The 141,267-nt window shown below is 45.9% G+C and overlaps 4 protein-coding genes and 1 pseudogene across 12 annotated transcripts; 2 read left to right on the plus strand and 3 right to left on the minus strand.

The window, feature by feature from the left end:
- The first annotated feature begins 462 nt into the window (after positions 1-462).
- On the plus strand, positions 463-41,576 carry Slc7a6 (solute carrier family 7 member 6). Of its 7 annotated transcripts, XR_013089150.2 has the most exons (12): positions 463-544; positions 2,770-2,882; positions 10,591-11,149; positions 23,320-23,445; positions 25,523-25,667; positions 26,337-26,460; positions 26,685-26,788; positions 29,945-30,041; positions 33,631-33,780; positions 33,895-34,078; positions 34,497-34,752; positions 40,425-41,576. XR_013089150.2 is itself a non-coding variant. In XM_076838157.2 (11 exons), the coding sequence occupies exons 3-11, from the start codon at positions 10,627-10,629 to the stop codon at positions 34,589-34,591; spliced, it is 1,548 nt and encodes a 515-aa protein (XP_076694272.1). In that variant the 5' UTR covers positions 463-544; positions 2,770-2,882; positions 10,591-10,626; the 3' UTR covers positions 34,592-41,576. The 7 variants fall into 7 exon arrangements, 6 of the variants coding, with proteins under 6 accessions (XP_076694272.1, XP_076694275.1, XP_076694276.1 ...); XM_076838157.2 differs by having other exon boundaries at positions 34,497-41,576; XM_076838158.2 differs by lacking the exon at positions 463-544 and adding an exon at positions 665-728 and having other exon boundaries at positions 34,497-41,576.
- Slc7a6os (solute carrier family 7 member 6 opposite strand) lies at positions 39,175-45,352 on the minus strand. The gene is made up of 5 exons (XM_076838163.1): positions 45,151-45,352; positions 44,762-45,037; positions 42,472-42,678; positions 40,641-40,758; positions 39,175-39,900 (listed from the first exon to the last, which is right to left on the minus strand). Exons 1-5 carry the CDS (start codon positions 45,346-45,348, stop codon positions 39,770-39,772), a joined length of 930 nt encoding a protein of 309 aa, XP_076694278.1. The 5' UTR covers positions 45,349-45,352; the 3' UTR covers positions 39,175-39,769.
- An 88-nt stretch (positions 45,353-45,440) lies between these two features.
- Positions 45,441-80,178, plus strand: Prmt7 (protein arginine methyltransferase 7). Of its 3 annotated transcripts, XM_076838254.2 has the most exons (19): positions 45,441-45,519; positions 46,981-47,076; positions 47,245-47,421; positions 50,335-50,371; positions 53,307-53,456; positions 57,619-57,727; positions 62,816-62,928; positions 64,010-64,251; positions 64,443-64,623; positions 69,006-69,133; positions 69,540-69,675; positions 70,623-70,706; positions 71,159-71,206; positions 72,001-72,090; positions 75,254-75,415; positions 76,503-76,577; positions 78,697-78,857; positions 79,656-79,752; positions 79,972-80,178. In XM_076838254.2, exons 3-19 carry the CDS (start codon positions 47,327-47,329, stop codon positions 80,143-80,145), a joined length of 2,082 nt encoding a protein of 693 aa, XP_076694369.2. In that variant the 5' UTR covers positions 45,441-45,519; positions 46,981-47,076; positions 47,245-47,326; the 3' UTR covers positions 80,146-80,178. The 3 variants fall into 3 exon arrangements, with proteins under 3 accessions (XP_076694369.2, XP_076694370.2, XP_076694371.2); XM_076838255.2 differs by lacking the exon at positions 46,981-47,076 and having other exon boundaries at positions 45,450-45,519; XM_076838256.2 differs by lacking the exons at positions 45,441-45,519; positions 46,981-47,076; positions 47,245-47,421; positions 50,335-50,371; positions 57,619-57,727 and having other exon boundaries at positions 53,374-53,456.
- Positions 73,335-73,495, minus strand: LOC143384587 (U2 spliceosomal RNA; annotated as a pseudogene).
- Positions 80,179-84,049: 3,871 nt separating the features above from the next.
- Smpd3 (sphingomyelin phosphodiesterase 3) lies at positions 84,050-112,039 on the minus strand. Its single transcript, XM_076838455.2, has 9 exons — positions 111,971-112,039; positions 109,579-109,632; positions 94,365-95,886; positions 89,657-89,732; positions 89,398-89,553; positions 86,688-86,777; positions 86,418-86,481; positions 84,410-84,572; positions 84,050-84,161 (listed from the first exon to the last, which is right to left on the minus strand). Exons 3-9 carry the CDS (start codon positions 95,679-95,681, stop codon positions 84,060-84,062), a joined length of 1,968 nt encoding a protein of 655 aa, XP_076694570.2. The 5' UTR covers positions 95,682-95,886; positions 109,579-109,632; positions 111,971-112,039; the 3' UTR covers positions 84,050-84,059.
- Positions 112,040-141,267: the final 29,228 nt, after the last annotated feature.

The raw sequence follows: 141,267 nt of genomic DNA on the forward strand, positions 1-141,267 counted from the left end.
GTGTCTGCCAGGGCTTCAGTGATTTGAGTCTGAGCAAAGTGTGCAAGGACAAGTCCTGTGTGTGTGCCTGTCGGGAGCTCTTTAAGTGAATTGTTTGAGTCTCTTTGGATGTGGGGTCCCCCAGCTAAGGACCAGAAGGGAACAAGGTAGGAGGGCCCTCTACAGCTCCAAATTGTAGCATCTGGGTGAATGTGGAGGCCCCCCGAGGCTTCCTGTAACTGCGTGCAGGGTCTGGAAGTGGCCATCCAAGATAAGGGTGGCTGGGCCCAACTCAAGGTGCACACCAGTCTTGACGCGGTAGACTGGGGGCAGCCCAGGAATCTGCACGTAGTGGCCGGGCCCGGGATCGTGGATGCCGCGGCATTGTCTGGGGCCCGGAAGCGACGCCGCCAGAGGCTGGGGCGAAGAGCCCTGTCCCGACGTAGCGCGCGCTGTCGCGATCCGGTGGCGGGTGACGTGGCGGGAGCGGGGGCGGGGCCTGAGCGGCCGCTGCGGCCGTGCGGCTGGGCGACCGAGCATCCTGGCGGCGCCTGACCACCGAGAGGTAACAGGCCGGGCTGCGGGCCGGGGAGCTGAAGCGCGGGGACGCGGGGACGCGGGGCGTAGGGCGGGGAGGGGCAGGGACCGCCTCCCGCGGGGCTGAACCCTCCGCGCTGCCGCCGCCGCCGAGTGCTGGATGCCGGCCGGAAACTGCGCGGGGCGGGCCGCAGCCGCGTGAAGGTGACGCTGTGAGTGTAAGAGGAACCTGGAGCTTGAGGGTGACGCCAGGAGTTCGGGAGACCCTGAGTGTACGACTGAGTGTGTGAGAAAGACTGTGTGTGTGTGTGTGTGTGTGTGTGTGAGAGAGAGAGAGAGAGAGAGTGAGAGAGAGAGAGACCCCTAGGGTCTGGTGTTGGCTTTGTGAGTGTGCGAGACCCTGAGGTAGGGTCTTTGAAGTGAGAAAAACCACGGGTGTGAGAGAGCCTTCGTGGGTGTGTGAGGGAGAGATCGTGAGGGTGAGAGACTAGGAATAAGTTGTTCCGAGAGAGAGAGAGAGAGAGAGAGAGAGAGAGAGAGAGAGAGAGAGAGAGAGACGCCGATTGTGAGAAACAACCTGTGTTGTGTGACACGTTGAGCGAGTAAAGGTCTGAGGGTGCAGGGACTGAAGTGTGCGAAGGCGGGAACCACGCTTCTGGGGTTGCTTCAACCCTTGCCTGGGGGTCAGGGCTTGGAGCGCTGTGATATTGGAGCTTGGGAACAGGATGCTCCCGTTATTAATGGTTCCTCTGAGTGTCTCTATATCCTGTCATCTCATTTGACCAGCTCGTGTCATAAATGTCAGGAGATATTTGTGAAACATTTTGAAAATTCTCCACTGAGCGCTAAGCCAACAGCCTGGTCATCATGTTGTGTAATGGTCAGTATAAATAGGAGTCAACATCTAATTTAACAGATGTCTTGGAGAACCTCTCATGGGCACTGGTCTATGTACGTGGTGACACAAATTAAAAAGAACTCAGTCTCTGCCCTTGATGGAGAAAAAAATGGCCCACTTTGCTAGCTAATGTAGCAGCAAGGTAGCAGAATATGCTAAGCCATCTGGTGCCTTATTCCTCGATTTAAGATCTAGGAGGAGCAGGCTGACTGCTTCCTGGGGTCATTTTGCCTCTTTTTACCTGGTGGGGCTCTGGAAACTGCCCAGGCTGCCTACATTTTTCAGGTCCCATTGTGGTTGTACACTGATGGCTTTTGCTTCCTGACTTTGGTCTCAGGGTTGTTATTTGTGTTGTTATATTTGATTTTCTTTTCCTGGCAAATATGTGGAAAACCGCAAGCCTGATTTTTTTTCCCTTATCTTGTTCATTTCTACCTCCTCCCTTTATCTGGCTGTGAGCATATTTTTATTGAACACCAAAAGTGTATACCAGATATGTGATTCATCTTCCCTGTATTTAAAATTTTTTTTTGCCATGTTGAGGATCAAATGGAACTTCTTGAGAGAGGAAATTTCCTGACCTCTGTGTTTCCTGCTGCAGTCTCTAGGATATGGAGATGTTTCTACAAAAGTTATGCAAACAGTGTTCATGGGACCTGGGACTCTGGAGCAGCAGCTGCCTAGACATGCATGATTTCAGATAACCAGGCTTCTTTTTTGAAGTTTGGGCTGATTGCTTCAGTTACATCCCTGCTGTGGGTATGAAGGAACTCAGAAAAGGAGGGCTGCCTCTAACTGGCATGTAAAATCTATTTTTTTGAACCACATCCATAGCCCTTTTTCTTTTTAAGCTGTCAATAGACCTTTATTTTATTTATTGATACTTGGTGCTGAGAATTGAACCCAGTGCTTCACACATGCTAGGCAAGCGCTCTCCCACAAACCCAGCCCATCTGAAGCCCCCCTTTTTTTTTTCCGTTTTTTGAGACAAGATCTCACTAAGTTGCTTAGGGCCTTGTTAACTTGCTGAGGCTGCTTTGAACTTGCAATCCTTCTGCCTCAGCCTCCTAAACTATTAGGATTATAGGCATGTGCCAACATGCCTGGCTTGGTATGTAAAATCTAGATTTTACAAAGGGAAGTATCCTCCTATTTACTAGGTTCATTAAAAAATTTTTTTTGTTGTTGTTAGTTATAGATGGGTAGCATGCGTTTATTTTATTTATTTATTTTTATGTGGTGCTAAGGCTTGAACTCAGTGCCTCACACATGCTAGGCAAGTGCTCTGCCACTGAGCTACAGCCCCAGCCCCTAGGTTCATTTTTTGATAAATTGCCTCATATTCTTTGTTGCAGAGATAGACTGGCCACAACAGATAAATGGAATTTGCACTTGCTGTAGAGACTTCATTTTCTTCTCAGTAGTTTACCTGATGAATCAGTTTATAAAAATGTGATTTTTGTGACAGGTAAATAATATTGCTCTATTCTATATTGACTTTCTTTGATTTTTATGATTTATAAAAGTTTTAGTTATTTGCATAGAATATGAATGTATTACTAATAAAGAGAATGGCTTATACATCACTAACAACTCTTTAATATTACATGTTATGTAATACTAATTTATTATACAAGTAAGTTGCATATTTATATCTCTTTCTAAAAAGTAATTATGGTGGTTTATAATTAAAGATACTTTTAATGAGGTTGTTAAAAACAAATAGAGAAAACTGGGGCTGTCACTGGTTCGATCCTTAGCACCATATAAAAATAAACAAAATAAAGGTATTGTATCTATCTACAACTAAAAAAAAAAAATTAAAAAAAAAAAGAGAGAAATAGAGCAAACTAAAGCCATGGGAAAGACTAGGTAGCAAACACTGTTGAAATACAGGCATCTTATCTACTGTGATTGGGAGCTAAATTTGATCCTGAGTTTTCTGATATTCTAAGTACAAAGACAAACATAAGGGCCATATGATTTTTGTCTTTTGATTGGAAGTTACAATAAATACATTTAAAACTTTCTTTGTAATCAAACTTTGATGTCTGTTTTTTCCTTTAGAAATTGCACATGATAGTTTCATGGTTGTTTTCATCAGGAAATTTTAGTGGTCTGGTAAATTACTGAATTAGCTGCAGAATTCTTTAAAATGGGATGAAATCTGTTAGAAAAACTGTTTTGTCTTCTTCCCCTTTTTTTCAGCACTGGGGATCCAACCCAGGGACTCCTGCATGTCTTTTTTTTTTTAAGATTGAACTCAGATGTGCTATACCATTGAGTCATATCCCCTGTTCTTTTTATTTTTTATTTTGAGACAGGCTATTGCTAAATTGGTGAGGCTGGCTTTGAACTTGCAGTCCTTCTGTCTCAGCCTCCCAAGTGATTGGAATTACAGGCATGTGCCAACATACCTAAATGCATTTTATCTAGGCTTAACACTGTTATTTCAAGATTAGACCTTATCAGGTACATTGAATAATTTAATGAAACCTATTTTATTTTTTCTTTCTTTCTTCTTCCTTCTTGTGTGTGTGTGTGTGTGTGTGTGTGTGTGTTGCTGGGGATTAATTCCAGAGGCATTCTACCACTGAGCCACATTCCTAGCCCCTTATTTATTTATTTATTTATTTATTTATTATTTTGAGACAGGGTCTTGCTAAGTTGCCTAGGACCTCACTAAATTGCTGAGGTTAGCCTTGAAACTGTGATCCTCTTGTCTCAGCCTCCCCATTAGCTTGGATTACAAGCGCATGCCACTGCACTTGGCTCAGTCTACCTTGAAATATTATTGAATTGCTTCACATGAAAGAAACAGTATGCTCCCAATTCTTCCCACTTATTTTTTGTGTTACTGTTGTCAGACATTTTACTTTTAAGTATGTTACACATTTCTACTGTTTTTTTGCTGTAGGCATCAGTTATATTCTAAGCAACTGAAAATAATCGATAATGTTTTCTTTTTAATATTTACCTTAACTATTGTATATTGTCCCATAGCTCTTAGATGCTCTGGTATGTTTTACTTTCTTCCATTTGACTCATGGTTTTCGTTTTTCTACCAAAATTCCATATTTAGCTGGGCATCACCGTGCATGCCTTGTAATCCCAGCAGCTCAGGAGGCTAAGTCAGTATGATTGCGAGTTCAAAGCCAGCCTCAGCAATTTATTGACGCACTAAGCAACTCAGACAGACCCCATGTCTAAATAAAATATAAAAAGGGCTTGGGGCTGGGGATGTGGCTCAAGCGGTAGCGCGCTCGCCTGGCACGCGTGCGGCCCGGGTTCGATCCTCAGCACCACATACAAACAAAGATGTTGTGTCCGCCAATAACTAAAAAAAAAAAAATAAATAATTAAAAAAAAAAAACTTCTCTCTCTCTCTCTCTCCCTCTCTCACTCTCTCTTTAAAAAAAAAAAAAAAAAAAAGGGCTGCTGATGTGGCTCAGTGGTTAAGTACTTCTGGGCTCAATCCCTTTTAACAAAATAAAATAAAATTCCATATTTGTTCCCATTTGCTACCTAACTTTAACTAAAGACTTCAATGTATTAATCATAATTATTTAATCTTTATTTTTTGGAGATTCTGGGGATGAAATCTAGGCCTTATACCTGCTAGGCATGTACTCTACCACTGAGCTTTACTATACCCCCAACTCCACTGTAATTATTTTAAATTGTTAGTTTGATATGTCCAACACCTGGGTCATTTCTAAGTCTGGTTCCTATTGATTACTTTGCTTCTTTATAGTGAGTTGTTTTTCTTGCTTTTTTGTGTTACTTGTAATTTGTTATTGATTGCCAGGCATGGTGTGTAAAATAGTAGAAGCTGAGGTATATAATATTTATTCTGTCTGGGTTCAGTGGCACACATCTGCAATCCAGCCACTGGGGAGGCTGAAGCAGGAGGATTACAAATTCAAGACTTGTCCCTGCAACTTAGCAAGACCCTCTCTCAAAATAAAAAGTAAAATAAAGGGCTGGGGATGTGGCTCAAGTGGTAGCATGCTCGCCTGGCATGCTCAAGGCACTGGGTTCAATCCCCAGCACCACATAAAAGTAAAATAAAGATATTGTGTCCACCTAAAAACTAAAAAATAAATATTAAAAAAAAGAAAATATTTAAAAAAAAAGTAAAATAAAAAGAAAAAGGACTGGGGCCAGGCGCGGTGGTGCGTGCATCTGTAATCTCTGCAGCTCGGGAGGCTGAGGCAGGAGGATAGCAAGTCCAAAGCCAGCCTCAGCAATGGTGAGACATTAAGCAATTCAGTGAGACCCTGTCTCTAAATAATATACAAAATTAGGTTAGGGATATGGCTTAGTGGTTGAGTGCCCCTGAGTTCCTGGTGTGTGGCAGGGAGGGACTGGGGATGTGGCTCAGTAGCAAAGTGCCCCTGGGTTTAATCCCTAGTAGTGGAGGGAGTTGGGGGTGAGAATTATTCTAGGAAATGGGTATTACCTCTTCTTTTGCTAGGTTGTTGGTATGGAAGTTTGAGTCAATTAGGAGAAGAGCTGTTTGGGGTTTGTTGTTGCTATGGTTACCTTAGGTAACTTTATCTTCAAATTCCTCTGGAATTTCCTTGCATTCAGGGCTCAAAGGGCAGTTTTTCTCAGTGTTTCTGCTTGACTCTTGCCTTAGCTTTTCTCAGGACCCATCTCTACCACACTCTGAGTTATACATGACTGTTTCTTGTTCCTGGATGTTTTCTAACCTGGAGGTGGGAAGTTTTCTGTTTTCTTGGTTCAGCCTTAGTCTTAGGGGGTATTTTTCTTGAATCTTGGGGGTAGATCTTTCTGGGTGATTCTGCCCTCCCCCCCAAGATGTAGGACATTTGTAATGGTCTTGGTCAGAATTTCCTGCTCCTCTCCCAGTCATAGAGGGTTCTCTTGGTACCCTGTCCCAGTTACCTTGGAGTGACAGAGTTTGCTGTCCTTTCTCTGTGGGGCCAAATTGGCTTTATATTGTTCCTTTTCCAGGCCAGTACTACTGAGAGTGGGGGCGGAGAGAGACTCTGCCCAGTGTTTCTTTTTCTGGTGGTGCTGGGGATTGAACCTATGGCTTTGTGCATGCGAGGCAAGCACTTTACCAACTGAGCTATATCCCCAGCCCAGTATTTCTTTCTTTTTTTAATATATTTTTATATTTGTTTTAATTAGTTATACATAACAGTAGAATGCATTTTGACATATCATACATAACTTCTCATTCATCTGATTGTACATGGTGTAGAGTTACACAGGTCAAGTAATCATATATGCACATAGAGTAATAAAGTCTGATTCATTTTACTATCATTGCTACCCTCATGCCCTCTCCCTTCTCTTCACTCACTACTTCTGTCTAGTCCAAAATACCTCTTTGGGCTGGGGTTGTGGCAGCAGTAGAGCGCTCACTAGCATATGCGAGGTCCTGGATTCTATACTCAGCACCACATAAAAATAAATAAATAAAATAAAGGTATTGTGTCCAACTACAACTAAAAAATAAATATTAAAAAAACCTCTATTCTCCCCCAACTCATTGTGAATTAGCATGCACATATCAGAGAAAACATTCAGCCTTTGGTTCTTTGGGATTGGCTTATTTCACTTAGCATAATATTCTCCAGTTCCACCCATTTACTGGAAAGTGCCATAATTTCATTCTTCTTTAAATCTGAGTAATATTCCATTGTGTATATATTCCACTTTCTTTATCCATTCATCTGTTGAAGTCCTGCCCAGTATTTCATGTGAGCACCTACTGAGGCCTGTAGAGAAAAACCTCTGAATGGGTGGCTTTTGATAACCCATATTTGACCTTTAGTAACTCATTGAAAAAGTCCTTGAATTCTTCTTGCCCACCTATATGGTGATCCCATCATTTTCCCACTAAGTGGAGCTTATATTTCTTTCTTGTTGGAAGTGGTTGTCTTTCCTTCAGTTTTACTCTAGTTAGTTGCCCTGTAACCTCAGCTTTCTTATGGTTTAAGGAAATTACGGTTTTATAGATTATCTGGATTTTTCTTGTCACTGAAGTGGGAATAATACTTTGTTTCTAAGAGGAAGTTAATAGTCAAGAACTTCCTATTTTATGCTAGATTTTTTTTCTTCCAGTGAAATAACCTTATGTCACTTCTTCCCTCTTTTCCTTGCTTCTAGAAGTTATCTTTCAGCAATATTAACTCAGCTAAGAAAGATTCACATTTTACTGAAGAGTTTCATATTGCCTAACTTGATGCTTACAAAAGGTCAGTGAGGCTGTTAGGGAAGAAGAGCTGGAAAGAGAAGGGTGAAATACATCTGGTAAGCTGTGGTCTCTGACTACAGGACCTTCTCACTTCCATGCTACCATATTGCCTGATTTTGTGTTGAGGGCATGGTCCCTAACAATCCTTTTCATATTATAGGCACTTATTTTATTTTTTGCAGTACTGGGGCTAGAACCCAGGGCCTCATACATGCTAGGTAAGCTCTCTACAACTCATCTACATCCCACCTATATCCCACGTGCTTAGATTTTGTGGAGGCATGTGAAGTGAGATGTAGATAGAGAAGGCAGGGGAGAGATGGCCTTGGAGTTGTGTGGCCAAGCCATCCTGGGATTTAGCCATCTGTTCTTGGGGAGCTTGCTGGAGTTACATCACAAGTCTGTTCTTGGGTGTTTAACAAAGAGAAGGAACTTTAATTACTTTTGTCCAAGGACATGTGCTTAGAGTCAATCACATTTTGTTATTGAAAGAAGAGAAAGAAACCTCAACTACTCTCAGTTGTCTGTGAGGGTGACTCTCCTTGGCTGAAGGAGGAGTTCTTATTAAATTCCAGCAGAAATCTTGTCCCTTATTCAGCTGCTGGGACTGAGATGCTAGGAAACAGCTTGTGGAGCTGTGACTGTACTCTCCCTTTTAAATAAACTACTGGATAGTTTCACTGGCATGTCAGACCTACTTAATAAAGCCACGTCAGAGCTGGGTACAGTGGTACTTGTCTATAATCCTAGGTACTCAGGAGGCTGAAGTAGGAGGATCAGAAGTTTGAGGTCAGCCTGCACAACTCAGTGAGACCCTGTCTCAAAATAAAGAATAGAAGGGGCTGGGTGGTAGAACATCCCTGGGTACAGTCCCTTGCTGAATAAAAAACTAAAATAGTCACATCAGATGCACCATTGTCATACTGTACAAGTACAAAAGGAAGATCTGGTAGCCCGAGCTTCCTACCTCCAACTGGGATCTGATGGAATAGAAGAAGTTGGAGCAGTCACTGGGACCAGGCATCTTTGCTCTTCATCTCTGTGCTGAATACGGTAGAAAAGGTAACCTAGGTCTCTGGGCACCTGACTCTCACGTGAGAATATGGGTTCTCAGCTGTTTATTGGATTTGTTCCCATGGATGCCTGGACTCACCTGACAAACATGTGAAAACAAATCTGTTCCCACATGCCTGCATAGGGAAACCTGCATGGCTTGGTGTCAGAGGTGAAAAATAAAAGTGGTGCTGCCTGAAAGCCCTGCCCCATCTAAGCAGAGATAGGCTGGCTCATCTCTGGGATGGGGGAAGGCTTCTGGTGCCCCAGAGAAACTTTTTCACTCAGGCTTATGTCCAGACTCTGTAACAGGATTGGGACAGGTAAGGCAGGAACATCGGGTGGGATCTGTGGAGATCAAAATTTTCCCTGACAGGTGTGTGTGTGTGTGTGTGTGTGTGTGTGTTTGTGTGTGTACACGCTCCGCCCACCCCCCCCACCCCCAGACAGATTCTCACCAAGTTGCTGAGGCTGGCCTTGAACTTGTGATCCTCCTGTAGCCTCCTGAGTAGCTGGGATTACAAGTGTGTGCTACTGTGCCTTTCATCACTCTTGAGTGACTGTGATTCCCTTGCTCTGAGCTTAGTGAGGCCAAGATATGTCATATACATCTTTGTTGAGTGGTGTGGAGACTTCTGAAAAAATGATGTGCTGATTGCCTTCTTATCCCTGGAAGTTATCCCTTTGACCTCAATAGACTGACTCCTGGATGGGAATCAAATAGCCCACCAGATTCCTTTTTCTAAAAAGTGAGGTAATTTCAGGGGATTTGAAGCATGGCCCACACAGAAATTTAGGGAGGATGAAGTCTACACCAAGCACAGGGTAAGGAAGGTAGTTGTCTTCCTCTGACAGATTCTGGGTCCTTTGTAGGTAGTATAATGTGAATCCAACTTCCTTAAGGTTTCTGGATTAGCCCAACTCTAATCCAAAGGTGGTACTGTATGTACCATCTCTCTATGGGATGCTTTCCAATGCCAGATCTGTCACTAAGAGAAGCCTATAGCTTTTGTTGGATGTCAAGACTCCAGGATAATATTCTGGGAAAATCTTAGAATTTCAGCCCCAGGTAAAAGTGAGGGGTGTATTGAGGAAAGCAAGTAGACAAATGTTTAACCCCAGTTTATGGTGCTCCTTGAAGATCCTTCCTCCATTTTTGTCTTGTTGTATAATCACTTTCTTTTGGGTACTTTGGAAAAAGAAAGGTATTGAATGGGCAAGCAGCAATGTGGGGAGTAAGGTGAGTGAACATGGGTATGTATTTCCACACATGTTCTCTTCTTGGTCCAGTCCCTGCAAAAGTGATATACTCTTGTCTAAGGATCTATTTAATCCTTCTCTGTATTGCTCATGTTCTTTGCTATCCTGAGAGTAGCTATAGATCTCTCTGTGTGAGGCTGGACACTGAAAATTCTTCTTGTCCTTTATATGAGAGCTGAGTAGGCAGCTTGGTAGGCAGCTTGTATACTTGGTGTATACAATGAGAGGCCTTTCAGGCTAGAGAAGGCTATGTACATGCTGCAGGGGTTTTGGTCTTCTCTGCATGGTAGGTTTGTGTGTTTTAAGCTGGTAAGAAAAGAGCAAAACCAACAGTCAGGGAGAATGAATTCAATGGACAAACCCAGTGCCTACCCACAGGTCTCTTGTTGGAAACCACCATCAAATCATGCCTGTATTCTCATGGGTATCTTTCTCAGGAGCAATAGAAGTCTGCCTATCTCCATTTTCCTGTGTCCTATTGTGGGAACTGAGAAATATATTGTATTTTGTGTGTAGCATACTGTCTGTCCCTAAGCAGGAAGTAGGCAGGGAAATTTGCCTGACTCGCAGGTCTAAACCAGAACCTCACCAACTCCTGCCAAAGATTTGACATACTTGTTTTCTTTACCAGGCTAGTGTAAACACAGTTGTGCGGGAACCATTTACCATGGAAGCCAGAGAGATTGTGAACCCCGTACCCAGCTACCATCTCATCCCTGAGGCCAGCCAGCCCAGGGTGGAAGAAGATGTCAACTTGCCACCTCAAGTTCCCTCAGAAACCATGCAGCTGAAGAAGGAGATCTCTCTGCTGAATGGGGTCAGCCTGGTGGTGGGCAACATGATTGGCTCAGGGATCTTTGTCTCACCCAAGGGGGTGCTGGTATACACTGCCTCCTATGGGTTGTCACTGGTCGTGTGGGCCATTGGTGGGCTCTTCTCTGTTGTGGGCGCCCTTTGCTATGCAGAACTGGGGACCACCATCACCAAGTCAGGGGCCAGCTATGCTTATATTCTAGAGGCCTTTGGGGGCTTTATTGCCTTCATTCGCCTATGGGCCTCACTGCTAATCATTGAGCCCACTAGTCAGGCCATCATCGCCATCACCTTCGCCAACTACATCATCCAGCCCTCCTTCCCCACCTGTGATCCCCCGTACCTGGCCTGCCGTCTTCTTGCTGCTGCTTGCATATGTAAGTATGGGGGCTGAATGTGAGAGGATATGTGGGGGCATGGGTGTGTGTGTGTGTGGGTGCTGTAATAATGGTATGGGTGCCTTATATTTAAATAGCATAATTTGCTGGGTATAGTGGTGTAAAACTGTAATTCCAGGAGGCTGAGGCAGGGGGGGTCACAAGTTCAAGGCCAGGGTAATTTAGTGAGACCCTGTCTCAAAATAAAAAATAAAAAGGGCTGGGATATAGCTCAGTGTTAGAGTGCCCTTGAGTTCAATCCCTAGTAATGCAGGGAAAGGTGGGGGTAAAAGAAAGCATAGTTTGCCTTTTGGGGAAGAGGTAGATGCCTTACCTTTGGAAGGACTAATTTCATCAGAGTTGATTGATCCTGAGAGATATTAGAGCCTCACATTCTTCTTACTCTTGGCTGTTTCTGAGGTCTTTCCTCTACTCTCTGTTGCAGGTTACTACATGTCTTATATTTATCTTGTCTGGTGCTCTTTTTTTTTTTTTTTTTTTTGGTCAGTTTCAAGAGATTGGTTTCAACATCAACTAGTTGAAACTTAACACAGAAAACAATTAAAAAGTCAGTGTTGAGTCCTTTATTGTGCTGCTCAAAAAGAAAAAGTGTTATTTTACTTCTCAGCTTTTCATCTTAAACTAGTTTAAAGGCATCAGTGAGGAAATAGGCTTCTCTAGACTGCGGGGTCCCAAGGCCTTATTCCTAAGCCCACAGGACCCCCTTCTTCCTGCTACTGCCACTCTTTGAGGTCCATTCCAAGCAGCAAGTACTACACCAAAATGGCTTTTTCTTATTGGTGTTTCATTTTTCTGTGTACTGACTTTGTAAACAAGCTTTGCCTGCAGCTCATGAGAAAAAAAGTAGCTTCTACCCTACATTAAGGATGAGATCCCCATGCATCCTTTTTTTTTTTGCATTTTCTTTTCTCTCTTATGTGAGAGGGATTCTTATGTAAAGAGGGATTCTGTGTGAAGCCCTTGAAAGGAGAGAAGATTGTTATACAACCTTGCAGAGCTAGAGCTTCAGTTAGCCCAGAATTCTCTGTGTTCCATAGCACTGTGCTGCCAAAGGCACTTAATTATACCCTGTTCTTTCCTTATCTCTGTTTATAAAAGCTTTGGCTATATATAGTTTGTCTGCAATATTAAAAATAGACTGAGAGTACCTTGGAACTAGCAATATGGATTGTATAGTACACCATGCCTCCTGACTTTAAGGACTTTGTTAAAGCAAACAATAGAGGGAATTCCCTCCATACCTCTTGAGATAGTGAGGAGAAAACATACTCCTGGGAGGAGAAAGGATGATTAGTATTCACCTATGTGTCTAATAGACTTTGGTCCTGAAGATTCTGGCATGACTCATCTCTAAAAAAAGGGAGTAAGTGTATGATTCTAAACATGGTCATTAAGGAGAGAATTAAATTATCCTCAAATTACCCATAATCTCTTACTAAGAGATGAGTACTTTTAATAATTTAATATTGTCTTCATTTTTTTTATAGAATTGGGATCAGACTTTGTTTATTAATTTATATTCTGGTTTTTAAATTAATTAATTGCATTTTACCCCTGAACTACAGCTCTCCCTACTCCCCCAGCCTGCATTTTTTTTTTTTTTTTTGAGACAGGTTCTTGCTTAGTTGCCCAAGCTGGCCTCAACCCTCCTGTGAGTCATGGAATTTCACTGGAATTAGTGGTGTATGCATGCAACTGCACCTGGCTATATTCTGGTTTTTAAGCTTAGTATATAATTTTCCCTTTATTTCATAAAAACAACATTAAAAAATTTTTTTAAATTATGGTTTCTTTGTTGATTCATAAGTTATTTTATTTATTTATTTTTTTAGAGAGAGAGAGAGAGAGAGAGAGAGAGAGAGAGAGAATTTTAATATTTATTTTTTAGTTTTCGGCGGACACAACATCTTTGTTTATATGTGGTGCTGAGGATTGAACCCGGGCCGCACGCATGCCAGGCCAGCGCGCTACCGCTTGAGCCACATCCCCAGCCCCATAAGTTATTTTTTTAATGTTTAGATTATTTATTCGTTTTTATGTGGTGCTGAGGATCAAACCCAGTGCTTTGTGCGTGTGTGCTAAGCAAGTGCTCTACTGCTAAGCCCCAGCCCCAGCCCCCAAAACAACATTTTTTAAAAATACATTTTTTTAGGGCTGGGATTGTGGCTCAGCGGTAGAGCGCTAGCCTAACACGGGTGGGACCCGGGTTCGATCCTCAGCACCACATAAAAATAAAAGGGCATTGTGTTGTGTCCATCTACACCTAAAAAATAAATTAATTAATTAAAAAATATTTTTAAATGTAGATGTAAATATCTTTATTTTATTTATTTATATGTGGTGCTGAGTATCAAATCCAGTGCCTCATGCATGTGAGGCAAGTGCTTTACCCTTGAGCTACAACCCCAGCCCCAAAGCAACATTTTTTAAAGTAGTGTTTTTTTAATTAAAAGATAATAAATGGACTTTATGGACAAGTTGGCAGATAAAGAATAGTATAAAAAAATTAAAATCATTCATGATTTTACCTCCCAGAAAACTATTGTTATTATGAGTGAAATACCTTCCAACATTTTTTTCTATATATATATATATTTTTTAAATTTTTTAGACGTTGATGGACCTTTATTTTATTCATTTATTTATATGTGGTGCTGAGAATCGAAACCAGTGCTTCACACATGCTGGGCAAGTGCTCAACCACTGAGCCACAACCCCAGCCCCATCTTACATAAAATTTATCATTTTTAAAATGATCCTGCTGAGCATGGTGGTACACACCTATAATCCCAGCTACTCAGGACACTGAGGCAGCAGAATCATAAATTTGAGGCCCACAGTTTCTTAATGAGGCCCAAAACAACTTAGTGAGACCCTGTCTCAAAATTAAAAAATAAAAAGGCTGGGCATGGTGGCGCATGCCTATAATCCCAGTGGCTGGAGAGGCTGAGACAGGAGAATCACGAGTTCAAGGCCAGCCTCAGCAATGGTGAGGCATTAAGCAACTCAGTGAGACCCTATTTCTAAATAAAATACAAAATAGGGGTGGGATGTGTCTCAGTGGTTGAGTATTCCTGAGTTCATTTCCCGGTACCAAAAAAATAAAAATCAAAAATCAAAAAATAAAAAGACTGGGGATGTGGCTCAGTGATAAAGCACCTCTGGTTCAATCCCCCCAAAATAACTTAAAAAATCAAAATAAAAAATCATACTCTTTGTATCTTACATAGTGTTTTTCCCCACATACTTTTTTTTTAATATTTATGTTTTAGTTTTCGGCGGACACAACATCTTTGTTTGTACGTGGTGCTGAGAATCGAACCCGGGCCGCACGCATGCCAGGCGAGCGCGCTACCACTTGAGCCACATCCCCAGCCCCTCCCCACATACTTTTTTATTAGTGCATTATAGTTGTACATATTGAGGGGATTTATTGTTACATATTCATACATGCACACCATATAACAATATAATTGGGCCAATATCACTCCCCAGCATTTCCCTGTCCTACTTCCCACCCCTTAGCCCCTTTCCTCTACTGATTTCGCTTTTTTTTTTTAATATTTTTTTTAGTTATAGGTGGACACAATGCCTTTATTTTTATTTATTTATTTTCCTGTGGTGCTGAGGATTGAATCCCAGTGCCTTCTTACCTGTGCTAGGTGAGCACTCTACCTGAGCCACAACCCCAACCCTTGATTTTTTTAAAATATATGTTTTTAAATTGTAGTTGGACACAATACCTTTATTTTATTTATTTATTTTTATGTGGTGCTAAGGATTGAACCAGCACCTTGCATGTGCTACTGCTAGATGAGTGCTCTAGCTCTACTGATGAGCCACAGCTATAGCCCTCACTTTGATTTTTAGAAGATCCACCCCCACCTTTGTTTTCCTTTTTCCTCTCTAGCTTCCTCATATGAGAGAAGGCATACCACCTGAGTTTGACTTATTTTGCTTAATGGGATGGTCTCTAGTTCTATCCACTTTTCTCAAATGCCGTATCATTTTTCTTTTTAGCTGAATAAAAGTCCATTGGGTATATAGCCACATTTTCTTTATCCATTCATCCACCAATGGACACCTAGGCTGGTACCATAGTTTGGCTATGGTATTGTACTGTTATAAACATGGGTATGCTTGTATTGATGTATTATGTTGACTATAATTCTTTCGGGTAAATACTGAGAAGTGGTGTAACTTGGTCAGATGGTGGTTCCATGCCTAGTCTTTTGAGGAACCTCCACACTGATTTCCATAGTGGTTGTACTAACTTGTAGTCCCACCAATAGTGTAAAGGTGTTCTTTTTTTCTCCACATCCTCTCCAGCATTTATTATTTGTATTCTTGTTGACTGCCATTCTAGTTGGAGTGAGATGAAATCTCATTGTAGTTTTGATTTGCATTTCCCTAATTGCTAATGATCCTGAACATTTTTTCATGTATTTGATGGCCATTTGTATTCTTTTGAATACTCTGTTTAATTCATTTGTCTATATTAATTGGATTATTTGACTTTTTTTGGTGTAAAGTTTTTTGAGTTCTTTATATGTTCTAGACATTAATACTGTCTGAAGAGTAGGTAACATAGATTTTCTCCAATTCTAGAGGTTCCTTCTTCATAGTCCTATTTCTTTTGTTATGCAGAAAAGATTTTTAATTTGATTCTGTCCCATTTATTAACTCTTGGCATTATTTCCTGAGCTTTAGCGGTTCTTATACTGGTTTTTAAATTTTAGCATCTAATCTCTTTTTTCAAATATTCTTAGAAAACATGATTTGGGGACATAGGTGTGATTTCCAGGCGGTGTAGTATAATGATTAAACTCAGAGGGTCCAATGCTGGACTGGGTTTGATTTCTAGCTTTACCACTGATTTAGGGAATTAGTTATCTGCTGTCTTAGTTTTCTCATTTGGAAAATGAGATTATTAATAGAGCCTAGCTGAAAAGATTATTGTGAAGAATAAAAGACAAATACCTGTGTAAATGCTTTTCTCTTCCTGACATATAGTAAGAGCTCTATACTATTGTAAATAATGCTGTAAATAATTATGTCTGTACATAAATCATTTTAGAGTTCCTGAATATTTTCTTAGGATTAAATTAAACAAGGGAAATCATTGTGTCTAAGGAAATAAACTGTTGCAGGATTCTTTTTAGAGTGTTGTATGAGTTCCTCAATTGATTGGGCATCTGAAAGTGCCTGTGCATTGGTGGCTGATAGCTTTAGAGTAAATTCAAAGAACAACCAAGTCAAAGGGCATGTTATATATAATTTTTGATACCCAGAAGATTTTTATCTTAATTTTTGTTTGTTAAATTTTATTTTCTTCCCTTTATTATTTTTCCCATGTTTTTTTACTTAAGAAGCCTATCCTCATACTAGGCACTGATCTTGGGATTGGAGGAGTAGCCTTACTTTTTAGATATGCAAAGTATTGGTATTTCCTGGTCTCTTTTATTCAACATGTACTTTTACCCAGATTTCTCAAGATTGGAATTGCTGCAAGCCCCTTATCCCAGAAGCCAAGGCTTTTCTTGAATCCAGGCCTGAGGGCAGGAACTTATCAAAAATCAGCCAAGACATAAAACTATGCTCCATAGTCCTAACTGACTTGATTTTAGGGTTCAACTTATTTCCCTTCGTGGAACTTTTAGGTCATAGGATTAGGCTTTAAATAGAGCTGAGGTATGGGAGGGAGTTGTTTTGGGTAGGAATGGCAGTGGGAACAGCCTGATCTCAAGAGACATAAATTGGAAGAAACTGACTAGGTCATTATTAGGGGGAAAAAAACCCAAAGATCCATTGAATCCAGTGTGAGGCTTGGGTAGGATAGGAGAATGAAGTTAGTCTTGAAATAGAGACATAAGAGGGGCTAGCTTGTTGTTTAGAAGAATGCACAAAGAAGTTATAGCCATGCCAGGCTAGATAATTAAAGTTCCATTCTTAGACTAGAGGGCCTAGCAAGTCTCCAGACTTGGACCATAGATGGATTTGTTAGGCCTGCACAGTGTTTTAAATAATATTGAAATAATTGCCAACATTTGAAAAATCAGTTCTTGTCCTTTCTCTGAAAAAATCTGGCAACACTAAACTTAAATTCCTGCCTGATTCAATCAGCTAGATTTTGAGTATCTGTCCTTTCCTTTAAATGGAGTATATACTTTATAGTCTACTACAGTCCTGCTTCCTCTCCTTTTATACCCAGACTTTCTTTCTTTTCCTTATTTTATCACTTTTTTTCGTGCCTGAAGCCATTGCTGCTTTATACTCTGGCTCTCTATATAGCTGCACCCCACCATATTCCTAGGTTACACTAACAGGGGATTTAAACAGCTTTTTTGGGCTGTTTAAATCCCCTGTTGAGCTGTCTTAGTTACTTATTATCTTAGAGCAGTGGTTTTCGACCTGAAGTGAATTTGTCTTCCATGAGATGTTTGGCAATGTCTGGAGGTGTTTTGGTTGATATGATTAGTGGGTATTGGTGCTGCTGGCATTTAGAAGGTTGGGGCCAGAGATGATGCTGAACATCTGCCATATACGAGACAAACCTGCACAGTAAAGACTTATCTGGTCCAAAATGTCCATAGTTCTATAGTTAAGAAACTGTGTCCTAAAGGACACTTTTTTCAAATGTATTCAGGAATCTTGGAATTTTCTATGGTGGGTGGAGCCTCAGATTGTAGACTATACTTGGTAAGCTTACTTATGGGACCATAGGGGGGAAAAGATGGTTCTTGAGGAACATAGGGTCTTCTTTTTGGGTAGGACCAGTACTTTTGGTAACATGGATACCCAGTATTTTAAGAATATTTGATTTGAAAGCAGAAGAGTAACACTTCTGGCTTAGGTGTTCTTAGTCCATTTATTTTGTGGGATTTGACTTATGGATCCTGCCTGTTATGTGGACTCATATAAAACACTGGAGAATGCTTGCCTTGAAGGAATCAAGATGGAACCAGTTCAGTAATGACAGTGACATCACAGCCCAGAGCCTCACAGCTAAGACTCTGTTTCCCCTGAGTTTATTTGGTAAGGCTGACAATGAGGAGGAGGAGAAGTGGGGAAAGAAGACTGATATAGATGAGACTAGAGTGAAGAAACACCTAATGAGTCTTGAATATCTTTCTGTTGTTTCTTGTTGCCTTGGACTCAGGCCTGGTCAAACTTTTGAATAAAAGGAATATTCTTGCTGGGTGACTTGGGAGGCTGGAGCAAGAGGATTACAAATTTGAGACCAGCCTCAGCAATTTAGCAAGGCCCTAAGCAACATAGTGAGAACTTCTCTCAAAATAAAAAGGGCTTGATATGCATCTCAGTGGTAAAGTGCCCCTGGGTTCAATTCCCAGTACCAAAAAAAGGCGGGGGGATATTCTCCCCCTATTATGATCAGTAGTTACTATGAATAGATGTCTCTCTCTCTCTCTCTCTCTCTCTCTCTCTCTCTCTCTCTCTCTCGTACTGGGGAGCACTTTATCAGAGTTACATCCCCAGCCCTTATTTTTTATTTTGAGGTGCTTAGGGCCTCACTAAATGGTTGAGGTCGGCCATTTAGCAGTCAAATTGCAATCCTCTTTCCTCAGCCTCCCCAATTGCTGGGATTACAGGCTTATATCACTGCACCCAGCCATCTTTCATATTTCTAAGTGACACAATGCTAAGGAGTCTTGATCTTGCTCAAAGACTCTAACCCTATATGTAGTTCAAGTGTTCGGATAATAAGACTAGATATATTTGTATAATTAAAGACAAGGATTCTTTTCTTTCTTTTTTTTTTTTTTTGGTGTTAGGAATTGAACCCTTGCCCCCCACACATTCTAATACTAAGCTATATGCCCCCCCAGGTAGTTTTATCTATCTATCTGTCTATCTATCTATCTATCTATCTATCTATCTATCTATCTATCTATTCAGTTATCTGACTATCTGTTGTTACTGGGATTGAACCCAGGGGTACCTTACCCTTTTCTCAAAATAAAAAGGGCTTGATATGAGCTATATTCCCAGTCCTTTTTTTGAGACAGGTCTCAAGCCTCAAGTTTGTGATCCTCCAGTCTCAGCTTCCTGAATTGCTGGTATCACAGTTGTGCACTACCAGGGTTGGCAGTTCTGCTATTTTCAGAAATTAGGATCTAATTTTTTTCTTTGCTGCTTTTTTTTTTTTTTTTTTCTTTTCAGAACTGGGGATCAAACCTGAGCCACTTTACCACTGAGCTACATCCCCATCCTTTTTATTTTTCATTTTAAGGCAGAGGCTTGCTAAATTGCTGAGGGTCTTGCTAAGTTGCCAAGGCTAACCTCAAACTTGTGACTCTCCTGTCTCAGTCTCCTGAGTTGCTAGGATTATAGGCATGTGCTACTGCACCTGGCTTATTTATTTATTTATTTTTATGATATGGTCTTTCTGTGTTGATCAGGCTGGCCCTGATCTAGGCTTAAGTGACCCTCCTGCCTCAGCTTCCTGAGTAGCTGGGACTGTAGGGGCATTTCACTGGGCCCTGCTTTAGGAATACTCCTTAAAAGGCACCTAAATTACATATTCCTATACATTCTAGGAGGTAGCTACTGATTCTGGATTTCCATTTGGAAGGAAATGGACTGTTGTAGAGCATTTCACTCTGAAAAGTGGGCTGGAGATATAGCTCAGTTGGTAGAGTGCTTGCCTCTCATGCACAAGGCCATGGGTTCAATCCTCAGCAGCACAAAAAAATAAAAATTTGCCCCCCTTTTTTTTCCCACCACCTTTGTCATTGCCATGTAGGACTGTACTCCTTTGTCCTTGGATGCCCTTGGTAACACCCAGCCTGTTTGTGAGAAGACTTGGAAGGTTTCCCTCCTCTCCCCTCTGGGAAAAGGAAACTGTGACTCTCAGCATAGCTGGGACTACAGCTTCAGGCCACCCAGCCACTTGCTGTCAGGGAGAGTGTTAAAGGTACAGCTCTGTCAGGAGGAGCATGTGTTACTTAGGATTAGTTTGGGTTTCATACAACAGAAAACCCAAAGAAGCATGACTCCAATGTTGAAGTTTATTTCTCTCACCTGTTAAAAATAGGCAGGTTGGGTTGGTAAGACAACTTTTAAAATGCTTCAGAGAGCCAGGTTTCTTTCTTCTATCTTAATGCTCTGCCATCCTCAGCCTGTGACGTCTAACTGTGGTCCAGAATGACTACTCAAGCTCCACATGTCATGTTGGGCATTGTAGGTGACCAGAAGGACAAAGGTATATTCTTCCTTTTAGAGGTCTTATCTGCTCACATATTTGGGAGAAAATCTAGTTTCCTAGCCTTAACTACTTGCAGGGGAAACTAGGAATGTCTGTTTTAGAGTGGCCAAGACTAGCTCAAGTTTCTATTAAGGAGTTTAGTAAGTAATGACCATGGAAGATGACTAGCAATCTCTACCACAGAGAGACTTTGGGAATTTATTTCTGTGTCAGGGTTGGGTCTGGATCTCTTTGAGTACTGATTTCTCTGGGAGAGAGAGCCTCATAATGGGTCCCTGGTTATTGGTGCCAGCTTATCCAGCAAGGAAATGCCATGGAGAGGGAAAGCTTAGAAGTTCAAGTGGAGGCAACGGAATCTGAGCACCTGGCCACAAGGCTCAGCCTTGTCTTTGAGCTCTGATACAGTCTAGTGAGCTAGCTAGCTGGGAGTTCTTTATTTTATTTTTTTAACATTCTTTTTTAGTTGTCAATGGACCTTTATTATTTAATTTATTTATATTTGGTGCTGAGAATCGAACCCAGTGCCTCACACTTGCTAGGCAAGCACTCCACAACTGAGCCACTACTCCAGCCCCATGGGCTTGGAGTTCTGGGAGGCATCAAGGGGTGTGATTTAGATGGTGAAATTGTGTTTCTTAACTAGAATCAGGAAAGCAGTCAAGGGACTTGGCTTCTGCTTGGTAGAATGTTCTCTGGCAGGGCTGAGAGTAGAATGAGGCAAGCTAGGAGCCTGGAACCAGGATGTAAGGATACACTCACTCTCAGGTTCCTGCACATGGTCTCCTGGAAGTGGATGTTTTTTTTACATTTTGTAAAATGTAAAAAATTTTGGATATCTGACTTTTGATCCTACCCCTGGCCCTGTTCTCTGACCATACATTGTGGCATTTTAACTATGTTCATTGAGAAAGAAGTATATGTGCATAGTGAATGTGTCAAAGTATAAAATGGTGTAGAAAAAGGCTCCCTCCCTTCCAGATCTTTAGTCTTCTTCTCAGGAGTTAGTGTTACTGACCAGGTGATTTTATATCCTTGCAGCAGGTCTTTTGGAACTGACCCTGCAGGGACTTCCTTGGGGAATGGACTTCATTCATTAGTTTAGCTCAAAGTCATTGAATTTCCACAGTGTGCTCTATTTACTTGTGTGCAGAGAGGACTAGCCCTGCAGGAAATTGGCAACAGGACTGAGGGAAGGAAAAGGTGCTATGCCTGGTGTTGTGGAATGAAGATTGTTATCAGTCCCTTCCCCATTTTGGTTCTACATACAAGCTCAGTGAGCACTTCCAGGATATTGTCAGTTTCTTTTCCGATGTGGATCCTTTTTCACCCATGTTATCTTTTTTTTTTTCTTTTTGTTTCCTTCCCTGTGTCTCTATCTCATTGTCTTTGCCTTGTATCTATCTCTGCTGTTTTCTTTGTGTATTTCTTTTTCTTTTCTTTTTTTGTACTATGGATTGAACCCAAGGGTGCTTTACCACTGAGCTACATCCCAGCCCTTTTTTAAATTTTGAGATAAGGTCTTGCTAAGTTGCTTAGGGTCTTGCTACATTGCTGAGGCTGGCCTCAAACTTGCAATCCTCCTGCCTCAGCTTCCCTAGTTGCTGGGATTACAGGTGTGCACCCCATGTCCAGTTCTGAGTATTTCTTACTCTCTCACTTCTGTTTGTTTTTGTAGTCCTGCTTCCTTCCTCTGCTTGTGGTTTCTGGTCCTCTGTTACCAAGGGCTTGTGTGTTTGACTTGTTGTGGTTCCCAACTCATTTTAGAGTACCCTGCTACTATTAGATTTTGTCTCTTGGTATTCAAATTCCATGTTCCTGGGGGAGACAATCTAAAAAGCCAGCTTGGGTCCAATGTGTAGCTTAGTTAGCTATGATGAAGAGGGGAAGCAATTCTCAAGAAGGGACTGGGTAAGTACCTAAAAATATGCTTACTGTATTATATCCACAGGGGTAATCTACAGAGGTCTGTGGATTACTGGTGGCTATTAACTATGTATGTTAGCTGATTAGGCTTAGCCCATACATACAATTTTGATAATCAGGTAGGTCCCTGGGAAGACTTTCCAGCAGCACGCACTCCTTTGGGTTGCTTCTTTGTGTCCATTGGTGCCTCCAGTCCCCCCTCATATGATTGACTAGTGAACACCTGTGTAATTTGCCAGTGTATTGAGTGAAGCTCTTAAAGCACCATAGAGACTCTTCTGCCTCCTGTGTTTACTTCCACAGCTGGCCCTGGGTGTTCTTCTCTTTTTGACACCTTTCTGACAATTGCCTTATCCCAGTGAATTGGCTGTCAAGTGAAAGCCATCGCTGCTTTGATTCCAGCAAGGGTTCCTTTGCTTAGCAGTGAGCTTAAAAACATGCTTTGCTTTTTTTGCCGTCTGAAAATTTGTGATCTTGGGGAAGCACATAAACACCTAAAAGACCTGTTTTAAGACAGATGTCCAAAGGAACCTAGCATCAGACTCTAGCTATGAAGTGGGAATGCCATAGGGTTCAGGGGAGAGAGTACACAGGGAGGGGACAGCTCGTATTTGGGGGGATGGTTTTTAGAGGGAATGGGGACTGAATTAGACCCAGCCCTTTTTGTTTTATTTTGAGACAGAGGGTCAATAAGATGCTGAGGCTGGCTTCAAAGTTGTGATCCTCCTATCTCAGCCTCCTGAGTAGCTGTGATTATAGGTATGCACCATGTGCCTGGCTACCTTTATTATCTTTGAATATCCACAGCATTGGGACATTCATAGGTGCTGTCAGGTGGGGCAGGTTCAAGTTATCTGTCTATTTGCCTGTTTTGGTTCTCATTTGTCCATTGTTCCCCCTAATTTAGGCAAGAAGGGCAGAAGTGATGCTCTCTGTAAAGAGGGTGGGCCTATGTGCCATCAGCTTAAGCCTGGCAGTGACTTTATGGTTTTCCTCCTAGGTCTGCTGACATTTGTGAACTGTGCCTATGTCAAGTGGGGCACACGAGTACAGGACACGTTCACTTACGCCAAGGTCCTAGCCCTCATTGCCATCATTGTCATGGGCATTGTTAAACTGTGCCAGGGTAAGAGGGGCCTGAGGTGGGAAGAAGGGTGGATGTCCAGGAGCTCTTCTGGTTCCCTGAGGAAGATATGGGGACTTTGCTAGCTTTACTACTCAGTTCTTTCTGTGTACATGTTAGTGTTTCAGTGAGTTCAAGAGATGGCCTTGAATCTCTTCTTGCCCTTGTAGGCCAGGCTAGATATGTCAGGCCCTTCCTCAGGGCTGCTTTCATTTTGTGGAGACTGGGACCATTGTAAGAAGCCAGTTGGGGGCCTAGAAAGTCTTGAAACTTGGGTCATAATTGGGTCACAAAAGTAACCAGGGGGAGGATAGAGTGGGCTCCTGGTTTTGGGTCTGTTGACTGCCAGGCAGTGGATAGGAAAATTTGATCTTCCTGGAGGGGAGTGTCAGGGTGTGTGTGGGTGTGGAAATGAGTGGTTATTTTGTAGCCTTTACTTTTCATCTGAACTTGCATTTAGCATTCTGTCCCAAAGTCAGCTCTTAAGAAAATACTAGAATATTAGGAAACTGACACTGTCTTTCCTTACGTAGGCTTTTAAAAGCTTTTCATTTCTAGATCAGAGCAGATTGGCAGTGAGGGTAACAGCCTCCTAAGATCTCCTGAGCCCTTAAGAGAAGGCCTGAGAGGTCTTTAGCCAAGGATTTCTCCCTCACTTAACGATCTCATTTTCTAGATCATCCATCCCTAAATGTGTCTGTTTATACCCCATGGGGATCTGAGACCCTCATATAAGATCTATTGAATCATACTTTGGTTGGTTGTTTTTTGTTTTGTTTTGGTACTGGAGTTTGAAACAAGGGTGGGGAGGGGTGCTTTACCACTGAGCTACAGCCCCAGTTCTTTTTAGTTTTTATTTTGAGAGAGGGTCTCACTATGTGGCTGAGGCTAACCTTGCTTGCAATCCTCCTGCCTTAGCCCCCCAAGTTACTGGAATAACAGGCATGTGTCACTACACCTGGCTTAAGCTTTGGCTGGTTTTAAGTCTAAAAAGCTGTGCTTTTAATAGGTATCCTGTGTGATCAGTCCAGGACCTTTGTGCACTCATGCTAAGTGCAGCCAGCCATCTGGGTGTCCTTGGAGTCTCAAGAACATCTTGGTGTCAGTGATTGTTGAGTAATTCTCCTCCCAAAATCTGTGCTTCAGGGAACCACTGTGTGCAATGACTGACACCACTGGAGGATCGATATCTATTTTCACTGCTCTTGCTGCACACCTAGCCCTTTCTTCCATATTGAAAACTGCATCTAGGCTTTCTGCAGCAGGTTATTACAAGCTTCCTTAGAAGTCTGAGTTCTGTTAAAAAACCTCAGTGTGTCCAGAAGGTCTCTGATCTGGGTGGCAGGGTGCTGCCCCCTGGGATTTCAGATTTGTAGTCTCCAGAGGTCTCTAAAGAGAATGACAGGTGCCTGGGTTGGCTCCCTGAAGAGTGGGTGTGGCCCCATGAGAGACAAGAAAATCTCATTTCCTGTATAGCCTGTGATTTCCTGCCCCGTGCAACCATACCCACTGCAAGTGGAGTGGCAGATCCTTTCTGCAAGACTGATAAACCCACATGACCAAATTGTGCAGTGATGTGGGCCAAGATCCTCACAGGAAGTTCTAATGAGTAGTGGAAAATGACCTCTTTATGTGAAAGCCTTGTGGCATTATAAAAAATAGAAGAAGAGTTGTGGCTTGCTGTGAGTCATTTGTAAGAAATGGAAATTCCTTAGGGTTTTAGAAAAAATATTGGACATCCGAGGCAATGCCTTTGTTTTTCTGAGATTGTCTAGTTTTATGGAAGGAATATGAGCTTTTCTGAGGATGTGGGTTGGGTGGTAGAGTACAGGGAACTGGTGGTTGTTGTTCTTTTGGTGCTAAATGATATATTTTTTTTTCTTTCCCTTGTCCTATATTTTCCCTGTCTTTTCTTATCCCTCCTTTTTTTCTCCCCTTTTTTGCTTTTTTTCATTTTCCTTTCCTCTTTCTTATTATCTTCCCCATTTTTCCTCTTCTCCATACACCTTCCATCCCCCTTTCCTATTCTCCTTCAACTTCTTTCTTCTCTCTGAATTCCCACCTGCTTTTGTCCCCACAGGACACTCTGAGCACTTTCAGGATGCCTTTGAGGGTTCCTCCTGGGACATGGGAAACCTCTCTCTTGCCCTCTACTCTGCCCTCTTCTCTTACTCAGGTTGGGACACCCTTAATTTTGTAACAGAAGAAATCAAAAACCCAGAAAGGTAAAGGCGAGATCACACTCTCAACTCCCTAGCTTGGCTGGAACTCCTGCTGATAATGGATGCATTGCCCTCTTCCCACAGTCTTCCCTCTGCCTCTCATTCCCTTTTCTCTCTATTACCCTTCTCCAGTTAGGAGGGGTTGGAGGTTAGGATGGGAATGAGTGATGGTGGGAAAGCCCTTGGTTATCACCCTCATGTTTGCACTGGAGGGTCCCCAGGGACCTTCCTAGAGGAGAGGTCTTCAGTGGGCAGCAGCAGACCCAGCTGGGTCTGAGGTGTCAAGACCTTACACTCTGCTGCTGAGACTGCAGCCTGTGAAACCTGAGCTGCTTCTGGCCAGCTGGTCCCCTAGTCTGGCTTCTGGTCTCCATAGGACTAAATCGCTCCTTGGATTTGTCCTGAGATGATAGATACAGAAGGATTATGAACCCTGTGGGACTCATTGGACCTTCGGTGGCAAGGATTTTCTCTATTTCTCAATAGAAAGAGCCCAGGGGCACTGGATGTATACCCACTCTAGGCCACATGGGGAAAGACTGCCTCAAAGACTTAGAGGCCAGGGAACTATTAAATGTTAGGAAAATTTCCCTAGAGACTTGATGAACTTTGATCCCTAGGAGAGGTGGGTTCTAGGTAGGGTTCTAGGTTCTATCTCACTTGTCCTGACAGAAATTTGCCCTTGGCCATTGGGATTTCTATGCCAATTGTGACGTTTATCTACATCCTGACCAACGTGGCCTATTACACAGTGCTGAACATTTCGGATGTCCTTAACAGTGATGCAGTGGCTGTGGTGAGTCTCTTGGAAACCTCGTTTTCTTCTCATCTCATGATCCTCAGCCCTCTTAAATGGCCTAGTCTCTCCTCTGCAGCTACTCCAGCTCTGAAAGATGACGGGATGGGTCTAGGCCAGATGGTGGGCTGTTCAGCAGTGACTACATTTGTCCTGAGATTGTCAATGCACAGGATTTGAAACCCTGTCCTGTGTTGAGTGCCCCTTCTGTGCTCTGCCACCAGACATTTGCTGACCAGACATTTGGCATGTTCAGCTGGACCATCCCTATTGCTGTTGCCCTGTCCTGCTTTGGGGGCCTCAATGCATCTATCTTTGCTTCATCAAGGTATGTATCTCAGCTTTACCAATAATACTCTACAACATTTAATTTTCTAGAGCTGTAGGTATAAGAGATTGTCTTTTTTCTGTCCCTCTTATAGGCAGAAACTCTGTGTGGGAGTGTGTGTTTGTTTTTGTGCAAACATTTGTATACTGGTACCTCATGTTTCTGTCTGATGTTAGGATGGATGGTAAGGGTATAGTGGAGGAAGGAAATAGCTTATAGTAGAGACCGTGGCAGGTACCAAGTTTTAAGCTCCTTGTGGGTTATACTAAAGTCCCAGGATTTGTACTTTCAATAAATTAATAACTGAGCATTTGGTATATACCAGGTACTAGTGCTGCAAACAGGATGACTCTGCCCCTCACTTCACAGAGAACACTGAGGCTGTTAAGTAGGCTCCTGCTCTTCTCCCAGTGCACAGAACTGTCTTCCTATTGATGCAGATAAAGAATTATGTCTCCATCCATTAGCTGGCCTCAGGGGTTAGCACTTCCCCTTTTTTTAAGCATTTGCTTCATCACTTATCCCCTCTCTTTGGTGGATGTTCACTTGGATCCAGCTCTCCATGACTTTCTTTTATTTCTACTTAGAGAAGTCACAGCTTTTCCCATCTCTCCTTTTCCCCTTACATGAAACACTGTGTGTGGGTGTATGCTTGGGATTGAACTAGATCCCTACATATATTAAATACATACTCCACCCTTATCCCTGGTATGTACTTGAGAACAGTAGTCAGCATTTCATTTTCCACTTGTAGTTTGGCTTCTGTTACTTGACAGATATTCTTTTTTTTTTTTTTTTTTTTAAGAATTTCTGTTTTAGTTGTAGATGAACACAATATCTTTATTTTGTTTATTTATTTTTTTATGTGGTGCTGAGGATCGAACCCAGTGCCTCACACATGCTGGGTAAGTACTCTACCACTGAGCCACAACCCTAGCCCTTGACAAATATTCTTATTAAGACTACCTTCCTTTTAGCCTGTCTTCAGTCCTCATTCAATTGGACCTCTGAAGCAAGTGATGCTGAACTCTTTCTCTTTCTGAAACTATTTGCCTGGCTTCTGTGACATTTGATAACTGAGAAGAAGACTTCTTTTCTGATTATTCATCCATTTATCCTATAAATGATTTTGTCCCCAGGGCCAAGAATGTAGCATTTAATATATATTTGCCACATGAATACACAGAAGGATGAATCAGTAAAAGCTTTGTCCCATTCATTCTTTTTACTAGTTTTTACACACCAATATATGTATCTGTGGCATCTCTGGGGCAACCAGAGTAATAGAGTGTTCAAGGCCTTAGTAAAGAATATAGTGTATCCAGCATGATGGCGCACACCTGTAATCCCAGCAGCTCAGAAGACTGAGGTAGGAGGATTGTGAGTTCCAAGCCAGCCTCAGCAACTCAGTGAGACCCTGTCTCTAAATAAAATAAAAAATAGGGCTGGGGATGTGGTTCAGTGGCTGAGTGCCCCGAGTTCAATGCCCACACCCTCACCCCCCAAAAAAAACATAGTGTCATTCTCCCTTAACTTAGCCTGGTGTGGCTCTTCAAGGGTGCCCCACCCAACATGGTACTCCCCGTAGCCTCATGTTAACTGATGCTCCAAGACATCTCACTTGGCTCTGCCAGTTGTCCCAGATAGTGGGTGCTTTCTCACCTCTCTCAGTCATCTTGTGGCATTGGCAGTAAGGGGGTGGAGGACACTTGGAGAGTGATGTCAAAGTTGCTGCCTGTTTATCTTTTTTGCTTTGTCAGCTATTTAAGGCTTCGTACATCTTTGCCTCCTCTCCTCTTCTAGCATGCCCTTTGTCATATTTCTCCTCTATCTAGTACAAATTATTAGCCTCATGAACAAATTCTAATATCTTGCCCTATAATGTCTTTCCAGGTGATGTCATTGACCCTAGGGCTCTGTGAGATGGCCCCCGAGTATCTCAGACTTACTGTGAACCCCACATGTGATTTCTCTCCAGTTGTGCCCCATGTTTTTTCTTACTTGGCTACTTGGTATCTTGATTTTTCCCTTGGTGCCACCCTGTTCCCCCCAGCTCAAACTTGCACATAAACATACACAGACATATAGTCACAGTACAATGCTTGAGGTTATGCTATCTGTCTTGTTCATTCTTCAACCTGGGTAACCACCTTTAGGGCTCTGATCTTATGGAACAATTGTAATGGATGACCTTGTCTGGCCTTTCTTTCATACCCTAGCATCTTCCTGCTTTAGTGTGGCCACCATGATGCCACCAGGGGTCACCAGAGGGCAGTAAGTCCTAACAGGTCTTTATTTCAAAGTCACAACTGGCTTCCAGCTGGGCCTTTTTATACAGGTAATTCCAGGCACTCCCTCCTTGCATACTTCATCCTGGGTCTTTGAATTGTAGCATCAGCATTCAAAGAAGCAGTGCTCTTTCATGCCTCCAAGCTCTTTTACCTTCGTACATGTTGGTTCCCCACCTACCCACTCCTGGCAAACTCTAGTTCTTCTTCTAGCCCAGATGTGGTCATCTTTGCAAAACTTTTTGCTCCCTCAGCCAACCCTCAAGCCTAGTGAATGAGTGCTATGCACTCTGATGCTGCTGGCTACCATTTCATTTTCATGCTGGTCTGTTTTTCAGTTGATAAAGCTCATTAGGTATAGAGAGGAGTCCTGGGTTCTCTCTTTGATCCCTATACTCACCTATCATATATCAGGTACTTGGGGAAGATATACTCTGAGCACAAATAGAAATCTGGCAGCTCTTCTTTAAAAGCCATTGGGTTGGCTATGAATTTGTAATATGGCAGAGTGGGGATATCCCTGGGAAATGGATTGTTCTGCTAGGAAGCAATGGCAGGGTGTGGCATCTGTGGGATGTTGGTGAGATATCTGGTTGAGAGAAGCGGTGGGTATCTGTGGGGGATAGCAAATTCCATTGCTGATGGCCTGGGGTGGTCAGTGGATAATGATTGGGGGGTGGTTCTAGGGTATTAGTGAGGGGCTTATGGCTAAGGGTGGAGGCATCTGTGGGTATTATGACTAATGAGTTGGGCATGCATAGAGCCTGGGAGACTGTCCCCTTTTTCTGGGGCTCTAGGCCTTTTTTTCTTCAAATGAGGAGTATGGCTCACTAAAAGAAACATGTTTACACATTTCTTATCCCTCCAGGTTGTTCTTCGTGGGCTCACGTGAGGGCCACCTCCCAGATCTTCTGTCTATGATTCACATTGAACGTTTTACACCCATCCCAGCTTTGTTGTTCAATGTAAGCTTTGTTGGGGGCAGTATGGGCTTGGGCATGTCTTTGCAGGGCTCCTAATTCTAACTAAGGTGTTTTATATGGAAGAGTGTTTTAGTCCCTTGTTTTTTTTCCCCCTTGAAACCAAAATACCCAAAAAGAACAACTTAGAGGAGGAAAATTTTATTTGGGGCTCACAGTTTCAGAGATCTCAGTCCACAGATGGCCAATTTCATTAATTTGGGCCTAAGGTGAGGCAGCATGTCATGGGGGAAGAGTCCAGCAGAAGAGATTCCTTCATGGCAGCAAGGAAGCTTAGAGAAAGAGAGGGAAGAGACTGCAGGGAAAATGCACCCTTCCAGAACACCTAGCCAAGTGACCACCTCCTCCAGCCACACCCCACCTTTCTACAGTTACCACCCAGCCCATTCATACTACGATGGACGGAATAGATTACAGCTCTTAGAATTCAATCACTTTACCTCTGAATATTCCTGTATTAACATAGGAGCTTTGTGGGGAGCACCTCATATCCAAACCATAACAAACAAGGACCCAGAGAAAGGCTTACTCTGAGATTTGAAAAGCAGTTCATCATATATTTTGCATTGTGGGGATGAAACCCAAAGTCTTTTGCATGCTAGCACATTCTACTACTGAGCTACATCCCTTAATACAAGGTCCTCCCTTATCTCTTTAGAACGGACTTTTTAAATTTTTAAATCTTTTGTTGATAATTTGGGGTAATTTTAGGTAGGGAGAATTCTTCATACTTGAGTTTAAGCAAACCCAAACTGTCTCAGGATTGTAGTCCCTGACTCTTGTCCCCCAGGATTCTTCTTTTTTTTAAATAAAATTTATTTATTTATTTTAAATAGGTATATATGACAACTGAATGCATTTTGATTCATTGTACACAATGAATTCATTGCAGCACAACTTTTGATTTCTCTGATTATACATGATGTAGCCTTGCACCATATGTGCACTCATACATGTACCTAGGGTAATAATGCCCATCACATTCCATCATCTTTACTACTCCCATACTCTCTCCTCTTGTCCCTCCCCTTTGCCCAATCAAAGTTCCTCCATTTTTCCCTGTTCTCCCCCATTATGGATCAGCATCCACTTATCATCAGGGAGAACATTAGGCCTTTGGTTTTGGGGATTGGTTTGTTTCTCCAACTCCATCCATTTACCTGCAAATGCCATGATTTTATTCTCTTTTAATGCTGAGTAATATTCCATTGTTTATATATACCCGTTTCTTTATCCATTCATCTATTGAAGGGCATCTAGGTTGGCTCCACAGTTTAGCTATTGTGAATTGAGCTGCTATAAACATTGATGTGGCTTCCTTATTATAGTGTGCTGATTTTAAGTCCATTGAGTGTGACTGAGGAGTGGGATAGCTGGGTCAAATGGTGGTTCCATTCCAAGTTTTCTAAGGAATCTCCATATTGCTTTCCAGAGTGGCACACCAATTTGCAGTTCCACCTGCAATGTATGAGTGTGTCTTTCCCCCCACATCCTCGCCAACACTTATTGTTGGTATTCTTGATACCATTCTGACTGGCGTGAGATGAAATCTTAGTTTTGATTTGCATTTCTAATTACTAGAAACATAGAACATTTTGTCATATATTTGTTGATTGATTATATACATTCTTCTGGAAAAGATAGCACAGCTCCTTAGCCCATTTTTTTTTTTTTTTTTTTGAGTTCTTTATATATCCTGGGGATTAGTGCTCTATTTGATGTGCATGTGGCAAAAATTAGCTTCCAGAATGTAGGCTCTTTCTTCATCTCATCGATTGTTTCTTTTGCTGAGAAGAAGCTTTTTAGTTTGAATCCATCCCATTTATCAATTCTTGAGATTATTTCTTGTGCTTTAGGAGTCTTGTTAAGGAAGTCAGGGCCTAATCTGACATGATGAAGATTTTGGCCTACTTTTTCTTCTATTAGGCACAGGGTCTTTGGTCTAATTCCTAGGTCCTTGATCCACTTTGAGCTGAATTTTGTGCATGGTGAGAGACATGGGTTTAAGTTTCATTTTGCTACATATGGATTTCTAGTTTTCTCAGCACCATCTGTTGAAGAGTCTTTTCTCCAATGTATGTTTTTGGCTCCTTTGTCTAGTATGAGATAATTGTATTTATGTGGGTTTGTCCTCCTCCAGGATTCTTTGTTCTAGAGGGCAAGTTCTGTCATACCCACCCCTCACCCCACCTCTCTTGGAGGTATGGATCCATTTTGCTAATCTGCTTTTTTCATACTGGGGATTGAATCCAGGAGCATTCTATCTATAAGCCCTTTTCTTTTAAATTTTATTTTTGAGACAGGGTCTTGTTAAATTGCCCAGGTGGAGCTGGGTGTACTGGTGCATGCCTGAAATCCCAGCTACTCAGGAGGCTGAGGCAGGAGGATCATAAATTTGAGACCAGCTTCAGCAATTTAGTGAGATCCTGTCTTCTACCATGCGGCCAGCGCAATGGTTTCATTAATGAGGTTCTTGGCATAAAAGTTAGCTAGCGAGATCGAAATAAACACACAGACTCAGTTACCTTTTTCTATGACCAGGTCCGAGACGGCTCCCCTCTCTGGTTCCCTCCTCTAACCGCCCGGCAGGGCAGCAAGGATTACTCAGGGCTAGCAGGAGAGAGAGAGCGAGCACGCCAGGGAGTAGCCTTTTATTGGGGAGCAAGAAACTCAGGGGATAATTCCATCCAATGAAGGTTGAAGGGGGGGCCGCACTCCAAGGTCAGGGTCAGTGATTGGGCCTCCGGGGTCAGTGGTCAGTTACACCCCCACACAGACATGTTCTCTCAACAGGAGAGGGCCGGGAAAGCTCCGACACAGCCAGAGCGCCTCAGACCCTAACGGGGAGTCACCCAGTCACGTGTGAGAATGGCTCCCGACACTGTCTCAAAATACAAATCTTTTTTTTTTTTTTTTTGAGAGAGAGAGAGAGAATCTTTTTTTTAATTTTCGGCGGACATAACATCTTTGTTTGTATGTGGTGCTGAGGATCGAACCTGGGCCGCATGCATGCCAGGCAAGCGCGCTACCACTTGAGCCACATCCCCAACCCTCAAAATACAAATCTTTAAAAGTCCCTGGGTTCAATCCCAGTACCGTAAAAATAGATAGCTAGATAGCACAGACAGGCCTGAAACTTGTGATACTTCTGCCTCAGTCTCCCTAGTAGCTGGGATTTACAAGCCTGTGCCACCACACCTGGTGCTAATCTGCATTTCTGAAGCCAAACAATCAAGTTTAAGCATCTTCCTAGGGTAGAGTGTGATTCATGTTGAGGTTGGTGCATTGAGAGTATCCCTTTCTGCCATCAGAAGAGGAGAGAACTTGCCTTGCTATTGAAGTGCTTGCAACAAGAAAGGAGGCACTGATTGTAGGAAGGGCCTAACAGAAGAAGGTGAAGCGCTGCCTTGAAGATTAATGTAAAGAACAGGTGTACATAATACCAAGAGGTCACTGAAAACCAGAGATAATCTGGTGACGCTACATCAGATCTGATGATTGCTGGAAGGTGGACTCTCCTGGGGTGGGCTTTTGGTGATAATATTCCCCTTCTCTCCCTTGCTGCTTTCCCCAGTGTACCATGACACTCATCTACCTCACCGTGGAGGATGTTTTCCTGCTCATCAACTACTTCAGCTTCAGCTACTGGTTCTTTGTGGGCCTGTCTGTTGTTGGACAGCTCTACCTTCGCTGGAAGGAGCCCGATCGGCCCCGGCCACTCAAGGTCAGCAGTTGTGCGCAGACAAGGAAGTGGGGGCCCTCTCCCTAGTATGCCTTCTTACCCATGCCCTATTCCCTTATCTCATCTTATTTAATATCTCACCCCCCTCCATTTCAGCTGAGCCTATTTTTTCCCATCGTGTTCTGCATATGCTCCTTGTTTCTGGTGATTGTGCCTCTCTTCAGTGACACCATCAATTCTCTCATTGGCATTGGGATTGCCCTTTCCGGGGTCCCTGTCTACTTCGTTGGTGTTTACCTTCCAGAATCCCGGAGGCCTCTCTTTCTTCGGAATGTCCTGGGTGAGTTTCTTTGTCCCATCACTTATTGGCTATATACACATGTGCACAGGTTCCCACAGGGGCTAACTACTCCCCTTGCCACTGCTGGTGATTTTTTGGAGGATGAGACCTGGCTGCTCACAAGACTTTTCTTTTGATCTTGATATGATCTCTTTAGTTCTGATTTTAGAGTCCTATTTGGGGGTTAAAGCATTATCTCTTGACAGTACAAGGAAAACAAGTGGTCATGCCTCAGACTGGCTGGGTATGGAATGAGGACAAGGAGGCTGGATAGTGGGGAGGGGTGAAGCCTGGCCCAGGGTACCCAAGGGACAGGTGGGAAAGGAGCCACAAATGTGCTTTTAGCCTTCAGTTTGTTCAGGTTGGGGCTGCAAATAAATGTGTTTGCTAAAACCTATGATTCTTTGTTTTCATTTAGCTACCATCACCAGAATCACCCAGCAACTTTGCTTTTGCGTCCTGACTGAGCTAGATGTAACTGAAGAGAAAAAGGTTGAGAGGAAAACTGACTAGAGGCCAGAGGTGACATTCCCTGAGGCCTGGAAAGCTGGCCACCTGTGGCCATAACCACCAAAGTCCAGATAACAAGACTATGTGGGCCTAGCCCTCCTGAATTAAAGGAGCCTATTGAGCCACATTCTGTGAGGGGACTCAGGGCCAGTGCTCACTCATTGGTAAGCTATGGGAGGAGACTCAGGGTTGGAGTACCTGAAGGTGGGGACCTCAGGGTAGAGGGGGGGTTGGGGAACAGGGGAATGGTTGTTCAGTTTTCCAGGGTGAGTAGGTGCACCCCTGACATACTGGGTAAGTTGCTGCAGAGGAGAGGAAGTGCTAGATTGATGGCTCTGATTATGGTTCACAGCATGTGAAGTTTGAACCAAAAGTCTCTAAAGTGAGGATACTTTATGAGAGCTTTCCTCTGACCAGGTGCAACCTCCTGATGTTAGAGGCTCAAAATGCTACTATTTCTTCCTCTGGCTCAGAATTCTTCCCTGGGAAGAGGGTTATATTCCTTGTTTGTTTTGGGGGAGGCACAAACAGCAAGCTTTATTTAACTGATGTGGGAACAGTGTCCCCCCTTTCCTGAATTCCACAAGAGAAATACCACTCTGTGTAGTGGAACTTCACACTCAAACAATAAGCTTGACAGGAAGAAAGCTGTTCATGGTCTCAATGGTGGCCACTGAAGTTCCATATTGTCAAGGTTGACTTCTCATTTGTGTCCATGTGCTTGGGGAGCCACAGGATTTTGCTGTATACAGATTAGCCTTCTCTTGGAGGAGGTCCTGCCTGTCTGACTGAATTTCCCTGGAACACATTTGCACTTATGGCCAAAATCCTTAAGAAAAGAGGCAAGCTTCTGGCTCTGAATTGAGTTGATTTTGGCCACCTGCCTACCTGTACCTTCCTAGCTGGAACCATGATGCTTTGGCAGAGGCTGCAGTCCCAAAACAAGGGCTGGGGAAGATCTCCCTGTTCCAGCTAAGGGGGAGCAGCTCTGCAGCTAACTGGACACTGCCACTGATACCACCAAATTCAAATTCCAGTATTCCTTTACTTATTGATATTGAACCTGGAACACCAATTCTAGCAAAAGAATGTTCATTCATGTATAGGAAATAATAGTCTGTGTTTAAAAATTCAAAATACCCCAAACCGAGTCTCTCTGCCCTGAGAGATGTCTCAATGTGGTGGTAAATCAGATTCTGATAATAGATTTTATGTTCACTTTCACACAATCTTCAGTTGAGTCTTACCTGCAAAAGTGAACTTTAAGGATTTTTAAAATCATGGACATATACTTTAGTTTATAGATAGGTCTTGTGTTACTAGCAACTGGCTCAGGTCTGACAAGTAGATATGAACAAATTTATGAGTCAGAAATCTGGTAATACTAATATTTTTGAAGGATAATCCTTTATTTTATTGAAACCTTAGGTCATTGTTCTAGTTAATACAGTTAATCTCTGGGTTTCTGGTATGAAGTTTAAGAGGGCTGAAATGTTCTGGAATTCAGGAGGGTCACCTGAATTCTATCCACTATCAGTAATTTGGGGGAACATCTTATGGACCCAAGTCATCAAATAACTTGTTCCTTTCTGAAAGGGCCAGTGTGAGGGACTGCTGTGCAGACCCAAGCAAGCCCACTCTGGTGCTGAAAGTAGTCATTTTCTTTTTCTGAAAACCTCACACCAGGCTGCATCCTGGCTTCTGTTATTGGCACCAGGCTTTGTTTACACTCCAAGCTGCCTCAGTGTGGGTCACAGGGTTAGTGCACTCCTTTCCTGCCCACCTTCCCTTGCCCCTGAGGCCTTGCAGGGCTGCAGTCTCAGGAAGCACTTGGTACTTGTGGGACTTCTATTTTTTTTCCTGTGGAGATCAGTGAAGACTCTAGGGGAAAAGCTGCTTCAACCTCAATCTGGCACCTCAGCTAACTTTCAAGAATGGAAAGCAACTAACTTTGGTGCTTAAGCTGGGCCACCAGGTCAGTCCAGAGCAGCAGGTTTGGCCTAATGGGATCTTCCTTCATGGCTGCATTGGATTATACAACTGTTCTGGGATGCCCCCAGATACTGTCATCTTAGACCCAGAAGAACTTGTTGATCTGGCACATCCCGTGGACATCTTGTCCTTAGATTTTGGAATTGGTCGACAGTGAAGACAAGAACTGTGGGGCAATCTTTCCTTCTGATCATTCTTCACCAAACTGACCCCAGTTGCAGACAAGGGAATTACCTTGGACATATACTTGCTTAATAAAGTTTTAGGGGAGCATGATCAGTTGCCTTTGGTTCAGGGCATGCATCTGTGAGAATATGGGGGGTCATTCCTACTGTCATGGGTTGGGGATTTGTATACCAAATTCCTGTCTGATGACATGGAGTCTTGTGCAAAGGCTGACTTGCCTAAACTATATAAATATGATTTCTGTCTGAGCTGAGCTGGCACCATCCCAGGGCTCCTCTGGAGCTAATCCTTTAAGCATTGTGCTTATCTGAGGATCCTTGACTCTGGCTTTAGTGTTTTCCACCCAATAACCAACTTCTCCCAGGAATGTGCTGCCCCCCAGTGGCTTCTCAGAAGAAGGGACACCACACTTCAGGTGCTGAGTGCTTGCTTAGTGAGCCATGTCATCCTCCTCTCATTACTGAAGGATGACAACATTCTTCCTCGATGTTGGATACAAACTTCTCTTAGAAACCCTTCTGTGGGAGGGTAGCCAGATACCCTACAGACTCAAGTTTCATAGTGGAATTAGTTCCCACCAGGTCTTCATTAAATCTTACTAAATCCTTCTCCTGGTGTGCTAATCCCTTTTGCAATGGTACAGTTTGTACCCTTTTCAGTAGGTAGTTTGTGAAGTTGTCAGCCCTTTGATGTTGACGAAACTTAATGAACACATAAACAGCAGTGAGTACATTAAAACGGCAAAGTGGTTTTTAATCCTTCATTTCTATGTCTATAGAAGGAGACTAAGATGACTAGTATTAAGCCTGCTTTTAGGTTTAATTAGCTGCAGTAATAGCCTGAGTACAGAGCCTAATAATTCTAGCAGATTTAACAATTCCATGTAGATAGGAACAAATGTAGGTAAGTGCTTATAAAATGGACAAAGTAAAAGAATGGGTAGAAGTAGAAAAGTAGAGAAACCTATAAAATCTTGAAAGAGATGAGAAGAAGACTTCTCCCTGTATATTTCACTTTCCTATGTGATAGAGGCTACCTCAAATGGAAAGTTTTATGTGTTTTCCTAGACCTGTGCTAATGTAGCTAGTTAAAACAAAGTAAAAAATTCATGGCCAGGTATGGTAATCTCAGCTACTCAGCAAACAGGCAAGAGGAGTCCAAATCTGAGGCCAGCTCTTAGCGAGACCCTTTCTTGAAATTTAAAAAAAATTAAAAAGGGCTGAAATGTAGCTCAGTGGCACAGCACTTGCCTAATGTGTTTTAAGGCCCTGGGTTCAGTCGAAAAAAAGAAAGAAAAAAAAATTCAGTTTCTCAGTTGCACCAACCAGATTGCAAGTGCTCAATGGCCACATGTGGCTAGTGGCTACTATTAGAGAGTATAGATATAGAACATTTATCACTGCACAAAATTCTATTTGACTAGAATCAATGCCAAACAGTTAAGGCAGCTGGGATTTTGAAAAGGGTAGGGATAGAGATTGCTTACAAGAGATTTAAGGTTTGGGCACCAAAATTTGTTCTGTTCATATATAGTTTGTTTTCCCTATCAATAAATTTTGCATTCATGGATTCAACTAACTGTAGCTTAAAAATATTTTTGGGTAGAAAAAAAAAATACCTACACTAAACATAGTTTTTGTCATTATTCCCCAAATACAGTATATCAGCTATGTATATTGCACTGTTTTTTTTTTTTTTTGGTTGTTTTGATACTGGGGTTTGAACCCAGGGGCACTCAACCACTGAGCCACTTAGGGCCTTGCTAGGTTGCTGAGGCTGGCTTTGAACTTGTGGTCCTCCTGCCTGAGCCTTGTGAGCTGTTGGGATTACAGGGGTGTGCCACAGTGCCTGCCTGCATTAGATTTTATAAATAATCTGGAGATGACAAAGTATTTGAAGGATGTGTAGGTTATATGCAAATATTATGTCATTTTATACAAGGGACTTGAGCATCTGTGGATTTTGGTATCCACAGGAGGTTTTTGAATCAGTCACCCACAGATACTGAAGGACAATTACTGTTTTAGTAAGAAACACTTCTCAATAGAAAGCCAAGTTCAGGTTATGCTTACTTCATCCTCCCTTGTTGTGAGACCTTTATGTCTAAGGTTAATTCTATAACTTCTACCTCATTAACCCCCCATTTTTTTTGTGGGGGAAAGTCAATGGAAAAACACCTAAGATATTCAGATTTAAAAGGTTTTGAAGAGTTGGGTGTGTTAGTGCTTATCTGTAATCCCAGCTACTTATTAGGCTAAAGGAAGGAGGATGATAAATTTGAGGCTAGTCATTTAGTCAGACCCTGTCTCAAAAAAATAAAAAGGGCTGGAGGTGTTGCTTAGAGTACTCCTGGGTTCAGTTCCCAGAACTGCAAAAAAAGGGGGAAAAGTTTTTGAAAAATTGCTTGCTTCCATATTAAAAGTTAATCTTTATTAAATAGTATCATTCATATGCATTGTGCCTTGATCCCATTACCAAAGGACAACAGCAATCTTTACAACCATTATTGAAGTCCGAAGTAGGGAGGACAGAGACCTATTGACTAAAACCTCCCAGCTCAAATTCCACATTCTGCCCTAACAGTTGTTATAACTGGGTTGTGCCCTGCAAGGAACCCACTGTAGCCCTTCTAGATCCCCTCTATCGAAGAGAACAGGCTTTTACTGCAGGTAGGCATCCTGGGGTGGGCTGGGAAGCAGAATATTACTGCTAATGAAACAGGTGTTTCTCCTTCCCTTCTGGCTTCAGCATGGGAGAACTGGAATATTAGGAAAAATGCCTGGGCCAGATGGTAGGGTCTCTTTTGATAGAGGTCAAGGAGCCTACTGTGAGTAGAAAAGATGTACTCCCTTAAGTTTTCACTGCTGGGGTGGTACTATTGGGTCTGCTTTTTCCTTCCACATGTTCAGCTAGGAATCCTAAGAGCATGTTGCTAGGCCAGTTGATACCAGTCACAGAGCCCTCAAAGGCCTGTGGTAGAACCTCCTGGATATCACAAGATCATCAATCTGAATCCAGGTCGTGGGGGTTGTCATAGCCAAATTCCTTCTGTACATCCAGAGGGTACTTGCTCCATACCAGTCGCCTGCTGCTGCCTCTTTCCTCTTCACTGAGGCTGTTATATTCATCAGAGTCTAGATGGAGACACCAGGAATGGATTCTTACTCTATGATTTTATAGGGTATGGCAAGAACTCCTTCCCTTCCCCATTATAAAATACATTTTCAGTAAATAAAATCTAGAATGTAGAACATTTTTAAAGTATTCATTCCCACCATCTAACCAAGTCCCTAATACTGGGAGTATTTTGTCACTTTCCCCTTTGGTAAGATTCTTTCTTTATTATGAGACATCAAAAAATTATTTTTATTGGCTGTACTCAGAAGAATGTAGTCACCAAAGAAACTGAGTTGCCAGGATATCCTTCCTCCTTCTTCCCCTAAATACTACGTCTGTGTTATAGCATTCTCTAAAGAATTGGAAATGTAGAAATTTTTTGAAATTATTTGACAGACTTGTGAAAATCCTGGGCCTATCCCTACTGGCAACCCTCTTTCTTCATTATTCCTAGATAGGAGCAGGGAGAGGGGCATCGGGCTAGATGTTTTACTAAATCCCAACCACTGAAGTTGGTGCAGTATTGTCTCATTTTTTGAAGGAGAAATGAGGCTCACTGGAGTAACTTGCATAAGAATCATAAGAAGGCAATGACAGAACTAAGGATCTGAACTCAGGCCTGACTGACATGCTCCCAGCAGTCCTCCTGGAAATACAGTTCAATGGCAGAGAAGGAAATCAGCTGAGATGTACCTGTCAATTGCCTTCGCCTCAGACTTGGATCTTATCAGTCCCTCCCTATCAATCTTCCACCTACCTCTGGAATCATCACCATCACTACTTTCCTCCTCTGGGTACTCGTTGCGCCAATTATTCTCACTGTTCTCATCATCTTCGTCTTCATAAATGTCATCTGGTTGTTGATCATCATTTACCTGCACATCTCAACACAAACATAAGTCTAAGTCAAATCATCTTAAGGGTATGCTCTTTGGAGGAAGCTATTAGGATACTGGGGAGATTCAGGTGAAAGTACCATGTGAAAAGGCAGATTAGGAGTTAGTTTAACTGCTATACAAGGGACTATGATAATCTTAGGCTAAGCTCCACCAGAATGGAATGCAGAGGAGCCACAGCTCTGAGCAGGTAATGACAGTAATCTTCAAACTCCTGGAGGGCCACCAGATGGGAGAGGAATTTTATGGATTGTGGGTGATGCCAAAGGTCAGAACTAAAACACAATATGAGGAGGTGCACAAAGGCAGGAGTAGGAACTATGTAGTGGTCCATGGTAGATGCCTGACAGCAAAACTATGGGTACAGTACAGGTGCAAGAAAAGGTACTTTTACAATTTGAGTATATCAGGTGCCAACTACATCTTTCTCATTAATCATTAAAATTTAAGAATATGGTGTTAGGATGTTAGCTTTCATCATCCAAAGTTTTCTCCTCTTTTAATACAATTAAAATAAAAACTTTTGTGCACACCGGTAATCCCAGCTACTCATGAGGCTGAGGCAAGAGGATCACAAGTTGAAGCCAGTCTCAGCAACTTAGAGAGACCCTGTCTCAAAAAATAAAAAAAGGGTGTGGCTCAGTGGTAGAGTCCTTGCCCAGCATGCATGAGGACCTGGGTTCAATCCTCAGTGCCTAAATAAATTAATAAAAATTTAAAAAGGGCTGGAATGTGGCTTAGTGGTTAAGTGCCCCTGGGTTAATTCCTCAGCACCCAAAATAAATAAATAAATGAAAGCTTTTGTTCTCATTCATGTTAAGAATGTCTGATTTTGCCAGATGTAGTGGTGCACACCAATCCTGGTAACTTGGGAGTAGAGGCAAGAGGATTACAAGTTCAAGGCCATCCTGGGTAACTTAGTGAGATCTTGTCTCAAAAGAAAAAGAAAAGGGACTGGGGATGTTGCTCAGTAGTGAAATCTCCTTGGGTTCAATTCCCACTACCAAAAAAAAAAAAGAAAAGAAAAAGAAAAAAAAAAATCTGTTTTTATTTAATTTTATTTAAGCCCTTATACATATTTACCCTCTAAAGTGGACAGCTATAAACAGGAAGCCATAAACAATAAAGATAATTTTGTAAACCTTGTAAAAGATTATGAGCAAAAATTATCAGTACTTCTAAAAAATATCAACCCCCAGTAGTCCCCTTGGAAATAATGTTCAATGGTAGAGAAAGAAAATTTGGGGGTATTTTCTAAAATTTCCTACACTAAACTCAGGTTTATAAAAGACGTTTAGAGTAAATTTTTACTGCCATGTGAAAAATTTATTTCCTGCTGGGCACAGGGGCATATGCCTGTAATCTAAGCTACTCTGGACGCTGATGCAGGTGAATCCCAGTTCAAGGCCAGCATAATCAACTTAAATAGACCCTATCCCAAATTAAAATTAAAAAGTTGGGGATGTACCACAGTGGTTGAGAGCTTGCTTAGTGTGTGCCAGGCCCTGGGTTCAATCCCTAGTATTACCAAAACAAAACAACAGTAACAACAAAACCAATCTAGAATAAGTTTTTCCTTTTAAGTAAGAACAAGAAAAATGATGAGAAGTGAAGCCCGGAGAGGCAAAGCACCCTAACCAAAGAAAAAGTTTAGGTAGCCACATGCCCTCCTCCCTTCATTGACCTCCTTACCAGGTCCCATTCCTGGCTGTAGGGCTGCACGGAGAGGATATTCTCAATCCACCCTGGAGTGGCCATCTCCAAGTAGTAAATGTCATACACATAGTCATCGTGCTTTTGTTCCTCTTGGTGCCCGACTCCTGGTCCATCCTCAGATACAGTCAACCGCTCGCGGATCATCTCTACAGAATTGCAGAGGATCACATCTGGGTCAGATGTCTGTGAAAACATAATACAGGCATGACTCAAAACGTTTTCCATGAGGAACCAAAGAGTTGTGGGAAAGAAGGCCTGTTACAGTTCTGTTAATATTTAAGATTCTTATTCTAGGGCTGGGGCTGCCTTGCATGTGTGAGGTCCTGTGTTCGAGTGTCCATCTACAACTAAACACTATTAAAAAAAAAAAAAAAGATTCTCATAGACCACTAATCTCTTCTTAATTAGCTACAAAATTAAAGAAATCCAGAATGTCTGTAAAACTAACGGGTAGTCCTTCTTTTTGAATAAAAACCTATTAAGAATTCCTCCTGCTCTTTTGATCTTGGCTGACACAAAAAAACATATGGGGGCTGGGGTTGTAGCTCAGTAGCACAGCACTTGACTCACACATGTGAGGAAGCTGCATAGCTCAAACCAGATACCACATGAGAAAGTGGAGAGTGTCCCATGGTCAAGGCACACATGGGTTCAATCCTCAGCACCACAGAAAAATAAATGAATATTTAAATATTTGTGTCCATTTACAACTTAAAAAACCAAACAAACAAGAAAACAGAACAAAAACACACGAGAACACTGACCTAAAAAGAGGCAAAGGGAGTTAGATAAATCGGCCAGCTTGTTCCCAAGCTCTGAGTCAAACCTGCTTCTACAGATCTAGATCTTCTCTGAGTTCCTTTGGCATGATATTTTCCCATTAGGGATCCACAGACCCAAACAGCACCTCTATTGCTGACCATAAAATGGGCTGGCATTTTGTGAGGCCACCTTTAGAGGCCTACAGGCAACTCCTGGGGACCACTACCATGCTCATTCTTTGGCTTGCCCACTGACATCATTTTTTTTTTTTTTTAATGGTATTAGGGATTGAACCCAGGGGCACTTTACCACTGAGCTACATTCCCAGCCCTTATTTTTATTTTGAGATGGGATTTTGCTAAATTGGTGAGGCTGGCCTATCCCTTGCAATCCTCTCGTCTCCGCCTCCTCTCCTGAGTCATTGGGATTATAGATGTGCACTACCATGGCAGGCACTGACCTCTTTTTAAATCACAAATTGATTCACCTATATCTTTTCTGCTCAAAAGAATAGCTTGAATGAAATGTCCCAGAATAGGTCTAGTCCAGGTAAGATGTGGTCCAGTGCCTATAAGATGTCTTATCCAGGGTCCTGTAGCACAAGTAGGTATGGAAACTAGGGGGATGTGCTGTGGAATGCCTCTCAACAGATTCATCACAGGAAGCTGCATAGCTCAAACCAGATACCACATGAGAAAGTGGAGAGTGTCCCATGGTCAAAGCACACAGGGAGACTGAGGTTGTCATTTACAGGTTCAGAGGATTCTCCCATCAAAGTCAATGAAACTATAGATGCAAGTTTTTGTGCAGGCTCTTGAGCAAAGCTCTTTATGGGGAAAGATTTAGCTCTAACACACAGGTCCCGACCTGTTGGTCCACTGAACACCACACAAATTCAGCTTTAGGGCCTTTGCCCTTGCAGGTCCTCTGCCTTGAAAGCCCTCGCCCCCCAACCAATGCCCTGTCATCATTCCTTCCCTTCCTTCCTTCCTTTTTTAAAAAAATTTTTTAGTATTATGGATTGAACCTAGGGGCTCTTCACTACTGATCCACGTCCTCAGCGCTTTTTAAATATTATATTTAGAGACAGGATCTTCCTAAGATCGGCCTCTGCCTCCTGAGCTGCTGGGATTACAGGGGTATGCCACCGCGCCCAGTCTTGCCATTCACTTTCAAGTCTTTACTTGAAAGGCTTTTTTCACAAAATTGTCACCACGCTTTCTCGCCTTTGTCCCCTTCTGACAATTTACTCGCTAACGTTTTTCTCCTCTGCTTGAATGTTTTCTTCTCTGTCCTCACTGTTGTATGCATACAATTTAAGAACAATACGTGGCACATAGGCACTCACTGAGTAAATACGTGTAGAGTAAAAAATCAAATCGGTAAAATCTATTCCTAAGGTTAAGCTATGTGCGGCCACTTAACTAAGTGGTGCCCTCTGCGCAGACTCTTTCTAGTATCACCACCAAAGATGTCCAGCACCCACTTCCCTATCCATACTCACTTTGAAGGAGGCCGTGGTGTCAGCCTCTGGGTCTTCCTCCTCATGTACCAGGTCCAATAGCTGAAAGTCTGCGTCTCCAGCAGCTTTTGGGGTTCCTGGCGCGTACTCGGATTCCAGGCTGCCGGAGGTCCCTGAGGATCGGCGGCTGGAGACCACCCGGTAGCGGCCTTCTTTCCGCACATCTCGAGCTGAGGCGCGGAGATCGCGGCGGATACGCTGCTGGCTGCCCCGGGAAGGGCGCAAGGCAGCCCGCACGAGCTGCTGGACTGGCTCCTCCTGGAGAGCAGCAGGGGAAGATAGGGTAGCGTCAGCAAGGGAGTTGGAGATCCGGTTCCATCCCGGCCGCGACCCAAGATCCCCTTCACACAAATTCCATCACCGCCCAATACCTGAGAGTGCACGGTGGCCACCAACTGGAAGACATTATTCTCCGCCGCTCTCTCCAGACCCTCCGGTGTCTTCTGAGCAGCCGACTCGACGTCGGCATCGCCGCTCCGAAGGCGCTTACAAGCAAGCACTAGAGCCTCGGCTGGCTCCGCGGTGCGCTTCCGCTTCACCCGGAGCACTGCGGTCCTGCCGGCCTCCATAGCGGCTGTCGCGAAGCACTGTGGGAAGGCGAGGGATGCGTCGGGAGAACCCTCCAGTTGTGCTCCAGGTCCCGCCCCCGTGGACGCCCGAAGGTCCCGCCCCGCACGCTGACCACGGCAAGATGGCGGGAGCGGCGGCGGCGGTAGTAAGCCGAGTGATTCCTGCGCCGGGTGAGAAGCTGGGCGTGCTGGGAAGGTGGGGTCGTAGTTGGAGTCCCGGCGACAACTAGCGTAGTGTCCTCTGCCTCAGGCTTGGGTGGAGGTGTCTGGCGTGGGCGTACTCGGATGCCGCGGTGTGCCCCTGTTCCAGACCTTTCCTGAGTACGCAGGTGGCTGCTCGGAGCGCCCTGGCCGGCAGGAGAGTGTGTTTCCAGGCCCGCCCTGGCTTTTCAGTCCGGTTAGCAATGCCTTCGGTGGGCCAGTGGCTGAGCACAGGACGAGGCCTATGTTGCAGACAGCACTCTTGCTTGGTGCCTCGCACCACGAACTGGGCCACTGTTCCTTGATTCAAAAGCTCTGATGACTCGCCTTTTCTAGTCATTGTCGTTGAACACCATTTCATATACCGAACGCCGTAACCAGGAGCAGCCCTGCAAAAGTGGGCACCCGATGTAGACTTGCTTCTGCTTAAAATCCTTGGGTGACTCCTGTTGCGCTTAGAATAGAATGCTTTCGGAAACCGAAAGTCCACGTGTATTTTGTAGAAGCTCACTTCTAATCTCCTATTATTTCTTGTGCGTAAGCGCTTCATTCATTCAGGCTTTTATCACATTTTCTTTATGCATCTTGTTCTTTCTACTTTAGTTTATGGCCCTTGGAAAAGTTGGGGTAAGCATTCCTGGCATATAAAAACGATGTCCCTAACTTTTAGCCTGGCTTGCGATGCAGCCTCGCAACTTAAATGTTGTCTTCTTCAGAGTCCTCCTTTTTAATGTGCCCTGTACACTTCCTTTCTTGCACTCACATAGAGTCTATTCTCTAAGGGGTGAAGGACCTTCTCTGTCTTATTATGGTGATCCTATTTATCCCAGTCCCTAACACAGTGCCTGCTATAGAGAAGTTTTGAACGAGTAACTGAAATCTGACTAGTAATACAATTAGGGTTTGCCTTGATGATTTCCATTCATTCCCTCTAAATGTGAGTTCATAGCTTCTGGAGGATGTGGAAAGGGTCAGAGAATGTCTCCTGAATATGAAGTGAGTGCTCCTTCTGAAAGAGGACAAGTCATACTAATATATGAGGGATTTATCCATGGAAGTGTTTACCCAGGACATGGTTCCCATCTAACAACATTTATTTGAGACTAAGGGTGTAGCTCAGTGGTAGAGCACTTGCCTACCATGTGATGTCCTCGGTTCAATCCCCACCACTGCAAGGAATTAATTATACAGAATTATAAAGCCAGTGACTACAGTTCTGAAAGGATATTGTACTCCTGGTTTTATCCACAGCAATCACAGGCAGAAAAGGAATTCCATTGAACAAAGTTCTATACTACAATCTTGAATTTTAAATGACTTCGGAAGTGGTTGTACATGGACCACAGGATAAGGGTTTTGGGATTGTTTCCCACATGAACCCCTGCAACATGTTTTCTAATTCCCAATTTTTTTTTTTTTTAAATAAAACAGGGTTTTGCTGAGTTGCTTGGAGCCTTGTTGAATTGCTGAGCTGACTTTGAACTTGCAGTCTTCCTGCTTTAGTCTCCCCAGTTGCTGGAATTACAGGTGTGCACCTTCCTGCTTGGCAAGATCAATTAAATCTTGATGGAAAGATGAAAATAGTGATTAACAAATACTTCAAAGACTTTGATATTTTTGTCAATTTCTTAATTCTTTTTTCTCACCTTTTGTTTTATTGTCCTCTCCTCTTTTTTGGGTACCATGATTGAATAGATTTCTGACCATCAGATCTGTTCTTAAGAAGCAAACTGGCAAGGCTGCTTTTCTATCCAGATACTGGGGAGCTCGTGGCACCATGAAGGTCTTCTGTGGGCGAGCCAATCCCACTACAGGATCTGTTGAGTGGCTGGAAGAGGATGAACACTATGACTACCACCAGGAGATTGCCAGGTAACAAGGGCAGGTTCATAGTTGGGACTACAGCTGGATTGTGCACTCATCTCAAAGCAGATGCCTGTAATCCATGCTGGGATGGCTCCAGTAGACTGTCACTCAGTGCTTAATGATCATAGCTGGTGTTATTCATGAGCAGGTCTGTTTAACCAGGAAGGTATCTGTAGAGTTAGGTACAGTCATGCCCATTGGAGTGCCAGACATTTGTATCTGCCTTACCAGTCTCAGAAGATCTATCTAGTATTGTAAAGAAGACCCAAGATTCAGTACTAGTGGAGCTGATGAAATTTTTGTATCACTGAAATGGTGACCCACTTACATAGGCAGATTCTCTTGAGTAAAAAAGAAAAATGCTTTTTTTCCCCCCTTAGAAGGAATGTTTGAAAGTATGTGGTTGTAGTTACTGAGCAATCATTAAGCGATTTCAGCTTGCCAACACTGTGCTAGGACTGTGGAAACCAAGATGGAGAAAATTGGTTTTCCATCCTTAAGGAATGTGCAGTTTTATGGAAGAGACAGGTATAAAAAATTATAGCATAGCTAGGCATGGTGGTACATATCTGTAATCCTAGCTACTCAGGAGGCTAACCCAGAAAGATAGCAAGTTCAAGACTATACTGGGCAACTTGGCAAAACCATGTCTTGAAAAAAATAAAAAGCTTGGATTGTAGCTCACTGGTAGAGTATCTCTGAATTAATTCCCAGTATCACCAAAGTAGGTGGTGAGAGAAGGTGCTGAAAGGTCAGTGGAAATCACATTGTAAAGAGTTGGAATAAAACACAGGAAGAGGAACATGGGCTTAAGTATGGGCTTCACCACTTCTTAACTTGGCCATGCTATTTTACTTCACCAACCTGTAGTATAATACCACATGCTTGTTAAATAATATTCATGTCACCATATAATACCTTTATCTTAGGGCTGCTTGAGGTTGCATGAAATATGTGTCTGCTACAGAATAAGGGCTCAACACTGTTACCTTACTTCTAAAACTTTGGACATTATTTTCTGAGTAATTAAAATGTTAAGTGGGAGGGCTGGGGATGTGGCTCAAGCGGTAGCGCGCTCGCCTGGCATGCGTGCAGCCCGGGTTCGATCCTCAGCACCACATACAAACAAAGATGTGTCCGCCGATAACTAAAAAATAAATATTAAAATTCTCTCTCTACCTCTCTCTCTCTTTAAAAAAAAAATTCTCTCTCTTTCTCTCTTTAAAAAAAAAAAATGTTAAGTGGGAGAAAGAAGATCAGGTTGTATTTTGTAACACTTGCTGAGAGCAGTATGGGGAATGGGATGGAAAAAGGAATTCATTTGGGTGAATATTGCAGTCCCAAAGCTTAGGCAATAGAGATGGAGAGAGGAAGAGACACCTTTGAGGGAGCTTGAGTTTGGTAACTCAGAGTTTGAGTTTGGAAGCAGTGATGGAAGGAGAGAGAAAGTTGAAGAAGCACCAAGATTTCTGATAAGAGTCACTAGAGGATGGAACTACCTTAGCTATCCCCTAAGGTAGAGGGGATACAGGAGGAATGGGCAGTGTTGAGGAAGGGAAGGTGATGGAGATGATGTGTTTCGGTTTGGACATACAGATGAATATGCCAGTGGGTAGATAGACATGTGGGTCTGGAGACAGAGGATCTTCTGAAATTAGTGGAGTTAAAACAGGGAGAGGTTATAGTCTCTGAGAGGATGTGGAACATGAAAGGCTGAAGAAGAAATCGTGCAGTAGCTCAAGAGGCAGAAGCAGAAGCAGGAGGGATTGGCCAGAGTGAAAAGGGGGAGAGAGTTTTAGGAAAGATGACATGCCCAACAAGGCTGCTGAGAAGTCCTTGATGATTGATGTTTAATGTTAGTGACAGCAGTGAGCTGGTGGTGGTGAGGGAAAGTGATGTTAGTGGAGTGGTGGGGAAATGAGTAGCTGATGAGGCAAGAAAGATGATGAGTGAATATGCCTTAAAAAGTGGGCAGGGAACTCATTTTCAAGATTGTTTGAATCTGTGTTTTCCTAGGTTGCAATTCTAATTAACCCCAAGTAAATATAATTTTCTTTACTCTCAACTAGGTTGAATTTATTCTTTGTTAGCATAGCAAAAGACTGGAAACCACACAGTGTAGTACTATGGGAGAAAATGAAGTGCAGAATTAATTGCAGACCATAGATTTGTAAATTTCTGTGGCAGAAGATATGGATAAATGATTCTCCTCCCTTTAATACTTTGTAGTTGTTGAACTTTTTTTTTCTTTTTTAGTTGTTGATGTACCTTTTTTTATTTTTTGGCAGCTTGGGAGGCTGAGACAGGAGAATTGCAAATTCAAAGCCAGCCTCAGTAACAACATGGTGCTAAGCAACTAAGACCCTGTCTCTAAATAAAATACAAAATAGGGCTGGGGATGTGGCTGAGTGCCTGTGAGTTCAATCCCTGGTTACCACCACCCCCACAAAAAAAATAAAAAATAAAGAGAAGTGAAGATGCTAGACATGATGGATGATGGCCTTCACTTACATAGCAAATGTGTGATTTTCCTTTCCCACTTCCTCCTTCTAGCATCACCTGCAAAAGTGCACATGTATGCAAGCTTAGATCAAGGATTAGGGATATTGAATTTAGAATTCTTCCAAAGGAGGAAATTGTATAACATATAACATGATCAGGATGCTAGTGGCTATGAGATTATTAGGACAGGGCTAATTACCATAGCATTTTGGGGTCTAAGAAGGAACATCTGTTTCTGAGATTTTTTTCTGCAGTACCAGAGAATCACAGCTTTTAATTCTATTATAATAACTTAAAATGGATGATTTGTTTGTTTCATCTGATTGAGGAATGCATTTATATTTGTGAATGCTCTTCATGCGTTGATGTGTGTCATTATGAGCAAAGGTTTCTGACCTATCTTTTTTTGTCTTTTAGGTCATCCTATGCAGATATGCTACATGACAAAGATAGAGTAAGTGTAAAAGGAAATCATTATTTTGATATGGTGTATGAAATCTTGGAATATGAGAATGTTAAGAACTTCTGGAGATGGATGCAGTGATGCATGCCTATAATCCCAGCTGCTTGAGAGGCTGTGGCAAGTGGATCACAAGTTCAACTTGGTGAGACTTGCTCAAAATGTAAAAAGGAGCTGGGAGTATATATAGTTTAGTTGCGGAGTGCCTGCTCAGTACACACAAGGCCCTGGGTTTAGTCCCCAGTACCACAAAAGAAACAAAACTCCCCTAGGAATCATGATGTGATAATAATACTAAGAGGCAGTATTGTATAATGGTCAGGCAATTAGTCAGAAGGCTGAATCCTACCCCTGGCTCTGTTTTTCTTTCTTTCTTTCTTTTTTTTTTTGCACTCTTTAACTTTATTAAGGTAAAAGTTGGGGGGCTGGGGAATGTGGCTCAAGCGGTAGCATGGCATGCGTGGGGCACTGGGTTCGATCCTCAGCACCACATAAAAATAAAATAAAGATGTTGTGTCCACCAAAAACTAAAAATAAATTAAAAAAAAAAAAAAGATAAAAGTTAGATATATTTGTGTTGTACTATATGGCGTTTTGATGTGTGTGTGTGTATATATATATATATATATAAAATGTTCATATCAAGCTATGTTCATATCAAGATTTTAATATATCTTTACCTACATGCTTCTTTTGGTGGTAAGAATATTTAAAATCTACTCTGTTAGTAGTTTCCAAGTCTTCCATTCATTAGTATTAATTGTAGTCACCATGTTGTATAATAGATTTCTAGAACTTACTCATCCTGTATAACTGAAACTTTATACCCTTTAACTATACCATTCTTTGATTCTAAGTTCCAACTTCTTTATATTTGACATATAAGTCAGATCATGAGTATTTGTCTTTACTCTGCTTGGCTTTCATCTTTTTTTTTTTTTTTAAATATTTATTTATTTCTTTAGTTTTCAGCAGACACAACATCTTTGTTTGTATGTGGTGCTGAGGATCGAACCCGGGCCCCACACGTTAGGCGAGCACACTACCACTTGAGCCACATCCCCAGCCCTGGCTTTCATCTTTAACGCCCACCCTCAAACCCTGGCCCCATGCCCCCTGTCCATTCATGTTGTCACAGATGACAAGATTTCCTTCTTTTTCAAAGCTGAACGGTGGGATTACATAGTCTGCCCTGCAGAGAGGGTCCTTTTTGCTGTGGCTTCCAGGAGATTTGGCCAAAAGGCATTCCATCCCAACTTTTAAAAAAAAATTTATTTTTTTATTTTGAGACAGAGTCTCACTAAGTCGCTGAGGCTGGCTTTGAATTTGTGATCCTCCTGCCTCAGCCTCCTGAGCCATTGAGATTACAGGCATGTACCACTGCACCTGGCAGGATATAACTTCTTTCTATCTTGATGGCTCAGTTAAGTAGAGACATCTTATTTTACATCTGTATTGGTTTGGCTGAATAGGTACCCTGATTTTTCTGTTGAAAATAACAAAAAATGATGGAAAAAAATATCTGTATGTCTTTTTAAATTGATAAAGTTAATAAGGAATATTAAGAGACCATTAGATTTGGGGATAAGTTTTTATGCAGCAGTAAGTAACTAGTACAAGACTGGTATCCAGAGGGCAACACTCTTTGACCATAGTACAATCAATTCAGAGATCTCAATACAAGAATATAACTTTAAAGATACTAAAAGGAATGTAGTTCAGTACTATAGCACTTGCCTGGTGCCTGTGAGGCCCTTGGTTTGATCTCTAGTAAAGCCAGGGAAAAAAGTCCATAAGAATGTAGCTAAAGTAGCTGGGCAGAGTGGCACACACCTGTAATCCAACAGCTCAGAAGGCTGAGGCAAGAGGATTGTAAATTCAAAGTTAGCCCTAGCAACTTAGTGAGACCTTCTGCAACTTGTCTAAAAAAAATAAAAGTGGCTGAAGGATATGTCTCAGTGGTAAAGTACTCCTGAATTTAATATAAATGTGTGTATGTATATATATATGAGATACATACATAAGTGTACATACATATGCATATAAATTTATGTATATAACTAAAGAGCTTGATGGGGTGATGCATGCCTGTAATCCCAGCAACTCGAGAGGCTGAAGCAGGAGGGTAGCAAAGAAATAAGAGATATAAGAGGCATATAAAGAGAAAGGAGGGTAGCAAGTACAAGGCCAGTCTCAGCAACTTAAGTGAGACTCTAAAGTAACATAGTGAGACCCTGTCTCAGAAATTTAAAAAATTGCTGGGGAATGTGACTCTGTGATTAAGCACCCCTAGGTTCCCAAAAAAGGCAGCAAGAACACAAAAAGCTTACTGTGGTAATGCTTGCAGGGAGCCCTTGCTAGGGCTGAGAAAAAGGAGAAATTTAAGGTTTGCAGAAGCTGGCTGTACAGGCTTGGGGAGCTGATGCTCTCACCTCTGAAAGGGATCACAACTTGAGGGCTGCTGCTTCTCTGAGAGGGTTCTGAGGAGGCTTATTATGGAGGTTCTAGGAGAAATTGGGTCTGAAACCAACTGCTACTCATGAGAGGACCCTGACCAGAGCAGCATCCCTGTAGGAAGGAGCAAGATTCTCCCTGCTCCTACCATCTCGTCACCCTCTTATTCCCCCATTGGCTATATCTAACACCTAGGGGAAAAAAAAAAGCTCTTGTCCCAGCATCACTAAGCGCAGTATAGAAGAGTGAATGAGGAAGGAATATAATCACTTAATAATGAGCTGGAAGCTGATGCAGTGCTCCTGAAGTCTTAGAAGGCCCACCCAACTCAGCTGGCCACTGTTGTTCCTCCAGGGTCTGGAAAGGTCAGTGGGTCCTGATTAACATTGTTGCTGCAAACCATGATTCTCCAACTCTTTTTTTACTTATTTATAATAATTGGTGTGAAGTAACAGCTCTTTTATTTCTCTCTTAGAATATAAAATATTACCAGGGTATCCGGGCTGCTGTGAGCAGGGTAAAGAGCAGAGGACAGAAAGCCATAGTTCTCGACATTGGTACTGGCACAGGACTCTTGTCAATGATGGCTGTCACAGCAGGTGCTGACTTCTGCTATGCTATTGAGGTGAGCTACACTGTTTTGAGCGTGTGTCCTGTGTCTTAAATAGAAAGTGCCTTATGCCTTTGCACTTTCTCTGTCTGTTCATAAACATTTATACAGGGCGTGTTCCCATTCCTTGTGCAGAGCCAGGTTCTTAGCACTTAGAGATGAGTCAAATGTGATTCCATGACCTCATTTTCTGCTCTGAAACAGTGGCTCTCAGTCTCTGGCTGCACATCAGATTTACTGAGGCACTTCAAAGATACTGATGACACGTACATGTGGTGGCATGCATCTGTTGTCCCAGATACTTGGGAGGCTGAGGTGGGAGGATCACTTTAACCCAGGATTTTGAGACCAGCCTGGGCAACATAGTGAGACTCCCTTCTCAAGAAAAACCTTTTGCCAGTCCTCCCCCATACCAACAGGTTTTTAAAAAAAAATTTTTTTTAGATATTGATGAACCTTTATTTTATTCATTTGTTTATATGCAGTTCTGAGAGTTGAACCCAGTGCCTCATACATGCTAGGCATGTGCTGTACTACTGAGCCACAACCCCAGCCTCCACCCCCACAACAGGTTTTGATTTAATTTTTCTGGGTTGTGGCCTGGTGTTGGGAAATTGGAATATGCAGCAAAGTTAAATATTCCTATGGAGCAATCTATCATATGTTTACCAATCAGCTATTTCTTAGAACATTAAACATAATTTTCTGAAATGTAAATAATGTATATTATAGGAAATTTGATAAATACAGGTAGTTTATTAACCCACAATTAACCATTGTTAAAATTTGGGGTGTACGGGGGGTGTAAATTTAAGTATTTTTCTCTACAAAATTGGATTCAGTTATTGAGATGGAAATAATAAAGATCAAAAATAATAGTGACTTAAAATAGTTTTTGTTTTTTTTTTCTATTTCATGTAAAGTCGGGTGGTTAACAGTCCAGCATGTTCTATCCAGGCTTTTTCCAGCTCCCTGCCCTGTCATCCCTACACTGTGGCCTCTGATACTCACGTTATAGAAAGGTGGCTATTTTAGGCTAAGGAAATATTGTTTGGAGAACAGTGTTATTCAGTGTCTTGGTAAAGGACATGATAGATCAGGAAGGTAGAGTGTGACCAGTTTGTCTGGGACCTACATGCCACAGTAAAGAGTTTTAAATAAAATTTTGAGTTATTAAAAAAAAATTGTTTTTTGGTATCAGGAATTAAACTCAGGGGCTCTTAATCACTAAGCCACATCCCCAGCTTTTTTTTTTTTTTTTTTTTTTTAACATTTTATTTAGATCAGGATCTTGCTAAGTGGCTTTGGGCCTTCCTAAGCTGCTGAGACTGGCTTTGAACTCACAGTCCTCCTGCCTCAGCCTCCTGAGCTGCTGGAGTTACAGGTGTGTACCACCATACTTGGCCTGGTAGTGCTGAGAATTGAACCCAGGGTCTTGCACATGTTAGGCAAGCACTGTACCATGGAACTACATCCTCAGCCTCTTGAGTTAGGTGTATTTATCCTGAGATAAGGAAAATGGACTTGAGGTCTCCATGAGATCAAGTCCTGAGAGTTTATATGTGCATATGTGAGAAACTATGCACTTGTCATGGAATTTCATAGAAAGGAGTAAAAACCTCTTCTGGGGGCTGGGGTCGTGGCTCAGGGGCTGGGGTTGTGGCTTAGAGGTTGAGTGCTCGTCTAGCATGGGTAAGGCACTGGGTTCGATCCTCAACACCACATAAAAATAAAATAAAGGTATTGTGTCCACCTGTAATTAAAAGCAAATAAATAAATATATATATTTTTAAAAAAAACAACCTCTTCTCTACTTTAAGGGACTCACAAGGGTTTTTTCTTTTTTTTTTTATTAGAGAGGTGAGAGAGAGAACTTTTTTTGATATTTATTTTTCAGTTTTTGGCGGATACAACATCTTTGTTTGTATGTGGTGCTGAGGATCGAACCCGGGCCGCACGCATACCAGGCGAGCGCGCTACCGCTTGAGCCACATCCCCAGCCCTCACAAGGGTATTTGAGCAGATACAAAGAAATCAATTTTTTAGGATGGTTGACTTGATAGCTTTAAAGTAGATTTTATTGTTTTGGGCTTTGTGTATATGTGGGGGGGGCAGGAGGGTGGGGATTGAACCCAGCGCCTTGCACATGCTAAGCAAGCACCCTACCACAAAAGTCCCAAAGTAGATTTTATTATCTTTAATTTGCAAATGAAGAAGCTAAGACTCAGAGAGGTTAAGCATTAAGTCCTGCAATTAATAAGCAGGAAAGCTAGACCTAAAACCAAGGGCTCTATTCCTAATTATGTAATTTACTTCATAGTGGTAGCTTTGATGGGAGGGAGTGTGTGTGCTTATGTATATGCACAAATTTGTGTGTTGTTTTCCTAGTGCAGTTACGTAGGAGGGCAGAGGTACCATTGACTAGTTAGAGGAACCCAGAGGAATATGCTTAATTGGTGGGAAAGATAATACATTTATCTATCTATTTATTAATTTTTAAAGAATTTTTAGGTATTTATTTTTTAATTTTCGGTGGACACAACATCTTTTTTTTTTTTTTTTTTTTTAATGTGGTGCTGAGGATCAAACCCAGCGCCCCACGCATGCCAGGTGAGCACGCTACTGTTTGAGCCACATCCCCAGCTCAAGTTAATACATTTGTAGTGGATGTGTTGAGTTTGAGAGATGCCGGTCCTATGGCAGGAGCTGGTATATGAATAGACTGCCACCACGCCCTGCCCCAACGTATATATTCTTTTTTTCTCCATATATATATATATATTTTTTTTTTTAAATATTTATTTTTTAGTTATAGGTGGATACAATATCTTCATTTGTATGTGGTGCTGAGGATTGAATCCAGTGCCTCACGTATGCTAGGCAAGCGCTCTACCTCTGAGCCACAACCCAACACTCCCCCCCCCCCCCCCCCCCGCTGCAATGTATATATTCTTTACAAAAGAATATATAATTTCTAGCTAGGTGCAATGGCACAAACCTATAATCCCAGGGACTTGGGAAGCTGAGACAGAAGGAATGCAAATTTGAGGCCAGCCTCAGCAATTTAGTGAGATTCTTCCTCAAAATAAAAAATACAAAAAAGGTCTGGGCCCCAGCACCACACACACACACACACACACACACACACACACACACACACACACACACATACAAGGTCTGGGGATATAGTTCAGTAGTGAAACCCGTGGGTTTAAATCTAGTAAACTCCCTCTCCCCCAAATATAGAATTTCCCCCTTGATTATAGTAAAAAATATGTGTTTGTGGTTGAAAATGTGGAAAATACAGAAAAGAATTTGGAAAGAATGAAAATCTTGTCATTATGACCAGAGATTTTGTCATTTGTTGTATTTCCACTCTGTGTATGGCCACATATGACTTAGTATGTTTTATGAATACTAACGTAGTTGGAGCTGTGACTCTAGACTAAGCAGGTTGGAAATTAAGAGTTGGAGAGGTTTATGTTTAGGGAGACTTGCTGAGTTCAGGGAAGACTTCTGGAGAGAGAAAGATTTGTGCTGCCTTGTGAAGATGGGTTTGATTTGGCAGGTGGGGGTCAGGATAGGGAAGCCTTAGGCTGGCCTGTGGACAGTGGGGAGATCTGTGTGGCTAACTAAGCATTGTTCAGGGGAAGAATTGTATGGGAGCTGGGGGATGGCTGTGAAGGTTAGGTGGCCTGCATTTAGATGACCTTGAGTACCGTAAGGAAATGTAGGATGTATTCTGCCAGCAGTGGGCATCTGGGACAGTTCTGAGCATGACTGTAATTTGTCCACACTTAATCTAACATAATAACAGCCTCAGTTTCCTCTGGAAAGTGTGGCACACTTACCAGGTTTTTGAGGCAAAGTCCTTTCATCTCTATAGCATGGCAGTGACACCTATCGCCCTTCCTAAGAAGTGCAGGATCCTCTCTATTCCCGCTTTGCTGGGTATGCAGTGGAAGCTCCTAAATGCATGTTAATCCTGAATCTCATCCTTTTTATGTTTACTTGCATGACACATATTTAAGGATTTGGAAAGAATGAAATCTTTAAGTTAGAAATCTTAAGACCAGAATATCTTGCTAACCCTGGAAGGCCAGAATATCTTGCTAACCCTGGACAATAGGATGTATTTATTGCTCACTTTTCCTTGGGTTTTGGCTCTGATTTCCAGGTTTTCAAGCCTATGGCTGATGCTGCTGTGAAAATTGTGAAGAAAAATGGCTTCAGTGATAAAATTAAGGTTATCAACAAGCATTCCACTGAGGTGACTGTAGGGCCAGGTGAGATCTACATCGCCTGTGTTGAAAGTTTTATTTGTTCTTGTATGAGAGAGGAAAACATTTTTTCCAACTACCTGGAATAAATCCAGGTCCTCTGTGTAGTGGCTCTGACTTTTTGCACTTTGCTTCTTTTGATGTTTATTAGTCTACTAGTTAAAACAAATCAGCTATGAAAACACCAGAGCTAATCGAGTGTAATAGCAGTCATACAAACAAAAGCTTCTTTTTCCTTTCTTTCCTTCTTTTTTTCAATACTGGGGATTGAACTCAGGGCCTCGCACATGTTCTACCACTGAGCTATATCTCAAGCCCTGAAAACTGCTTTTGCTTTAAGCAAGTTGGAATTCTTATATGGCCAACCTCTCTAAAGTTTGGTCAGACAGAAGTGAAACTAAGATAGCAGGAAGAAGCTTATATAGTTCTGATATCATGTCTCAGCATGTAGCATGTGACATTTTCCTGTATGGCACATGCTCATGAGGTATCCAGCGTATTTTTAATAGTCTAGGAATTTGATTCAGACTTCTAAAATTTCACATGCCATGTTTAGAGAGCACAATTGAAACGTTTGCACACACAAATAAAAATTTTCTGTGGTATGTTATGGGTATCACTAATTTTTTTGAAAATGCAATATTTTAGGAGTGAAGCATCTATCTAAAGTCAGTATGTTTCTTCATTTAAAAGAATATTGGACCAGGCGCAATGGCATATGCCTGTAATCCCAGCAACTTGGTGGGCTGAGGCAGGAGGATTTTAAGTTCAAAGCCAGCCTCAGCAACTTAATGAGGCCCTAAGCAACTTATTGAGACCCTGTCTCAAAATGTAAAATAAAAAGGGATGGGGATATGGCTCAGTGGTTAAATGCCCCTAGGTTCCACCCCTGGTACCCGCCCCCTCCAAAAAACAAAAAGGGCTGAGGATGTAGTTCAGTGGTAAAGCACTTGCCTAGCATGCACAAGACTTTGGGTTTAGTTGCCAGCACTGCAGAAATAAAAGTAACAATAATAATAATGATGATAACTGAAACTATTGTTCTTATATGAAGAATCTGAAATATATAAAAGAACAGTTTTGTCTTTTATTTTAAAACATAAAAGCATACAAGTAAGTGTGGAAATCATCTATTTTTTAAAAGAGGGAAAAGAACACACAAAATTTATTATAAGCCTAAGGCATGGGAGCATTAGACTCATTATCCAAATTTTAATCAACATTATCAGGGTATGATTCACTTAAAAGAATGAACTTATTTTAAGAGTGTTGTTTAGTGAGTTTTGACAAATAGAAACACATTTGTAACCATCACCACAATCAAGATAATAGGATATTGACACCATGCCCAAAAGATTCCTCATGACCCTATACTTAGTTCCCAAATAGCCTTGGCTCTATTATACCCATTGATGCACTTTCTTTAGGATAGGTCTATCCTTTCTAGAATTTCAAGGAAATGGAATTTTAGCAGTGTTGACAGTGTGTACTCTTTTGTTTCTGCTTTTTTAGTTTATCTTTGTAGTTTTAACATTGTTTTATTTCTGCTGTCTCTTTTCTAAGAAAAAAATTTAATTGATTGATTTTTATTCTGGCTCTGGGTCACATTTTTTCCTTCTTCATATCTTTAGTAATTTTTTTTTTTTTTTTTTTTTTTTGGTACTGGGGTTTGAGCCCAGAGGTGCTTTACCACTGAGACAAGTGTACATCACCGTGCCTAGCTACTGTCTTCTTTAAAAATGTTGGCATGAGTTGGGTCACTTGACTCTACCCAATAGATGCCCTGAACACTCCCCTCACAACCATCATTTGGGCCAACTAAAAATGTTTCAGACATTTATAAATGTCCCAGTATCTAAGGAAGGGCAAAAGTTCTATCTGTCAAGAACCACTACTGGGCTGTGGATGTGGCTCAAGCGGTAGCATGCTTGCCTGGCATGCGTGCGGCCCGGGTTCAATCCTCAGCACCACATACAAACAAAGATGTTGTGTCCACCGAAAACTAAAAAATAAATATTAAAATTCTCTCTCTCTCTCTCTCTCTCTTTTTAAAAAAAATCTAAAAAAAAAAAAAAGAACCACTGCTCTAAGACTACTTTGACCAGACTGTTATGGTATGAATAGGGCCTCTACAAGGATTCTGTATTCTGGGGTGATCAAAACTTGAGTGTTCCTAGTCCTCTGGGGGTTATGGAAATTGTTCACCTTTGCCCGGCTTTGCAGAATCTTATCCTGTGTTTAAGATTTAAGGAGAACCCTGTGGTTCACAAGCCCTTGTTCTGTGTAACTTTTTCTCTGGCTCCCTCCCCTGGTCAGTTCTAGCTGCCTCTACTTTCTTGAACTCTAGTTTATGTATGTGTAGCTCAGCAGGACTGCTGTGCTCTGCTTTACTTCTTGGCCCTTGGACTAATATCTGGAAAGTGCCAAAAGCCAGAGCAGTAGGAGCATTCACTGATTTGTTTCTCTCTTGGGGAACAAATTGTGTTGCCTCTTTTTCACTGTCTAAAACACTTGCCCTGTTTTTTGGTTGATGATGGTGGACAAATAAGTCTGATTCCTCATACTCCAAAGTGGGAGGTCTTTCACTTTTGAAAATTTGTCTTGACAGCATGGAGACTAGCCTACAAAGGAGGCCTCGCATGGAATGCTGTTCCCGTGACTCTGCTCCATGCCCTTGTCCAGGCTTTGTTCACAAATACTCTGGATTAGGCCAGGTCCCTTGTGTGCTTTCTTCATACTTTTCCTTTGGGCACTTATTACTGCAATAGCTAAATAATTAAGTAGTTGTCAGCTTAATGTCTGTATCCCTTCACAGCTGCGACATGTGGTCATGGTCCAGGTAGATCTTACAAATAATTCCATTCCCTATCTGCACATGGCCTGACACATTAAGGGATTCAGAGATAATTTGTTTAGTGAGTAGATTGTTAACCTTGCTTGGTATGTAACTTCTTGTAAATGGACTTTTTTTTGGTACTAGGGATTTAACCCATGGGATTTGTTTTTAACCCCATCTCAACAAGTTGCTTCATCTTTGACAAGTTTGGTATCTTCCTGTTTCCCTTCTCTAATCACTGCAGGATAGGTGTTTCTCCCATTCATTCCTTTCAAAATCTCTCTTCCTGGGTCCCAGGGACATTTCCTAGTCTTGGTTCTTTTTTGTTATGTTCTTTCTGTTCTCAAATGTGTGTTCTCCAAGGTTCTGTTTGTGCCCTTTTTACAAATGGCATATAAGTTTGTGATTTGTTCCCCAGAGATGGATTACGTAGCAATTATGGGTAGTAGCAGTTGCTTACCCATCCATTCTGTTCACTTGGCAAAGATTTAGGAAGTGACTGGAGTAACTGCCCCACTTTACGCCTCTCTGTACCTCCCCCTCACACTAAATACCAGGTTCTCAAGAAATATTTATTAAAATTCACCAGGTCATAAAGTTTTGTATTTATTTTAATGAAGCAAATTGGGACGATACATCATTTTAAGTTTTATAATTGGCTTAAAAATTATTTTGGAAGGGCTTGGTGATTGATTGGCTGTGGAATGACACTGTTTTGTGTGTATGTGTGGGGATTGAACCTAGGGCCTTGTGCATGCAAGGCAAGCACTCTACCCATTGAGCTATATCCCCAGCCTGACAGAGAGGAATAAAGAATTCAGCTAGTGTTCACTAGTTGACTATTAGTGGATGCTATGTTGTCCTAGGCACCAGGATACAGTAGTGAATGGGTAAGGCAGGGTTCCTGCTTTTTGGGAGCTGGTAAATTATGCCATTTTTTGGGCAGTGTGATTGGGCAGAAACACATCAAGGAGGAGCAGATATGTGGCAGTAGGGTGGGGTCAGTTTGGGATAGTGTATTCCAGTTGGATTTTGGCATCACAGAAAGATGGGTAAGTCCACTTGAGTGAATGGTCTTTGTGCCAGGAAAAAGTTTTTTCTTTACCTCTTTTACTAAATACTGCCATTAAGCACACAAGTGTACTTCAGAGGAAGGGGATGATTTTTTTATCTTTGATGTCCTAACCAATACCATGTGAGTCAGAGTTCATTCTCTTTGTTTTATGAATGAGGCAACTGATGGTCAGAATTGAGGATTCAGGACTAGAAAGCAAGATCCAGTCCAGGCCTGCAGGACTTCAGGCATAAGCTTTCTCTACTACAACCTGCTGAACCATTTTATGTTTCTCTTTTCTAGCATCATCTGTGTGACTTGTCCTCTGTGTAGGGAAGATGAGTGGGCTTTGTCAAATTGTAATTCATGAGTCATTTTAAGTGTTTACAGTTATTTCTCCATGATGAATGGCCCCTTCTAAAGTCTATTTTGTCTCTTGGCTCATTAAAATTTATATTTTTGTAGAAGTAGCATTTCATTATAGAGGTTTAGAAAACAAGAGTTAACAACAACAACAAAAAACATCCTGTTCTAAAACAGCAGTTATTTAGGAGATTGTTGGGTGGCAAGAAACCAACTTAATTAAGAGGATTTAATGGAAGGAATCTGGGGATTCTAAATCATGAATTACAATTTTGGTGGTTGTAGTCAGACTCCCAGTGAATAAGTCATCAGACAACCTCTCTTACTTTGGTTTTCTTGCCCTTTTTCAACAGCCTAGAAGTATTTGAAGTACTTGTATTCATTTTTTTCTTTCCAAATAATTTTGCTAGTAAGGATAGAAAAAATTCCACATAGTTGACTGATTTATTTTCAGTTTGGACAATTTGGAACTTCCCCCACCCCCGCTTTTTTCCCGTCTTTTTGTTTGTGGTTTGAGGGATCAAAATCAGGGTCTCAAATATATTGGGCAAGTGCTCTACCTCTTCAGCTATAGCTCCAGCCTTCTCTAATTGTATTTTTATCAGATTTTCTTTTTGGGTTTTTATTTATATTATTATTATTTTTTTCAAGACTCTCCCCAGTCTTAAACGTACAGAAAAGTTGAAAGAACAATGCAGAAAGCACCCATTTTCCTTGAACCTGGATTTGTGAGGTTGCCATTTTTCCATATATATTTTGTGTGTGTGTGTGTGTGTGTGTGTGTGTGTGTGTGTGTACTGAACCATTGGGTTCTCTGACACCATTCCCTTTTGTTTTTCAGATGGTGACATGCCATGCCGAGCCAATATCTTGGTCACAGAGCTGTTTGACACAGAACTGATTGGAGAGGGAGCACTGCCCTCCTATGAGCATGCACATAGGCATCTTGTACAGGTAGTGGGGTCAGGGCCTCCTTTGGGAGTGTTGTTTTGATTTCAGCCACTGTGCACACAGTGCTCACTACTGCATCTTTTTTAACACAGTTCTTAGTAGCTCTTCATACACCCTGAGGCACCTGTTAATTCTTGGGAGGCATAGTAGTGCTGAGGCAGAGAGACCCTATGTAGCTGGGCCAGTGTTTCACACCTATAATCCCAGTGACTTGGGAGATTGAAGCAGGAGGGTCATAAGTTTGAGGCCCCACTGGGCAATTTAGGGAGATCTTGTCTCAAAGTAAAAATTAAAAAGGGTTGGGGCCGGGGATGTGGCTCAAAGGTAGAGCATTTGCCTGACCTGCATGAGTCCCTGAGTTCAATCTCCAGCACTGCTAAATAAATAAAGACAAATTTAAAAAGGGAGAATTGGGGATCCCAACATAGTGCTAGAGTGCCCCTGGGTTCAATCCCCAGTACTAGAAGGAAAAAAAAAAAAAGAGAGAGATTCTATGTAATTACAAATGAGTATCCTCTTCACTGCCTGATCCCTAGTGCCTGATGTGTAGAGGATACAGAATGGATGGATGGTTGGTTGAAGTAGGAGAACAGCTAGAGAGAAGGCTAGAGCTACATCCAGCAGGTAAGGTCAGTTGAGGGTGGATGGTTGTCCATTAGACTTTGAAGTGAGGAGGTTCTGGTCCTGGTGCCTGGGGAAGAGTGTGCTAAAAGGATGCTTTTGAGTCCTGGGCTAGAATCACTGCTTGGCAGTAAGACTTAAATTCTGTCTTCCAAGTAAGTCATAGGAGTTCATCAACATGGTGAAAATTAAGGTTTATTTTTGAAGTATTTAATAGTACCAGATAGCTAGGAACTTAACTGATTTAAATCATTTTAGGTGTAATTTATATTCTTTTTGAAATGTAGTTCCTTTTTTTTTTTCTTTTCCTGAGGGCATAAGACTAAAAACAATGCACTATCCTGATAGTGGGAAGATATTAGATATTACTGAATTAGCCTAATGAACAATAGTGATCAAAATTATTGTGGGTCAGATGCCTGATTTATTGTTGTTCTTTTGTTTTGTATTTACATAAACTTAGGAAAATTGTGAAGCTGTGCCCCACAGAGCAACTGTGTATGCGCAGCTAGTGGAGTCCAGAAGGATGTGGTCCTGGAACAAGCTGTTTCCTGTCCGTGTTCAGACCAGTCTTGGAGAGCAGGTCATCATTCCTCCCTCAGAACTGGAGAGATGCCCTGGTGCACCTTCTGTCTATGACATACAGCTGAACCAGGTGTCACCTACTGACTTCACTGTCCTCAGCGATGTGCTGCCTATGTTCAGGTACCAAGGAGCCTCCCTGAGTGAACAGGGCTTTGAGACAGCTGATGAAATTTGGGTCTTTGGAAGTTATTTTTGCTTGGGAAGAAAACCTAGCTGCAACCAAGTATCCTTTTTGATGAGTTCACCATAGAAGCTTAACAATGCAGTGTTGAGATTAAATTATGTTTCAATTCCTGAATATCCTTTCACAGTGTGGACTTCAGCAAACAAGTCAGTAGTTCAGCAGCCTTCTATAGCAGGCAGTTTGAACCTCTGGCATCTGGCCAAGCTCAAGTGGTTCTTTCCTGGTGGGACATTGAAATGGACCCTGAAGGGAAGATCAAGTGCACAATGGCCCCCTTTTGGGCTCATTCAGACCCAAAGGGGCTCCAGGTAAGAGGCACTAGCTGAACACATTTGCATATAATTCAGGAAACTTGTATACTTTTGTTCATGGGAAAGTAGTACATTGAGCCTTAGATGGTAAGAATTTAGAGACAAGGAATGGTCAGCGTTAATTTTTTTTCTTAAAAAAAAAAAAAAAAAAGCACAGGGAAAAAATAGAAAAGAAGCACAGGGGACTGAGGATGGAGTTCTGGTAGAGTGGGTGCCTAGCTTAACTTGTGGCCCTGGATTCTAGCCCTAGTGCTTCAAAAAATAAATGAATAAAAAATTAAAGCACAGACTAGCTATGGTAAGATAGACATCTTGGGATGAGTTCATGATCATCACCAATAGTCATGGTTTGCAACACAGAAGTCTTAGTTAGCTTTGCTGCTGTCCTTCATCTTGGCAAAACTATTTTCTTGGGATACTTCCCCTCGACCCCAAATAATTCCAGAAGGCAAGGGCTCAGATAGATGTAATAGAGAACCGCAGACTCACTTTCTGCGGCTTTAAACTCCCATCTTCTATAGCTCAATGGAAAGTGGGCGAAGAACATGAACTACAAAAAGGAAACAAATTACTCATCAACGTGTGATAAGTTGTTCACCCTCACTCATAGTAAGGAACTACAGCTTTAAACAGCAATAAAAATAAAAACTAAATAAAGTACTGTGAGATAACCATGTTTACCTATTGGTAGCACACTTGATGATGAAGCTTGGGGAAAAAGCAGGAAAGTGAACCATCAGAACACCCATTGAGCACAGTGTGGCTCGGTCCTGGTGAAAATTGATGCCACTTGTAGATATTTGGGCTCTTGTAGATTTGCATATTTGCAGAAAAATGTACATGCAGAATGCTCACCAAAGCCCAACTTAGTAGAAAAAGAACAACCTAAAGACTACCTGTAAGAACTCCTTGGGTCATTATCCTGTATCCTTTTAGTGAATGAGGTAGCTCTCTAGGCACTGATATGGAACAATCTCCAGGATGTTTTTTGTTGTTGTTGTTGTTGTTTTTTAAATCAAACAATAGTTTTTATTTTTTCAAGTGCTTTAAGTAATTCCATTTAAAGCTTAAAAGAAGAGGTCTCAGGGAATTCTTGACCGCACTAATCTCATCCGCATTTTTTATTTTGTTTTTTTAATTTATTCTGATTTGTTATACATGATGGCAGAATGCAGTTCATTTCTTATTATACATATAGAGCACAATTTTTCAAGTCACTAAAATTATACACAAAGTATTTTCACACCATTCGTATCTTCATACATGTACTTAGGGTAATGATATCTAACTCATTCCACCATCATTCCTATCCTCTACCTTCTCCTTTCCCCTCCCCTCCCCTATCATCAGATCCTCCATTCCTCCCATGCTCCCTCTACCCCATTGCCATTATGAGTCAGCATCCAGGATGTATTTTTGAGTGAAACAAAAATAAAAATGTTGAGCCAGGCATGTTGGTGCATATCTGTAATCCCAGCAATTTAGGAGGATTCCAAGTTCAAGGCCAGCCTTGGCAACTTAGTGAGACCCTTTCTCAAAATAAAAAAATTTAAAAAGGGCTAGGCAGTAGCTCAGTGGTAGAGTGCCCCTGAGTTTAATCCCTAGTACTGCAAAAAAAAAAAAAAAAAAAAAGAAAGAAAAAGTAGAATGGTGTATGGTATGCCAGCATTGGATATGAGTATACATGTGGTGAACATAAGGATATCTTTGGAAGAATTCACAGAAATTGGTAACAATTGTTGTTCCTGAGTGGTGGCTCCTGGAGGTTAGGTGTGGAAAAGAAACATTTTTTTATGATATATCCTTGTATCATTTGAATTGTCTCATGTGCATGAATTGTCTACCCTGTCCACACACTCAACAGAAAATAAACAGTGAAAGGTTTTAGGGCCAAGATATAAAACCTTCTCTCTACATTTGAGCATCTCAGGCACCATCTTTTTGGTGTTACTACTGACTTTTTTTTTTTTTTTTTTTTTAAAGAGGGGGGGGGGAGAGAGAGAGAATTTTAGTATTTATTTTTTAGTTTTTGGCGGACACAACATCTTTGTTTGTTTGTGGTGCTGAGGATCGAACGTGGGCTGCATGCATACCAGGCGAGCGCGCTACCGCTTGAGCCACATCCCCAGCCTCTACTACTGACTTTTGTTCCAACTTTCCTCAGTAGCCTTAGTCCTCTGTTGGCTAGGTGCCTACGCATGCGCACATCTGTGTGTGTGGGGGGGGGGCTGGTCAGAATTGAATCTTAGAATGTTAAGATTTTATTTGCATATCCTTAGATTGTTATTGTGTATTTTCTCTTTTAATCCACATATAAGACATGCTAAATAACCACAGCAATACACAGACTCTGAAAGTTCAGGAACAGGCTTAGTTCCTTGTGTCCAGGAAGCAGTGATGTGGTTCTGGTCCTTAGTTCTTCAGTCTATAAATCTTGTGTCCTTTCTCTTAACAGTGGTAACTTTTCAATTGTCTGGAATTTGAAAGTTGCTAATGAATTTCCCTCATGAATTCATGAGACTGCTTTAATCCCATTTAGCCTGTTGTACCTTGGAACAGAGGTTTTGCCACCAGCTTTTTAGCATTAGGACCTGGGGGACTCCCTGTGTGGATAATGTGGGAAGGACAGGTGATAGGGAAGCACTCTAAGAGCCACAAGGGGTAAGGAAGGCTTCTCCTGTCATCAGGAATGAATGACAAAAAAAGAAATTTTTTTTCCAAAACAGCAAAAAAAAAAAAAAAAAAAAGAAAGAAAAAAAAAATGAATGAATGACAGGTTTAAGAACTTGTTTTATTTTTTTCTCCTTGTTATTATTGTAGTTTTTCCAGAACATACCTGGTTGGATTTTCATTTTCCAGCCTTTATGTTCAACAGAGATCTTAGATTTTGTTAAATTTTTGTTAAGTTTGTTAAATTTTTGTTAAATTTGTTAAATTCAAGTCTAGATGGGGTGGGATATGTCCCTGAGAAGTGGGACAAGCCTCAGGCTTCATTTGCTGATGATTAAGCCATGTCCTATAAGTCTCACAGTGTGAAATTTTTTCTAGTTCCTGAGGATGACAGAATGGACAGGCATCATCAGGGTGGAGCCAAGCATCCAGTTTTTAGGGAGTTCGTTTTTTTTTTTTTTTAAACAACGCTATTGCATTCTTTTTTGAACAGAGATTATAAATCTCATTTTATAAAATAAAAGTCCACTTGTGGTCCCAAAATAATTACCTTTTTTGATCTCTTTCCAAATTTGGATATTTGTTGATGCTTAACCTATCTGTGTTATAGCCATGTACATTGACACATCTGTAATCCCAGTGACTCAGGAGACCGAGGCAGGAGGATTGCAAGTCTGAGGGTAGCCTTAACAACTCAGTAAAAACCTGTTTTAAAATTAAAAAGTCTCAGGCAGAGGCAGAGCACCTGCTTAGCATGCACGAGTAAGTTGCAGAATCTAACATTTTACTGTTAAATACCTCAACATACATCTCCTAAGAATAAAATCCTCAACAGAAGCAAAATACCATTATTGCTCTTACGAAAACTAATAGTAGCCAGGAACAATGATGCACACCTATAATCCCAGCAGCTTGGGAGTCTGAAACAGGAGGATAACGAGTTCAAAGCCAGCCTCAGCAAAAGGGAAGCACTAAGCAACTCAGTGAGACCCTGCCTCTAAATAAAATACAAAATAGGACTGGGGATATGGCTCAGTGGTTGAGAGCCCCTGAGTTCAAACCCCAGTACCACCCCAAAAAGAAAAGAAAACTAATAGTAATTCCTTGATAACTTCTAATATATATGATTCAAAATAAATTTTCCTTGTCACCAAATGTCTTCAGTAGTTTTTGTTTTTTCCCAATCCAGGATCCAGTTAGGTTTTATGTAATACATTTGACCTTTTTTGGGTTTTGAAGTCACTTATAAGACAAAGGATATTGTGAGTATGTTAAACCCTGTAGAATAGGAATGCCATGGGGACTTTTCAGGGCAGGGTCTGTTACATACCAATAGGTAAAACCTTGTTTGGGAGTTAGGAAATTTTTCCCTCAAATGAAATATGACATAGCCCAGCAGATTAAAGAGAACACTGACACTACTCTGTGGGTAGGGACTGAAGTCTGTACTTTTCTCCTGAGCCACTCTGGAGACTACTACCCATGGCCACGTTGTATCTTCCTAAAACCAGCAGGGTTGCAACAAGCTTTTGTGCCACTGGATTCTCTGATTTGAGAATTTTTTTCTTTATCTCTTTGGCCACAGTAGCCAGCTATAGTCTGTACCATGTCTCCCTGCAAACTGATATTTGGCCTGGCTTTTAGCCTCTGGATTAGAAGCATTGCTTTTGTTGCAGCTTGGTGACAGCTGGCTCTGTTCCTCATTTCAGTGGCGGGATCATTGGATGCAATGTGTGTACTTCCTGCCACAAGAGGAACCTGTTGTACAGGGCACAACCCACTGCCTGGTAGCCCACCATGATGACTACTGTGTATGGTACAGCCTTCAGAAGACCAGGTAGGCCTACAGGTTGTGGAGGTAGAGGACTGGGCTTGTAGACTGCATATTGACGTAAATTCCTCATGAAGAGACCCTATAGAGATGTGAGTGTGCAGCTTTGTTTCTAAACAGAATAAGAACAAAGATTTGTGGCTGTGTCAGAGACCATTTGTGTATACTCAGAAGAGGCTTTCATGGTTTGCTAGAGTCCATTTAATCCTATTTTATATAAAAAGTCTGCAATCAGAGGGCCCTGTAACCTCCAGTGCCTACTCAAGAGCCATTGTTCAGACTCATACCCTATAGAGAAACCCTTAGGGCTCAGGTCAGATTCCACTGGGCAGGTTCCTATGCCGTGCCTACTCGCCCTCTAGCATCTAGCAGGTTGTGTTCATCACCTGTCTCTGTTCATTTTCTGGTTTAGCCCTGAAGAAAATGGGAGAGTCCACCAAATGCGCCCTGTCTGTGACTGCCAAGCTCACCTGCTCTGGAATCGACCTCGATTTGGAGAGATCAATGATCAGGATAGAACTGATCAGTATGCCCAGGCATTGAGGACTGTGAGTGTCTGACCCTTTGGTTCCCATAGACTCCAGCATTCTGCTTATGATTTACTAATCTTGTTTTCTGTGTTCCCTCATCTGTAAGTGGCTTCTGCTGGCTCCATCTGGGGTGGGTACTAGAAAGCCAGAGAACTTACTCTGGACTTCCAAAGGACTTGCTGTCTGTTCCTGTGAGAGTTCCTCTGAGAACAACAACAAGTTCTCCCCAGCCCATATCTGTCCTGCTGAACACCTTTGCTTTTGTGGCCACCAGCCATCAGTGTGGGTGAACCCAGTGACATTAGCCACCCATGTTTTCATCTGTTGCTCCTTTCTAAAATCTTCTAAAATGTGAATTTGACCATGGAACTTCCTGTACTGAAAACCTATGTTGCTGCTGCCTATAGAGGGCACTTAGACTGGGGACCCCAGGTGGAGTTTAAAGGGGACCTCTTGGACCCCTTGAAGTTATATACAGAAATCCATGTGCATGGGTACACATGCATGACTTTTTCAGTGAAAGAAAGGATCCAAGCTGTCCTAAATTCCTCAGCAAGGAATCTGATCTATAGAGGTACCTCTGCCTTTGGGGAGTCACTTGAGAACACATGGGTCAGATCGAGAAGAAACTTATCATTGAAGACTGGAGGTGACTTCCTGCAAGTGGGACAGGCCTTCAGTCAGGTCTGCTAGGTGGGTTGAGGAGCATCTTTCCAGGCAGTGGGCATAGATGGGGAGATGTAAGCAAAGGTGGGGGCTGGTTCCTGCATAGACCCTGGAGACAGACATGACAGCTTGGGGACCCAAGAGGATCCAACTTAGCAGTGGGGAAAATGGAATGAGATCAATTTTATTATCAGACCTTATACATGGGATTGGGAAAAGGGAAGCTTTTCTCTCATGTTGCCAGTAGGAATCTCCTAAAAAACTAAGAAAACTTTGTTCTCAGTGTTCTTTTCCTGCAGGTGCTGACCCCAGACAGCGTTTGCCTGTGTGTCAGTGATGGCAGTCTGCTCTCCATGCTGGCCTATTACCTCGGGGCAGAGCAGGTACTGGACATGTGTCTTTCTGTTGGCTTCCTAAGGGGTCGAATCTTTCCTCTTTCTCTTTTTAATTTCATTTATTTTTATTTACTTTTCTTTTTTGTTTTGCTGTTTTTCATTATTAAAAGTTCATTGAGTTAGGGCATTGTGTGATTCATATACACAATTCTGTAATCAAAGCTCTTTGCAAGTGCAGGTGTGTAGAGTGTGGTTGGTTTAGGAGCCTGAGGGATTTTCCTGCAAGTCAGGCTGTAACAACTGCCATGAAAATGCAACTCAGAGTTCTGAGTTGGCCAGCTTGCCAGGGTCAGTGCCCAAAGTAGGTGCTGTCCCAGGTAGGTGGTCAATACAGAGTTATTTGAGTGAGGTCTTCTTCCCTGGAATAGTTTTGTCATGTTTTCATCTTGGATTTCTCCTCTGCTAGTACATCTCTGGTAACTCATAGTTGTTCTCTCTAGGTATTTACAATTGAGAGTTCAGCAGCTTCCCATAAACTGATGAAAAAAGTAAGTTATGATTGTTGTTACTGAATTAACAAGGGGACCTTTGGGGTTTTCTTTCCTGAGTATTGGATAGGTCTTTGCAGCAACATTGGTACCAAAGAGATGAGAGAGAAGTAGTTGCTGCATTGAGAGCCTTTTTTTGTGTATGGCCAGAGAGCTGGCCTGGACATTTTCTGAGATTTGCATCAAAGTAGAAGCAAATATTTGGACTCTGCTTTGGGGTTTGTGGATGAAGAAGTTTAGGCTTTTTTCTTCATTTCACATAAAACTAAGAAAACTAAAATCACTTCAGCTCTACAACTGAGTGATTTGTGCTCAGGGAGTAACTACCTTCACCTTGACTGGAGATGCCATTTCTCTCCCTGGCAGTGATTGATTTCCTTTCCAAAGGATAACCTGCCTCCACCAGAACTGCAAGCCTGGTGCTGGATCCTGCCATGTGCCTGTAAGAAAAATGTCTGTTGCTAGCACAGAGTTTGCTCATGACCTCATCCTGGGTCTGTAGGAGGCCTCTTGAGAGGGCCTCACAAAATAGATAAAAGAGTTGTCCTCCAGAGACATTTGGCCAGAAAACTCAAAGCAGAGAAGACAACTTGAAGAAGTGTTTTTTTGTTTTTAATTTTTGCCATGCTGGGGATTGAATCCAGGGCCTCACACCAGGCAAGTGCTCTACCACTGAGCTACACCCCAGACTGAGTTTTTTTGTTGTTGTCGTCGTTGTTTTCTTTTTTCTTTTCCTGGACCAAAATAGTATTTATATTTGTTTTCTTTCTAATTATATTTGTTTTCTTTCTAAGATCTTCAAGGCTAACCACTTGGAAAATAAAATTAATATTATTGAGAAACGGCCTGAGTTACTAACGACTGCAGACTTGGAGGGTAAGAAGGTGAGGAACAGGAACTGCGGTCACACTGGGGCCCTGTAAGGTTGGATAGCACAACACTGAGGTAGCTGCAGCTCTACCCTGTCCTGTGGGCCTCATGGTTTCCCCCATGTAGCTTACCAGCTGAGACCTGGCCACTGTGAAGGGCATGGTGGGTATTTGTACAGAGGCCCCACAAGTACACAACTACACTCCTCAGGTGAGGACAGTGCAGCCTGCAGGGGTTAAAGGAGCAGAGTGTTCCCTCTCTCTTTCTCTTTATAGCACTTTCCTCTTCCCTTCTTCTTGCTCCTGTCCTCCCACTATAGTTCTTCTAGCTCCTGGAGCTGCTACCACCAGGAGCCTTAGGGTTACTAAATATGGTCTGTCTTTAGGCTGTGGCCCTTGGGCCGTGTTACCTGGTGGACCTTCTCTTTACTTTTAAGAGACCACTTGTCCCAGTTTTTCTTTGCTCTTACCTTCTGGCTGCTCATTCTTAGTCTCCTTCATGGTTATCTCTCTTCATTTTGATCCTCACTTCATGCTCTTTTCCATGCTCAGTCTGTCCCTTTATCCCTTCTTGCCCCCTCTGCTGCATCTCTTCTCCAGGTAATGATGTCCTTTCCCATATGTGAACCCAGTAACCCTGAAAGTCAGTCTTCACTGTGGGTAGGCTCTTTATCTTTTTTGGATTCAAATCTCTTACGTCTTGACTGCCAACCCACAAGCTTTCCTTGAATATCCCGTAAGCTGAATTCATCCAAAGCATAACCTATCATCCTTTGTCTTTTCTGCCAACCTTTCTTTTTGGTAACAGCTTTATTGAGATGTAATTGATATACTATAAAACTAACCCATTTTGAAGTATACAATTTAATGGTTTTTAGTAAATGTGGAGAGTTTATACAGCTGTCACCCAATCCAGTTTTAGAACATTTCTCCCCAGATCCTCTGGATCCTGTTGGGATTACAGGTATATGCCACCACACCTATCTAAAAATTATGTTCAATTTTTTTAAGAAACTGATAAAGCTGTTGTCTTAAGTGGCTCCACCATGTGTTTCCCTTAGTGTCTTCACCAATACTTGGTATTATTTCTTTTTTAGTATAATCATTTTAATGGGTGTGCAGTGACAGTGCAATTTTAATTTATCTTTTCATGTGTTTATTAGCTGTTTATATATTTGGTGAAATGTCTGTTCATGTTTCTTGCCCATTTTACTATCATGCCTTTTTATTTCTTGTTTTATATTTTTTAATATCCCTGAAGGGGATGCACTGTTTGTGGAGGTGCTGTAATACCAGGTTGATGTGTAGTGTAGACAGAGCAAGATCCTATTCCATCTCCCTGCTCCAAAAATCCATTTAATGTATTGTCCTATAAGAACAGATACTACACTTGATCTTAGCTGAAAGGTTAAGAAGCGATCATCATGCCTTTTTAAAAATAATAGTTTTATTGAGATATAATTCACTTGCTATATAGTTAATTCACAGTGTGCAATTCATTGATTTCAGTATATTCTTAAGGTTGTGGAACTATCACCACATCAACTTTAGAATATTTTTGTATCCTAAAAGACTCTGTTCCCATTATTGGTCATTCCTCATTTGCCCCCAATCTTCCCAGCACTAGGCAACTACTTTCCCTGTGAATGTGCCACTTATACATTTCATGTAATTGGAATCATACAGTATAAAAGATCATCCATGTTCTGGCAGGGGCTGTAGCTCAGTGGCAGAGCACTTGCATAACGTGTGAGGCACTGGGTTCGAGCTTTAGTATCACATAAAAATAAACAAAGGCATTCTGTCCATCTATAACAACATACTCAGGCACACAAAAATAAAATAAAATAAAATTAAAAAGGTTATCCATGTTGTACCTAAATATGAATCTCATCTTTTTGTTGCTGAGTAAGCTACTATTATATGGATATACCACATTTTATTTATCCATTTATCAGTTAATAGACATTAGTGCTGTTTGTACTTTTTGGCTGTTGTGGCTAGTGCTACTATGAACATTCAGATACAAATTGCCCTTTCTTCCCCTGTAGATGAGGGTTTAGAAGATAATTAAATATGTAAACCATTTGTGTGACACACTAGCCAGATTGCATGTCCTTACTGAATCAAAGTGATGAGAGCAGGCATTTATGCCTTTTTTCCTGCTGCTGGGTGCAGAGGAAAGAGGCAGTCAGGTACCCAGGGCCAACCCTGTTCTGGTATCAGTGTTTGCTACTGAGTGTAACCTGATGCCTGTTCAGAGGGCCCCCAATCTGGAGAGTCTCATTGGCCTCTGCACATGCTGCTTCTCCCTTTCTGCACACCTGCCTCCTGACCTGGATATTGCAGCACCCACTCAAGTCACCTCCTGTCCTCAGCTCCACCTACAGACCTCTCCCCACAATACTTTATGCTCCTCAGAAGGATCTTTTAAAATACAGTCCTTATTTCAAATTCCTGGTTAAAACTTTTGGTGATCCCTCATGCCTCTAGGGCAAGTTCTGGGCCCCCTTAACTGGTCATCAATTGCCTCTGGGTGATCTGTCTTCTGTCCATGTCTTGGGGCCCCCCCCTCTTACCATCCTGCCATCTATCTTGTCCTGAGGAGCTCCTTGAAGGCCTTTTTACCACTTGGGCTCTTGCTTGGCCTCTGCCTCTCCCTTTGCCTAGAATCTCTCTCCCCTTCCTTGATTTTCTGACTCCCAGTCATGCATTTGTTTGTTTACTCAGCAAATGTTTACTGAACATCTGCTCCTGCCAGGCCTCGTGCTGTGGATCTCATGTGATACTTGAACCTAGTGGGGGCAGCAGAGTTCAAGCAGCACTGATCAACTGTGGTACAGCTTTGAGTGAGGATTGGCAGGATGCCATTCTCGAAGCTCTTTCTGGTGCTGTTACCTCTGAAGCCCCTGTATGCACCTACCCCTTCCTTGCTTTTGTCAGATGAGGACAGTATCCACCTTGTCTCCATCACTCTCTACTTTGGGCTCCTGAGGGCAGGCCTCATATCTTTCTCATATTTGTGTCTTCAGGGCAGGTACAGACCTGGTGTAGCTATTCATTGACTGAGTGAATGAATGAACAGCCCATTACTTCCAAGTTTCTGTGAAACTGGTGACCTGCCCTTTACTTGTCGGCACTTTTGATACCAGGGACCTGCTTCTGCTCTGTTTCCCAGGTCTCCCTCCTTCTGGGTGAGCCCTTCTTCACCACCAGCCTGCTGCCGTGGCACAACCTGTACTTCTGGTATGTCCGGACTGCTATGGACCAGCACCTAAAGCCTGGTGCTGTGGTGATGCCCCAGGCTGCCTCACTGCACGCTATGGTCGTGGAGTTCAGGGTAGGCAACCCAGAGAGCTTTGCAAAAAAACAAAAGCAGGAGAAGGGTGGGGAATCTGATTTTTTGCAGAGACCTTGGGTGCAGATGGAACAACTTAGGCCTTGATGACTTGGGCTTTTCTTTTCATATCAGTGCACCACAGGGCTGAATAGGAGAAGCTTGCCATTTTAGAAAGCAGTAATTTGACATATGAAATGGAAATGGCTGTGTGTTGTCATTTCACAATTGTGGCTTATCAGAATAATTAAAAAATATAAATTAAGTGTTTCAGAAGACAAGCTGTGCGGCTTGCTCTGCTCTCATTAAGAGTGGAGGCTTGGTTGTTAAAGCATTCTGAAATGGGGAGTCAGCTTCTTTATGCAAGAAGAAATTGAAAAGCTTCATTTTAATTTTCTCATCAAAGCAGAACCACAGTCACAGTCATTTTGGGAAAGGCATTTTTTATTAAAAGAATTTTGAAATGCTTTTAACCTGAAATGTAGAATGAATAGCGTTTGATATTTCTTTTATAAGAATAGCTCTGTCTGTTGGTAGCTTTGTGGTCCATCACTTAATTTCTGGACATTTCTTCTGTATTTTTTACCTGATAAAATTTTCAGGTGAATTCTGGTTCTCATGGCCAAAGAAGAGCTATAGAGAATGATGCATATCCCTAGGTTATATGTACCAGGAAGCAGAGGACAGAGATGGAATATCAGAGTGGACCTTTTCCTTGCCATCATTGTGTTTCACTTACGGCACTGAACCTTGGAGAATTGCTTTACTTGGAGAGTTTAAAAAAAAAAGAAAAATGCCAGGGTGGTTTGGACAGGAAGTGCCAAACTGTAGCCCGGTAGCTCTGACTGGTTCCATAGAGGAAAGAATGTAGTATCATATAAGTTTACAGATTCCCAGTCGAGTCTTAACTGAAACTGCCCTGGCTCTTTGGTCTCTTTGTCCCTTCAGGCATGGGAAATCTGTCCCAAGTGTGCAGCAGGAACAGTAAGATTTGCCTCTGGTTTTGCTGGCCTCTTGACCCTTCTGTTCTTGTCATCACATTTCTCTGTGGCTCTGGTTAGCTATAGACAGGTCTGTACTTTGCTCACAGGACCTGTGGCGGATCCGGAGCCCCTGTGGTGACTGTGAAGGCTTTGACGTGCACATCATGGATGACATGATTAAGGTAAGTATGGCACTGTTCAACTCATCCTTTCCACATGGCCCCAGTCCTGGCTTGGGTGGCAGAGGAGGGTGCAGAGAGCTTTTCTCTTTCGGGCAGAAGTCACATGTGCTGCCTGTTCTTGGCCCTGTGCTACAACCTCTGATTCAGAATCTTGGGCCAGGGTCTATATGTACATCACCACACCATCTGTTGGGGCAGCCTTCCTGCAAGGCAGTTGGGTAACTTGAGGCATTTTCATTTGGGGGTTACTTTCTAGGGGAGAGTGCTTGAGCATGGGGAGCATGTGCAAGGAGGTCCATCCTGCAGTGTTGTGAAGTATAGCCCTGTGGTGTGTATGTTGTACTTTTGTACTTTCCCAGTGCAGTGTATAGTAGATGTTGGCAACACCCTGAATGTCCAACAGTGGTGGGTGACCACCAGGGTCTGTGTCCCCTACAACTCAGGGCAGTCATGACAACCACAGTGGTTATGTGTCTCTGTGAAGTTTGATCTGAAAAGTTGTGACATGTTTACACATCCACACAAGGATGTTATGGTCCTATTTTTATGATTAAAAAATTCACATATATGTATAGGGAGAAGAAGGTGAAATAGTGGGCACTGTTGTGTTAGCTATGCAATCAGAGAGTGGAGACCTTCCCCCCTTGTGCTTATCTTTCAGTTAACATTTTTGTATGTGAACATGGATTGCTGTATAAACATATTTTAAGCAAATAAATCCTGTGGGTATTTTCCATTTATATCTCACCTTCCCTTCCCTAGAAGTCTACTGATTATCCATGCTTCTAGAAATTTCCTTTTTAATAAATCTCCTTTGTGCCAAGAAACTGCATGCATAATCTCTGGATCCCTCTGCTGTCTCTGGTTACTCCTGAGATTCCTTCCTAAGCACCCACCACCCTGCCTATCATCTGAAGTGTCACATATTCTGTGTCTTGCTTTGGTCCCTGCTCCTGATTCTGCCTACCTGTGCTGTCCCCTGTCCCCTTTGTAGCTGATAAGGCTCTGCCACTCTGGTGTCTGGTCAGTATCTGCTTCCCTCCCCACCTTCTCTGATTAGAATTTAACCTTTATTTATTTGTTTTTTATGTGGGGCTAAGGATCAAACCCAGTGCCTCACCTATGCTAAGCAAGTGCTCTACCACTGAGCTGCAGCTCCAGCCTAGTGTCTGCATCTCTCTCTTCCATGCAGACCAGATAGCTGAGAGTGGCAGACATCTCCATTAGACTTGTACTGCCCCAGCCCCAGTGCATCTGCCCTTCTGCCCTCAGCCCAGCGCCTTCCAGTACTCCTACTTAAGACCTGGCATCTCTTCAGGGACATCTTCCTTCCAAACTTGCAGTTGGTTGTCTGATTCCCAGGGAGCCTCCAATCCAGTTTTTTCCCCATACTGCTGTAGATTCTGTCAGGGCCCCTTTGGGCTACAGCCTTCTGCCGCTCCTGCTTCCTCTACCTGGAGCCCATATAGATCCTGAAGCTGGCCATGTTCTCTCTCTGGGAAAGGCCTGTCCCCAAGCCCTCCAAAGTAACCTGGGGCTGCTCCTGCCTCCTTTCCCTGCTTGGTTCTTGTTCAGCCATCCCCTCCCCCGACCATGCTCCTATTTGAGTTATCTCCTCCAGACAGTTTCCCTGTCCCACTTCTGCCCACCCCAGCACCATTCCCACCCAGATGCCAGTGCTTTCTCAGGCACTGGGCCTGCTTGCTTACGTGTTCATTTCTCCCCATCCCAGCCTCTGAGCCTTCTGTCAGTGATCTCACAGTTTTAGTGGTCAGTATCAGTGAACAGGTAAGTGTCTAAGCACCAGAGGTTTCAGCAACATAGACATTTGGTCCACAGAATAGCTCAAGAGTAGGCATTGTCCTCACAGGTAAAAGGGTAGAAAGTGAGGCTTAGAGAAGTGAAGTGAGCCAGCCAGTGAGTGGGCAGGGAAGGGAGAGCGAGAAGCCAACTGACCAGGTGCCTGGTGATGTTCTGTGAGAACATGCTGCTCCATGTGACTGCAGTTTTCCTCAGGGGCTATAGAATTGAGGGGGTCCCTGGCATGAATCCTGGAGAGTCCCTCTGGCTCTAAGCTCAGCTCTACAGATACCTGCCCCTCCCCATTTCCTTCTCTCAGTCTGCCCTGGATTTCCGAGAGAGCAAGGAGGCAGAGCCCCATCCGCTGTGGGAATACCCTTGCCGCAGCCTCTCAGAACCCCAGAGGCTCCTGACCTTTGATTTTCGGCAGCCCGTTCCCCAGCAGCCTGTGTGTGCTGAGGGCTCCATGGAGCTGAGGTGGTGAGTGGAGACTCTGGGAGGGTGTTGGGGTGGAGGAAGTAGGGGCTGCTTTCCCTCTAGCAGTTACTGCCCATATAGCAAAGTACAGCTTGCCTGGGAGACACTTCTGGCCCGTGGCATGTCCTCATCTCATCCTTGCCCTTCTTGCATGTATAGTGGGTCCCACAGCCTCAGGGAGGAGGACTCCAAGTGGGCCTTCCTCATACCCCTATCTGAGCTCCCCTTCGGGATCAACTACAGAGAAATGGGAGCTTGGTTACTATGGTTACCCACTGGACTGTTTTCCTGAACTCTCCTGGGATTAAAGCAGGTTAGGATTGGTGAGAGCTGCTTGCTGTGAGCCTGAGAGACCCTACCCAGCTCCAGCTTCCTTCATGTAGAAGAGTGCCTCCTAATACTTGCGGAAGCCCTGAGACCAGAGCTCCCAGGGCTCTGTGCACCAGGTGACAGCCCAGGCAGGCAAGACTGATGCCTGGCTGTCTTCCAGTGTATCTGGGAGGAGCCTGGCTCTATACCACTGGTCCTCTGCCTGTAGGGGCTGACCTGCAGCACACAGCTGTGCCCTGCTGTGATTCTGAGTGCTTGGCTAGGTGCAAGGAATGAAAGGGAATCTGAGCTGCGGCTGCTCTTGCTATGCTTTTTATGTGTGGCCTTTATTTAGGTGGGGTGTGGAGAGTTAGGAGCACCGAACTGGATGGGATGGGAATGGTAGAGACCAGGCATTTCAGGAAAGCAGAGGGGACCCTGGCCAATACCCCCCCATTTCTGTGTGACTCTCTGTTTGATCCATCACTACAGGCCTGGGAGAAGTCATGGGATTGTCCTATGGATGGAATACCACCTGACACCAGACAGCACTGTTAGCACTGGCCTTCTGGAGCCTGTCGAAGACAAGGTAGTGCCGTGTGCACCAAACCCAGAGTGTGCCGACCCCCCCTTGTGCTCTGGGTATTCCTGTTCTGTGTTCTTAAAGCCATATAGCTACTCAGTGGTCACCTGGCCCCCTAAGCGGTTTTGTTTTTTTTCCCCACTGCAAGCTTCTGGGCTGGAGGCTGATCAGGAAGGTGGATCTGGTGCCAGGGATCTTCTCCATCTCTTGATGCTCTTCCTACAGGGGAACTGTTGCTGGAACCCCCACTGCAAGCAGGCCGTGTACTTTCTCAGCCCCACACTGGATCCTAGAGTGCCGCTGCTGGGCAGCCCTCAGGCAGTCACCTATACTGTGGAGTTTCACCCCAACACCGGAGATATCACCATGGAGTTCAAACTTACAGACATACCAGATTGACCCCTACTCGTTGAAATAAAGTGGTCTTAAGGCTGTGGGCTCTGAATGGGTTGTGGCTTTTGCGTGGAAGGGAGGTTGAAGGTGCTTGTCTACTTCAAGGGACCTGCTTGTCCTCGGCACAGAGGGGACATTGACTGTTTTTGCAGCTTTGCGCTGCTGGCTTCCAGCTCCAGGCACAACAGGCAGTATGGGCCAGTGATTGATTTGAAGCCATGGAAAGGCCATAGAAGCTACCCTGTTTGTGGTCCTGAGCACTCAGAAGGTTCTGGCGTAGTGATGTCTCCTGCCCTACCTACAATGGCATAGAGGCACAGGGCCCTCTTAGAGAGGCACTGCTCCTAGTGCAGCCTGCCTAGCCTGTCTGCTTTCTGGGGTTTCCAGGTCCCTGCCCATCTGGCTTCACTAGGAGAGCCTTCAAGGGAGTGGAGATGCTGAGCTGAGCTGTGGCATCAAGGTTGAGAGGACTGGGTTCTGGCCCTTTCTGCACTGGGTAGTTGCATGAAGTTATATCCATAGGTACCTGGGCATCTGGCTTCAGTACATATCGGCAGATGGCCTGCCAATCCCCAAGACCCATACCAGAGAAGAGACTGTCTCAAAGCAGTTCCTGAAGGGCAGCCCTGGGAAATCAGCCATCAGGAAGGAGAGCCAGGAAGTGCAGCCCTTTCCCATGTGCCCCTTTGTATCTGTTGGAATGCCTCTGCCACCTCCTCAAAAGTGGAGCAGATGGAGTGTGTGTGGTACAGATCACCCCAGCTCTGCTTCAGCAGGGACAGCCAGCAGTGCTTGCGGAGGCTTTCCCCACACACTCAGCATGCCCTTTAGCTCTTGACCTTTAGTTCTCAAAGTGGGAGACATCCAAGAGAACTCAGATGACCTGGGGACCTGGCATTTGGAAGCAGACTTGAGTTGTGCCCCCATAGTCATCTCTCCTTGCCCCAGGCTGCCCAATCCCCAGGTCTGGAGCCTGCAGGGTCTGCTTCAGCTTGTCACTCAAATAAGTACAGAACACCAGCCTTGAGCCTCACAGTTTTATTTTCTCCTCATTCTCCATCCTTCCTTTCAGCACCATAAAGGAAAAAAACCACCTCTCTTTTCAAAATATTTTATCAGGTGTAAAGATTGTTTTTCTTCTAGGGAAGAATCGTCTGGATATATAGTTGATAATGTTTTTACCAAAACCTTAGGTGTCTTACCATATAAAACCCCTAATGTCCCATGAGGATAAATACAGAAAAAAATACAGAAATTAAAAAAGTTTTTTTTCTTCTTTTTAAAACAGTATTTCTAAATCTCAGCAAGTTAGTACAATAGTTAAAAAGCATCAAGGTTAATATTCATACCTAAAACGCAAGGTGGTTTCGGACAAATGAAAAATGAACGTTTCCTTCCTAAGCTGTTCCCACCTGCCTCAGCTTCCCTTGAGATCTGGGTGACCCCTGTGACCACCTCCTCCCAGGCCTTAAAAATGTCACAGAATCTGAGATCTTGACAATGTTTTGTTTCTTTTTTTAAAAAAATCGAAGTGGAAAAGCCTGGCTGTCACAAGCCCTGAGAGACCACAGGCACTCTGCCATGAAATGGCTGGCAGGTGGTCTGAGCTTCAGCACTAAGGGAGGTGTGAAGGGATCAGGGAGGCAGGATGTCCCTCCTCTGGATGTCAGGACCTAAGCAGACAGAGGCCGCCTTGGGATGACAGAAAATGACCGAGGCACAGAGCAGTGTGACTTGCCTAAGGCCGCCCTGGGAGTTGGGAGGGAGAAAAGCATGTGGCCCTGACTCCACACTGCCCTCACCCTCAGGGACATAAACTGCTAGAGTCTGGTTTAGGGGCCTAGCCTTGGCTGGGCTGCTCTCCCTGTGTGCACAGCAGCTTAGGTCCTGGGGTTGGCCCTGCCCAGGCAAACCTTGCATGTGTATTTGGTTGCTCCCAAGAGTGGAGGACCTTCCACTCCATAAAGCCTCAGCAAGGCCCTGGGAGGCCAGGCCCTTGCGGGGTAGGGGCAGGGCAGAGAGCCCAGGCAGAACTGCCCTTGCATGAGCAGTTGCTTCCTGGCTCTGGGCTTGCAGGGATGGGACAGGAGGCCTGGGTAGGGGAAGTTCTTCCCAGACCAGGTGGTCAAGCAGATCGAGTGTCACTGTGGATGGATGTCCCAACGCCAAGCTGCCCAGGCTCTGCAGGAATCTTCCTCCCCAGCACAGGGCCTGGCATCTGGCTGGCTGTTTGCCCCTTCTAGGCCTCTCATGCTGCTCAGCGGGTGACAAGGCACAGCTTCAGTGCACCAGCACCAGGAAGTCCAGACAGCAGGGTCCTGGTGCTGCCCCCAGCCTTGCCAGGCAAAGCTGGCTACAAGATCAGGGAACTTCAAGACCAGTGGGAATTTTCAAAATCAGTCCCTCAGGTTGGAGCCTGGCACCTTGAAACAGAAGCCTTCCTGTGTGACTGGGGAACGGCCCCTGCTGTCTAAAGGCAGGTGGCAAGAGGCAGTGCTTCTGTGGGGCCTGAGCAGCTGCAGGCCTCCTCCCCAGGCCCAAGGCAGATGGGGGACAGTGGGCTGCTGGCCAGCTCTGCTGTACCAAGCCTGGGGCTGACCCTGGTTGCACAATGGCAGAGTGGCTTGTGTATGCCTGGATGCCAGCCAGTACAACTCCCTGCCCCAAGCCAGCAGTGGCCTGACCACCCTAGCCTGCACACCAGTAGGAACAGGTTGCTGTCCACACCTTGGCCTCCTACCCCTCGATACAGGGTACCCCAGAGCCATGACATTGGCTGGGGGCACTGTAGTGGATGGGCCTGGGCCTGGGAGGTCAGAGCTGCAACCCCCCTGGGGGGCAGGCTTTTCCTGAGCTCAGCCGCATGTGGATAGGGAAAGTCCCCAGGGAAGGATTGGTCCCGAACCAGAGAGGTGTCTGGAGGGAAGCAAGGGGCTGCAGAAGAAAGAAGAGGACATGTTGGCTTTGATAGAAGAGAAGAAGCTACAAATCTGTCATTTTCAAAAGCAGGCCCTCACCCCTGTATGCTGTTGAGTCCCCTTTCTGTAAAAAAAAAAAAAAAAAGAAGTGATGCCCTCTTGGATTTCTACTTATGGCTCCATAACACAGATTGGAGACTCCTGGAGGAGGCACCTGGTGGCCGGAGCCAGCTGGACCCTGGTGTGTCTGGGCTGGGGAAGGGACCCTGTATTGGGAAGAGCAAAGTTCTACCTAGCAACGTGCAGACCCTTTAAAGTGAAGGGTGATTTTGTTTTAACTTTTTATGTTTTCTTTTTAAAATGTAATCGCCCTTGAATGCAAGACCCTGGGAAAAGCCCTGGGCTGGCTAGTAAGGACACAGCCCTCACGTCCGGCAGCACAGTTGGCTGGTGGTGGAAGGCTGGTGGCCGTGCCCAGGAAGTGCTTCTTTGGCTGGTTCTGATTGTGTTTGGAGTTTGGCCTTGGGTGAGGCCTGAGCAGGGGGTCTGGGTGGCTACAGTGTGGCATGTGGCATGCGGGCAGCGTGCATGCGAGGGTGCAGGCATGCAAGACAACATGGGCAGCAGACAAAAGTAATGAACCCTGGACGAAGCTTGAAAAGAGATACAGAGAGTACATAACCCAGTCCTCCTACTAACCCTCGGCTCACAAACTAGGTTGTGCTGTAGATCTGTAGAAAATCATGTTTGGAAAGAATGGCACTGGTTAGGCAGCCAGGGGCTCCCGGGCTGGCCTAAGTCCTCTGTCCTTGGAGGGGCCCAGAGGCACAGAGCAGCGCTGCTTCCAGGCTCCCCAGGGACTGACGGGGGCTCCTTCCCTGTCCCCTACCCTCCTCCCCCCAGCACTGGGCACTCAATGGAGGGGACATGGCCCAGGGATGGGCTACGGCTCAAAGGGCTGACAGAGGCCCTGCTGCTCCAGATGCCGGCAAGTTAGCTGGTCTACGCCTCCTCCTCCCCTGCAGACACCATCAGCCGCATGGCCACCGGAAGGTGGTCCGTCAGGCCAGACAGTTGAGTGATAAAACTGAATTCTTCCACTTCCTGAGTTGGGGGGAGGGAGAGAGGAAGCATTCTGATTAGTCCCAAAGGACATCCTGCAAATGAGGGGCCTGGGGGCAGAAGATGACAACCTCGGGGTCCCGAATGTGGCCTCCAGGCTGGGGTTGTGCAAATGGGGCCTAACGGTCTGAGGGAATCACAGCTCTCATTTTAAAAGAGCATGGACTGGGGGTGGGGTCCGAAGAGAGCCTCAGTGCTGTGGAGGGCTGCGGGGCCTGTACCCAACTCACGGCCTTCCAGTCGGGGCACAGGCCCTCCTCGGCATGCAGCATGTAGTCGATGCGACGTCCATTGCCCTTTAGCAGGTCCTTCCGCCCCTTCTGACCAGACCCGGGACTCTTGCTAGTGGGGAAAGCCAGGTACTCCCTGCGGCCTTCCTCGCTCTCCAGGACCCTGTTGATGGACAGGAATCAAGGTGAGGTCCTCACACCTCCTCCTCCCCTGCAGACACCATCTTTGGTCTCTTTCCAAAGTGAGAGAGGAGTAGGTCAGACCAAACTTCTGGCTCAAGTTCTGTCTTCTCTGTCGCTCCACAAAAGACACAGGCTGCAGGGAAGCCAAGGCAGAGCCTGTTGAGTTTCTGGCTGAGTGGGGCACTCTGGGATCTGTCACAGGCTGTCCTGTGTCCATCTCAAGTTGGCCAGTCCTTGCTGTCCCATCTGAACTCAGATGTTGATCTCGGTACTCTCCTGGCTGTAGTCAGGTTGGGCCCCTACTTGCTCTCCAGAGGTTCTTCTGCTCCAAGTCAATACAGACTCCTTTGGGGAATGTGGTCTTTGCCACAAGCTTCAGGGACCTGTCTTTCCTGGAAGCCTCTGTTCCTCCTACCCCATGACTATTTCAGGTGGCAGGAGGCTAAGGGAGCCAGGAGAGTACCAGGCCCCATCAGAAGACTCAACTTATATTGATCTGTCTCTAAGCAACAGTGCTATCCAGATTATGTCCCCAAACCCATGAGCCTCAATTTCCTCCTCTGTGAAGCAAGAATGGTTGCTGTGAATCCGAGATGCTTGGGGAAGCTCACTGCGTGCTTAAGGGAGGACAGGCAAGTGGGGTGGGACCCACTTGGTTCTGGGTCTTCTGATCCCTTCCTGGCATCTTTGCCCTAGAGAGCAGGGTGCCCGGCTCCTTCCTTACAGCCTTTCTCCTGGAGCCTGAGCATCCCTGGACAAGTGGCTTAGTATCACTCTGGGACTTCCTGTTGCAGAAGGCAGGCTCAGGTCAGGGACCGGAGTAGGAGACACTGCTCAGGCTGCCAGATGGTTAATGCCTGGACACACTGAAATGGTGCCTGGAAATGTTGGGCCAGCTAATGGGTTTCTACCAGGTTTTTATCAGCCTTAAGATAAATACACTAATGACATTCAGAACATTGTTTCGGCTCACAGATACAATCCATTACTGTCCTTTGCCTTTGATAATTAATTCCAGCATCAATGATCTGAGAGTTACTGATAGTCATTTTTTAATCATCATCTCATAAAAAGATAATTTTCTCAGCATAGGATGATGTTTCAAATTTAGTCTATAATCTAATTAATTGGCTCAAATTAGCTGCTAGGAGCCACCGCCATGGCTCTGTGCAGTCTCGGGCTGTGAATTATAAATCAGTTCTGCTGTTGGCCTCTCCGACGTCTCCTTTATGAAAGCTTCACTGGGTTCAAAAATGAAGCTTGGCTGGGATGTGACTGTGTCTACTTGGAGGGTGACTGACTTGTGTTCTCTGCTCATGTTTTCATTTGCCTAATTCATGCTACAAACTGCTAGTTCCCTTCCTCAGACACCTTACCTAGCTGCTCTGCTATAGGGGTAGGCCTATGGCCAGGCCCTGGAAAGTGCTGGTTCCTTTTCCCATACCAGCAGGGCCCCAAGGCAGGCTGGGCCTGGGGCAGAATGAGTCCTTAAAACAGGAGGCCAGACTCTGGCTGCCAGTTTAGGAAACATCCCCTAGAGACCTCAGAGACTTCACCCAGCTCTGAGCTTCTCAGCAAGGCTACTCCTGGGGTGTCAGGGCCTGAGGGCAGCAATAGGCTTCCAGTTTCTAGCTGAGACCCTGAGGCTGTCAACAGCAGAGGGGCAGGTTCTCACAGAAGGAAACCCCTCACTGGCCTGAGCCAAGGTGGCTCTCCCGGCTCCTGCCAGCCTCATCTCCCCACCACCTAAGTCGGGACCTCAGGGTCTCATAGACCTGGGAGGTGACTGGGATGGGGTCCCACCAGTAGCAGCATGGGTACTTACTTTTGCAGATTGTCAGGGGTGCACACATCCTCATCGTAGAGGCCATTTGTGTCCAGCAAGGTACCTGGAGACAATTCAAGAGTGGCCACTGGTCAGTGCAGGCAGGGTCCAGTCAGCCCCAATGGGCTGGCCTCTGTGGGTTGCAGCAAACAGGGTGCGCAGGACCTGTCCCCAGCAGGGGGGCCTTGTGGCGGGGTCCTGGTGATCTTTCCTTAGGAAACCTGTGGGGACCCCAGCACCCAGCCAGCTCTGACCCCCAGCCCAGCTCACCAATGGCCCACGGCTTCTCCTCCCCAGGCCCCAGGCGGCAGGGGTCCTTGTAGCGTGTAAACAGGGAGTGCTGCTGCTCCAGCTTGTCATCTGTGCGGAGAGGAACAGGGAGGAAATGCTGTGGGGTTATCACCTGTTCTGGGGGGCCTGCTCTTCTTGGTTCCTGTCACTGATTCCTACCAGATGCTGCCAGGTCGCTGTCCTTTAGGTAACCACCTTTTGTCACTGGTTTTCTGTGTCCTTGAGAACCACCTCATCCCCCACCCCTTAACACTCACCTTAGACTTCAAGTTCCCTGTCTGAGGTCAGAGGTCATTGTCCCTCTTAGGCTCCAGGAGACAGTGACCTCAAGACCTTCCCAGATCCTACTGCCAAGTCTTGTGGGGGGCTGGCTAATGCTGCCCCTGCCAGGACTCCTGGCCTCTTCTTTTTTTTTTTTTAATATTTATTTATTTTTTAGTTTTTGGCGGACACAACATCTTTGTTTGTATGTGGTGCTGAGGATCGAACCCGGGCCGCACGCATGCCAGGCGAGCGCGCTACCACTTGAGCCACATCCCCAGCCTGACTCCTGGCCTCTTCACAGATCTGAGTGCCTGGCCCTGAGGGAGGAGTGGACTCCACAGGTTCAGAAAGAGAGGGACTTGCCTGGGGTTCCCATTTGACCTGCCAACTCATAGCGCCAGAAAGGCCTTTCAGCAACCCCTGGGAGGGAAGACCACTGAGTGGGGTCTGGCTAGGTGGGATTCACCCCTCCAAGAAGGCCTGTTGTTGAACCCAGAGACACCACTGAGCTACATCTACAGAGCCCTTTTTATTTTTTATTTTGAGACAGGTTCTCACTAAGTTGCTGAACTTGTTATCCTTCTGCCTTGCTGGGATTGCAGGCGGGAGCTTTTTGATAGTGGAGATTGAACTCAGGGGGGCACTGAACCACATCCCCAACCATTTTTTTATACTTTATTTAGAGACAGGGTCTCACTGAGTTGTTTAGGACCTTGCTAAGTTGCTGAGGCTGGCTTTGAACTCATGATCCTCCTGTCTCAGCCTCCTTACAGGCATGTGCCACTGCACCCAACTTGAAAGCCTCTTCTTTTGTGTACTGGGTCTCCACTGTGACTCAGGAAGACCTCAGGAGCACTCCAGTTTGGAGTTGGCTACAAGCATGTGACTAAGACAGGGGACCACAGGGACTGGGTGCTGGGGCAGAAGCTGCTGTACTGGGGATGACAGCCCCACTGCCCCACAAAGCACCCGTGGAAGATGATTCCTTTCAGCAGGCTGGCTGTGTTTTATGGTGGGGACCCCATTCTCCCTGCTCAACCTGGAGCTCCCACTGTCATCAAAAGCTGCCTCCTTGGCCTGAAGAGATTTAAACAGCTACCATCTGCTGTCCCCAACTGAGGGCACCACCCTGTGCTCCCAGTGAGACCTTTGGGTTTCCTGTCTCACTGAGGACCAGGCTGGAGCTCAGACCCCATATAATCACACCCCTTCCTCAATTTGCTTTGGGAGCTGTGCCTGGTTCCGGGGTGACAGTCAGTAAGGGTTCCAGGCCGAGGGAGGCTTAGAGCTGCCCAAATCTCTTGTTGGTCCTTATAAAATTAAAAAAAAAAAAAAAAAAAAAAAAAAAAAACTACATATTTTTTGGTTGTACTGGGGATTGAACCCAGGAGCACTCTACCACTGAGCCACAGTCTGTTTTTTAAATTTTTTATTTTGAGATAGTTCTAAGTTGCTGAAGGTCTTGCTAAGTTGCTGAGGCTGGCCTTGAACTTTCCATCCTCCTACCTCAGGATCCCAGGTTGCTGGGATTATAGGCATGTGCTACCATGGCTGGCAAGATTAATTTTTTGTTTAAATCAATTATTTAGAATTTCACAGTTGATGAACTTGGAATCTTTTAGTTTAAAAGTTTAATGCATGATGCCCACTATTCAAATTCCAGGTCAACCACTTACTGGCTATGTGACCTTGAGCTAGTTATTTAACTTCTCTGAGTCCTAGCTTCCTTTTCTACACCAGGTGGAGAAATACAGCACCTTCCTCTTAGGGTTGTTAAGAACCTTAAATGAAATGGCAGTTAGAGCTGAGCCTGGTGGCTCATGCCTGTAATCCCAGTAACTCAGGAGGCTGAAGCAGGAGGATCGTAAGTTCAAGGCCAGCCTCGGCAACTTACTAAGAAACTTTACTAAGAAACCTAGTGAGATCCTAAGCAATTTAGAGAGATCCTGTTTCAAAATAAAAAATAAAAAGGACTGGAGATGTAGCTCAGTGGTAGAGTGCTCCTGGGCTCGATTCCACAAAAAAGAGAGGGAGTGATGCGAGTGAGGGGGGAGGTGAGAAATGGAAACTAGAATCCCGCCTGGTTCAAAGTAAGTGCTGAATGTATGCTCTCATATTATTCACTAACTCTCCCTGAGTCCGAGTTTCAGAGGCCTTGAGCCTCCCTTGTCACAGGTTTGTTTTTAGGGCATTGCTTTTTCTCCTGCCAGCAGCCTCTGAGCTTTCGAGGTAGAGCGTGGGTTTCCTGTTCTAGGATTTCTTGGGGGCAGAGACATCATAGTCTTGCTAAATTTCCTGCCCACGCTCTCAGGAGGAGCAGGAAGTTCTCTGAGCTGCCTAACTCAAGTCTTTCTAGCTGTGACTGAAGCCCACACTCTGTGCTGCCCAGAGCAGCAAACCCAACTGGCTGGGGAGGGGGCCTCACCAGAGGAACAGTTGTCAAAGTTCAAATCTCCGCAGATGACGTCAAACGCCACCAGCTCCTCCGGGTTGGCTGCGCTGGACGAGGAGGTAGATTTTCGGAAATCAGCCAGCCAGTCCTGAAGCAGGTCCAGCTGCTCACACCGGATGGCACTGTCCTCTGCAGGGCAGACAGACATCGGATGATGAAGCTTATGCGGGGGGGCCCCAGCTAGGCCCCAGGCACCAATCCCACCCCCAGAAAACCATGGCCTGCAACCTACCTGGTGGGGCATGCAGGTGTGTGCAGGCGATGTACCCGACGATTCTTTGGTCCTGAGGTGTGCTTCCCACCTGCACCTAGGGGCCAGGGGAGGGAGGTGGGAGGGCAAGGTATCAGTGCACACCCACCAGTTATCATTGCTTAGGGTACAAAGGAACCCTCTTGGTCAAATCCTCTGGAGCCCTGTTTTGTACCAGGCTCCTGGTACTCTGGGGTTTGGGTAAGGCCATGACATGTCCTGCTCCTAGGAACTTAAGGCCAGGTGTGGGAGAAAGATGCATAAAGAAAACATCCACCCACTGCCCATGAGGATCTATGTAAGGCTTTATAGGGGCAAATACAGAATACACAGACAGGTTTCTCCCCAGTCCCTGCCATCTCCTGGTGGCCAGAGTACACACCGACATGACCCTCAGTTCCTGTCCACTACATACATGTGGTGGCTCTGCCTCCCTCCCTCAGCCACATGCCAGACCTGATCCCATCTTTGTGCTTCTTCCCTCTGAACCTCAGGCCAGACACCCCTCCAGGCAGACCCAGCCTCAAAGCCTGCCCCACCCTCCACTCTCAGGGGCCATAGACCCTGCCACCCTCCCACAGTCCTCACTCTCTACCCCTGTGGCTGCATGGCAAGATGCTTCATCTGCTTTATAGGCCATGGTTCCCTGAGGTCCCTCGGTCTTGGATGAGAGCTCTGGCCTGTGTGTCCATGGCTCTGAGTCAGTTCTGGCCTGTGTTCCTGGGCTCTGGGCCCAAGATCCTGGGCTGCTCCTTCCTGCACAGTGGCCTCTTCATGCCTTCACACTTCCACTTCACTTGGACCTCTGTCCTGGCCTCCTTGCTCACCTCCTTTATCAAGGACACAGCAAGTCTAAATGGGCTGGGGCAGAGGAGGCCACTCCGTCCACCCCTGCCCAATCTACACATGACTCTGGCAGGCTGTCTCCAAGTGTTGGCTTAATAAAACTGTATATCATAAAGATGACTCAAAATGGTCCCACCCCAGGTGGTAACCCTCAGCATAAGATGGGTCCCTGTGGTTGGGGCCAGCATGGGTTTGCCACAGAGATGCTTCCCACCCCAAGTCTGGAGGCTCTTCAAGACCCTCTGAACATGCTACACCTGATGGAGGTCACTAGGGAAGAGTCCTTTGCCCAGATACTCCCCAAGGACTGGCGTGGGTACCTGTCCCTGGAGGCCTCTTTTGATCCTCATCTTTCCAGCCACCTGCTCCAGGGGCCCAGTTGGCGTCTGTCTCTCCTTTCACCACTGAAGCTGGGTTGGTATCTTCTCCCCCATCTAGACTTTCTCATCAGCAAACCACCCTACCTTTCTCCAGCTCCTCACCCATCTCCCAGGCTGATGTCCATCTTCCCTTCTCTGGCACCCATAGGATGAGTGTCTGGCTATTTGAAAATGGGCTCGACAGCTGTGTAAAACGTGGCTGTTTCTAAACTCTCGTGCTCGCCCTTCATTTCTTGCCCATACACCAGATCCAAACCCCACAGCATCCCCTGCCCCGAGAATGACTCTAAAGTCACGTGTCCTCGATGCCTCCTCTTACAAAAGCACAGTGCGTTGTTAAACCACAGTGCTCCAACAGGGCACAGGATGGCACTGTCACCCCCACATTCCTCGGGGAACACTCTGTGAGCACTTAGCACTTCTCACCCCAGCTGCAAGGTTGACACTGAATGTCTGCTCTTCTTATAGATGGACACACTGAGGCCCAGAGAAATTAAGCCATGGGTCAGGAGGCTCAGATGGGGAGGTGGGTGTGGATAAGACCTGGTGGCCCAGACACTGCTCTTCACTGCTTTCTGAGCCTCTGGTACCTCTGCCCACTTCTTTCTAGCCACCTATTGTTGGTCTTAATGTGCCAGCCTCTCCTTTGCTCAGCACTTAGTGACACTTGACCTGTGCTGAGTCCTATGTAGGGACAGGGCACATGGGCAGAAAGGCATCTGACTCTGTCCTGTTGCCCTGAACCTGCCCAGAGGGAAGACACCAGCGCAACAGCAGGGCCACAACCGCCTGTCACACACCCTGCCTCTTTTCCTCTTAATCGGAGTGTGATCTTGCCAGGACCCACTTTATTATTTGCTGGGACTTATTGATTCCTGGCTCGTGTCCTCGGGAGCCACAGAGTCTTGTGTTTCTCTTGCAAAAACAAACAATCACACCGAGAGTCTGTGCCTTTTAGTCCTGGTGGGCAAAGACTGTCAACAGAAAAGGTGCCCAGAATTGGGCTCTGTCATACTGAGACAAGAGGAATTCCCTTCCCTTCCTTCACAGGAATCTGCATTTTCCTAAAAGATCTGAAGTTCCAGAGTAAATTATGTGTGCAGGCCTGGAGGAGGGAAGTGACAGAGGAAGGGAACGTTGTCAGCACCCTTCCTGTGTCCCTACCCCTCCTTCCTATCCCTTGCATGTGCCAGGCACAAGCTCCACTCTCCAGGACAATGTCTGAGCCCTCAAGGCCACAACACAGCTGGGCACAGAGCTGAAGAGCACATGAAGGGAAGAGCCTGCTTGTGCCAGGCGTAGAGGCCCCTGGGGGAGTGGACAGAGCACAGGCTGCGAGGAGAGACCCAGCGAAAAGGTGGACCTTCCCGAGGCAGTGGAACATGGAGAGGGGCGTCAGCTCTGGCAAGGGAGGAGGAGGCCCAGCTCCAGGAACTAGGCCAGACAGCTACAACCACACTGGGCCAACACAGGAATGGAGCCTGGGCCAAGGTGGTAGGGTTGGAGACATAGGGTGGTGCCAGGGATGTTGGAAAGTAAAATGAAGAGCCCGGAACAGTCAGGGTGGGCCCAAGGAGTGGCCCAAATGGCTTTTGGATAGTGGAACTAGGAGAGGGCAGCTCAGGGCAGATGCTGAGTTTGGTCCAGGGATGAATGGGATGTGTCCTGGAGGCAGTCAGATGCGGGGCTGGGTCTCCAGAGGAACATTTGGGCTGAGACAAAGCTGAGGGTCATCAGCAAGGGCAGAAATGGAAGCCATGGAGTCACATTCCCTAGGGAAGGTACAGGTTTGGCTGGGGTTGTCCCAGCCCGCAACCTGGGCTGTCAGCAGCTGTGCAAAACGTGGCAGGCTCATGCTGCCAGATCTGCCGTGGTGTCAAGAGAAGTTGCAACCTGGGTTTTATGTAAAATATCTTGATTTTTAAATATTTGTCAATTTTAAAAAAAAGCTTTAATGACATGGACCAAATTAAACATATTTGTAGACCAGTTTGAGAGCCAGGAGGTAGAGAGAGACAAAAAGAACATTCAGCACAGAGCCACAAAGGAGGGGCTGTCCCAAGGAGACATTGTTGACCTTGGTGGGATCAGTGGTCTGGGTACCAGACAAAGAGGGAAGTGAGGGGATATGTGGGTTGGCCTGCACAGAAGTGGATGGTGGTGGAGAAGTGTCTCTGGCCTCAGAACCATCAGTAATAGGGCAGGGTGAGAGGGCACACCCTTTTACCCTGAGTCTGACAATATATACCCTTCTTCCCCAGAAAGTCACTCTAGTTTCTGAGACAAAAATATACCCACAGAACAGAACACCAACGAACCATATGCCAGAATGGGAAGGCTGGATCTACTTGCCAAAGGAGTTTTCAGCATCTTTGACTGTGAATGAAGAGCCAGAGCCCCGACTCTGTCCTGGTGGAGCCACACAAGAGACATTGAGCATCTGGAGGGGAGCCAGGGCCCTAAGGTGCCTGCCTGGCCCCATCAGACTCTGTGGAGACATCCGCCCTCACTCCTGCAGGTGACAGTTCACACACCAGCATTTTCCTGGACAGGCTGAGTGCAATGGTATTGAGATGGGAACTAAAAGTAAGGGGACCCCACCTGCTCTGGGCCTCTGAGCCGTGCCCCTTCCTGCTGAGGATAGATTTCTCACCTTAAAGGAGAGAACCAACACCCACAGCAGCTGCTGCCTCTGTCGGGGGCAGAAAGCCCTGTTCTACATCAGCTGGCCAAGTGATGCTTCAGAAAACTCTGGAAGCATCAAGAGTGACTTTTGGATAGAGAACAAAAAGTCAAAATTCTGTGCATCTCAGGCTCAGTGGAAGATAATGTGTAATGACCAAATTACCATGGTCTGAAAACTCCGATTGCATCCAAATTAGCAGAAATAATTATGATTCACTTTAATTAGTGACTATGGAAGCAAAGCCATGGGCTGGTGGGCAGAGAGCCTGGCCTGGCAGCTGCTGACAGCCAGGAGGGAGGGCTATTCGAGCCAGTGAGGCTGATGGCCTTGGTGAGCTGGGTGTGGTCATGCCTGCACCCTTCATTTGCACTCGTCCTCCTGCGAATGGAGCCGGGGCCTGTTTTCTCCTCTTCCTCCCCCATCGCTGCCATCATCACCATGGCTGTCACCACATGATCTACAGAGCGGCTCTGAATCCTTCCCAGGCCTCACCTCGATGGTTCACTCCCAGGCTGCCCCCATTTTACAGACAGGGAAATGGTGGCTCAGAGATCTGATGAATTGACCCAGATGACCCAGAGAGTTTTGCCTGGATTTTGTCCCTATGTTTGTATTTCTCTTGTCACTGCACTGGTGACAAGGTTCAGTCCCATGAAAGATCTTGTCTGCCTCCCCTTCAGCCCCCAGAAGAGATGGGGGGAGGATGCCCAGCAGCCCACCTCCCCACGTGGCTCGGGCATGGCTGGCATGTGGCCCTCAGGTTGGCCAAGCCTCCTACCTTGAGAAACAGAGCTCCCTTAGAGGCCAGGGCATCGAAGCTGCGCCCGTTGGGGTAACAGTGATAGGCCACGTCCATGACTGGGTAGCGGCTGGCAAAGAGGAGGCCGCTGTTGAGACACTTGAAGCTGCAGCAGCCACGGCAGCCGTAGACCCCGACGTCATACAGGATGTACTCAAAGTAGCCATGCAGCTGCTCTTTCAACTTGGCGGCTGCCCGCTTGTCAAACACCTCCTGCAGGCACAGGAAGTCCAGGTTGGCGGGGAAGAAGGCCGAGACCTCATGGTCAAAGGCCTCGTCTGGGTGCCGCCTCCTGCGGGCAGCTTTCTTCACCACCGAAGCCTTGTACAGGAGCTTGCTGTTGGCACCCGGCTCCCCGGCGCCACCGCCATCCGGCCCAGCTCGAGCCTTCACCAGGGACTCCCTGGAGGCCGAGGGGCTGCCCAGGCTCCCTGAATCCCCATCCCGCTGATTGTGGTTGGGTGTCTGGCCCCTTGGGCCTCCACCAGCCCCATTCCTGGCTTGGCTCCCAGTGGCAGGGTCATCGCCTTCAGGTGGCCGGCCCGCCTCCTCGCCACCAATGCGCACAATGCAGGCGTCCTCAAGGTTGCCATCAGCTGGGTCCCCAGGGGCCGGGCCATTGGCAGCCTCGTCACCCGGGTGACGCCCGCCATCACCCTTGTATTCCACAGAGGCTGTCCTCTTAATGCTCCCAGGAACAGCCCGGGCCCCGCCATCGCCGCCCTGTGGTGACACGAGGCTGCTGAAGCTGGCCGCGCTGATGGAGGTGTTGGTGGGGGAATCAATGTAGATTTTGATCTGGGGCCGGGCCGCCCCATTGCGGATTCTCTGCCCTATCTCTTTGGCCCGCGCTTGGGTGTTGAAAAGGTTGTTGAGCCTGGCGAGCGAGTCGGGGAGGAGGCAGAGGTTGGCGGTGGCGAAGCAGAAGCTTTTGCCAGCCCCTGTGCCCTTCCATTCACCAAGCAGGGCTGCCCCGCCAGCCGGGCTCTTGTCTTCCAGCCGTGAGTAGGTGTAGGGCCGGCGGGCAGACTGCAGGGGGGACCAGAAGAGAAACCCGAGAAAGGCGAAGGGCAGAGCGGCCACCAGGAGGGCCAGGTAGACAGGCGTGAAGAGGGCGGTGCAGAGCAGCTGCAGGCAACACGGGTCGTCTGCCCGCTGGCGCTTCTCGTAGGTGGTGGGTATGAAGGAGGCCGCCAGCCGGTCCACCAGCCAGTAACATGGGAAGATGAGGGCCCAGGACACGGCGTGCAGGGCGGACAGACAGCTATTGGGAAAGGGGGTCGTGTACAAAACCATCGCAGCTCACTGGGCACCACGGCCGGCCCAACTACATGGTGTCCGTGGCAGCTGCAGCACTTTCCTGGGCAGGGGTGGGCACGTTGGGGGCAGCTGGAGGAGGGGTCACCTCCTTGAGAGATTCGACTCTAGATGGCGAGTGCTGGCCGGCAGGTCATGGATCACCTCCGTGGGCCATGCTGGGTCATCGGGACCTACGCAGAACCTGCAGAGACAGTGAGGAGGCTTTTATTGAACTTTAAGGAGCAGGACTGTTCTGGTGGAAGGACCAGGCTGGAGCCAGCAGGCTCCTAGGGTAATTTGGGGGTCAGGAGACCCAACTCACTCAGTTTGTCTACCTGTGTTTTGTCTTCCTGGAGTAAACAGCTTGGGCCTGAGTCCCTAACTGTCTGGATCTTATGACCTAATTGCTTGAACAATGGCCCCAGTTTTCAGATGGCACAGGTTTGTGGGTGCCAAGGGGATATGCTGGAGATCCTAGAGGATGCCTGATTGACACTGGCAGGAGCAGCATAAGTCCTTCCGAAGCCAGAGGTATTTTTAAATGGGTGGGAGGTGACCCTGGGTTAGAGAAGCTGCAAATATCATGTGTTACTGAATTCAATTAGGTCAGGACACAGGGCAGTGTGGCTGGCAGGGCCTGAGAGGACAGTGGCCCACCACAAACAACCCCACTCTGGCTGTGGCCCTGCCTGGGGGTTGTTTATTTTGAGACAAGGTCTCATTAACTTGCTCCAGCCTCCTTAAGTTGCTGAGGCTGGCATTGAACTTGCAATCCTTCTGCCTCAGCCTCCTGAGCCACTGAGACCCAGCCATAGGCTCCACTCCCTCTGGACCCCAGAAGGAACCCTTCAGCCCCCACCAGCATGGATCCTGGTATAGCCTATGCCTTATCAACTGCCAGAATGACAGTTACCCAGTTACAGGGACCCTACTGTCCCTGGGATTTTTGGAGAAGTTCCCTAGGATGTGTGGGTCTGGCCCAAGCTTTGGTTGTTCTCTTTCTGATTCTTCAAAATGCAACCCCAGAAAAGGCCTCAGCCACCTGAATATGTCCACCCTGGGTCCAGGTCCCAGACTGTACAAGAGCCACGGTGGGTCTCAGAGCAGGCCCAAGATTCCACCCAGGAGAGGTGACAGGCATGTTTGTTATGCAGAGTCTGCATCAATAAAGACAGGAGTCTGCATGATTAAGAAGCCTCTGTGGGCCCAGGGTGTTCCTTCTGAAGGGAACTTGAGTGAGCGTGATCCAGATCAGCCAGGTGATAGTGCTTACTGTCCCCACCCAGCTTCTGCCCCAGTACTCTGGTGGGTCTGAGTCCACAGTTCACCCTCTCCTCCTCCTGAATCCTTGGTCACCCACGTCAGGGACCTGAGTATCATCTGGACTCCACCCTATCTCACTTCCCATGTCCCATCTGTCCCTTCTGGAATCCCTGCATGGATCCAGGACTGTGTCACATTTCACTGACTTCATCAGCCTATACCCCACACACAACGGCTGGAGGGACATCTCCTCAGCCATCTCCAGGCCTGCCCATCTCTGGAACCCCGGTGCCCTCTGGTGCTTGAATCTCCCTCCCTCTGCCCTTTGCCTCAATTACCCTCTCAGCTTAGAAATCACCTTCCCTAAGTTATCTTGCCCAGGTGACTTAGGTACCTCCACTGGGGGCTCCTGTTCCCCTCAAGAGTGGCTCAGTCTCTGCAGTTCTGTGTCACAAATGCTTTGGGACATGTCCACCTCCCCAGCAGACCAGAAGTTTCTGGAAAGAAGGGGCTGACAAGGGCCCAGGAGCCCCAGGCTGGCACAGGCAAGTGCTCCAGAGATGAGGTGAGTGAGTGGGGGTTGATTCTCGATGCTTCTGGCCAGAGGGGAGGCAGTCATTTTCCTGACAGCCCCATGGTATGAGGGGGTTGTCTATGTGGCATGTCATTGGCCCAAGCATACCCACAAGGCCACCAACCCCAGGGCTGTGGTGCAGTGCAGATATCTAAAGATGAACCTAAGCTGGTGGCTCTGTCTGGTTCTGAAGAACACATTCACAAGGGTTTTACATTCTTCAGGGGGAAATCAGTGTGAAGGAACGCTGGAAGCTCACAGTGCGGGTGAGTCCACACAGACCACAGTGTAGAGCCAGCTCTGCAATGGGCCTCAGTAAAATCTGGGACCTGAGCTTGGGGTTCAGTGCTCAGAAGGGCTGGTGGGTGTCCAGAATCTTCCCACACCTGCCATCTGGCTTGGGAAACTCCAGTACGACTCATTCATTCTTTAATGTCCTAGTAATTCATGGCTGTGAGAGGGGTAGGCTCAGCCAATCAGCAGCCCTGGCCATAGTGGGAACCGTGGAAGAAGACTTGGAGCAGCCTACCTGGACCTTTGTCTCTGCTGCATCCATGGGGTCAGAAGCAGAACCTTTGGGTTCTATTCCTGTGGGAGCAACAGCGGGTGGGATGGGATCTCCTAAGGCTCTTCAGATACCAGTGATCCCTGCATCTGCCACCAAGATCCTAGGGGAGGGCCCAGGCCATACTCTTGGAGCCACCTGGGCATCACACCAAAGTCTAGGGGTACACCCACTCCTGAGTCACCTTCTGTTTTTCCTTTTCATTTCTTTCTTTTTTTCTTTTGTTCCAGAGATTGAACCCAGGGGCTCTTAACCACTGAGCTACATCCCCAGCCCTTTTTATTTTGAGACAAGCTCTCATTAAGTTGCTCCAGGCCTCCCTAAGTTGCTGAGGCTGGCTTTGAACTTGCAATCCTCCTGCCTCAGCCTCCTGAGCCACTGAGATTATAGGCATGCACCGCCGTGCCCAGCTTTCTCTCCTCATTTCTGGCTTGAAGTCACCAGTCAACACCATCCTCATCTGAGCTCCTGGCTCACCTGGGCACTGTCCTCCTGTCCCAGTGTGCCAAATCATATTCTCCCTCTCCCTTTGATGGCCCCATTGTCTTGAGGAATAAAGTCCAATCTTCCAATCTCTGCCCCTGCACCCACCTGACCCTCCCGGCTGCCCTCCCAGGTCCTTCATAGCCACCCTGAGTCCACCACACAGGCCTCCTCACTGGCCTCCCTCCTCCTTCCTGCCCAATACTGCACACCAACAGGAGTGACCAGGCCTGTGCTCCTGCCTGAAACTCCCTGCCCCTCTCCTGTCCTCCTCTGCACTCTTTGGGATCAGCTGATGTGCCTCCTCCTCAGGGGGGTCTTCCTTGACCCTATCCAAGGATGCCTGTAACCCTCAACCACTCCCCACACTGCTGCCATTCTGCCAGGAGCCAGAACTACTTACTACGTGGGATTTTTTTCTGTGCTGTGAGCTCCATCAGGACCCATGTCTGTGGCTGGGGCCTGGCAGTAGCCTCCATGTTCAGGGAGGGAAAGAACAGTTGCAGAAATGACTGACGGAGGGATGAGTGCACCCTGCTCAAGGGGCAGATGTGGTAGCTGGGGCTGTCCACCTGGGGGCTCAGTCACCCTGCACCAGGGGTCAGGCTTCACCCATAAGCAGCAGCATGGACCGCGGGGCGGGCTGAGCCCTGGCTGTGATGACACTTTTGTGGAAAGGATCCGGGAGGAAGGAGTCTGCCCTCAAAGCAGCCCAGGCCTGTGTCCCACATGGTGGCCAGAGCTCTGTTATGGTCAGAGGTGGATGCAGCTTCACTTCATCAAAGAGTTCCTGAGGGGAATTTCTCAAACCTTCCATCTTGTCATGTGGCTTGTCCCCAGTACTGGCTGATGGGGCTGGGGTCTGCTATTTGCTGGGGGTGAGGGGAGAGACTCCCTCTCAGCTGCTCTGTGTCCCTCTCATTCCTGCTGTGACCCCAGATACCCTTCTGGGCAAGTTCTCCCAGCCCTGCCTGCATAGGCAGGGGGTGGCCAGAGCTGATCTTCCTGTCTCTCCTGGATTGGTCATGGGCATGTTTATGGTCCCCATTTAGGTGTGGGTGGGATCTGGTGGGCAGTGGGGCCCATCCTTTAAGAGGATGGCCACCTTGAATCTCCTGACCCTCCCTGCTGCCATCCCAGGTGCTTCACAGCTACCCCGAGGGCACCACAAAGGCCCCCGAACTGGCCTCCCTCCTGTGGTGCCCTGGACAGGAGGAGCCCACCTAAATGCTGCCTACCAGCCCTGTCCTGTGCAGGGCCCTGAATCTACACACAGAAGCTGCTACTGCAGGAGAGGCAGAGGGGACTGCCACGGATGAGCTGGCTTTTAAAGCTCTGTGGTTAATTATTTCGTCTCGGGGAAATGAAAGGAGGGTAAACAAACAACACACATTAATTAGTCTGATCTACACTTTCCCCACAAAAGAGGCATGCTACAGTTAAACACAAGAGGCGCAACTTCTAACTTGAGTCCTCAGAGGAGTGGCCATGGCAGGATGTGGCTTCCCCTGGCTGGTGCAGGACACAGGCAGGTCCTAACTGCATCCACGTGTCTCCTTTCTCTTGCCTGCTGCTTTGCAGCACTGGGCTGTGGTGGGTGGGCCAGGCCGAGGCTCTGTCTCTGGGTGAGGTGCTCCTTCCTCTCCTTCATGACCCAATTCTCTCTTCCTGGTCCTAGGGCTGGCAGTTTCACCAAGAGAAGTCACCATGGGCTCTAATGGTGCTGGAGACCCCTCGAAGTCCACATGTGCTGAGCTTCTGCGGTTCAACCTCTCGGACCCGATTGCTCTTTTAGGGTTCCTTTTGACAAATCCAACAGTCATCCCTGGATTTGTCCCCATTGCAAATCCTGGTGTGTGGCTTCTAGGGTTACCAGAAACCACACACCCTGTTCCACCACCATGTCTCCAGAGCCAAGCTGGAGTCCTGGATACCTTCACATCCTAAGGGATGCTGGCAGGCTCCATGGTTACTCTTGGGCCTGGGAGCAGGGTATGGCAGGACTCATGGAAGTTGACTTCTCTGTTCTAGAAATGGAGACTAGATTCACTCCTCTCCCTGGGCTTTGCTGCTCAGTGCGCAGGAGTGGCTGACCTGAATGAAATCCTGGCACTGGTCATGACATGGGGGCTGCAGCACCTACCTCTCAGGGCCACCACGAGGACTAGAAGAAGTCAATTGGTGCTGTGGTCAGCCCTGCTTCCTTCCCTTACCCCTCTCCTCCTGAGGATAGTCCTCATGTGCTCTGTTTTCTCCCTCCACCCCATGCTCTCTGCACTGTTCTGGGGACTAGCTTGAACCCAACCATGGGACTTTTATTTTTTTGGTGTTGGAGACTGAACCAGGAGCACTTAAATACTGAGCTACATCCCTGCCTTTTTTATTTTTTATTTTGAGAAAGGGTCTCACTAAGTTGCTTAGGGCCTTGCTAAATTGCTGAGGCTGGCTTTGAACTTGTGATCCTCCTGTCTCAGCCTCTCAAATCTCTGGGATCACAGGAGTGTTCCACCATGCCCAGTCCACCCATGGGACCTTTAGGACACTGTCCCAAAATGTCTTCAGGCCTCAGAGATGCCATCTACATTGTTTGGGCCAAAGCCAAAGGCTTCACTAACTTGCCTTCTCTCTGCAAGGAGGACTGGACTAGGCTGTGGAGCCAGGACAGGCTCCATGATTCACAGGTTGATCCAGGTATGATGGGAACTTTCCTAGGGATATTGGGAGCCCAGACAATCCTAAGTCCATCTGGGAGAAGAAGAAGGGACAAATCCAGGAGGTCAAAGCCTGTTATTTTTTTTTTTTCATTATTTCTGTGTTGGCATAGGGCACTGAGAGCAAGCAACTCCAAGATGTGGCTGCTCCTGCCAGTTAGTCTGTCAACACTGACACATCTGATTGTTAACCTATAACCTGGGAAGGGGCGGGCGGGCTCTTCAGAGGCCTGACCTAAGCCAAGACCCCTCACCCTAGACACCAGTGTAAGGACAAAGAGGCCAGCTGGTCTGCCCTCACCAGGGGAGGGCATCCTCAGGAATGGTCCTGCCTAAGCAGGCCATGGTGAGCAAGACTCCTGCCATTGGATATCAGATTACTTGGGACCCAGGACTGCCATCTCACTCCTCAGATCCCTGAGAGGCAGACCTGGGAGGCATTCTGGTGACACAGGCCCTGTCTGCATAGCAGCTCTAAGGTTCCTGGGTAGAAGTTGAATTTAAACTTGAATTTCTTTTGCAGTGGGAAAGTGAGCAAGCCAGACCAGTTCTACTGGTCAAGGCAAACCCTGGTCCCTCTGTGGAGGCTCATGCCATCTTTGAGGTATTCCTGAGCTTCAGGAAACTTCTGGAAAGTTGATTTGAGGGCTAGGCTAGGACTTGTCCCTCCTTCACCTCCCTTTCTTTTGGCCCCCTGCCTGCTGAACCTCTCTTCCCAGCAGCAGGGCCATGAGTCCTCGAGCAAAGGGATCTCCTCTGAGTCCTCTTTGTGTCCATAGGCTCATGTCTAAACAGGGGCTGAGCCAAGCCCCAGGTTTTTGCAGGAAAGGCCCAGTGGCTGCTCCAATCCAATTACCCGAATGTGCCTGCATCCGCCAGCAGCACTGAGATGGAGCCAGCCCATTCTGCCTAGATGCCTGCCGTGGAGGAGTTGGCATGGCAACGTGAGCTCTGAGCTGCTGAAACTTGGAGTCAGCTTGTCACTGTGAGGACAGAAAGACTGAAGAGAGATGGATGCCTTTCCAAATGGGGAGGGGGGTGGACAAATCCAGACTAATCACTGAAAGCCAAACCCCAGACAGAATAGTCTGGTGTCCAGCATAAATACATGGGCTGTAGCAGTGACTCCCACAGACTCAGGTGCACCAGGTAAATGCCTTTTCATTTTTCTAGATCAAAAGCCCCCACCACTCGGCTTATGCTTCCCTGCTTTTCTCTACTTCTCTGACTGTGGCAGACGTACTGCTCTGCTCCACTTTGGTGAGGGTTGGGGGTTAGTGAGCCAGGCCTGGCCAAACAGCACCATAGCCTTCTGACCCCAAGCTGGACAGTCACACAGCCAAGTAGGACCCTCTAAGATCTTCCTGGAATTCTAGCCAGACCCTCTGGAAAGAAGCTTATATTTTCTCTGAGATGAAAGTACTAAGCTGAGAGCTTGAGGCTCTGGGGCCTTCCTTGAAAGTGAGTCCAATTCAGAGGAAAACAGACCTTAGGGCTAAGAGGAGAGAAGCCAAGTTCTGTTGACATATTTGAGCTCAAATCTCTCTGTGCCTGAAGCCATACAACCTGCAGACATTCTAATTAATGAGTCAGCAAATTTCCCTTTCTTTGCTTTCTTTTTTGTCACTTTGAGTTGGGTTTCTGTCAGTTGCCACCAAAGGGATCTTGTTTCATATGTATTCTAAAGCAATCCTTTTCAGCCCCTTCCCTGTGCACCTCCTGTCTCCTCTGGGCTGCCCATGGAGCCACCCTCCTGAGCCCTGAGGCTCTACAGGACCTGTGTCCCTCATAGCATCAGGTATGCATGATCAGGTCTTCCTGCTGGATATTGGGCAATATCCTTATGTGTTAAGCATGGATATAACATCTCAGGCTAGGTGGAGACAAGCTCGTGCAAGGAGGTGGAACAAAGACTTAGACTCTTTGCTTTTGCTTACAAATGTCGGATGGGTAGCTAAAAACAGGATCAAAGACTTGGCCTCCATTTGCATCTGGGGCCTTCCTTGAAAGTGGAAGGAGGGACAAGTCCTAGCCTAGCCCTCTCTTTCGCTTTGAGTCACTCTTGGATTCCAGGAACAAGGTCTGATCATCATTGAAGCCACCCCCTCATCAACAGCAACTTTCTTATGGGGGACAAGACCCCTCCTAGCCAATCCTGACATAAAGATGGACAGATAAAACCTGATCAAGATTCCCCTGCTTGGCCACTGGGGAAAACCGCCAGATTTGCAAACCCCAACCTTTGCCCTCATTCCCCTTCCCATAAAACCTCAAAGTCATTGTTAGTCCCTTGAAGACAGGACTAAGGATGTGGATCTTCTTGTCTTCCCAGTGTAGCTACACAGATTAAAGTTCCTTTCATGCTTTTCATCATTTCCTTTTTTGTTTAGTTTCTGGGGCAAGCAGCTGGACCCTATTTGTTGGATCCCCAGAGTCAGGCTTCTGGCCTAGAACTCTGATAACAGAGGCAGACACTCGGTGCAGCAGAATACCTGTCTTGTCTCTATCATGACTGCTATTACTGCTACCGCGGGGGATTCCCTTGCTGCAAAGGCACTCAGGAGGGCTGGAGGTGTCGCTCAGTGGCTTAGCATTCACAAAGTCCTGGGCTCAACCCTCAGTACACACACACACACACACACACACACCAAAAAGAAAAAAAACCCAAACCAACCAAACCAAACCACAAAATCTTTGTGATATAGCTAGAGTCTTCAAAGTTTTCTCATATGTCTGTTCAGTCTAATAAAGAAGCACTCTCCTCTCTCAGGTGAAGGCCAAGACAGTGTGGGAGGCGTCAGGGCCTGTCTCCTGGCAGGACCTGATCAGAGCTGTCTGTTGTGGGCTGCCTGTGTGAGCCCAAGTTACAGGCCTCTGCAGAAGCCAGGTGCAGGCAAAGGGGCCATAAAATTTTCAAAAAGAAACTTTCCACGGGAGCTATTAATGCATCATGTGGTTTCTGAGAATAGGAACAGGCTGAGAGCAGCTCTGGGATGCTCTTTCCACCAGCCAACCTCTTCATTTCTATGTAAGAACGCAGAGAGCCCAGATGAGGCTGATCATGCATGATTGTAAAGCAAATATCAAGCCAGGTTGGTGGAGCATGAGCAAGGGTACCCAAGCCAATCTGATGTTTAAAACAGCAGGACCCCAGGGCCAGGCCCTCCTGCTGCATGGCACAGACGTTGCCCTGAACACAGGAGCTCCATCACAGTGTGTATTGAAGATCGGCCTGCCCTACTCTCTTCTGTCTACCACCTCAGATCCATCTATTGGTGACCACAAAGGACACCACTAAGGAGAACGTTGGGGGGCAGCTGACACCTAAATCTATGCTCAGGTCAGCCCAAGCCACACCTTCCTTTGTTCTTATGGACCTTTCTGTTGCAGATCTGTCTGCTGGGACAGAAATCACAGGGCTCCTGCGAGTCCTATGTCCTCATAGCCAGGACAGTAGAGGAGGCTGGGATGAAGGCTTCCTCCATGATGAAGATGAGGTCTTGGATCTCTACCCTTCTCCATATGGGGCATTGATGGGCAGAGCTGGAGCAGGCTCCATGTAGATAATAGCTGAGCATCTATCTGGGCCTGGGCCTCTGAGCTCAAGTGTCCTATCCTGCCTGGGTGCTGGGGTCCGTGCCTGAGCTGGACATCACCAATGGCCACATGCCAGAGCATCCTGGAATCCACTAGCAAGTCACATAATGGGCCTTAAGGGAGCTCTGTAAGGTCCTCTATGTGACAGTGGTTGTCCAATCAGCTGGCTCCCAGCATGCGCCTAGCTGGTCAGTGCCATCTCTACTACAGGGATGGAGAACAGAGGAGACTCACTTCTTTCAGGCCCTGCAGTTGGGGCTTCTGTCTCAGTGAAGTCCCTGCTTCCCTGACTCAATTGCTGATGTCAATGGTTCATGAGATGAACAAGGCTCAGAACATACTTTAAAAGGAATGACAACATGCTTTCTATGGGAGGAGAATCTTAAACACAAATCCTTGCAAATGCTAGGATCCATGTTCAGATGCATTTCAAGCACAGAGCTTCCTGCTGGAATGGGTCAGCTGCCTGGGCAGTGGGGAGGTATTTCAAGGAGAACACAGAGGAGACAACAAACCTTCCCCAAACAGAAGATATTTACAAAAATTCCTCTGAAGGGAATCATTTCACATTCAGCCTGAAGTTTTCTATTCAAAGAACATTTAACAAACTGAGTCCTAGAGGAGAATTTGTGCAGAGATTAAAAAGCAAATGAGTGAGAATGAGTAAATAAAACCAGGCACCAATGTGTCACCAACTCTCTTGACAACCCTGGGAAGCTGGGCCTGAAGGCCTGGCTTCCTGGACTGAGGCTAGGTCTCACTCCTCACTGTGGGTTGAAGTCCTAGACTGGGCACTTTTGGAGACTCCTAACCCCAAGCTGTACTCAGGGCCTCCCTCTGCACATGGCACAATGGGAGCGGTAGGTTCCAACTGAACCCTGTTTCACTGACAGGGGATGCTCTAGTCTGGCTGGAGAAAGGCTGCTGGCTTGGGGAGTGCTCTGACCAGCTTGTCCCACTGTCCAGTGCATCCAGAATATAAACTGGGAGGGATTTGAGAGCTGCTGGAGTCTGTTGCCCAGGGAAGTGGGACTTACAGCTTTACATGATTAAGACTGTGAATCGGTCATTTGTCAAATACCAATGAGGAGATTATGAGGGTTTGGAGCCCCTCAAGTTCCTTTTAAGTACTGCCACCAAACTTCTCTCTCTCCACACCAGGGGTCTTCTGGGGCTCTGGATTCCAACTCATTCCTGTCCCTGGAGGTGGCAACCCTGTCTCCAACTGCTCTTGGCTATCAAATCTTGCACTTCTGAGAGGGGAGGTTCCCACTTGGCTCTGCTTGTGGCAGCTGTGGGTATCCAGATTGCTAGTGCAGACAGTGACACATCTCCACTCAGGAGTGACTACTTAAAAAGATAGATAAGCATGCTCGGCCTGGGTAAAACCTGAGTAGACTTTCCTCTTTGTCCACCTCTCCCTCCAATCTAGGCCAGGGCTTTTGCCTTGATTCCTCTGGCCCTTGTGACAGCTGGATACAGCAGGTACAAAGTAGGATTGTACTTTCTAGACAGCTTATAGGGACAGAGTTCTTAATAGCAGATATGAGACCTTCTGGAGGTCTCTCCCTCTGCCACATTGACCTGCAGTGGTTTTTGTTTGTTTTTGGTACCGGGGATGGAATCCAGGTGCACTCCACCACTGAGCCACATTCCCTGTCCTTTTTGTGTTTTATTTTGAGATAGGCTGGCCTCAAACTTGAAATCTTCCTCTCTCAGCCTCCCTAGTTGCTGGGATTATAGGCATGCACCACTGCGCCCAGCCTGTATTTAAGATGGGGGCTGCTACATCAGCAGAGGCCCAGGGTGAGAAGACATGGAATCGGGCCCCTGCTTACTCTCATGTGGTGGAAGCAAGAGGAAGATCTTTGCTTATAACCACAGCATAACTCATCCTGTCCTGACCAATGAAGGGGGGCTTCTGGTTTGCTGTATAATCAGTCCAAGACTTGATGCCAAAAACAAGTCTTTTGACTGACAACCTTCCGTTTCCAGGAATACAACCAGATCCACCCTCCAGACCCCACTTTCTCCATCTTCATTCTGATGACAATAATGATGTTCCTCCTCCCTGAATTCAGGTCAGGCAGGGGGCTCACCTCCTCAGTATTAGGACAAAAATGTTCATTCCTGCTTTATGTCTGGGGACCAGGAGGCATTAGGGCCGTTGGACCTTAATCTTTTAATTTAGTGGAAACTGCTTTTTCTCAAAGAAAGACAGCTACTTAGGTGACACCTATAGAAGGCAAACCCACAGAAATAGAGAAGCAAACCCATTGGAAAAATTTCCCTAAGTGTGGAGTTGGTCACAGGGGCTGAGCAGGGCCTACAGGAGATGGGCAGGAGGTCCTCTGAGGACACTGAGATGAAGCCAACAGCCTGTGCTCTATGTTGGAAAAAAGAGGTGGGACATGATCAGACACCACCAGGCCCACTGGCTGATGGGAGCACTCAGGGCTGGTGTGGGGCAGGGCTAGGGCGGCAGTTGTTAAAAAGGGAGGCTGGGGTCTCCTAGAAAGTCAGATGTGACTTCAGGGGGTTTACTGCTAGGGCTGAAGAGTTTCTGGCAACAGAAACTTTGTCTTCTTGGTGTGTATATTGAGGGTGCAAGTGTCCTCCAGAGGGTATGGGGACAGGAAGGAGATGGGTGTTGGGTAAGGCAAGCAAAGGAGAGGCAGGTCATGTGGAAGGACAGAGAGGGAGCAGAGTGGGCACCAGGCAAGACTCAGGAAGTCCTACCTGCCAGAACCACACCCTCAATGACAAGAGTGACCACCAGATCTCTGCCTGCAGGTGAGGAGGCACAGGGGAGGAATAGCTGTGGAGCAGGGGCCTGAGAGGAGGACCCAACTCACTCATTCACAGTTGGTTTGTTTAACTTCAAGATGGCCTATGTGGACAGCACACAGGGTTCAGGGGCCACAGCAATGGTGTCTTCATCAAACACCAGCTAGCTCTCACCAAGGGCCCGAGGGAAAACTATAGCCCCTTTGGCCTGCCGCAAACAGACCATTTCTGTCTTGGGCACTGGTTGTTTCTGTGAAGGCCATTGCACAAGTTTGCAGTTTGTACATCAGAAAGGTGGCCAGCCCCTGTTACATACATCTGACACCTTCAGATCTATCAAGCTAGAAATAGGACTAAGAGACAGGAGGCTCAAGCCCTGTTGACAATCTATCCCTCCAAGCAAAAGGAGCAGGGACTTGCGTGTTGCCCTGTGGCTTGTCTCTGCAGGACCAGGGACCTGACTACATGGCATTTTGGGGGTGGAAGGAGGTGCTCATCCACCTACCTCAACCTCCATTTCTGCCAGAAAGTGAGGGGTCTGTTTTTCTAACTCTGAGGCCAGACAAGGAATAACTACCTACCACAGGCCCTCAATATTTAGGTAAGAGGAACCCTGCCACCTGACTGACAAGTGGTAGACCTGTGCCCTGTTGACTTCGCAGCCAGAATGGCTTCAGCAAGCCCACTCATCTGAGGTTACCTGCAGCCACTCGGGACCTCACACTCATTTTCCCCCTCCCTTCCTCTCTTTTTCCCTGCTCAGGTAGGACAGAGTAAGAACTAGTCCTTGGCAAAGATGTGACAGATTGGAAAAAAACATTAGAAAGGCAGAAATGATGGATCCACCTCTAGGAGCCATCTGAGTAGATATACAGCACACACTTCAAAGAATGTGCTCCTCACACTGGGGGTGTATTGACACTGCAAAGCCACCCCAGATGGGTATGGTTGGCACCACTGTACACATAAAGAACCTGATTCTCAGAGACATAAATTCCTGAGAGATACAACCAGATCATCTGTCTCCAATTTCCCCTGTTTCTCTACCTTTCCCACCGAGACTAGACATAAATGATATGCAAACGTATTCAAAATATATAAATGAGCACCTTCCAGCAACCCTCCCCCATTTCCAGGACAAGTTTTGGGGAAAGGTAACATAGACTCCTAACCTATCCTCCACTCTTTCTGTTGCTACTGGAGATTGAAACTAGAGGTGTTTTGCCACTGAACTACATCCTCATTTATTTTTAATTTTGAGACAGGCTCTAAATTGAGAGGCTGACCTTGAACTTGCAATCTCCATGCCTCAGCCTTCTGAGTTGCTGGGATTATATGTATGTACCATCGCCCCTGGGAAGTATCTACTTTTGTTTCTGGAGAATGCTCAATAGTTTTGAATTGTTTTTTGGGGGATGGATTCAAGAGAATTAGTAAACTTTAAAACTTCTGATACATATTGCCAAACTGCTTTCTACCAAGGTTGTGCTAAGTTACTGATTGTTTAAGAATAGCTGTTTCACAATACTCTTCCCAACTCTAGCATCAAAAATTTCTGTTATCTCTTTCTGATAGTTTATTGGGCAATGATGTCTGGTTACAACTTCCAGGATACATAATCCGAATCTCTTCACTCAGTCCTAATCTTAGGAACTGAGGGAGTTGGCATTGTCTTTGCAGATGTGGGAGTGCAGACACACCCCCTTCTTGCAGACACCACACTTCACAGGTGGGCAGGCTTGACCCACATGGCTCCAGAGCTGTGGATTTCAAAATTTTGACCAAGCTGCACATCTTTTCTTAAACGATTTCACATAGCACCTCTTTATATCAAAACATTAACAAGGAGATCATGAGGGGAGGCCTAGATTGACCTGGCCGGCCCTGGGAGATTCCAGAAGCCCTCAGTCTTACCTGAGGAGGGGCCGCTTGGACGTTGTGGTCTTTCCTTCTGAAGTCAGTCAGGACCTGAAAGGAGATGAACAGTTCAGAGAGGTGACCGGAACAATCTCCGGAACTCAACCAACAGCCACCGAGCAGCCCCGAACAGGTGAGCCAGGTACAAAGACCGAGGAGCTCCACCTGCGCAGGAGGCTCAGCCACACCCTCTCTGTCGCCAGGGTGAGGGTGTGGACCGGCTGTCCCCGCAGACCAAGTGCAGCCGGAGGGGGTTGGTGCGGAGGTTTGTGTGATAGACGGGGAGTAGGGGGCTGTCAGGATGGAAGAGCCCTCCACGTGGACCAGCAGAGGGCAGTGGAGGGGGGCGTAGGGAAGAGGCAGCCTCTGGGTTTGATCTGATAGGTGAAGCCGGAACAATCAGAGCGCTCCCCAGGAGCTTTGTGTAATCAATCTCTGCCTCTCAAAGATACCGGGGCGGGCGGGGGGTGGGGGAGCTGAACCCAGGCCGGGGAAGGACGGTGGCCACCGGGACGGGGGTGGGTTGGGGGAGGAGCTGGCGACTGGAGCAAGAACCAGATAAGGGGAAGGATAGACCGGCCAGCTGAGGGAAGTTTCAGCAGGGACACTTTGTGAACCCAGCGGGGTCTTCGGAGGTGACGGTTGGAAGGGCACTCGTGTGAGCAGAGGCCTTTGGACACGATGCCACAAGATCCCCAATCCCTTCCGCTGACCCAACACAGGGATCCTGGCATTACGCCGCAGGGACCTTGCCCTCGACACGTGGGCCCCAGTCCCTGCAGAAGGCCCCGCCCCCGCCCTCAGCTCCGCCTCCGGCCTCAGGTGCTGGTCCCGCCCCCCTGATCTGCGGCCAGTGCGGTTTTGCGACCCCGCCCCCTAACCTCTGGGGCTGTCTGGGCTCTGTAGTCCCGCCTTCCAACTCCAGACCTCAAATCTTTAGCTCGGGTCCGCCTCTGGGCTCAGTTTCGACTTTCAAGTTCAGCTCTATTCAGCTCTGTCCTAGCGCTACCGGTGCTGCTCTCCTTGTGCCCTCCACTTCTCAAGCCTGTTCCACTGCCCTGCCCAAAGCCCTCTTACCGCCCACTCATCCCAGAAAGGCTACCACACTTCTCAGGGTCCTTCCAGATCATCCTGGGTCCTTCATGCAAAATTATTTTGTAAGTCACCCAAATGAGGTGTTTCAAAAGAATCCAAAATCTGTATCCCAATTCACTCTGTTTCCTAATCAAAGATATTGCAGAAGCAGTGGCAGGAGTGTCTCCTTCACCACATAGTTGGCTCCCTTCTGATTAGGAATCCTCAATGAAAAGGTTTGTGTTTCCAGAATAGTAGCTGAAGGTCCTGGGCAAGTGGCTAAACCTCTGAGTCTCCAGTATCCCCTCCCGTGGAACATTGGATGACCATGGCCAGCAAGCATCAACTGAAATTGAGACTTGGTGTTCCCAGATCAGAATGGGAAGAAGGAAGCCAGAGTCTATAGTTCCATAGCTACTCAAAGTGACCTGAATTTCCTCAGGGGCCCTAATTTCCATGTGGCTATCTGGCTTTTCCTCTCTGAGTTAAATACAAGACAGTCACTCCTCACCCACCCCATAGCCCAGAGAGTCCAGTCTGCCTAGAGTCACTTGGTGTTTTGCTGTCTTGACTTCCACAGGCGGCCCCATTTCCTGCCCCTGAGATGCCTGGCTCCTCAACTCTATAGACAGATGACCCGCATGCATTTCTGTCCCTCACTCTCTTGCTGGGCTGATCTGACTCTAGATTACAGGCCAGCAAGTCTTTGGAGTGGATATAAAGGAGGCAGTCCCCGCTGAGCTGCTGGGGCGGTCGGTCAGCCTCCACTACCCTCTCTCCAAGTGTGGAGGGGCTCACTCCTCATTTCTCAATAAGAAATTTGTCAGGCAGAATCTTTAGCCTCTCACAATTTTCTAACTGTCCCCCACTAGCTACACAACTCCCACCCTTCTGCCAAATTCTCCTGAAAATTTTCCTGTATGTATTTTTGAAATGATATTAAATGACAGGAAACTGACTACTTAGGGAGGGGTTCCTGAAGGGAAATGGAATCTCCACAACCTTGACGTTATAGGCCCTTTCCTTTTCTGGGGGAGGGGGAAGAAAAGACAGAAAGAAAGAAAAGAAAGAAAAGGAAAACTATGTCAGATCATTGATATTCTGAGCCAGACCTTGTTTTGAAATATGCTGTCTCCATCCTTTCAACAAACTACAGCCTTTCTCCCTCTTTTAAAATAAGATCACATCAAGTCAAGGATTAGAAATGGGAAAAATCCAATCAGAGCTTCCCTCTGCCAGCTACACATCTCAGTATACTCCCAGCCGAGGAGAATCAACTCTGCCACAACCCTGCTCAGCATCATTCAGAACGCACCGGTAGGAAATGGTGAAACAGAAGGACCTTTCATCCCCTGGTGAGCCCAGCCTGCAGCGCTGCTCTCTGTGTCCGGAAGCTGGCTATGCCTGGGCTGAGTTGGGGCCTTTGGCTTAAATAGGCAGTGGGAGCAGGGGAGGGCGGGCCCTGGGGAGGGCATGGAAAGTGGGCCGTTTACCCAGCACAGCAGAGCAGTGTCTGCGAAGCCAGTAGTGGTCCCAAGCATGCGCCTGACTGCCTGTCTATCCACCCAGAGGCCCCAAACCCACAGGCCCCTAGACCACAGGCCAGCACCTGGGGTGACTCCTGATGGATGTGCTGCACAGCTCCAAATGAGACCACATCCCTGTGTACACGGTGCTTAGGTTCCTGGATGCCTCTACCTTTTCTGGGTAACAGAACTCGTTATGGAGTTAACGGACTTGCTTTCTCCCCAGAATCAGTATCAGCCTCAGGTGCCTCTCCAAGTCCCAGTTTCTACTTCCTTGGAATGAGGATAATATTGACTTTCATAGGTTCAGAAATAATGTTTGTAAAGGGACCTGGCACCTTTACAAACATTAAAGCTGATCTAATTATCCACCTGGTGATACTGGAGCAAAGTATCTTTGAGACTTAAACAGAGAGGTTTGGTAACCAGGCCTTCAGAGGAGTGTCAGGATGAGACTTCATGCAGAGCTGAGACTTTTCAGCCTCATGCTACAGTTGAAGCTTGGGGTGAGAGTGGGAAGCAGCTTCTGGCCTTGGAGGAGAAATCATCCCTAAGCCCCCAAAACCAACGCAAAAGAGAGGCAGGGCTGGACAGGTGCGCTCATACAGCCTGTGCTTTTGGTTGAGACCTACAGTGGGGAGTGTGCAGAGTAACTGCTGGGGATGACTGGTGAGAGGAGCTGCCACCTTAAACCTCACAGTTCTCCAAGGAAGGCTGTGGGAAGGTGAGTGCCTCACTTGGTTGGTTTAACTTGATCTTCCAGTGGAGTTGGATAGTGCCTGCATCTCAGCGATCCCAGGTTAGAACATCAGCCAGTGGGGAATTAAGACAAAGCAGTAGTTAACTGTTGGTTCATGCTTATAAAATTTCTACCCTTAGAAGTACATGTAAATCCAGGTGTGGTGACACATGCCTGTATTCCCAGTGATTTGGGAGGTTTAGGCAGGAGGATTGCAAGTTCAAGGCCAGCTTTAGCAAATTGGTGAGACCCTATCTCAAAATAAAATAAAAAGGGAGGGGTGCAGTGCTAGGGATGTGGATCAGTGGATAAGCATCTCTGGAATCATTCTTTGGTAGGGAAAAAAAAGTGCATGTAAATCTAATAAATAATTGGAGTTATATGCAAGAATCTGTCTTTTAACAGGAACAGTATGCATTTTTAGTTTGATTAACAAAATGTTAACTCCTCATTTCCTCCCCAAAAGGCAGCCAAACAGAGGACCAGGATCTCTAGAATTGGAATCAGAGGGAAATCAACTTTGCCATAAGTACTGATAAAGGAGAAGCCGATGTTATGGTTACAAGTAAAACCTGGTCATCTGCCAATCATTGATGAGCTTGGCACCCTTTCAGGTGTTTGGACTGCAATGAAGTCAAGGATTAGAAATGGGAAAAAGATGCACAAGAAAGAGCATGTACTTCAAAGCCCAGTCTGGGTTTAAATCCAGTTCTGAGTAACACTGGGCCTTGCTTTATCCTCTCTGATCCTTCCTTGGGGTTTTACAACCTTGCAGGGCTCTTGAGAGAACAAAAAGAGGTGGTGTTGGTGAAAACCCTTAGTAGATGTTCAGTGATAGTTGTCCATTTTGGAAGGATAATTCTATAGGGAGCATGGGTGAGCAGGAGGAAGGCCAGGATAGTAGCTGAAACAGGGAGACAGCAGGGCCAAATAGTGAAAATAATCCCCAGGCATGGTGGCAGAGATCTGTAATCTCAGCAATTTGGGAGGCTGAGGCAGAAGGATCACAAGTTCAAAAGCCAGCCTCAGCAATTTAGTGAGGCCATAAGCAACTTAGTGAGACCCTGTCTTAAAATAAAAAAATAAAATGGGCTGGGGATATGGCTTAGTAGGTAAGTGCCCCTGTATTTAAACCCTGATATCCCCCCCCCAAAAAAAAAGTAGTGAAAATAAGAAATAAGGGGTCACATATCTCATGGATATCCAAGAAGGTAAAATGTGTTATGAATTGAATATTTGTGCTCCTCCCCACTAAATTCCTATGTTGAAGCCCTAAACCCCAGCATAACTCTTTCTCTCTCTCTGTGTGTATGTGTGTGTGTGTGTGTACATTCCCCCTTTTTTAGTGTGACTGTATTTGGAGATAGGGCTTCTAAGGAAGTAATTAAAAAAGATCATAAGGGTGGGGCCCTGATCTGATAAGATTAGTGTCCCTAAGAAGAAAAATCAGAGAATTCTTATATGTACCCAAGAAAGGCCACATGAGGACTTATTGAGAAAGCCCGTGTCTATCACAAAGACAGCCCTCACCAGGTACAGAATCATCCAGAATCTCGATCTCAAATTTCTAGTCTCCAGGACTGTGAGAAAATAAATTTTAAGTCATTTAAGCTACCAAGTCTGTTACTTTGTTATGGCAGCTGGAGCAGACTAATACCAATGGGTGGGACCAAGGAGTAGTTGGGTAGTGTGAAAGAACACTAGGAATGAATTCAGAGATCTCCTAGTTCCAACAACTATGTGGGATGATGAAGGTGCTCACTGGCCAGGGTTAGGGTGGGTGTTCATTGACATTTGCATGCATATGTCCAGGTGACAGTGGGAGGAACTCAAAGTTGAGGTCTGGGCTGGAGCACAATTTGGGGATTATTAAAATGTAGATGAATTATTAAATGCAGATGATTATTAAAATGTAGATTATTAAAATGTCTTGGGAGTGACAACATTTTGTCAGATCATTTCATTCTTTCTTCTTCAATGGGTCCATTCTAATTCTAATTTCTTGTTATGTAAGACAGCTTTTGTCTTTACAGTTTTGTAAAAAGTCAGACATTCTCCTTTGCTTTTAAAAAGTATAATTGTGTACAATTAGCTTCCAATTTGTATATCACTCTGTTTTTCCTGCTTGTACCGACCATGTCTTGTTTAGGAGCACAACTGAGGTGGGGTTAGACTCCATTTACGTAGTTAGAACTGCACATTTTTTCCCTACTGAAGCTTATTTTGTGGTCAGTATTTGTGACATCAGCTCTCTTATTCTTATACAATTTCAGAAGACATTTTCTCCCTTCACTTCAACCTGTTGGATGATTTACAACTCAAAATTTTAACCAGCACATGTTCATTTCTGAATTTTCTCAAAGTTGAACTTCAAAGGCCTCATGTGTGCTCTTTTTGTTTGTTTGTTTGTTTGTTTGGTACTGGGTATTGAACTCAGAGACACTCGACCACTGAACCACATCCCCAGCCCTATTTTGCATTTTATTTAAAGATAGGGTCTCACTGAGTTGCTCAGTGCCTCACATTGGGTGAGGCTGGCTTTGAACTCGTGATCCTCCAGTCTCAGCCTCCTGAGCCGCTGGGATTACAAGTATGTGCCACCACACCTGGCTCTTATGTATGCTCTTTAGTTCTAGGCTGAGGTGTTTTTCCATCTTTACAAACTTGTCTTCTATTATTTCTTTTCCCAATATGTACCTTGTGGTATGCCTCTTCCCATTCACCTCTCTCTCCTATGCTTATTTTAGGGTTGTGACTCCATTTCCCATTTTCCAAATCAGTTATTTGCTCTCTGATGTCTTATTTTATCTTTAATATCACTGATTCCTGTGTTCTGTTATTTCAGTTATGCCAATTACTCCCTCTAGGTGTTTCCCGATTCTTTTATGATTTGCACCAGGGAATTATACCCACTTTTGGTTTGGATCTATTCCTGTTAGTAATTTTTTTTTTGGTCATTTTTCAAGGTAGTTAGTTATTATCCAGTTCGTCCTAATTGTTCCTGAAACTTTTCAGATTACATCATTTAAAAGCCAAATTAAAGATATTTGTTGAGTGCCTACTGTATGCAGATACTGCTGCTCATTAGTAATTGTGGCTATCTGCTTTCAAATTTCTAAGTTTGGTGCAAAATAATTTAGCTGCTTTAGGGCAGTTTCTGATTAATTCACTGACACTATCGTGTTCCAAAAAACAATTAAACTATATTCTATGTACAATATGGACCTTTTTTTCATAAGCAGTGAGAGAGTTATTGCTAAGGGAAAATAAAGATAGGAAAAAAAAAAAAAAAGAGGCAGCCAGGCAGAGCTGGAGATACCAAGAGAGCGAGGTGAGGGCCTCTTTATTCTGATGGTGGCCACAGGTGGCCACAGAGGGGATGTCTTATGACTGAGGCTTGTCCTATTGATTTTTGTTGGTGTTGAAATGACTCATTGTTTTATGGTCTGCTTAAATGGCGTACAGAGGCATGACTTGCTCTCCAGCACCCTCAGTGAGAAGTGCTTATTTCTTTTTCCCATTGGGGTTGGAATTGATAGGAACAGAGGTGAGACATACAGGTGATGGCGGGGGCTGACTGCACGTACACAGTGCAACATTCTCCCCCAGCCTGGTCCTCCCAAAGTCCATATTGATTGAGCAGCTAATCTTTGTGTTTCCTGAGCTCTGAATCAGAGCTCCTCCCTGTTTCAGGGGCAAGTGTGATGTGGTTGGGAGGAGGGCTTCTTGGGGCTCTCTGTTCCCACAGAACTCCAGAGTGGCCTCATTTCACACTTCTTAGGAGCCAGTTTCTCGAGTGACAGATTGATTGCTGTATGGGTGGTTACCAAAAAAGAATCTATTTTATTAGCTGTTTGTCTTGCAAAGTTAAATCATTAAAAAAAAAAAAAAAAAAAAACTTATCAAAATGTCATTGTCTCGGGGTTTACAACGTGTCCTCCAGCTCTGAGGGAAGATCTCAGTCCCACAGGTAAAGAGCTGTCATGTCAGTCCGGGCTGAGCCCTTGAGTGATGAGCGGGTCAGGGAGGTGAGCTCAGTCCCCTGCTGCCCCAGCCTGGGCTCCCTCAAGGAGGGGAGCTGAGGGGGCAGCTGGGCACCAATGGACATCTCCAAACCTCATCCTGGTGCCCAAACTGTCTTCATCTTTCTTAATACCCTAGAGATTTGTGTGCAAGAAACCCTGTCTAGGTAACTTTGTTTTCTCTATTTGAGGAGGAAATAGAAAACATCACACTTACTCATATTTTACATTAAAAACAAGGAAATATATTAAACAATTAAAAAGCATATGGCTTCCTGGGGCTGAAGATGTAACTCAGGGGTAGAGTTAGCATACATAAGTCCCTGGGTTTAATCCCCAGTATTGCAAACAAAAAAAAATTTTAAAAAAGTATTTGGTTTCCTATTGTGGCAGTTATAGAAGAGAAATGAGAAATTGGAAGCTGCTAAGGGAAGGCAGGGAGTGGAGTCTTGTCCCACACCATGCCTGGGTTTGGTGTCCGGCATGGGCTGGCTGCCTAACTTCCTCAGCATTGACCCTGACCTTGGCCTCTCCCTCACCCTCAATCTGTCCTGTTCAGAGTCAAGGCCCGATTGCTCCACTCTCCCCTAGGCATTACCTCCCCAGCTCCCTTACTTCGTGCTTGCAGTGGTGTGTGACCCTCATGCCTGCGTTTGGCCCCTGCCATCACACTCAGTTTCTTCCTCCATGACACCCACCACGATCAGTTTTGAGTTCTTTCTTTGGTTGTTCAGTGGCTCCTGTCTCCCTCCACCTACAGGCTAATGCCCTCCACCTCAAGGCCTGGCTTGAGGCCTTAGTGATCAGGCCTTGCCCTCTCCAGCCTCCTTTCTGTGCCTCCCTTCCTACTTCCCTCCCACTGATTTGTTCTGTGGCTCTGGCCTCTAGCTTTTGATTTTGCTAGAACATGCCATGCTCTCCACATCTCCATGCCTTCGCACATGTTGTCCCCTGTGTCTGGAGCACCTTCCCTGGGAGGTCCACCTGGCACCTATCCTCCAAGGCTTGGTTCTAAAGCTGTCAACCCCCTTCTCAGTGGCCTACCCTCAGGCTTTGTACTGGCAGCCCAGAGCCCTGAGCACCAAGCACAGGCCCCAGGACCCCAGGAGCACTTGGGAAACTGTGGTTGAGTTAATAAAAATGGCTTCTATCTGAGCTGGCATGTCAATCACCAAAAGGCTCAATTCCCTTTGTACACACCACGGGCACAGCTGGAGCCATGAGAAACTGCTTCTAATGGTTTGAACTAGTGCATCAATTAGATTACCTTGTCATAAAGGAAGATATGCAAAAATAGAGCCTTGAAAGTTAAAAGACTCCTGTGAACTCACATGTAAGTACTGATAGCACCCACAGCTTGCTGAGATCAGCAGCAGCAGCAATAGTTTGGGGGTACCCACTCTGTGCCATGCATGTGCTAAGAGCATAGCACACACATTTTCTTGTTTAAAGCCTGAGAGGTTGGATAGTATTGTCTTCATTCTCAGACAAGAAAACTGAGGCTCAGGGCGGAGTGTGGGGCTTAAGTGGTTTGTCTAGAATCTGCAGTGATAGAATGATTTGGCCTGGACTCTGGGTAAGCTTATCCACAGCTCCTTCCTGGTTAGAATCTTGAGCCTATCGGGTGCCTCATGTGTAAGAAGCTGTTGCAGGCGAGGGAGGAACTCCACGGAAGTGGGAAGGCTTGTTAGCCACCAGCCTCCCCTCCTTCCTACCACCCTCATCTGTCCCAGAGGGATTTGAGGTGAATGCCATCGTTTGTCCTTAATCCTTGAGTGTGAACGAATTCATCAGCTGCTGTCTTGAGGCATCTATCTGATCAGAGAGCTGGTGTGTGTGTGTGTGTGTGTGTGCGCGCGCGCGCACACACACATGGTTGGTGTCCGAAGGTATAAACCTTTCAAGAACCTGGTAGTGCCATTGCTATGGATGAAGGGGTGGGAAGGGACACCCTGGCCAAGCTCTGGGTCTCTCACCAGGTCCCTCAGCCTGTCCTTCCATCCACTCTGTAAGCCTGAATGGCCTCCCAGCTAGAGCCCGTTCTTTGCTCCCAGAAGACACATGCCTTGAGTCCCCTCTCCTGTTCTACTCTTTACCACCCTGTCCTTACTGCTAGCACCTCTGAGTCCTTCCACATCTTCCATGATCCCTGCTCCCCCAGAAGGGCCTTTCCTTAGTCTGTAATGCCCTGCCTCGTCTGGTCAGCTCCTCACAAAACACTTGTCAGCCGCAAGTCTCCTTCCCGGAGAAGCCTTCCTGATCTCCCCAGTTTAGCATCAGGGCCTCCTGCAATGAGTGCCCATTGTGCCCAGCCCCACCCAGGTCAAGCTGTCCTTGTCACCTGTAGACAGGCAAAGCTATGGGAGCAATGACCACAGGGAAGAATATGCCCCAAATGTGCCCCTCCAAAGGGAAGTGTTCAACCTGGTGCTGGGACACTGGGCCCTCATGGGTGAGGGGACTGGCCTGGGGCAGGGGTGCTGAAACATGCCAGGGCTGTGGCCATGCAGGCCCCTGCTGAAGGATGCCTGTTCCCACGGAGGCACGGGGAGGGAAAAGGGGGTCAAGGACAGAACCTAGGGGCTCATCCATTTTTGGCTTGGTGAGGAAAGAAGAGCCAAAAAGAGTGCCAGGGAAGGGGGAAGATCGCAGGAAGGTGGCTAAAATGTAGCACTGTTTTTATTTAGTTCTCAGATAATCTAACTTTTTTTCTTTTTCACTTAGAATAGCTAGAAAAGGAGGGCCCTGCATGGCAGTCCCTGGGATGAGAAAGCCATGTGTCAAGGCTGTGGCTGAATCCCTGGCTCTATTTTTACCCTCGCGACACTACCTCTTTGAGCCCTGACAAGGGATCCTGGCCCGAGGTGGCCTGTGCTGGCGTCTCCAAGGCATATGTGGCCAGCCCTTGCCTTCTTCTCCAGAAACCACCTAAAAGCTGGCTATTCACTTCTCTTCATCAGAAATAAATGCATCAGACAAATGTTCTCAGGCAAATGGCTTTTGTTTCCTTTCTTTGGTTCAAAGTTGGGTCTTTGTTCACAGTAGTTACATTAAAATTGAACACTAATTAATGTCCTTAAAATAGATTCTCCATATTTCCAAGTTTAGAAAGAAAAACCACCTAGGAATGAAAAATATGTGGCCGTACATGAAATGCCATCCCATTAGCCACAGAATCTTTTATGCGCCTCAGTGGGGAGTGCCTGTCAAGTGGGATTTGTGGCAGTGCACACCGTGGCCAAGGGTGTCTGTGGTTGCTTTTCATTCTGTCCCCCTCCAGGTCAAGGAAGCCTTTGACATCTGTGGCCAGGAGCTCTGGGGGTTCGCCAGCCTCTAATTACATTTCTTTTTTTAAATATTGATAAACAGTCCCTCTGTTGATTCAAATATTTGAAAATATAGGGCCTGTAGCTGTTGGCTCTGAACAAAGAGCAAATCTCTCAGGCCTCCTCAGGGAGCTTCTCCCTGTGCCTCTGGGTTCTCGGACTCAAATTTAAATGCTGAAGCCAAAGAACTGTCCCTCTGGGTGAGGGGGAGGAGGAGGTCATTTCAGGATGCAAAATCAGGCCTGGCCAGGACGCTTTCCCCAGATGGAGACTTCTGGCCTCTTCTACTACCAGGCTTCTGCTCTAGGTTCCAGGTAGTGGACAGAGGTGGGGACAGGAAGAGCTGCCATCAAACTCCCACTACACCCCTGCCCGATCCCTCAGGCACATCTGGTCACCTCTTTGTTTCATTTATGAACCAGGCCCTGTCCCCATACCCTTGTATCTAAACAGAATAACATGGCTGTCCCACCCCCAATATCGACTGCTACTTGGGATGGAGGGAATAGGGACTGGAGGGGTCCCTTCTAGGCCCATGTTCCAGGAAATGGTGCCATCCATCCCATCTGGTGGACACCCACCTGCACAGAAGGACCTTCAGATCCCCCTAGACACACAAGAGGAGTTGCAACTAAAGGTGGTGGGTGGTGGTCAGCATCCCCAACTGACCATTTTCTGTGGATGACTCAGAGGCCAATCAGCCACATCCTACCTGGACTGCCAGGTTGTCCTCTCCTCATCAATTGGCAGATCTGCCCAATGGCCAAGTATTGTCTTTAGTAACCACACCCAGAGAGGAGCGACTGGTTACACAGGAAGAGCGACTGGTTACACGTGGATAGACCCCAGATCCTGCTCCCCTTAGCCTCATACTCCTCAGGTGCCAATGTGAGTGTCACCACACCTCCCCTCCCCACTCTAAACACAGCAGGGCAGCTCCTGATAGAGTTACCATCACACAGATGAGGGACCTGATGTCCAGAGTGGTAAAGCCTGCAGCCCAGGATGACTTTGGAGGAGCTGAGATCTTAGCTCCAACACTAGTGTTCTTTTCAATCCACCCTGCCACAGAGCCTTTTGGCTCTGCTTCCTGCTTTTGGCAAATGTCCTCTAGAAGGAGCCATCTCAAATACATGCATCAAGGGAGACATGGTGCTGGTGAGGATAGAAGGCTCTGAGGAGGTGACAGCAGCCATGGTGCTTCTTGTCAAGTCTTGTGCAACTCTGTTGGGTTATCCCCCTTAGTTGGGAGGACCTTGTCAGCATGATTCATTTGGATTATAATGTTTAAAGATAATTATGGATTAGTTTGGTGACCATCAGACCCTTCTGTTTTATCTCAGGAAATGGACTTAACCTGGTTATGGGGTAAATCAGATATAATCAGCTCTTAATTCAATATGGTGACTCTAAGTAACATTTATCAAGGTACTGAAGCTTATCTGTGGGTCAGACAACAGTGGTGGCAGCTTTAGACTCAGACAAGAAGACTGAACTTGCACTCTCTGACAGCCTTCTGAAAGTTAGGTGGAAGAGACGAACTTTTTCAGTAACACATGATACAGGAACACAGACTCAAATGTCCCAGACCCAGATGGGGGCATATGCATATTTGCAGATAGGCCATATGCACTTGCTGACTGTCCAAATGTACACCTGAAGCCTTATTCTGCCATGGCCGTGGCCCCCAAAACCTGTGAAAGATGCCTAGATACCTGGAACACTGCTTTGATCAAAACCAAACCTAGGAGATCAGCAGTGTGTGGAGCTGATCATCCCAGCCCCTTCTGTGCCTGAGGATTGTTAGCTGGGTACATGTACTTGGCGAACAACTGACCAGCTTTGAGTGGAGGGGATTTATCTTCTAACTGATGACTGGGGGGTCACAGAGGCCAAATAACAACGAGATTGCAGGGTAACTGTGGTTGCTCTGAACTGAACTTTTGTGTCTTCAGCGCTCCAACAGGTACCACTCTGTGAGGTGCTGGGACTCAGAGCTGAGACCTCGAAAGCTTGGTTCAGTCCTGGGCTGCCGTCACCAGGCAGCTGCTGTACCAGAAAGAAGACAAGAGGAGGAGGAGTGGAGTCTTTGGGTCTAAGAGAAACTACTGGGATGTGGTGTTGAGGGTGAAGCAGGAGGAGGTTCTGGGAGAGGTGTGGCTTGCAGAGCAGAGCTGGGTTGGAGAGGCCTGACCCCAGCTCTCTGTCCCTGGCCTCTGCTCTCTCCCTAACTGCTACATTCTCTGAGCCTTGCTCTATGCTATTGGCAGTGCTGGGTGCAGAACAACAAGAGTGGTAACCCTTGCAACATTCCTGGACATTTCGCAGACAGTGACACAGAAGCTCAGAGCCTTGAGAACCACCTGGGCCAACGGGTGTCAGAATTGGGACTGGGACTTTGTCACGCTCCAAAGCCTGGGTATCTTTTACAGTATGGTCCACCTAGGTGACATGGTGGCTGCGGGGGAGGGGTTACTCCTGATGATGAGCAGGGGCATTTCAGCACTTAGCTGACTCATCACTCGTGTTCCCAGAGTCAGTTGCCACTGGGGGTTTTCCTAGCCAATACCTGAGGTCAGTCTGTGATGAACACGGGTGGAATGCCCAGCAGGGAGGGGGTTACACAAGGCCCGAGTTTGGGTGATTGGGACTGAAGTGGAGTTGGAAGTGATCAGGGTATAGGAGGCAGCAGAGGCCTTGGGGTAAGTGAGATACTACAGGGAGTGGGCCGGGGACATGCCCTGGGGACAGGGAGGCTGGGGGGCGGGCAGGTTGAGAGGATATGAGGATACACCTGTGCAGAATAGGTCAAGCAGACTCCAGGACTCCCGGCTCCACTCTTCCAAAGGCCAGCTTCATCTATCTGCACTCCTGAATTTAGCCCTTGCCTGAAAGGCCATTGTCTGGAATCCCCACCCAGTAGGAGATGCCAGGAACCACAGTCCTCATACCGCAGGCGAGGTGTCAAGGCAGTGTGCTGGCCAGGACAGGGAGATGGCACGGCTGTGAGACAGGCTGCCAAGCCAGGAGTTCTAGAAGGTCTTCAGGATTGTATAAACAGTTTCCTAAGAACCTTTGGAATTCCAGCAAAACCAACGTACCAGAGATGCTGAGAGTTTCCAGTCTGTCCTCACTCTCCTGGCTTTATGTCCAGCTCTCCTTCCTGACTGCCAGCCTGGCTGACCGGCAGTGAGCCAGGCCTACACCAGACGCTTCCCTGCAAACTCACAGAGGTGGGAGCCACAGAGAGGCAACGAGCTTCCCCAGACTCCACCCAGCCTCCCTCTGAGGTACATGCTGCCCTCCAGGCCTCCCAGCAATCTCTCCTGCACTCCCCAGGGCTGTTAGTGACCTTCTCTGTCCACCAAGTCCACCCTTTGGCTTCTTGTTCCTCCAGCTCCTCTTATAACTGATAAGTCTACTTTCTAGAATGAGTGCCTGGTTTAGCATGCTGTAGTGGTTCTGCCTTTCCCAATAATGGGGATGGTGTGAGATATACAGTCCCAGAAGCGTCCGGCCTGAGACTGGCTCTGTGACATGTACCTGGGTAATAGTGGGAGGACACGTTCTAGGCCAGAGTCATGACGCAGCCGGACTTTTCATGCTGGCACCAGCTGGAGGAGTCCCGTGGAACAGGCCCCACTGGAGCAGGGGACACCTTTGCACCAGTGGTGGAAGGAGCAGGGTGGCCTCTGATGGTCTGAGTGGTAGTGACTGGTTGTATCCCCAGGTGGGTATTTTGACTGAGGGTTTGTGGCGTCGGCTGGTCAGAGCCTTTTCTGACTGGATGCTGGCATCAGAGTTGGGAATGTAACTCCCAGCTGGAGTGACATTCCCCTGGGAAGCCAGTGTGTGCTGAGCTAGGAGGCTTCTGGGAAGATGCTGAGAAGGGCGAGAAGGGCTTGTGGGATGGGCTCTGCTGGCTTGCTGGAGAGATTTTGTTCCTATAAGGATGATGAGCTAGTCATCAGAGCTCTGGAGTCAATAAAGTGGATTTGTAGATGCTGCGTCAGGGCACAGCACACAAAGCACCATGCTCCCTGACCCCAGTGCCTTTGCTCCTACCATAATGCTCTGCCCTCAGTTGTCCATGTGGCTCACTCCTTTATTCAGGTCCCTGATCAAAAGTCTCCTCCTTGGAATACCCTTTCCTGACCACCCTACACAAATAATTCCCTCTTTGTTGCCCTCTATCTCCTTCCCTGATCCATTTTTTTTCTTCCCAAAACCCACTCAGTACATTATGTATCTCTCTATTGTCTTTCTTCTTCCATTGGAACATCATGGGGGTAGGGGTTCCGTCTGTTTCCTTCACTGTTGGATGCATGGCACCCAGAACAGTGCCTGGCTCAGAGCAGAGACCAGTGCAAATCCACTGGAGGTCAGAACTGACCTCTGTGTAAAGAGCAGCAACCTGTCTGCTCTCCCTGTCTTCACTCAGCCTGGGGGTGCTGAAGATGGTGGCCCAGCCCAGCAAGCAGGCTGCTTCTTGGTGTCAGGAAGCCTGGTTTGATCAATTAAGTACCCAACATGAGTACTCAACATCCAGAGCTTTTTCAGTTTTTTCTTCTAATCATTACTCCTGATCATGGGATCTGTAACTATTTTGGAAGTGGATTTACTGCGATTAAATTCTTTCCTTGCCTAATCCTTTATGGAAAACAAAAGTTTTAAATGAAGTGAATTAGAATGGATTTGCTGAGGTTTGGTTGCTTGTACATGGTTTTACCCAGTTCACTTTACAGTCCAGGCCCCAAAGAAGACTCGGATGGGTCTCCCTGCACCAGAGGGGAGCAGATCCCCACTGTCCTCAGGGCCTGTGACTAAGGGGTGACCACAAACACAGGAGTCACGGAGCCAAGGCCCTGGAGGAGAGGAGCTCACAGTGCCCATGCACTTTGTCTGGCAGGGAATGCCAGGCTGCAGCGTGGCTGGGGTGCTGGACAGCACTACAGCCATGTTTCTGCCTTCCAGTAGGAACTGTGAGGGTGGGTCTGCAGGGGCTGAGACACAGGGAGGTTCTGGAAAGTAACTTTGATAAGCAGGAGGGAAAGGACATGTCAAGATCCTTCTGTGCCCCTGCCCGCCCCCCCCCACCTGGAGGCACTAGTCCCCAGAGTCTGTCACCTTTGCAGCCCAGCCCAGTACCCAACCTGGGGGTCAGCGACAGTCTAAATTGCTGCTGTGGGAAAGAAACTTTGATCCAGAATAAAAATAAAAAGGTACTGGTGCCTGAAAGACTACTCCAGTGACTTTTAATGCCATGTGGGGACCTTGTTCTTGGCAACCCAGTCACATGTGTCCAGACTTGCTGGCCCGAGGATCCTGCTGGGGTAGAAATTGGCTATTACCCAGTTATTTGGTAACTCTCAGAGAATGGGATTTTCCTCTTCTGCTGGTTGGGTTTTTAACTTTGGGATTTTTCACTGGTGGAATTTGCCCTCTGGGACCTATAGGTTTGGGGGATTGCGGGTGGAGACCTGTTCCTGGGTGGAGACAGCAGAGTATCTTCACCCAGAAAGGTGTTTTGGTGAGGGTAAGGGCTCACAGCCTTGGGTCTCATGGCTGCCGTCATGATCTGCTGGCCTGGATTACCCTGTTCACAGGACTCTGGTGGCTTCCTTGCCGGGTTTCATTAAGAGAGATGCACAGGACAGTTTTGGCTGGCTGGCCATCATGAGCCTGCCTGTACCCAGGTGAGAATGGTGATTTCTTGGGGTAAAATTTGCAGCCTGGAAGCCCTTCTCCTCTTCAGCAATGGGAGCTGTCGTGGCAGAGGCTGTGGGAATGCCAGCTTAGCTTAGCCCAGGATGGCACACCACAGGTGCTGCCCACGCACAGGGAACCCTTGCTTCCTGACCCTCCTCACTGGGCCACAGGTTGGAGGCTGATGTGGCCGCCTGTCCTAACTCAGCTGGGCTTCCCCAGGAGTGAACATTCAGAGTCAGTGCGTGTCCTCAACCCAAGACTTAGTGACAACTAACACAGGTGGAGCCCCTTCTTCCTGCTGGACAGAGGGCCAAGTGGTTTAGCTCACTTAATCCTCATCCCTGCCCCTGTCTTAGGAGCCCTTAGCGTTCACTGCTTTTGTCCTCCGTCAGCAGCACGCTGGGATTTGAACCCCCGGGGCCTGATGCTGAGAGCGGCTGCTCTCCCCCAGCCTGCCTGTCTTCTCCTGGGGCCTGTTGGATGATTCATTTCTTATTCTACACCCAGAGACAACGAGGCATAAACCAGAATAAAAGGGGGCTATTATGATATCACTATTTGCCATTTATCTAAATTAGATAATAAATCATGGAACTACTTGAGACAATATACATGTCAACCTCCTGAACATTTAGTAATCTCTAGACACCATTTGATGGTGTCTATGGTATAATTAACACTTTCTTGGAGAAAGTATATTTCTGTGAAATGGAAAAGTGAATGAGAAAATAAACTCAACCGGGTCCTCATCCTTGGGGCGGGGCCCTTGGTGGTGGCCAGTTGGGATGGATGGAGCTGGTGGGGGGATGCGCAATCATTCCTAGCCCTCTCTAGGCCAGGGCTGTGCCCTGGGAAGGGGGAAACCTGTTGTCTGCAGTAGCAGGCGACAAAGCTGAGTGATGCCGCTGAGCTCCAAATAACTCCCCGGCCATTCATCAGGCTCAGCATAATTGGGCATCTGCCACTGGCATCTCCAGATGTTCGCCTTTATCAGACGTGGATGCGGTTCAGGGTTTTCATTCAGAGCCTCGTAAAAAGCCCTAGCTGGTTGGGGACGTTTATTGTTCATTTTATTTGAGTTCCTTATCATGTGCAAAATGTTCCAGGCCCCATTAGGAGACACAAAAGATTCCGAAAACACAGTTTCAGGGGGGTGGAAGCTCACCGTAGCGTAGCGGAGACACAGCCACCGACATTTACAAACATTTGCTGAACACAATCAGCTGGATGGAATAAGAGTCGCTCTTAGCATCACATCGGGGCAGGGGGGTGCCCGGTGGTGGAGGCCAAGCACTTAATGCTTGCCTGGGGGAATCTTCTAAAATTCCAGGCTGCTCGCTCAGGAATGTGGTCTTCAGATTACTACCCAGTAAGATGGGGGCCGGGTGGGGTCCAGAAATGGGGCAGAAGTATGACCAGGAGAATATTAAAAGGGATTCACATCTCTTGAGATGAATATTTGAGGTCTCTGTCCAGGCACATTATAATTATTGCTTAACCATAAGTGTAGCTTGGCAAGATGCATTGATTTATATGTAGGTAGCTAAAGGTATTCAGGGAAAACCAAACTCAGGCAATAAGAACTGTCCCCATCAATTTACAAAATTCACGTCTGAGGCAGCATCATGGAGGGCAGACAACCCTGCTCATGAGCATAAATTAAAGCTATTATTTTTGGAAATGGATAATTTAAATGATCAATAACCTCTCTTGAAAGACTGAGATATTTCTTTTTTGAAAGCGACTTCACTAACTCTCCTCCTTTTATCAATAAAGGCTTAGTGGAAGCTTATAACAATAGGTATGACAGTGAATTTATTAAAATAGAAATGGGAAACTGGAACCCATTCAGAAAACAGAATATAAGTTTTCTAACCACAATGGGCAATCTCATGTTCATGACCATGCTCCAAATTTATCATTGAGCTTCCTGGAATCCAAGGCAGAAAGGGAAACATAACCAATTACATAACTCCAGCTACTAAGATGGACAAAGTATGCCAATTCATTGTTATTTAATTATTTGCGAATTCATAAAGAGAGGTAGGGCAGCTTTAGGGGAAATGGGGGAGATTTAAAAAATATTTAGAAAAGATCAATTTTGGAATTTTCGACAAGAGGAAAAGCCTGGGCAATGAGGAGGGACATGCCCACCAGGATCTGGGTGAAGCTGGATGGCCGCTGCTCATGGGTTTATGGCTGAAGGAATGGATTATTGCTGTGGGAGCAAGTCACGGCCTGACCTAGACCTAGGCAGTTGTCTGTGTCTAGCCTGCCCTCAGGCACCAGCTGTGCTCTATTTCTCTGGTCTTCGCAGGCAATGGCTGTGACATTTTGCACCTGAAGAACTTGACCATGGCTCCGTCTCTCCTAGGTTGAGAACTCCAGGAAGTGGGTATCTGCCTGGTCCTGGTCACACCTCAGTTAGTGTTGGATGATAAGAGCTCACGAACTAAGATCGGGAAAAATATCCACAAAATAACAAACATCATTTACAAGTGAGTGGGGGCATTTTAAAAGCTCTTGCACCCTTGTCAAGCCAGGTTGATAAAGCAAGCCCCATGCTTTACCTTGGTGTTTTATTCTGTCAATTGGAACTCCTGATGCCTTCCTGTCTTGCCCTGGTGGCACTGAGGGAAAGTGGTATGATATTCTGGGGATCCCAGGACAATGGGTAGGGCCACCACAAAGTGCTGAGAGCTAGGAGGAGGCCCCAGAAATGATACACACAAGGAATTCAGAAGTTTGGACCATCAGGAATCGGCCATCCCCTGAGCCAGAGGGGAGAGGCTGGGATGGGGGTGTTTTGAGACAGGGTGGCTGAGAGGACAGTAGAAAGAAGGACATGGGGGAAGCAAATGCACTTTGTGATCTGAAGAGTTTGAAAGGCGGCAGGCAGTCAGAAATGTGGGACTGGACCAGGACAGCCACAGAGGCAGGAGGGTCGGTGCATTAGGAAGTCTGAGTGGCCAAAGGCATTTTCTGAGAAGAAAAACTAGCCAGAGATGGTGCCAAAGGGGAGGGCCTGAATCTAGAACCGTCTAGAGATTGGAAAGGAGGAGGAGGAATGGGCAGAGTATGAGGCCAGGGAGACAGAGGCAGTTGCCGGGCAGAGCTGTGCCCAGTCAGATGAGCCTGGGACACTTCCTGGGAAAGGACTAGGAGGGGAGGGCATGATGTGCAGACAATAGGGAATGAGTGGCAGGAGAGAACTGTTGAGGTACTCCCCTAGCAGCCCATTAGGAGCCCTGAGTGTACCCTGGCCCAATGACCAGGGCCAACATACATGGCCACTTCCTTCCAGGAAGCTCACAGGCCAGCATGACAGTCCCCGAGACCCATAAGTGACCAAACCACCTAACAGCAAACATAGAAAAGGTCGGGATTTCTCCAGCCACATCTACCTCCCAAAATATTTGAGTCCAGGAGAAAGCAGAAGGCATCTCTGAAGAGTCAAGATGGCTGCCACAGCACCCCCGGCTCTAGCCAGCACGCTCGCTTTGAAAGGAGAGGCCTCACACACCACCTGCCTGCTTTATTTAACTCAGAGTCATTGTTTGACTTTTTTTTTTTTTTTTTTTTTTTTTTAAATCAAAACCAAGAGAAAAACCACAAGGTAAGGGGCTCTGTCAATCTCGAATATGCAAAATCATCCGAGTAAGGAATTGGCCTGGACAGGCTCCCAGCTCCCACTCAGACTGACATTCCATGATTCCCATATTTTTGTAAGGAGGATCCCTGAGTCATCCAGACATTGTAAAATAATATCCCATCCCTGCTGCTTTAGAAGGCAGAACCATGTAAGCTCTGAGTTTTATGTCAAGAAGTCATGCTTTTAAAAGTTCGGCATTTGAAGAAGAGATGGATGCATATCTATTGAGCACCTACTACATACATACCATCTTAAACTTATTAACCTTCTAACGATCCTTCAAGAACCATCACCTTTACAGTTCACAGGAAAGGAGACAGATTTGCAGAGAATTGAAGGAGGGTATCTCAGCTTATATTGCTTTTTTTTTTTGGTCCGGAAATTGAACCCAGGGGTGCTTAACCATTGAACCACATCCCCAGTCCTTTTTTATTTTTTATCTAGAGACAGGGCTCTCGCTAAGTTGCTTAGGGCCTTGCTAAGTTGCTGAAGCTGGCTTTGAACTGGTGATTCTCCTGCCTCAGTCTCCCGAGCTGCTGAGATTACAGGCATGCGCCACCATGCCCAGCATCAGCTTACATTGCTAATGCTTTTCTCATTTCACCCTCAGCTTCCACTAATCCCTGATGCCTGTGAGAAATACCTGCTTTTTTTATTATTTGCTTATTTTGAGGCAGGATCCTACCATTTGCCCAGGCTGGCCCCAAACTGCTGGACTCAAGTGACCCTCCAACCTCAGCTTCCTGAGCAGCTGATTTACACATATACGTGGCACTCTACCTGGCAGAATACCTGCTTTTTTATAACAGGTGAACAAGACCTTGCTGGATCCACAGGGCCTGAGTTTGGATGATGCTCTCTGGAGTAGTGGGGATGGCGGTCACTGTCCCATCAGCTGACTGTGGGGCCCGCTGTTCCTTCCCTGGCCTCCACAGCTTTGGACATTCTGAGGGGTGCAGGGACTAGTCCTGCAAGATTCCCTATCATGAGGAAGGCGTGGGCTGACCTGGAAAGCAGTTTTGTCCCAGCATCCTCCAGGGGAAATGACTCCTGGGGGGACTTGATGGTAACAGGCTGTTTTTCATTCTTTAATCACTCAGAAAAACACATTCATTTCAGTTTATTCAAAACAGTGGAAAATCATTGAGGTTTTTCCTGTGTAAAGGTCAAACTATAAAAAGATAAGTGGACTCAGAGAACTCCAGGCTGGTCGCAGAACATGGCTGTGCATTAGGATGGATCCGAAAAAGGCTTTAATCCTCCTTTGGAAACAGCTCATAATAATCCCCTCTGTACTTTCCCCTATGTGTGTTAAATTCTTGTTTTTGGGTTCAAGGACCCAAAGCAAGTGACTTTTAATGGGTAGAGCACCATCTGTACAGACTGGAGCCCTGGCTCAGAATCCTCACCAGCTGCGACGCACCAAGCGTAAAACTCTGAGCGAGTATCCTCACCTCCTGAGCCACCTTTTCCCCATTTGAAAATTGGGCACACCCCCCATCTCAGTGCTCTTCTAAAGGGCCCAGTGTGCCACCTGGCAAGGTCCAGGCGGGTGGACTCTGAACTTTCCCCAACTTCCCACCCATGGCTTTCCACCTCAGAGGTAGACAGATGAAGCCTGGCGTGGCCTGCCAGGAGGGCACTAGCAGCTGCACCCTGAAGTCCCTGCTCTGGCCCACTTCCGCACCTTGACCACCTGACTACATTCCCAGACTCTGATAGGGCTCTGCTGTGCATGGACTTGGGTGACCTGTGAAGTCCTTGCTGCTGGGAGATAAACAAGTCACTGTGAGATCCCCATCACAAGGACATTTTAAAAGGGCACTTGGTAATTTAACTGCTTTTGTGAAGCTGAGCGAGTGATGGGAGGACAAGAAAGTATTTTGAAAACGCTTAAGAACTTGGATAAAATCTTTCAGAGTGTCTTTGGGAAGATAAAGAGTGGCTGTCCCCTCTACTTCAGCAAATCCAGGTTTCGCACATGCTCAGGTGTGTGCAAACACCTGTGGTGTGGGCCAGCCTGGTCTCTCCAACATGAGCCACCCACTGGTGGGTAGAGGAGGGGGTTTGGGAGATGAAGTCAGACCTGATGCTGGGTCTGGCAGCCTGGTTTTCTGGCAGGGGAGTCTCTGGGCCTGGGGGTCCTCCAAGCCCCCCAGAGGGGAGCTGGACTTTGTTTCCTAATTTGTGCACAGGTAGGAACAGAAGGAATGGCATGTATAAAGGCCTGTAGAGTAAAGCACTGGCTTTGGGCCTGGCCACCAGGGGAGTTATGTGGCATAATATGAGGGAAGCTGGTAGCAGATCCTGCAGACATCAAATCAAGTGACGTGTCTGATTTGTGGTCTATAAAGGTCACATGGGTATCAAGAGGAAGGCTCAGAGTCAGCATGTCCAGGTAGAAAGTTGCTTTGGTCACCCAGGGATGGAGTGGAAGAATGTAGATAACACATTTGGAGGAGTGATGGACCAATGACTGGTGTGATTTTGAAGGCCAGAGAGGACAGGCCTATCGGGAGGTCTCAGGCCTCTGGCCTGAGTAGTTGGGTGGATGGGGTGGCCTCACTCTGAGGTGGAAGGGTGGTGTGCATTTGGGTGTCAGAGGTGGGCAGATAGCTATTAAGGTACCTGAGAGACATTCAGGTGGGGCCAGGCCATGAGAGCAGGGGACCTCCTAACATACAGAGTTAGGGAGAGGGTCAAGCCAGAGATTGAAAAGTGGCCAGCAGCTAGGTGCAGTGGCACATGCCTGTAATCCAGTGGTCAGGAAGCTGAGGCAGGAGGAGTACAAGTTTGAGGCCAGCCTCAGCAACTTAGTGAGGCCCTAAACAACTTAGCAAGTCTCTGTCTCAAAATAAAATATAAAAGGAGTTGGGATTGTGGCTCAGTGGTTAAGCGCCCCTGGGTTCAATTCTCAGTACAAAAGAGAAAAGAAAAGAAAAAGTGGCCAGTAACTGAAATCCAGAGAGTGGATGAAATCCCACAGGAAGAGTGCAGAGACCTAAAGAGGGCCAGGAAGAAACTCCTGAAATTCCTGACAATGAACCCTGTAGACAGCCCAAGGAGTGGGCAGCCAGGTTGTTAGGAGAGCAAGAAATAGAGGTCCTGAGACAGGAGCCTGAGAGGTCAGGCAGCAGGGAGGTCTTTGAGGTTGACTGGCCACTGAGTTAACCTGCAGGGGGTCAAATGTGATCCTACCTGGTCAGTTTGAGGCCCTAGCTGAGGTTTGAGCCAATTCTGCAACTTTGCAGATGGTTTGTTTTCTTGGACAGAAGGTTCAGAGTGGGCTTCCAGGGAGTTTCCAGAAGATCTGTCGGGAACTTTATCCTATGTCTTAAATTTTCTCCCTGTCGGGACCTCAGTAACCTGGAAAGGGTAACATGACTGCTGTGTTTATATTATTTTAATCAAAAAATATAGTGGATGCTTATTTTATTAACATGAGGTTTATCTTTTTTTTTTAATATTTATTTTTTAGTATTTGGCGGACACAACATCTTTGTTTGTATGTGGTGCTGAGAATCGAACCCGGGCCGCACGCATGCCAGGCAAGCACGCTACCGCTTGAGCAACATCCCCAGCCCGAGGTTTATCTTACTATCCTTTATGCTCTTCAAATGAAAAGACATGTAACTTCACATATAATTTGTAGAGTTTTGGAACGCTTACCTTCAAACTTGTTTTCTTCAACACTGGGGGGCGGGGTGGTCACTGCGGCCTGTCTTAGACCATTAAATATTTAATGTAACATGCTCAGCTTCACAACGTAAAAGAGAAAGGGCAGTTTTTGGCTTAGATACAAATGACTCTGCCCCCAAATGTGTCCAACAGCCTGATTTAGTATTAAATCTCTGAAATGATTGATTATCCATTAGTGTAGCTGTTTAAAGAGTTCATTGCATCAGATTCATTCTGATAACATCTTCCCTGCAAGGCAGCGAGGTGAGACCTGGCAGAACCACACGGAATCTGAATGGAGCTATGGATTCTGCCTCCTGGGGGACTCGGACCAGACTCTATTAAGGAAAGTAACAGGCTGCTGTGACCACTGTGCCTGGTGACCATGCATGTGCTAGCCACTTCCTGCTGGACAGGTCAGGGAGAGCTCTTTGCAAGGAACAAACATTGTCACAGGGCATAGCTCAGAACCAGACTCTTTTCCCTGCTCTGTGCCTCCTAGGCCCCCTGAATTCTCCCTTGTCCTCTGCCAGTCCCTCTCATTCCCCATCCCTGGGGCCTCAGACTCTGAGCTGACCCAGGCCCACACTGCACCCACCTTGCTTCCCTCCTCAGGTCATTGCAGCTACCCCAAGGAGGGGTTGTCCCTAATCCTTCCTGAGCCTCTCATCCAGTCGACACAAGCAAACTTTACAAAGTCCAAGTCTAAGGCCATTATCATCTGCTCCTCACCTTGGCAGGTTTCCTATTAATAGCACCACCCAATTCGTCCCCTAATTCTGCCTTGTCCTTGTATGCTTAGCAAACAGTTTACCTTGGCAGACTCACCAGGAAGTGATAATACTGCAAAAGCCAGGTAGTTTATGGGGCTTTTATTTCTGAAGTTGTGTATGTAAGTAGGTGTGCCTCAGGTTGGTGTTCAACAGTTTTCAGGCTTAAGTAATCCTTGTTCATGCTAAAAGGAACAGTACTGGGGCTTCGGGCTCTGTCTGTGCAGTGTATCCAAGCATAGGCAATGTGCCGTATATTCTAGGGGCAACTTGACTGGTCTTAGGGCCTTGTCCAAGCCCAAGTGGGAGGCCTGTCATTGCAGGATGCCAGTTCCCTCTGAGCTGTGTGGCTGGAAGGCTGCTGGGCGCTCAGTCATGCATGCTGTACCCAAGGCTCTTTGGAATATTTCACAGCTATGTTCACTCGAGGTTAAGCCCCCTCCTGTGGTTGGTCTGTGGCCAACGCCTGGCAAATGGGGAGAGAATGTGAGGCCAGGTCGTTTGACTTCCACTTAGGGAAACTGAGGGGCTGTCTTAGCTCTGAGCTTGGGTCTCTTTCTTCCTTTCCCCAACCCCTCCTTTTTCCCTTCCTTACATTCACCAACAAACCTGCACACACTCAAGAATCCTAGTCTGTGGCCAGCCGCCAGGGCTCAGCTGACCAAGGCTGGGCTGACCCACCCTTTCCCCTTCCAGAGCCAATCTGGCAAAGCTGTGCTGGGGCTGCTCAGGTGTTTCCAGCTCCTCTGACCAGGTGGGACCAACTCAATTGTTCTATTCTACTCTTTTGTTACATTCAAGCTTCCCTAAGAGGCCGCCTGGGAGGCATTTGTTGGTTTTTGGACTTAGGAAAAACTATGGTTTTAGGCTTTGGTTTGTTTTGGTTTCAATTTGTTTTATGCTACAAATACCAACAACTGGGGAAGAGATCAGTCTTTCTTTGCTTTTGCTGCTCGGAAGCTTGGAGCCTAGGCCTTGGAGGACTGTATGGTGCTGAACAAAGACCCTGGCACCTTCTGAGTTTGCTGAGCTGCCTTCCTTGCTGTGGTTTCTGGCTTTTTTTCGCTTTATCACACAGTTGCTCTGAGCTTCTCAACCCCTGTGTGGAATGAGGTTGGGTATGAATGAGTAAACACACATGCAGCTGTGGAGGTGTGGTGTCACGCAGACCTGTCCACCCATAACCAGCTCTGGACATTTGCCAAGACATAACTTCTCTAAGCCATAGTTTATTCAGCCAAGGAGTGGGCCTGATGCATGCGCCACAGGATTACTTTGAAGATAAATATAATAAGCATATGCTTAGTGCCCCTTAAGTACTAAGTGCTCAAAATATGGCAGACATTCATAACAATTGTCTATAAAATCATGTTTCTCTCAAGAAACTGCCTTACCATGTGATCAGATTTGTCCCTTCTTCCTTCCTGTTGTGTTTTGGCTGTCAGTCAAGATAACTTTGTGACCTGCTGGGTTTCCCTGTATTGTGACAGAAAGATGCCCACGCAGGGGTCTATAACCTGCCACAGGCTTATGGGGCAACAGAAAGGGCACTGGGAATTTTTGCTGAGAGTTGATCTAGACAATCAAAATACCAATGAGAGAAATGAGCACCTACTTGGCTGGAGGAGACATAAACTCTTTATGTAAACTGAGCCTTCATAAGATGAGAAAAGGGTTGTGGATGAGAGATGGGTGATGAGTTATTTCACTTAAGACGATGCAAATCTATGCCTTTGAATACTTTAAATATAACCCTCTGTTATAAAAAGAATTGCATGAAATTTTTTAGAGCTGAGATCTTTCTATGGGTGAGAGACTCACTTTCCTGATAGGGACATGTTCCCTGAAATGTAAGTGGGGAAGGCAAAGAACAACAGCCATGTTAGCATCATGTTCCCCTGCAGGCAGCTTAGGAGGATCCAGTGCATTCTGTGGTCTACACCAGCAGCCTGTATGTCACATGTTACCCTGCAAACCAGTTCAGAACCCATAGCAGAGCAGAGAAGCCCATTTCAAAGGGAGGTGGCTTGGAAAGGTCATTCTGCCCCTTGCTCTGCCCTATCATACAAGTCAGAGGGGTGTGAACCATGGTCTTGAGATTGTCCAAAGATAGATCTGAAACTGGATTTCCTTGTTTTTAAGGATGACGAAGAGTCCAGAGAGCAAGGACACCATCCCTATTCTGGGTCTAGAATGGTCCTGCTGGGTGCATCCTTTTGGGGAGGAAAGAGGGACAGTATGAGGACAGGATGCTGATGGTGGGGGTTAAGGGTAGGAAGAAGGAGTTTTAGGGAAAGATGGAGGGAGGGTGGCATAAGGTCAAAAATGGATCCAGAACAGGCCCCAGCATAATCTGCCTGTAGAAGTGGCTTCAGGAGGAGTGAGAAGAGCAAAGAAATGGGGTATAGCTAAAGGACAGAGCAAGTATCTGGCTTGCTGGCTTGGTCTTTTAGGTTTTTTTTGTTTTTTTTTTTTTTTTCATACCAGGGATGGAGCCCAGGGGTTCTTAACCGCTGAGCTATATACCCAGCCCAATTTTTTTTTTTTTTTTTTTGAGACAGGGTCTTGCTAAATTGCTTAAGGCCTCCCTAAGTTGCTGAGGCTGGCTTTGAACATGTGAATCCTCCTGCCTCAGCCTCTGGAGCCTCTGGGATTTCAGGTGTACAACACTATGCCTGGCTTCGGCCATTTAGTTTTGAAAAGATGAGGGATGCTGGGTCCCACCTCTCTGGGGCTAGTTTAGAAGGGGTCTGAGGTGGGTCTGGAGGAAGCTCTCCAGAGCTGCTATGGGTCATTAGTGAAACAGGGAGAGGCTCAAGGTTGATGGCCCTTGAGCTGGGATCCTGCCACAGAGACTGGCCAAAGTTCTAGAGCACAGACTAAGCATATTAAACCTTCCTTTGGGGGATCAGCCAGAGCAAGAGGACCATCTATACTGGTCCAGGGATCTTCTGCTCCATCACCCACAGGCAGATGTGGGACCAATGTCCTCTTCAATCCATAGCCTGAAGGAGAGGGCAGAGTGGGGCCATACTTTCAGTCTCTTTCAGCATCTATTGACAGTTTTTTCCTAAAAACTTGTTACACATTTCCTTGCATATCTAGAGTTTTGATGAGTGAGAAAACCTACATATTTCACTTCCATCTTGATAACAATAACTTTCTTCCTTTCTATGGAGGATCAAAGATAGCCACCACCCCTCCCCCACTCAATAGAACACAGATGCCCCAGGGCCCAGCTTCCATTTTCCCCATGTAATGATGATAATGAGATAACAATCATAATGAAGCCTGATTCTTCAAATGAGTATAATGACAATAATGATAAAGACAGCATTGGAGAGTGGGGCGGGGGTGGGTGGTGGGTGCGGGGGAAGACTTTGGAGCTAGACTGTCTGGGCCCGTGTAGCATTTGGAGCCCCACCTCTCACTAACTGTGGGAAATTGGGAACTTTTTTCCCAGGAACCCTCATCTGTCAAACAGAGATCAAAGTAACTAATCATTGAAACACATTTAGCAAAGTACCTGGCATGGGTTAGTGTCCTGTCCTGCTATTGCTATTCTTATTACTGACATCATTACTATTGTTGTTATTTCTACTACTGATATCATTATTGTTATTACTGTTCTTAATATGGATATCATGACTGTAGGCACCAACACCTTTTCCTGTACATGTATCACACTATCACAATCCTATAAGGGAAAAGGCATAATTACTATTATTCCACTTTGCAGATGAGGAAACTGAGGCTAAGAGAGGTAGAGGGACTTGGCCCAAAGACCCCCAGCCTGATGCAGAGCGTTAGCATGCCTTAGTAAGACCAAACACCTAGGTGACCCAGGATTAAAGGGATTCTTCTCCAGTACCGGACAGCCCTTCCATTGTCCCTGCGCAGCAGGGAGGGAGGTTCTACCGCCTCTCTTTAATGCATGGGGCAATAGGGCCAGGTGGGTTAAGTGGCTCCTAGGTGGCTCTGCCTTCTTCAGCTAAGCTGTTTTTGAGCCAGCTGACCAGAACCACTCTTCAAAATCACAATTTAACCATCCATTGTTATGTGCATAGAAGCAACTGCCCTGTGGGCCACCCCACTTGGTGCTGTCACAGTGATTAATAAGGATATTCGGTCCTCACATGAGGCCTCTCAGCCAAGGCCTTAGAATGCTTTGCAAACATTAATTAAGCTTCATGGCAGTGACTCAGCTAGTGGGGACCCTGAGCCTACTTTATATATCTTCATATAATCACTCCCTTATCAAGTCACATCCTTCAGCCCAGCCAGGCCTGGTAGGTATTCCCCATCCCTGAAAGAATTTGGCCAAAATCACTTTTCAGAGGAAAGATTCATCTCTTGCCCTTCTAGACTTATAACCAACGCTCAGAGCCATTTCACCTTTGAGTCAGGACAATGCCAACAGCCTAATGCCTGAACCCTACCTGTGCCTAACTGGAGGCAGATGTAGCTTCTGACCTGTGCCCACCAGCATCTGCCCACAGGGACCTCTGGAGTCAGGTCCATCCGTGCAACACCATCTATATCTCACCCCCATCCTTCCTTCATCCACATCACCCCACATCACCAGCTCTGCCCTTGCCCATCTGCCACCTACTTGCTGTGGCTCTGACTGCCTGGAGCTTATAGGGAGGTGGGCAGAGACTGATAAGTCAGGGTAAAGAGCTTGGGCCTCCACCCAAAGATGGGGGTAGCCACAAAAGGGACAGATTTGATCAGAGGTGTGCTTTGGCATGACAGTACAGGATGGTATGAGTGTGGGGTGAGGGATGGGGAGACCAGAGGCAATGGGGCCAGGAAGAGGCATGGCAATGAGCCAGGGGAGGAGGGAGGTGCTTCTAGTTCAGCTGTGGCAACGGAGGGGAGTGCAGGGAGGGTTTGAGTAATGTTTAGGAAGGAGACTGACAGGACTCAGTGACCACATGGAGGTAGGGTGAGGGAGAGGGAGGAGCCCTGAACAGAGCTCACTACCTCCTGGCCCACTCTGCTAGGCATTTCTGCTCCCTGTGTCAGGCACTGGGCTTAGTAAACTCATGACCAAGTTTGTAATGTTTGTGCACCAGTACTCTCCCTGCTCTCCTGGGGAAGCCATGGCTAGTAAACAACCAAGTCCAAGCCCTACTTCCTCAACTCCATCACCTCCTGGGCACATCCTTTCTGGCTTGGTCAGGGACTACAGCCTGACACTCATACCTCAGTCTCCATTCCTGGGCCACTGACATTCCAGGGCACTACAGAATTGACCCGCATAGAGTCTGAGGGGGCGGGCATTTGTTTTCTTCCACACTTGATTGATGAAACTACAGTTGTGGGGGGAAGGGCCTGCCTCTATGTTAGGCTAAATATTGGCCCCTGAAAGATGTCCACACCCCAACCCCCAGAACCTATGAATATGTTATATATGCGGCAAAAGGAACACTGCAGATATGATTGTTAAGGATCTTCAGATGAGACTGGATTTTCTAGGTGGGTCCAGAGTAATCACAAATGTTCTTACAAGAGGAAGCAAGAACGCCAAAGATGGCTAAGGGGAGATGAGAGAAGCCAAAGCTGAAGCAATGTACTTTGAAGATGGAAGAAGCAGCCATGAGCCAAGAAATACAAGAAGCTTCTAGAAATTAGAAAAAGGCTAAGAAATGGATTCTCCCTTAGAAATTCCAGAAGGAACACCAAGCTTACTGACACTTTGATTTTAGGTCAATGAAACTGATTTTAGATTTCCGACCTCCAAAAATGCTAAGATAACAAATTCCTCAGTATCATTAAACTATGGCAGAAATCCTCAATAGGTGTGGAATTTATTTTGGGTGAGAGAAGGGGTTTATTCTGATTTTGCAGAGGCTCTCACAGAATCAGAATCATCTCCCCTTGCCCAGAACTGGGGAAGTCAAAGATGTTGTGTCTGGTCCTCGTTTGAGCTGTCTTGGGCTGGATCAGGGGATTGGGAAAGACAAGGGGATGGAAAGTGTGTGGGAAGCCGAGGTCAGGAGAGGGCTCAGAGGAGAGAAATGACATTTGTTGCTGCTGCTGATTGAGATCCCTGGTCAGGAGAGAACTGGTGGCAAGGAAGTCCTCATCCTATTCAGGGGTCTGTTGGAGTTTGATGGTACTGAGGATTTGGGGAGGAAAGGGAGGGAATTTTTCCCCTTGACCATGGATTTGAGATGGCTGCAAATTGCTTCCTATGTAGTCTCCTTATTTTAACCTCCAGGGAAGAGTGGGGCATTTCTACCTTCTGAGAGTACATCTGCTACAGAGGAGGAGGCTGAGGGGGCTGTCAGAGAGACTGGCTGGGCAGCACTGGCTGGGCAGTCCACGCATTAGAGAGAGGGTTGAAGTGAAATCTCTGAGGTCCCTTTCAGCTTAAAAAGTCAGAGTATTCCTAGAAAGGACTAATTTTTATTTTTTTATTTTTATTTTTTTGAACCAGAGATTGAACCCAGGGGTGCTTAGCAACGGAGCCCCAGCCCCAGCTGTTTTAAAAAGTTTTTTTTTTTTTTTTTTTTTTTTGAGATAGGGTCTTGCTAAGTTGCTGACTCTGGCTTTGAACTGACAATCCTCCTGTCTCAGCCTCCCCAGCCACTGGAATAACAGGTAATAGCCACTACACCTGGCTAGAACTAATTTTCTTAACCATTGTGCATTTTTATGGCCCAGGCCTGGTTTATAGGATTTTAGTTAGAATCATTATCATTCACTTAGTCCTCAGAGAGGCTATACAGTCATTTTCAAAGTTATTAGCTCATTGATCTTCACAACCTCTGAGCAGGTACTGATATTGCCTCAATTTACAGCTAAGGGAACAGGGGTTCAGAGATGTGAAGTTCAAGTTAGTATCAGAGCCAAGATACTTATTTCTGTCTTCCATGTTGCCTCCTTTCTGACACAAAAGATCATCCATTCATCCCTATTCTATGTCCTGGTTCAAAGAGGCTGAAGACTTTTCTTGGGATTCTGTAAGGAGCTACCAGCAAACTGGGTTGAGCCTTTCTTCCTGTCTCCTGCTCACTAGAACTCTGCTTTAGGTTTAGACAGGGGCCTTTGGGCTGCCCCATGGTTTGCCCACTAACAGGTGTTTCCTAAGCTTGGCACTGTGCTCTGAGCATGGAGGAAAGACTGGTACAGGTGAAACTATTCATGGAGGCTGACATGAAGGCTCTGGAGCCTGCAGTGGA

Source organism: Callospermophilus lateralis, chromosome 18, assembly GCF_048772815.1.
Source record: "Callospermophilus lateralis isolate mCalLat2 chromosome 18, mCalLat2.hap1, whole genome shotgun sequence".
Taxonomy (NCBI): domain Eukaryota; kingdom Metazoa; phylum Chordata; class Mammalia; order Rodentia; family Sciuridae; genus Callospermophilus; species Callospermophilus lateralis.

Excerpts from the sequence above, each read along its gene's own strand:
- Slc7a6 (XM_076838157.2), top strand. The coding sequence starts at position 10,627 with ATGGAAGCCAGAGAGATTGTGAACCCCGTACCCAGCTACCATCTCATC. Across the intron at positions 23,446-25,522 it reads CATTGTTAAACTGTGCCAGG|GACACTCTGAGCACTTTCAG; the intron begins GTAAGAGGGGCC and ends TTGTCCCCACAG. Across the intron at positions 26,789-29,944 it reads TCTATCTTTGCTTCATCAAG|GTTGTTCTTCGTGGGCTCAC; the intron begins GTATGTATCTCA and ends TTATCCCTCCAG.
- Smpd3 (XM_076838455.2), bottom strand. The coding sequence starts at position 95,681 with ATGGTTTTGTACACGACCCCCTTTCCCAATAGCTGTCTGTCCGCCCTG. Across the intron at positions 89,733-94,364 it reads AGGGAGCTCTGTTTCTCAAG|GTGCAGGTGGGAAGCACACC; the intron begins GTAGGAGGCTTG and ends CCTGGCCCCTAG. Across the intron at positions 86,482-86,687 it reads GGAGAAGCCGTGGGCCATTG|GTACCTTGCTGGACACAAAT; the intron begins GTGAGCTGGGCT and ends AATTGTCTCCAG.
- Slc7a6os (XM_076838163.1), bottom strand. The coding sequence starts at position 45,348 with ATGGAGGCCGGCAGGACCGCAGTGCTCCGGGTGAAGCGGAAGCGCACC. Across the intron at positions 45,038-45,150 it reads TGGCCACCGTGCACTCTCAG|GAGGAGCCAGTCCAGCAGCT; the intron begins GTATTGGGCGGT and ends GCTGCTCTCCAG. Across the intron at positions 42,679-44,761 it reads ACACCACGGCCTCCTTCAAA|ACATCTGACCCAGATGTGAT; the intron begins GTGAGTATGGAT and ends ATGTTTTCACAG.
- Prmt7 (XM_076838254.2), top strand. The coding sequence starts at position 47,327 with ATGAAGGTCTTCTGTGGGCGAGCCAATCCCACTACAGGATCTGTTGAG. Across the intron at positions 72,091-75,253 it reads CAGACTTGGAGGGTAAGAAG|GTCTCCCTCCTTCTGGGTGA; the intron begins GTGAGGAACAGG and ends TCTGTTTCCCAG. Across the intron at positions 75,416-76,502 it reads CTATGGTCGTGGAGTTCAGG|GACCTGTGGCGGATCCGGAG; the intron begins GTAGGCAACCCA and ends CTTTGCTCACAG.